Raw genomic sequence first — 144,179 nt, 5'->3', positions numbered from 1 at the left:
AAACACCAGACCTGACAGACCGAGGACTAGACAATAGATTGGCCATTGAATGTTTTAAAAAGGAGATTTTACATGTGAATGGATTATTGATTGGCTGTCCCACAACAAGACCCACCAGCAGGGCATTGGCTGTAAAAAGGGATACTTATGAAAAATGGTCCTAGATAACAAAATTTAGACTCGGTGCCGTTTGGTGACACTAGATTAATTTTTAGCCCTGAACAGATTCATTTCACCAACATGTCAGCTTTTGCACAAAATAATAACATTGAGCAATATACCAAAATACAAATGTAAGAAAATTCTTACATGAATCAAAAATACTGGTTGAGGATTTTGTAGAAGGATACGTAGCCCAGCTCATACGCTTCCAACAATATTTTAAAATGTTGAGCTGTGGTGCTTCATATATACTTTATTGCAGATTCAGGGGAGGACAGGTTCCATCCGAGCCCTCTCACAAAGCATGAGGATGTACAAACCTCTACAAAGATTCTGATCCCCTATGATTTTTTGTTCAGCTCCCTGTAGATTGCATATGTGAGTGCTGACGGAATGGATGCATCTCGTTGGTCTTCTGCTTAAGCTACATACACATGTGGAATTATTGTCACCTGGAATGAGCAGATCATCTAGGGCAGAGTTTCTCTTTTTCATGGGAGAACCATTGAAAAATTCACAGGTCTTCAGGGAATCACTGCTATAATTACTATATTCACTGTTCACAAAGTATTACATCGGTGTTCCATAGGAAGCATCTCATTGCTGGCCATTGGGAAGAATGTCCTCCTTACAGACAGCCAAAAAATCATTGGTGTCAGTTAAACTGTGAAGCAAAAATTGTTCATTGCTCAAGAAACTCCTTGCAACTTCTGGAGGAACCCTGGTTGGGAAACTGTTGTCTAGGGTGAGAATCGTGTGCACAGTGCTCCCCTGACATGGCTCATCAATCTGACCCTTCTGTCCAGGCAGGTAAATGAACGACCAAGCGTGGTTAACCATTGTACTTTCCTAAAGAATTGTTTTCCTGTGCACCAACTGTCATATAAACTGGTCAACTCTTTATTTAATCAGATGAAAACTGACAAGTTTATAGTCAAATTAAATTTAGTTTGAACAACCTGTACACAGGGCACATTTTTTTATTCTCTGACCTTCGGAGGAAAAAGAGATCGGACACTACTTGTTGAGTTGGGTTCCTAAAAACTTGCTTCTAACTATTAACTGAAGGTCATTTTCTCCTAATAAAGCCGTTTGTGTGAAACGTGTAGAGGATCACATCAATTTTTTTCATGATGTACATTTGGTCACTACTGTAGATGTAATTTGTTTATAGTATATTTAATGATTTTGCTTTTTGGTGTTTGATGGATTTATTAACAAACACTGATTATATTGTTTGTAACTGAAAGGTCCCATTAAAGTTTTAAGTGATGGCATAGTTAACGTTAAAAAGTGTAACCTTTGACAGGGTGACAGGGTCTCTTTAACAAAAGTTGTATTTGCCACTAAAGTAAAGGTTTGCTTCATATAGGAGTTTTTTTAATAACAAAAATACAATTTTGTCTACAAGTGATCCTCCAGGGACTGAATTTGAAAAGCCTGGTTCTAAATAAAATCAGTTTGCACTTTTATATGCATTGGTAGTTTCAGAATTCATACACACTGAACAGTTCTATAACAAACACTAGACACTCAGTTGGCATGTAATGCACTATACAAAAGCACATTCTATAACTCAAGGTAAACCATAATTTTCCTTTGACTCTATACCAGCAAATTGCAAGTGATTATTCATCCTAGAAACCAACATAATTAACTGACATGCATGAATTCAGCAGACGTGAAAGAGGCAGAAAATATATTTATTCCCATAAAAGGCCAACAAAGGATAATTGCTTATTTCAACTGATTGGGATCTCTAAAGAAGTCACTTTCACTAGTGTTTGCATACGACTTTTCCATGTTTGTAAAGTGTGATTATGAGTGCATTGATCTCTCCAGCACAGACACAATACATGTGTTTATCTTATTATTGGAATAATTATAGTCTAAGAATAAGAAATTAAAGTCTTTTTAAAATGTCATGTTATTTATGCTTCAGCAGTGAAACAATAAATCAACTGAATTTAAAAAGATGTTTGTGTTTGTGTGTCTGTTCTGGCTATAATATCCCTTCCCTTCTACATCTCAAGTATATATAATGCTCACAAAATCACATATGGCATAAATATATATACATCCCTGTTAGCTACTAAAGAGAACCTGCATTAGTCTTTTCAGAATTAAGTTTAAATCCAGGCACATTTTTTTTTTTTGCAATGCAATCAGTGTACATGCTCGAATCGGACTTGGTATTATCCTCTTCATATCTCTATACAGAGTTTAAAGAAGTTGACGAAGAAGCAGAGCAGAGGCAATAAGTTGTGCTGTTGTGCAGGGAGCAGTAGCCAAAAAAATGACGGTGGGATGAGTTCATTGATCTTCTGCTTCTCCATTCACCTTCCAGTAACAGTCTGGGACAGAAAGTACAAAAGCTTTTTATTGAACTGCATCAAATCTGGTTCCCTCCTCTGATATACAAGACTATTCTAAATTGAAAGACATCTGTAAAAATGCAGACAATACAGGTACCAGAGAGATAGAAAGCGGAAGTTTTATATGAATAAATGTCTGTAGACATCTGATCATTACACCTATAGACCCATTTACATTACACCCAGGATACCCCTTCAACATGTTGACAGCCAGTTTAGATGAATGGTACCTGTAATGGTGCAGAAGATTTCAAATGACCTGCACAGAACCCTAACTTTGACCATGAAAACCCATTTGGGATGAACTTGAACAAATAGTCCTTTGACAGAATTGGAACATATTTCCATAGATATAATGCAAAGCCTTCCTAGAAGACTGAAGGTTAGTATTGGAATTGGATGTCCAACACGTTGTAATGTAGGTGTGGGTTTTAGTGCAGAAGATCTGTAGGACATCCTATCCCTTTACTAGCCTCTACTAATATAGCAAGGCTTTCTTCAAGATCTTCAAGTATGCTTAAGGGAATTTGAGAGCCCTTACCTTGACCCTAGTCAACACTTTTGGGATGAACTGGAACAAAACTTCTTATGGCTGACGTGTACAAAATCCCACAGACCTTCGCCAAAGACTTGTGAAAAATATTTCCAGAGAAGTGAAGGCTGATATATGGATGGGGTACCCAACAAATGTACATAGATGTGATCTTCAGGTGTTTAGAAACCAAGCTAATATTTTATTTTTGGGCTTAAGCTGATCTCTTAGTTCACACACTGGCTTCTTCTTAAGGAGCAAGTACAAGGATCTTCCTACCAAAGTGGATCAATTCTTCTTACATATTCTCTGTAATACACAATCAATATATATTTGGTGAGTCTATCATAAAAATACATTTATTCACAGGGGTTCTAAACTAAATCCTCCTCACTCCATCATTTGCAATCATGTCCAGTGCCTTGGCATCAATATGAATGTTTCCATAAAGCCCCCATCAGATTAGTGGTGATTGGTGGCCACGTAGCCCTATCAAACTGGAAATCTGTGGCAACGCCCTAAGTATGTCAGTAGCCATGGACTACATTTTTGCCCAATTGGCGGCCAAATCTTATCCACCTGGGTTGAGATGTTTTAGTTGAGTTGTCAGGCAGTGACCTGCTGTGCAAGGGTCTACAGGTCAAGACACTTTCTAAGTCAGATTCCTATGTCAGGCTAGAGGGTTAGCCTATAGGAAAGTATTCCACCATGATCAAACCCATACCCGCAGATTATAGAAAGACCACACAGTGGGAAAGAGATAACAAAAATGGCACCTACTACAATAGAGTAGTACACTGCTTCAACCACCTGGTTCAGCCTCTCGGCCCCAATAGCAGCCGCATGGACTTCTACGAAGAAGTGCAGATACCATACTGTTAAAGTCAGTCTAAAAAGCCAATAAAAGAAGTTAGGCCATCCTTTTTGTCTCATATTTTATTTATTACCAGGATCTAGAAGCAGATGGACAGCACAAACAGATGTAAGAAATGCATCACAAAGTTACCAGTTGCACACAATATAAACTGTGTTAGAAGTATGCCATCATTTTATAAATTTACACTCTACAGACACAATAAAACTCAATTCATAAGCTAGGTGTAGCTGTACTCTGATCTCTCGGTGTCCTCGGGCCATTTGGAAGATGAATAACTAGGCTGGTCCACTAAAAGATATCTACGCAGTTACACCCAATAATCTTGTGCTCAACAAAGAAAAACATTGGAATGGTTCCATGGAAAGGTGAAAGATCAGCTAAGGCATAAAGAAAAAGTCCAGTTTTGGTAAAAAATAATGTGACATAATGTAAACTTTGTCAAACAAGCCATTTATTAATATTTACCTTTTCATTTCATTGTTTGTGCAGACTTGTATTGGATATTGGACAGGAAAGTTTAACATTTCTTTTGTGTAATAGATGTGGGGAGTTTGAGGTCAAGATTTCTAAAACTTTTCAAGCCATTTTATTGTAATGGTGTCACAGTAAAGTACGACAACTGAGCTTCCAATCAAATGTGTGGCATTACCCAGTCCTTGGGTTTGCTATACCAGGGGTTCTTCGAGAGCACCATTTCATATTTAGACTGTGATTAGTCTCCTATAAACCACATTTCCAAGGCATAGCTCAGTATATACAAAACAAAAGTATATACAACAGAGAGTAAAGCGCAAAGTGCTAGAACCATACACACTAATAATAAATAATATACAAAAATTTCACAGCGGCTACCTAAGAACCAGTACAAAACTGCAATAGGAGATAGTTATATGCACGTGTATTATATTAGAGCTACAGCTAATCTGATCTATAAATGTCTTTTTTTTTAATTTCTAACATCCTTAGATAATTTTAATGAGTGATTTGTATGATGGTCTCCCCAGTGGTGACACAGACAGCAACTCCACTCTCTATCCAAAAACTGCAAACTGTATAAAAGAAACAGCTTAAAAAATCAAAATACCAATGTAAATTTACAATAAAAATATCTATATATTGACACTTGACACATCAAAGATTTGGATGATTTGGAAGAAATTTCACACCAGATAATTTTGTCATTTGCTTCTTTTCATTCCAGACCCTGAATGATGCCTGAATAAGAATGGTGTTGTCTACTGAAGAACACAAAAAAGTGAAAATAGGTAGCAGGAGGCAGAGGATTTTGGGAGAGGAGTCATGTTAAGTCCAATTTGGCAGAAAGCATTTTCACATAATATAGCTGCCTAAAAACTACAGACCTCCCTAGGTAATGTTCACTTGATGCCAAGCCTTGATGATTTGAAGAACTGAAATTCAATAAATGAAATAGGCAAGCCAGAGACATCCAGGCTGGTTGGGAAGAGATGATCTTAGAAGTCCCCCAGACAAAATGTCCTCTAAATTGCTGCAGCATTTGTTGCACAGTTTGAGACTCCTAAATTAGAAATTTAGAGTCCGAGCCATCCAGGGGTTTCCTGCATCGGGTCCCGCGTCGCCCTGGCATCCATCCCGGAGCGGGCACTCTGGGCGCCACCATCTTTGTCTCTTCCTCCGGGTTCTTCATGCTACGTTACCCGACCCAGGCACAAGATTGGGTGACGTAGGTGGGGAAAAAAAACTGCACATGCCTGGGATGCTCGGGCATACACAGAAGGCACACCCAAGAGTCTCCCGGCATGGGTGACGTAAGTATCCCGAATGGTTTGCTATCTAGAATTAAGGGGGGTGCAGCACCCTTTTTTATAAAAAAAAAGGGTATTGCATTTATAAAAAACAACAACAGAATTTTTACCCTACATAAAAGGGTTGTCTAACCTTTTATGTAAAGTGAAATGTCTGCGTTTAGGTACGCTTTAAGGGAAGGCTGGGGCTCCACTTTAATATGAAAAGCCTATTATATACAAGTTAGGTCCACTTTAATGTTAATAGAAGGGGAGATTAACTAAAACAAAAAAAAAATGACAGGTGCACTTAACCGTGTGGGCCAGCAGTGAAAGGTTGATGTGAAAAGAGACATAAGTGCTTGCCAAATACAGGAATTTGGTTGGCTGCCCACAATAGTAATGGAGCAGGACAGCTGTGAAAAGACAACAGCAAGGTGTGATGGCTGTGAGGCCATGGAACAACACAGCCCAGTGCAGTCCTCCAGTCATCCATTACCAGCGGAGCGCTTCTTCATGTTAACAGAGAAAACAGCACGCACCACTTTCCAGGGTGGCTGGGAAAGGCTGCGAGATGATTAATTAGTTCTTCTCGCAGGAACATTTGCTACATTTGCAAGTTGATTTATCAGAGACCCAGATTGTTTTTTGCTCAACAAGCTCCAGCACATTTCGGCTCTAACACCGATCCAGACATGTCAGTTCTGACTACCTGCTTTCTACAAGTCTCATTTACACATAGAATAAGAGGAAATGGCATTTGATGAAAACACTTAGACAAAAACACCACTTGAAATATTTTTTCTGCAGATTCTAATAACAGAGCTGTGTAGATAGAGAAAGGCAATAATGGGAATCCTTAGAGCTCAAGTTGGGCTTTCAGAGCTCTGATAATTCTTTGTATAACTCTTTAGTTTATTCCTGGTCATATGATGTCACAGGTCCTCTTCTTCTAGTAATATGGGAGATCCTGCTTACTGCATGGAGAGAAGCAAGAAAATGTTTCTGTAGCATTCTCCTGTGTGCCTATGGCACCACAATTGCGTGGCCCTTATAATGACATGACATTGATCTCAGTCCTGTGGGCCCAGTTCAGCATGTTGATGTGCCCCCAGATAATGGCATGGAGATATTCTCTGCAGGATTTTCCTTAGGGCCCACTACAGTATAATAGTATGCCTCCAGATTATGACATGGCATTGTACTTTGCAGCATTATCCTGTGGTACCAATATGGCAGGATGGGTTTCTTACAAATAATGACATTATTCCACTATGGTCCCAGTACAGCATGTTGATGTTCCTCCAGATAATGCAGCATTGTTTATAGTATGATGGTATGCCTCTAGATAATGACATGGCGTTGTACTTTGCAGCATTACCCTGTGGTGCCAATATGGCAGGATGGGGTTCCTATAGCATTCTTCTATGGTCCCAATACAGCATTTGCCCCTAAATAATGACATGGAGCTATTCTCTGCAGCATTTTCCAGCAGGCCCACTACAGTATAATGGTGTGCCTCCAGATAATCACACGGGATTGTTCACTATGGGCCAAGTACATCATAAGAGTCTGACCTCAAATGATGATGTGGAAGCAGGTCCCTGACAGTACATGACCCGAGGAGATTCGGAACTGCTCTGAGCATGGAGTCTACTAAGGGTAGCTCTGAGAGGAAAGAGAGTATTGTAGCAAATACTGCTCTTTTTAACACCTAGCCAAAAAAATTTTTTTCTACCTGTAAGGACGGAGATGGGCTTCAAAGCTAACCTGACACTTTACACAAGCATGTATTTTATTGACTTAAACTGAAAGTTTAACAATGTTTAACCCGTCTGTAGTTTTCCGAGACAACGGCTGTTAGATAAAAAAATAAGGCCTGGCAATTTTTTTACAATATTAGTAACACAATCTCTCTATCCATGGAAGAGTTAAGGGGCTGGCACAGGTGTATAATAGCCTCACTCAGTTTACTTAGCTGTTTGGCACCTTGGCTAATAACTAGATACTGCAAATTTGACAGCACCATAAATCACCTGCATCTAAAATAGAAAGTCTCTCCTAATTACCCACAATACAACCATTCAGAATGCGGTCAATGGCCTGGATGTGGGCACCAGTGAGATAAGTTTGCAGCAGTAATGTAAAGAAGAGGTCACGTGGCTCTCTGTAGGTGAAATCATTCTGGGTTCTCAGTACCCCAGGCACAGATCACAGGGATGGGCAATGTAGAAGTTATTTCAGCATTTAATCCCGCAGTTGATGAAGTCATCAGGTCTCTTTCAGCACAAAACAACCTTACTGTGTTCCTCTCTGGCTCATCAGTTCACTGTTTGATGTATGATGGAAAGGTGAAATCAAATGGAATCGTTCTACCTTCCAATGTCTGTGAAATCCACGGGGAGATGGAGTAGCAAAGAGGTGTCAATTGAGTAGTCAGAGATGGATGAGATCCTGATCAGTAATAGACAACCAGACACAAGTTAAGTGCCTTCCAACATCAACACGGGCCTTATGCACCTTTTATTTCTTTTCACCAATGAATTTAAAAAGAACACTGGACAACTAATACACAATACTATTTAAACATAGTTATATGATTACTGCTAATAGAACCACCTTTATGATTTAGACCCATGAGTACAATGCATTGGTCGAGAAGCAGCATACGAGGAGAAATACAATGCATAATAAAAATAAAAGAAATATGGGTTTGGCCCATGGTTTTGTTGCTGGAAGCTTAGGGATTGCCCTGACATTTAGGACCAAAATCAAAGTTACAATGCCTGGAGCAAGACTATTAGTTCAATCTTCCTGCTGAATTTTTCATATGGCCAAACCAAAATATAGCTTGTTTCCAATCAGTAACTGGACCCAGACATATTGTATCAGTAAATGTTTTTTAACATTAATTTCAAGTGTCTGGGATTTTTTTCCAAATGCTGTAGATACCTAAAGCATATTATCAGAAATAGAAATAAGCAAAACCCAAGACGTGTCAATATTGCCTATGTGTTATAGGATAGATAGATAGATAGATAGATAGATAGATAGATAGATAGGTGAAGGTTCCTGAGAATAAAAAGAATAAGAAGGAAAAATGAAAGAAGAATGGAAGGGAAAAAAGGATTTTCAATTTGGGCCTCAAAAATAATATATTAAAATAATAAGGTAATCACAGGGATTTATGGCATAGTTTAGAAAAGCTGGGGTCTTTCTGAACCATGCTCCTGTGTGATTCCATAAAGCAATAACAAGAAGGAAAGGGAAGACTACATGAAGACACCGGTCTACGGAGAGCATCTTTCTCCCGGATTTCTTAGGCTGTGCTCCAAAGATTTCACCATCTTTTAATTATTTTATCTTTCTTTACTCCGGAATCATTTGATCACATAAATTGCTCCCTGCCCATTCTAAGATGAAAGCCTGAATTTCGTCTGCATTCATCATAGTTTTCATGATAATGAAAACGTTTCCAAAATATAATTAGGCCACAAAATATTTATCAAAGCTAAGGAGCAGGAACACGATTTAAATAACTGGGTATATGTTTGAATTACCTGCATTAGCTCTGGTGATGACTAATTTTATTTAATTTAAAACAGGAATTGTAAAGAGGCAGGAAGAGCCATTATATCGTCTGAAGACGTATAATAGGAGTAACTCGTTACATGCTGGAGTTATTAATTGTACTTTCAACTCCAACATTTGCAGATGTAAGAGAATGAATGTATTATTCATTGATTTTAACTTGGTCAAATGGGTGAATATTTGGGCAAAGCAAAATTTTAAATGAGAAAAAAGATATACCACCCATACATCCGTATGTATTCCAGTCATTTTTATTCTGCTGCCACCCAGGTAATATTCTAGGCATGGAACATGTCTTAAGCCCCCTATCTTAAAAAAATGCATTGCCTTAAAATTGATAGTCAAAATGAACAAAGCCTACTTGATGAACAGTATATACTGCATTAGAATATTGTCAAAATATAATGTAATGGATTGGATTGTTCCATAACTTCATATTATGTCTATATATGCATTGCGTGACGGGCCAAAACTCCATATTTACAAAGACTAAATTCAAGGTAGAGGAATGACATTTGTATCATAACCAAATATAAGTACTGTTAGAATAGCATTATTCATTTGATTGTATTTTTGCCAGTTTATTGCCCCATATAGGTATTATTGCCTGTTTGTTGCCCCCATATAGTCACAATTGCCCATTTGTTTGCCATACAATGTCCTTTTTGTGTACCAGCTTGCTATTGCCATCAATTTCTCCATCAACATGAGTTTAAAGAAAAGGATTACATATGAATCTTCCTTTTTTGTTGGGGTGTAAAATAATAATTCAAGCCAGGTGTCAACTATGATAGGAACACCAATACCAGGTATTCCAATGAAAGCAGCAGATAGAATAATAAAACAAAGAAAATTACTTTTGCGAATACACAAACAGGTTAAAGTTTATATTAAAACTGAATAAAGTGATGCCTTTTAAAATCCACTTTTATAGTGCCAACCCTGTAACCACATATAGTCTGCCTACATACTTTGTACACCTTGTATAATATAATTGATGTACATGTGGTTAAATAATAATTATACTTTTTCTATTTACCCAAGAACAAATGCTTGACAATATTAGGAAGCAGACTTCAGGGTATTTAGAATAGAAATATTTTCTGGCAGAAAATGAGTTTTAATAGCAGTAATTGGTTCTCCAACATAGAATGTTGAGTGTCAAATACCCTGCTTTATAAATAGGCTCTAAAAACCTGATTGGTTTGCCGTAATTTCAAAATTTAGGCTGGCTTTAGGTTTGTTCACACCAAAATTGCTGTGCGCTGTTGGGGCTGTAGGAGTAAAATTTTGTCAACCTGCCTTCTAATATAAACACAAAATAGGTCATCTAAACTGTTAAAAAAGACAAAAACCTCAAATCATTGCTGTTGTGATATTTGAGGACAAATTACTTCACAGTACAGGTAGCTAGAAAGGTAGTAATTAGTTTTCCACCTCTTTTACTGTTTGTTAAGGATATACAATTGTTTAATGTCCAGTAGGGGTGGAAATTAACTTTAAAGTCTTACCCACCTGATGCATTCAAACAATTCACCAGAATCTCCCCAGTGGGGCAACCAATGGCCATCACAACTTGCTAGAGGTTCTGAACTTTCTGCCATTCTGCCAAAAACTTAATGAAATTGTATTGTCTGTATTCCACTTATAACAAATCATCATGAATAGCTAATTCTTGAATGGTCATAGTCTTAATCATATTGGCCAGAGGAGCTTTGTTGTTGGAATATATTTGGTTCATACTGGAAAAAGAAAAAGCTGCAAAAAGAAGCTTGGAGCCAAGGGACAGAAGACCATAGGGGGGAGGCTGACATATCAGAGGGAGCAGGGTGACAAATAAGGGGTTACATTGAAAGGTCAGAGTCAAAAACTGGTCAGTTTGAAGGTTGAGGGGTGGGGGAAGACACAAGAACAGAAGGAAGAGGTGATGTTAGGTGGTTAGTGGAGAAAACATTACTCACCCACCCTGTATAAAGGGGTTGTTGAGGATGCTGAGCTATTACTGTTGAGTTGGGCCATTGGAAAGTCCTTAAGGCTGGTCTAAAAGGTCTTGGGTGACCACCTTGAGGTGTGGGGGCTCCAAAAGGTTTGAAAGAAATGGTGATTTGTAGCCTTTAATTTTAGCAAATGGCTGCTGGTGTTCTGGTATCATTCTCAAGGTGGGTGGTTGTGGCTGGGAACAATTTAAGCAAGCTGGTAGCAGACCTTAGTGGATTAGAAAATGGTTAAGACCTTGGAGGACCTGCAACCTAACTGGTAAAAATTGAGTTTACACCTTTAAGGTTACATTGTCAATATGTTTGGTAATTACTGGGAGGTTGGTTGAGATATTGATGTTATAATTACTTAATTAACAAGTGTTTTGAGAAATAAAAAGCAGCTGCTATGGCTATAAAACTGCAAACTGTGATGTGTTTGTTTTTCTTGGGTGAAGGAAGGTAGGACCAAGGACCTGGGTTGTTGGGTGCTGGATTCCCTAGTTCAAATTCATTTGTTTATTAAATCATCACTGCAACATCAGAAATATATTATTATTCCGTGGGAATGAGCAATGTTAAGCCATGAGCATAGGTGTGGACTGGTGTACTTTGAATAATATTACTCTTTTGTATTCGAGGTCCACCACAGGGACTTGAATGTTTTTGGTCAAACCACAGTTTAACATCAAAGTAACATCTGTTGAAAATTCATGCTTTATATTGGGAATCTAAAGCTTTATTTAGTTGTAACTTCGTTCCAGGAATCCTGCTGAGATAATGATGAACTATAATCTGTTCGGAAAATATTGTTGCAGCAGTTTTTGGTAAAGACCATGCACGCCGCCTTATGTGAACACATACAACCCGGTGCTGAGACGGTCGTCATGACAACGAGAATCACATGATCAACGTTAGATTTAGGAAAAATGAGAGAAAATAGAAACTGGATCCCGAAAGTTCATTTTTTCCTCTTTCACTTTCTTTTTTTTTTTCACTTTTGCTGTCAGACTGAATTCCCAGTTTACATTAAATCTGTGATATTCCTTACGCTCAGCGCTGGAAGTGTGAATTTGACATAGATGGAAACTAAAGTACAATACATTAGATAAAACAAAAAAAATGTTATTTAAAAGCTGGCTATAAATATCAGAGAGGGTTTTTTTCTTTTCTTTTTTTTTTTTTAAACGGTTAAAGCTAAAAACAGCAAAGAAGGCAGATTTTTTATGTACTGCTAACAGAAGTGTTTTTCAGCACATTTGTAGCACATTTATCTCTGAAGTATTTGTCGGCTCAGGAGATCCGAGCAGTGGTAACGATAGTTCTGGCATTCAGACTGTTTTGTATTTCTCAGTGTTATGGATGGCTTGCTAACGCTTGCTTGTCAGAATGAGATTTTGAGGGTAGGTGGGGGGACGAATTCATTCCTTTTAAATTCTGCCCACAGATTTTTAACTGATGCTGAGTCTTCTGTTTTTAATGCACCAAAAACTTATCTGCATCCTAAAAACAGCAACAGGGTTGGTAAATATTTTTACCAAGTGAACCTGTCTTTGGAAGCTAAGTGGTCAAAAACAAGTAGCATATAGAGTTAGTAAATATCACTTTTATTTTTCCCAGGAGGCCTAGGACAGGGGTCAGCAACCTTTACTATCAAAAGAGCCATTTTGCCTCCTCTTCCACTAAAGAAAAATCTAACAAATAAATTTTAGGGGGTGTTAGTCACAGGTGTCCCCCACTTGCACCTACATTTTTGGTTTTGTACATCTTCCCATTCCAGAGGAATTGGGGTTCAAAGGAGGGGGATGTCATTGTACACACCCATTTGTACACGCCCTGTGGTAGATTTATTTCACTGATAGATTTTTTTCATTAGAACGCCGGATAGGGAATCCCCCTCCTCCGCAGTGTCTTGGGAGGAAGGGGATCCCCTATCAGGGATCTCCCCGCGGCAGCCGAAGGGAGCCACAACAAGGAGGCTGAAGAGCCGCATGCGGCTCCGGTGCCGCAGGTTGCAGACCCCTGGCCTAGGACATCCAAAATAACATGCAAGTTTCAATGTTCAGCTCCAGGTTTACAGCCCTGCTTCTGAATTCCCAAGAGCAATGCTTTGCCCAGCCATTCTCAACCACTGTTCCTCCTAAAGATGTTACGGGCCCCTTGACCTCCCATTTGATGGTGTCTACTTAGCTTCTTGGCCAATTTACGCTTGCCATGTATGGAGACTACCAGGGATGGAAACCCTTCCGTTGTCCCATGGTCCAAAGCAGGGGCCTGGAGTTTGACCACTTAGTTACTGCTGTATTGTAGGTAGTACACATCAACCTCCATTCTTTAAATCAACTTTGGCAGCCACATAGAACATTGGAATGTTGGTTCCCAACCATATTGGGTTGTATTTATATCTCCAGTGGGCAGTTTGTTCTACTATTATTCTATTCTAGTGATGCAGCCTCTGTTGGACTTTTCAGTATTTGATATTTTTGGAGCACTTGATGTCTTTTTACCCTGCTGTATGCCATTAACCATACCTTCAGTCCCTATGTCACTGATGTGGTGACTGCAGTGAACTGCAGTGGTGTGAATGTCAGAGAATAGAGCCACAGTGCACAATAGTTGCCTGATCTATTTACTAGCTAGTGCAGAGAACAGGCATTTCATTTTTTCTTGTTTTGGTGAATGAATGGTTGGTGTCCCTGCCTATAAACTGGGCTCCGGCATTGTCACCCTGGCTTCCAATAGAGACCTAAAATGGCCATTTCAATACACATTACACGGGCATAGTCCATTGCTGTGAGATCAATCCTTGGAAGGCTTAGGGGTGTAGTCATAAAAAAAGAAGAGGGGCACGGTATGTGCCCATCCCACTACATCCCTGCCTATGTGTCACTCAAGGGGGAAGAAATTTCCCCAGAGAGTAGTCATGATACCAGAACCCACCCACTCTCCCATTGCATGTCTGAGCCTGCGATGGGAAAGTGAGCGGGTTGTGTTTAGAGAGACAACCCACCCACCGCCCTGAGCCTGCAATTCCATGAGGGAAACATAGTCTGGGGCTCGGGCTCTGCTGGGGAGTAAACAGGCCAGGGCCGCAGACCACCAAAGAATTCTTTGCAAAATAAGAGTGGGCACGCATAGCCATTCCCAAAAAAAGTAAGCGCACGGCATTCCCACCCATGCTCGCCCCACTACACCCCCGGAGGGCACGTAGTCAGAAAAAGGCTACAAAGGTGCTATGTGAGACCAACCGGACCAATATGTAACAAGGAATAAAAAAAGTGAAATCAAGTTGGTATATTTGGTTTGGAATATCAATTCTTCATGATACATAGAGGTCTATTTATAAAGCAGTGCATTTTTCATTCACTGAAACATTCTGTGGTGCAGAATCAATCACTGCCATTAAACAAATGGTTCTAGATTTTCCATCAGGGAATGTGATCTTCTTGTTTTCATATAATAACCAGTAAAAACTGATAAAAGTGATAGGCACCAGGAAGAAACAGGGATATACCGGTGTAAAAAAAAGCAAATATATTTTATCCAAGTACACATATAACATAATAATATAAACCACAAAAAGGAACAACTATAAGTAAAAACTTATGTGGACTTTAATTCCCAATATCAACCACAATGATTGTATTATTTCTCTGACATGAAACATGCTGTTCTCCCTGTATTTACAATTTGCAATTCTATTTCCAATGTAATATAACACATTTTCCTGATCTTTTCCAATGAAGCTGGATCCATCTTCCCCATCTGCTGCTTCAAGCCAAACTATTGTTATAAGCTGTTTATTTTAAGCCAGATATCTTTCTCTTGTCATAATTAAACACTTTTGGCCCTCAGTGGCTTCAGCACACAGTGTTGGAGGGACCTAGAAAAATCTTTGATCGAGCAGGTGAGCGCCCTCCCCAATCGCTATCTTTGCATCGTACGTGCGGGAATTCAAAGAACTTAGGAATGACTTTCAGGCAATTATACAAACGGAATCAAAGCCACCGGAAAGGAGTGTGAGCTAATCCTTCATGATTTAAAGAACTGCCATGGATGTCAGTGTCTCCGAGGGACAATAACGCTGAGTTTCATGTTTTATCTGAGCGGAGATTATTTGCAATATACTGTAATATAACAGAAGGAACTGTAGCCAAGATATTGACAATATAAATCAGAGCATCATGTTGTTCATGGTGGGTCTGACATGTTTAGAATCAGGTAAAAGGTTACTGACTTTCACACAATAGGAAATTGTGACAATCTTTATTTTTTCTTTTGAGATGGAATTTTAGTCTTTTTTTTATTGTTTTATATCGTCTTCAAAGTAGGTGTTAACTTTACCCAAATTACATTTTGTTTGCTAAATCCAGATTGTGTGTATAAAGGTGTTGGATCTTCCAATATTATTATCTGAGGATTGTGAAAAGTCGGGTCATTGTAAAGAGCTCACTAGCTCTGCTGAAGCTATGCCCATAAAAGAAGGTGCCCGATATTGGTCCAAAAGTAAGCGGTATCATAGGACGGCCAAACCAATGATCAGGGGGTGCAGTTAAGCTTTAAAGTTTACCTATACAGAGAGCTTATGTAAGATGCTATTACTGAATTCATTAGGTCAGATTTATTAAAGCTCTCCAAGACTGGAGAAGATAGATCATGGTGAACTTGGGTAATCCAGCAAACCTGGAATGGATTTCATACAATAATTTCCTAATATTTGGCAAATGTTTTCAATCCTTGACCAAATCTATTTGCAAGTTTGCTGCAAATCAGTACATTTGGGGCACCCCTTCTTCCACTGAATTTTGCCTAAATCTAAAACTAGAGGACTCTGTTTAGAAAAAATAATGGAAGAATCAGTCAAGTTTACAGTTTTCAAATTCATTGCTTTGGTAGTTATTCAAGCAACATAGTTATGTGTCTGCCCCAGCATCTAAATGGAAGAGTGATGGTAGTCATACAGAGTCCATCTATTCAGCAAGCCATTGGCAGCAAACATGGAAGATGAGTAGAGAAACAGGTGAAGTTTCAGCTTCGTGGTTCAGGCTTCCCATAAATCCAAAGACAATGAAATCCAACAAAACTCCAAATTACAGTGGAAACCAAGTGCCTTCATGAGGAGGGGCAGAAATCACAGGAAATGGATGGTAAGTAATTGTATATCAGTTTGTTAACAGGAAACTAAAAGTCATGAGATGTCCTGGCACTCTGGATAGGTGCACACCTTCAGCACAGCATAGGTATACAATGAGTTTTTTAACTTATAACAGTACCAAAGGTAATATTTATCATTTACACTAATCAGCACATTTGTTTTTGGAATTCACCCTGCTTGATTTTGAGTATAGTTGGGTTTTAAAGAGAAGGGTGTAGGAGCAATCTCCAGTATCACTGGGCTATTATGCCAATATGGCAACACAAGTTGTTGGGCTTTCCACAATAACCACCCCTTGATATCTGGTAACATGCCCTACCTTGTCCATTTCAAGTGTTTATTCTGCAATTACTAGTAATGTGATACTCCTGATAGTGTGACCCATTAGTTAATCTGATCATGGATGGTGGGGCATGAATAAAGCAATGTATTAATTGATATTTTTATATATTTGCCTAAAGTTCAGTTTTTATTCTTCAGATTATTTCTATTTTACCACCAGCCGTAGTCATTTTTTTCTTTTTCCAATCTTTCTTCACCTGTCAAATAGTAAAGAAAAGAGAGCATTTTTCTTTTCATATCAGTCCAAGTGATCTCTATCCAATATAGTTATTGGGACTTTTAATCTTCTTTTGCTTCTTAGGAAGTTGTAATTTCTTTGAATCTAACAATCAACTGGATAGATGAAGTTCCTGTGCAGAAATGTGATTTCAGGGAAAAAAAGGTATTGATAAAGGAGAAGCCTCTGACCCCAGAGTGACAGGAACATTCCTAGAAAAATTACCAACATCCTGTAAAAATTCTCCAATACTGGTATGTTCATTTAGAAGCAGAGTAAAAGAGGTTATTGAAGCTATTATTGTACATTTTTAAGGACATAGAAAAAAGTACCACCACCTTTTCCCATAAAGCAGACTCTGCTTGAGTGCATTGGAAAATTGAGCCAGTTGTCGGGAACCTTGGTGCCTAATGAATACCCCTGAGACAGCCCATTTGAACCCATAGAATCTGAACCATAGAATCAACTACAATGGTTATTTTTGGTCTGTGATACACCCTATATCTTAGCAACCATATGAGATTTACACAACTGTAGGTAGTTAACTACCAAAAACCAAGAACATGTAAATAATTTGGCCTAAACCCAATGATATCAGTCTACGATATTGACTATACATTCTTTGCGGCAAAGCCAGCACTGCCATGTTATCGGAATAATTATAGAAGTTTTATATTAATTTTGTTACACCTCGTTGCTCTTCAAGAAATGCTTGTGCTGTATTTAGGGTCAGAAATTTGTGCTGAAGCTTTCACGGGACCAGCCAAGCTTCACTGCCCACCTCCTCCCCTAACTTATGTGTTAGTATTTTGGGTGGTTTTACCTCTCATGTCGTTGATTGATTTGGTTTGAATCATACTTTCAGTAGGTTAAAGTTGAAGTCCAATGTCTAATGTCCAATATCTTTTTTTCTTCTTCTTTATGTTTATTTCTCTAACTCTTAATCTGGGAAACCAAAAAAGTGCAGAAGCCATTTCTCCCATATATTTGTATTCTGTGTTTTTATGTAATATTAATTAGATATATTTTGAATAGATGGTTAGATGTGGCCCCCCTGGTGCCGTCTGCTGGCTCATGGGCCAGCTTAGCTTACGCCAACAATTGCTATCCGAGTTTTTCGGTTATTTGCTCAGAGAATAGCTTGCATGTCATGAGCATTACCTGCAGGTGTGGTTCCTAATTGATTAGTTTCACATCCTGTGTTCTCCCCCTAAATATGGTAAAATGTGATGTTGCTTAACTAATGGATGGCAATGTAATGGGTAGCTCATGCCTAGCTGAAATGGAGGAGATAATTAAATCAGGGAATATGGGATATTCTAGAAAAGACATTAGAATAGCTCATAGAAAATTGAACTCTGCCTTGAACCGGAAAGTCTGAGAATTGAATCATGTAAATGCAGCTTTGAAATGAATTTGTTACACTATTTCATCCTTTTCATTTCTTGGGAATTATTGCTGCCTTTGTGAACTGAGGAAATATAATAATTTCGAACATTTGTTTGTGGACAAAGGAAATTGATGGTTTGCTTAAAGCAGTGTTTCTCAACCAGGGTTTGGTGGAACTTAGGGTTCCTGCAGAGTTTGCTAGGGGTTCCTTGATCAATAAGCAATTAACTGATACCAATTAACTTTTTGGTTATCTGTAAGAGGAACAAAATAGCAATCTAAGAAGCATTCTTCCTAATGACCACCATGCTAATGTGAGCTATGTATAAAGTATTTCTAGTAGGGGTTCTCTAAGACTTGAAAATTATTTCAAAAATTCCCCCATGTAAAAAAAAAGTTGGGAAACACTGTCCTAAAGGGAAACTAGTCATTTGTTTTCAGTGATTTCATATATTGAGACATTTAAGTTATTTATATATAGGAGTATATAGAAATATACAAAATTGCAGCCAAACAATTACCATTTTCAGAAGCAGAGATCAACAATGGCAAGGACAAACATAACCAACTGCGTAACAATATACATACCTTTTCATAAATAGTACAATATTGCCCCACAAAATGTTAAACATACAGCCATATACCAATGTTAGCCATGTAACCTAAATAAATCTCTGACTTTGAGCCAATTGCTGTTTGTAACAGTATACCGAAAGCATAAAACATAATACAGTATATTTCAGCCTACCAGTCCTTAGATGTAGCAGGGGCATTCATTTCTTTTTACAGGCTAAGTACATTAACTGCAGAAATCTATCTGGCAAAAATCTAGTATGCTTGTAAAGGTGCGTACACACTTCCAATTTTTATCGTTCCAATCGAACGACGAACGATCGATTGGGCAAAAAATCGTTCGTAAAAAAGTAACCAACGACGCCGACGAACGAGGAAACTCGTTGGAAACGAACGACCGGACCGGCGGATCGGATTGGACGACGATCGTTGAACATCGTTCGTGTGTACGGTCGTTCGTTGATCGTCCATGGTCTGAGCATGCGTAATGAACGAACGTCCGTTCACTTTCCTGTCGTGCACATAGTTCCTCTATCGCTCAAACGATCGTATCTATTGTGTGTACAATATCTACGAACGATCGTGTCGTTATCTCTATGTGCAGGATCGGTGCTATACGATCGTTCGTAGATATCATGCAGGATCGTTCGTCGTTCGTTTTCCAACGATAATAATTGGAAGTGTGTACGTAGCTTTACTTGCCAAAATCTTAAAAATTTTATCAACCTTCCCAATTCACTGATTGATGCTGTTTGGGGCTGTTTTTAAGCTAATACTATAGCATTGCTATGCTATAGCATTTCATTAAACCTATTAGACAAACACAATTAGGAAAAAAAAGGATCAAAATAGTATTAAAAAGCAAAATGCAACCATGATGCTCTCATAAAAATGTCACTTTAGTATTTTCAGTGCAATAAAAAATGTGAAAATCCAATTGGAGTCTGTGGCTTTCTTTTTTGTTTTACAAGTCATATAAAGTTTACATGACCACATGCACTCACTATAATGTGGCTTTTTCCATGCTGTAAATGTTTAATGGGTCCTGTCAGAACTATCTCCACAGATCTGCAATAAGGGTCAGGCTTTGGAAGATTTGGAGAAAGCTAAATTTACAAGAGGAAACTAACTCGGCTTAACTTTTTCCTAAACTTGTTATAATCATATACTATTAATAATTAATATTAAAAAAAATAAAAATATGTACATGGGAAATGCTGTTTTATATTCCTGGGAGATTTATAGTGATATGTGATCTATAGGAAGTAATATTCCAGTAACATACAATAAAATATTTATAAGATGGGTTGTTCAAGGGTCAAATGTAATTTTTGAAATAGAAGCCTTCCTGTTGAGTTCAAATGGATCATCATTATTTGGTCATGGCTAGGAAGGTTGTGCAGGTTTAGAATGAATATAACTTGTCCATAGACATATATTGCTTGGAGAATGAATGGTGGGCAGGATTTTTTCTTAAATATGGTCCAGTACATATGAGCTGATCCACATTCTGCCTTGTTTAAGTGAATGGGAGAGGTTGGCAACCATTTGTTTGCAAGCAGCTCATGGTGTGGATTTGCTATGCTGTGGTTGGTTAAAGATTTGCACCATGGCCGCAGTCGCATGCAAAGGTGGTTTTCTGCAGTGAAAGGGGCCCATTATTCAGTCATTCAGTAGGAAGTCTCAAAATACTGCACACATATGTATAAGATTCTGCCCTTTTTAGTTGATAGGAACTGATCAGAATTCCAGTTGGATGAACTCATGCAGACAATACAAGGTTACACTTTTGCTCTATATCTACCAAATGCCCAATCATTCCACCACAACGCTCTGCACCCAATTGGTCAGTTGCAATCAGTCTGTTGCCCTATGCCTTTCAGATAACCTTTTGATAATTTTAAAGAATCAGGAATCCGGATCTGCCTTTGTGTACTATAGAACTATAGGCACCAGCTCACTGTGAATTCCCACACTTTTGCTTTTTTTTTAAATTAAAGTGAATATTTATTTTGCACATGCTGGGTAAAAGGTTCATTTGGTTACCCCCACCCCAGCAGCCTATAATCACTTGTTTGCATGCACAACATGGATGCACAAAGGTTTACACATTGCAATGGTGGTCTGATTCATCAGCTGCTTTCTGAATTAGGTGTTAATGGGGGATTTTCCCAGTTCAGCCCTCACCCCTGTACACCCCTATGGACTAAAGAAACCCTTACATTTCCACTATAAAACTGTTTATTCTGCAATAATGTTGTCAAGATAACAAAGTCATACATGGGTGTCTATAAAGCAATAAATCTGACATTCCCTGAAACATTCCCAAGTGGAGAATCTTTAATGTGTACATACATAGACCTCTCAGAAATGGACCATTTTGTAAAGAAATTATTTATTTGGTATTATTATGTATGCCAAGCGTATGTATTGGGCCCATGAACTGTGGCAGCCACTGCTAATTTTCCATGCACACCAAGGTCAATTTGGGGAGAGCCAATCAACCTAACTGCATGTTTTTGAGATGTAGGACAACCAAAGGGCCTGGAGAAAACCCACAGGAACACAGGGAGAACATGTAAGGTCCTTACAGATAGTGGCCTGGCTGGTATATGAACCTTGAATATTGTTGGTTTTAGTGGTGTGACATTATCTCTGATCATAGATCATTTGAAGTTTACCCAACATCCTAATATAATTTGTTTTTCAGGATAGATAGGATCGTCGTTGGTGACAAATATTTATTTTAACATATTTTAACACAAAATAGACATAACAAAGTAATATTAAAAAAATGCATCTTGAGAAGCCTGAGAAGCACTTTAAATACTAATATGTATAATATTTTGGGGTAATCTACTCAGAGAGAACACATAATATTGAACTGAAAGGACATCAAAGTCTTCTCCACATGATGAGAAAAGACTAAGCCCGTTTGCAGGGAGAATTTCCATCTTGCCATAAGCATCATTAGAGTCTTGCCATTGCCTTCCAGGAGTTTAGAGATACATCCCAGTGGTCATTGTTTACAGCTATCCTAATGTTTGTGTTTATGGGCATTAGAAACAGAAATCAGTCAGATACAAATGTTTTCAGGTGGTTCTGAGAATGTTCTTCAGTATAATATGACTTGGTATATGCAAGGTGGTTTGCACTGATATTTTTTTGCTCATGGAGTGGTTTCAAGTTTCTTCTGAATTGCATCAAGCTGCTTTAAGTTGTTTTGCAATCACAGTGATATGCTTGCTCCTATTTTCTTTACATTTAAAAGAGCACTCAAAACCCATTTTTTCAAATTTGCCTACCCATCTTCTTCTGTCTTTTGAAACCGTTACTACTTCCTACCACTACATATCTCCCCTCCTATTGTGTGTTACTTCCTTCACCTACTAGATTGTAAGCTCTTCGGGGCAGGGTGCTCTCCTCCTATGTGTCACTGTCTGTATCTGTCTGTCATTTTCAACCCCTATTTAATGTACAGCACTGCATAATATGTTGGCGCTATATAAATCCTGTTTAATAATAAAATGTATAAAGCAGAAATGCTCAGTTATAACAGAAGTTAAGGTGCGTACACACTTCCAATTTTTATCGTTCCAATCGAACGACGAACGATCGATTGGGCAAAAAATCGTTCGTAAAAAAGTAACCAACGACGCCGACGAACGAGGAAAGTCGCTGGAAACGAACGACCGAACCGACGGATCGGATTGGACGACGATCGTTGAACATCGTTCGTGTGTACGGTCGTTCGTTGATCGTCCATGGTCTGAGCATGCGTGATGAACGAACGTCCGTTCACTTTCCTGTCGTGCACATAGTTCCTCTATCGCTCAAACGATCGTATCTATTGTGTGTACAATATCTACGAACGATCGTGTCGTTAACTCTATGTGCAGGATCTGTGCTATACGATCGGTCGTATATATCGTGCAGGAACGTTCGTCGTTCGTTTTCCAACGATAATAATTGGAAGTGTGTATGTAGCTTTATATACAAGAAGTCTTATTACCAACACAATTCCAGAAACGGACAATAATCCTTGTTTAGGAATAATATTAGAGCCAAGCAAATCATTGCATTAGATGGAACTAAACAGGCATGATTTGAAAAGTTGAAGGGAGCAGGTAAATATGCTTTGCCTGTTTCTTTCTGCAATAAACTATGCCTGATAACAAATTAAAATCAGATGCAAACTAAAACCTGTGTGCATGAACCTAAATGTGCTATTTTAAGCAATTCTGTATGTTTATCCATGCTACTGGGTGATAAAGTCCGTGCCGACTATTGGCTTCCAAGTAATCTATCCCTAACAAGGAATAATGTGAGTGTGTGTGTATACACCAGACTATATGGCTAGCATTACATTGTATATCCCATGGATAAAATACAGCAGGATTTTTAGTGCTAGGTCTACTATGAAAATAAACACAAAATGGCCTATTTTGCATAGCAAAAACTAGACGTAGCACTACCCCTTGTATATAAAGTATACCAGCCTTCATCCTCTCTGATTTCAGCAACTTATGTTTGGATCATTGAAGGTATGGAGGTTGTCTCTAGGTGCCCCAGGACTGACCTCGTTATAGGAAACGAGTATTCTGGTTTTAACGCTTTGATATGTGGACATTTGCTATGTGTCACAGCACTGCAGCAGATGACATTTTGTTGTTTGTAGCTGTCTAGTAATGAAGATATCCCAAGCTTTTATCACCATGTTAAACAAATAACAAAAAAAAAAACTTTTGTGGAGGGGTGCATTCCTTTCCACGCACTGGCAGCTGATTAAAAGCTGCTATCACTTTACACTGACTTTCCCAGCTGATATAACATGTTCTTACATGGGATTCATTGTAATGCTTCTATGTCCACTTTGTTTATTTCACCGCCAAGCTACAGGAGGCAAAATCAAGCTGGTAGAGCTAGGGAACAATATTTTTACAATAGACCCTTCATCAAGAAGACTTTAGACAGCAACTCTCTAACAAATTTTATTTCAATGTTGAAAAGGTTATGGATGTGTTAGATTCAATTTAGGATACTTAATTAAATTTTACTTTCTATCCTAGTAACCATATGAAAGTAAATGTAAGCTCCCCTCCCTCCCCATCCTAGCTAGACTAATGTCCTGGGTACAATGGCCATTAGGGCTCAAAGAGAAAATAATCTTTTCAATGGGGGCAGATTCAGCAATTACACTGACGATTAACCTTACCAAAATTTGCAGTCAATTGACCCTTTACCATGCCTCTTCCAGTAGAGACCAGGGGTTTCATGCTGGTCCTAATTGTTCTTCCCTCCGATCTTGCCATCCAGTGATTTGACAATGCTAATCCTTTAGGACTAAAGGGCCCTGTGATGACCCAGCTAATTGAAAAATTCCCAAAAATGTGAAAATCGTATGAAAGATCCTTCCCTAATGAAGAAGAGAACATGAAAGTTGGACAGGGCCTGTCACATGACCACCATTTCAGGTTAGTATTTTGAGCAGCCTTTCTCAAACTATTTACTCTTATTTTTTAGGTCTTGGGAACCCCCCTCTAAAACCAGTTTATAAGGATCAGTAGGAAAATAAAGTCTCCTAGTGAAACGAATGCCCACCTTATTGTGGTGGTTGGAATATCACCCTTTTATACAACTAAAATCATCATTAGATGTTGTAGATTCTACTAGCATTGGCCCCACAACTATGCAGGCATCATCAGTCTGGAGATCAACTGCGGTTCAAGGAACTTCCAGAGGAACCCTGGTTGAGAATAGCTAAATAAGTGTTTAGTTATTTTTTTTAAGAAAACGGTGTGATTAGCTAGGGGTAGGTGGTGTGAGAGCAAAGCAGTCATTTTCTTTGAAATGTCAAAGGATAAGTTAGATAGTCCATTTAATGTTAACCTGTTACAAACCAGCACGATTAAAACATTTACCTGCTGAAAAGGTTTGGGTAGAGAACTTAGAAGACACTTTCCAAAATAGGAAAAGTGGCGGCCCATTTTGTAAGTGCCTGCCAGGTCAACTTGTTTGTTTCCAGCCACCTAGTGCAATATTGCACTAATATTTGATCCGAATATGCTTAGAACAAGTTCGTCATTGGCCTTGCTGCAAAGCAACACGTTTCCTATAATGCTGACCTTCAACAGTCTTGGATCTTGACCTTGGTGAGCTAACGAGAAAAAATATCTGCTAGTTCCAGGTACCATTATTCCCATCTGGCATCACTAATTCCTGGAGATTGGTGCTCAAGGACCTGGTACTGTCTCATGGGTGGTCGGGGAAGTACTTATGCCTGTGTTACCTTTGTAACCTAAATCGAAACTATGTTCTGTGCGTGATGAGCTTCTACCATAATCAGAGAGTATGAATTGCATACTTGCCAATTATGGCACAGATTTACCTGTGTGCATCCACCCTGCAGTAATGATAGTTCCAGAATCCTGGCATCAGGTGCCATCTTTAAACTTTGGACCTCCAAGTGCATGCTGATCCTCTTCCTCTTCAAAGCTGAGCTCTATACTACACAGTGCATGCACCATGCAGGGTAAAGCAAAAACAAAAAACACTTTGTTTTTATAGTTAAGGTCTACTTTAAAGCTAATGCAACACTTCTTCACTTTCTAACAGCAGTGGAAAGGTGGTAGAGGAATCAAAACGAAGATAGGAATGCAGGTGGGCTATGAATTTGAACCTCTTTCTTTACCCTGCATGAGTAAAGTACTTTGAATTTTGATATTTTTCTTACTCTATAAATATATACATTCTCTTTAATGGCAAATGTTTTACATTTTATCTGATCTGTACCTTTAAATTTTGTGTTCGCTTACTTTTGCTTCCAGACCGCAAACCAAATGTAAACGTTCCATGCATCTCAGACATGATAGAGGAATCCACGTTTCTGTTTTGCACACTACATACAAACCATCGATCTGCTCCCGCGGTGTAATAATTTTGTTGCGTATACATTTCAGCTGTACCTACGCATATCTCTATTACTCATATGGTAGTTATTATAAACAGTCCATACTTTTTCTGTGTAAAAACTGGAGAGGTCGGAATCTTAGCTATTAAGATTAACAACATGTTGAGTTCATGAGCTCAGAGACGGCGTTCTGCCTTATTATGAAAAGAGGGTGGCCATGGCTTTCTAGTCACAGAATAATCCAATTTCTTATTTCTATGTGGTTAGTTGCTGGGAAAGGTATATAGGCCTCATAAAATAGCTGCTCAGTGTTCATATAAGGAACAACTAGAATATTCAACTCAAAGCTTTTACTGCAGTCTGTGGCTGATAGATGAGAACTGTGCTAATAAGCTCATTTCTAGTGGGCATTAGCAACCCATTGTGCTTTATAAATGACAGGTAGAAGCTGATGGGATGACATGGACAATGAGAAAAGTTTTATATGTCATGCTGTTTAAACACCAGCCCTGTTAGCATATTTTCTAAAATTGTTTACTCAAATATATTTGAGCCTCACCTTTAATGCAATACTCTATCTTTATACACATTAAGACTCCTATGGGCAGGGGAATGACTGCTTTTCTTAATAAAGCCAAGAGCATTGCTTTGTGCTAATGTGCTCCTCCATTATTCATCACAGGACAAATAAATCAGCTGGCAGCACCCTTATGAGTCAGCCATTCCTGAGGTTAAGGTGCCTAGGAATGTACACAAGTGAATGCTAAACTGAAGGCGATATGGCGTTCTATCACAGATTGGCAAGCACATACTGGAAGGAGAAAGAGATGGAAGTGATAAAGATGGAAGTGCAATAATTTGCACTGAAAAACAGAAGTAGAAACATAGGTCACAACATTGGACTCTGATTCCTTTAGAACCCTACACACTGGAGGTGATTTACTATGTAATTTTACTTTGTTCTTTTGCTCCAGTAAATTTTCACCTTACATTGAGTTAATTCACTTATCCTAATGAATGTGGTGATAGTTGACTTTGCATAGAATACCTAATCACATGCATAAAAATCTAAAAAAACAGGGTAATCCATTTACTAAGCTAATCATATATATCCCTTGCAAGGGGAAATTCGCTTTGCTATGTGGTAAGCCTATATTATTTTAGTATGTTTTACTTAATCAACCCATTTGTTCGTATTCACAGAGTTAAGTGGAAAGGTATCACTGAGTCATATCTTAAAGAGGAAGTTTTTTTGGGTCTACACTGATCATAGTGATATGATACAGAACAATAGGTGAGGTCCACTGTTATCTGATCCATAAGATGTGACTAAAGCTGCGTACACACTTGCAATTTTTGTCGTTGGAAAGGATCTTTCACGATCCTTTCCAACGACAAGGGGCTGCAAGATGCATGAACGATGCTGTACATACAGCACCGTTCATGCTCTATGGAGAGGAGAGGGGGGAGAGCGACGGAGCGGCACCCTGCTGCGCGCTCTCCCCTTCCCTTTCATTACGATCGGCTGTCGTCCATCGTCCGTGGATCCGGCAGGTCGGTCGTCCGGACGATGGACGACACCGACTGTACACACGGAAGATTTTCGCCCGATAATTGTCCGATGCCGATTATCGGGCGATAAAAATCTGCCGTGTGTACGTAGCTTTAAGCTGCATACACACGTGAAATTATTGTCCTTGGAAAGGTTCTTTCATGATCCTTTCCAATGACTAAGCACTGCACGATGCATGAAGGAGTCCTGACTGAGTGGCACCCGGCTGCGCTCCCTTCCCCTTCACTTGAATTAGGATCATTCGTCGTCCATCGACCATGGATCCGCCAGGAGGGACGTTCAGACAATGGACAACGGGCGCTGTACACACACCAGATTCTGGTCTGATATCGGTCCTGAGCCAATTATAGGGCGGGAACCATTGGACGTGTGTACGTAGCTTTACCTGTGCTAGTAATAGTTGCTATTCAGAAGTCAATGGGAAGGTAAGGTAATATATACACTTTAAAAACACTTTACTGTTACCACGTGGTAGCCTACATTACCACCCACTCTACCACCCCCATCATTACTTTCTACAACTAATTTGCCAAAGTAATGATAATTATCTTCAACATAAGAATCAATAAGGGTTTCAACAATCTCATAATTGTGTCACAACCAGTCCATACGCAAAAGAGTATTTGTGAATGACCTCAGGATGGGGAGAGATTGCCAAAGCCCTGTAATACCTATGTGTCTTCCCCAGAAAGTACAGCTGGTTTAAAAGGGACCATCATGCAACTAATAGAAAGTAATAATATAATATATATAAGTAATATATATATATATATATATTCTTTTTCCATGTTAGCCTATATGCTTTGTTAGGTTTCTTATAATTATAATATATAATTCAGGTTTTCTTGCACAAGTGTTCGTGCATGTACAAGTAGAATATGTTATGAGAACTTATTTTTGTTCTTCAGGTTTATGGAAAGTTTTGTTGTTGACATGAGAATAATGTGGTCTTCTTGCTGCTTCTTGATGTTTATCTATCGTAGCTTCTACAATGCACTTGTCCAAAATTTCAGCTTAATAAGTCATCAATGTGTCTATAAAGTTTGATCTATTAATTAATATGATCTAGATCTATCAGCAAAATGTCTATCAAGTTAGATTTATCAATCAATAGGATCTTGGATCTATCATCAATATGTCTACCAAGTTAGATCTATCAATCACTATTAACTAGATCTATCATCAATATGTCTATTAATTTAAACTAAAATACATTAAAATGAGGTCTCTACATGTGTTAATCTTGTGTTTTCTATTCCTATACTTTTACTTTGTAACTTTCCCTTCTAAAAAAAACTTTCACCATGAGTTTTCGTTTTCCTTACCACATCATTTAAGGTCACTAAGTTATCTGATAAGCATCAATTGACAAATATCCACAATATACTGGGGATACCTTGCCAGCCATCTCATCATGGATGTCTGACTGATTCCTGAAACTCAACCTGAATAAAACAAAATTCATCATCATCTCCCCCTTAAATTCCAAATCTCCCCCTGACATATTCCTAACTGTTAACAACACTGTTATTCGGCCCTCCCCTCAGGCACGTTGTCTTGGTGTCACCTTTGACTCAGCCCTCTCATTTACTCCCCATATTCAGAACATTTCCAGGTTCTGTCACTTTCACCTACGTAACATCCCTAAAATCCGCCCCTACCTGTCCCCTGAGACCACTAAACTCCTTGTACATGTTCTCATCACCTCTCACCTGGACTACTGTAACATCCTCCTCTCTGGTATTCCACTAACCCAACTCTCTCCTCTACAATCTATTATGAATGGTGCGGCCAGACTCATCCATTCTTCCCTCCGCTCCTCTTCTGCTGCATCTCTTTGTAGTTCTCTCCATTGGCTTCCATTTCACCTTAGAATCAAATTCAAGCTCCTGTGCTTTGCCTTCAAATCCCTCCACAGTTATTGTCCCACTTACATTTCTGACCTGGTAAAAAAATACTCCCCCTGCCTCTCTCTCCGCCCTCCAATGACCTACTAATGACTTCCTCACTCATAACCTCATCACACGCACGGCTCCAAGACTTTTCTAGAGCTGCCCCGGCTCTCTGGTCTTCCTCATCCTATTTGGCTTGCTCCTACTTTCTGCTCATTTAAAAGAGAACTCAAAACCCATGTTTTCAAACTTGCCTACCCATCTTCTTCTGTCTTCTGAAACCATCACTACTTCCCACCACTGCATATCTCCCATCCTATTGTGTGTGAAATTCCCCCACCTACTAGATTGTAAGCTCTTCGGGGCAGGGTCCTCTCCTCCTATATCACTGTCTGTATTAGTCTGTCATTTGCAATCCCTATTTATTGTACAGCGCTGCATAATATTTTGGGGCTATATAAATCCTGTTTATTAATAATAATAGTAATAATAATAATAATAATAATAATAATACACACTGCAAAGGGAAGCACTGAAGACAGGGGATCTTGGACAACCCCAAGCACAATGAGATTGATCTCAAAAGCCTATGAAAGCTGATTACAGGAGATCCCAACAATCATCAAGCAGACACCGGAGTAAATCCATATGAAGAGACTGCGGAATACATGACACTCATCAGATCATGTCTGCACAGTGTTTGCCTCTGGCTACTGTTGAGTAAGTAGGTTGATTCATATCAACTATATAATGAGGCTGAGATGGCAAATGTTACCCAAGATTCATGTGAAGAGGTAAAGGATGGTATACAATTTTCTGCTGTGGTAACAGTTCATCATAAACAAGTTAGAGCTAAGACTGTATAGCTGGCTCAGCCAAGCTTATCTATCACTAATTGTGTAGTTATAACACCATGGAGAGAATACATAAGAAAAGATTATCTCTAGTGATATTTACAAATATGCCTCATCCCGGAAAACAAATTTGTAAGTTTCTACCAACAACAACGGGACTTTACCGGCACATGTAAAATGAATATTATCACATACATAGCTAAAAGCAATATGAATATCATCCCTTTTTTATGATAAATGATGAAAAAATCCTATAAAAACATTTAAAACACAAAAATAAATATTTAGTGTTATTTCAGTCTTCCCTCTACATGTTCCGTGGATCTAGTCCACTTCTTCAGGAGAAAAATATGAAGATTTCAGGAAATTACACCATGGGTATATGATCCCCTCAACAACAATGGCAATCGAGGTCAAGTAACAGAGGATGGAGGGGCTCCACTCCCAAAAATGGCCAAAAATACAAAATGTCAAATGATTCACCATATGGATGAAGGCTGGACTGAGAGGTGAATTTTATACCATTCACGCTGTTTGTTTGATCTTCCTGGCTATGTTGAAATCTGGTATGTTTGGTCATTTTTGGGAAGACCTGCTCTTATAAACAGAGTTTATAGGAAATTTACAAATTGGTTATAACACCAGTTGTCCCCAAATGTATCTTGATAATCATGGAGAACTCCCCAAGTTCTGTTTGTATCCATGCACACACCAATTATTTTTCTTTAATTAAATTAAACCTGATTTACATTTTGTCTTCCTACTGTCAGTAAAGCAGGTCCTTGTAATATATTGTATTAGTTGCCATGGCATGGGCAATGTAGGCACAGATACATTGGGCCTGATTTATTAAAGCTCTCCAAGACTGAAGATGATAGACTACTATAGGAGGACCTGGGTGATCAAGCAAAGCTGGAATGGACAACCAAAATAATAATTTGGTTGTTTTGGTGAAAGGCAATGTCCTCTGACGATGAAACACATTGGTGCTGCCTTTGTTGGCTTTGACTGAACTCATCTAACAAAGTGAACAACCAGCTGTCTTTGATTTGACACTTTGTTCTCTTTACTCTACAATGGTTACACATTGGATTCTTTTTGACAACAAAATGGGTCATTTTAGTGGATCCCGCGCCAACACACATTCTTTTTAAGAACAAATTTTTCATATGACAAGTTTAGTTGTGCATAAGTTCAATTCTTACATGTACTTTTTGAATTTAAGGCCAATTAACTGGTTTCTTTAACACCACAATCAGTTGCTAAAGACCTGTAAAATAGTTATGGGTTGGCATAAGACTTTCTCTTCTTTCCCTCTTATGAAGTGCTTATTTTCATGCAGCATTATGGTGAGCCCTTCCCTTTATATAAACTGCAGCAGATCTTACACAGGCTTTTTTCTTGGGGCTCCAGCAGGCAACCAGTGGATTGTAGGAAAGATGCAAAAGAAGAACCTTTTTTCCCATTGTCCTAAATAAGCAAAGTACTGGATCCTTTTATAGAGAACCTTACATTATTCTTCTGTACGCTAATTAATTTCTCGTTGAAACTTTCAATAGGAAAGTTGAGTAAGCAAATATCCAAAATTACCCCCAACAACTTGGTCAGTTTAGGCTCTAGCTCTTTCCCATGCATGGAAAATAAAATAACTTTTTTACTTGCAGTTTAAATAAAGCATGAAAAACAAAATGCCTAAAACAATACGTTAAAGCAAAACAAATGATAGTCAGTATCTCTTTGATTGCAACTAAAGCATTGAGCAGAAGAGACTTCAATGTTTTACTATATCAGAATCCCATTGGCTCTTCCTCACAAGCAAAGAACTGATAAGTCCTGTCTGCTCATGATTGACGATCTTTGCTGTGAATGGAAAATTCCAACAGATGGTTTCACAATGACCAAAACCAAAAAACCTTAGGTTTAAGGCTTTAGGAAATAATTTACGAGGTGTCAGTTGTTTTGCAGTGAAAATGATCTTCCCATTTAAAGCATCCTCTTCTCTGTGTATTCATTTAGATGAGTGTTTTCAAAATTGGAGGAAGGAACAAATTGGCATTTAATATTTCTTTTATAAAGCCATTTTATCATTGGGGTTTTATTTTTGTTGTGATTAGGCTTCTGATTTATTGTTTTACTATTAGAGGTGGCTCAAAATCTCTAGGAAGGCAGAGATAGACATAAGCACACCTCCAGTCTATTCTACCCACCCCTATTTAGGTTCTCTGCTTGCAAACTTGCCATACTAGACTGGCAGGGTCCTCTCCTCCTGTTTACTGTCTATATCTGTCTGTCAATTGCATCACTTATTATTATTATTATTATTATTATTATTAATAATAAACAGGATTTATATAGCGCCAACATATTACGCAGCGCTGTACATTAAATAGGGATTGCAAATGACAGACTAATACAGACAGTGATACAGGAGGAGAGGACCCTGCCCCGAAGAGCTTACAATCTAGTAGGTGGGGGAATTTCACACACAAAGGATGTGAGATATGTAGTGTGAGAAGTAGTGATGGTTTCAAATGACAGAAGAAGCCGGGTAGGCAAGTTTGAAAAAATGGGTTTTGAGTGCTCTTTTAGATGAGCAGAAAGTAGGAGCAAGCCGAATAGGACGAGGAAGACCATTCCAGAGAGTTGGAGCAGCTCTAGAAAAGTCTTGTATTCGTGCGTGTGATGAGGTTATTTAATGTATAGCTCTGGGTAATATGTTGGCACTATATAAATCTTGTTTATTTTATATATAATAATAATACTATAGCTGATGCCTCATTCACATTGGGAATTTCTGCCTTAGTGGAAAGAACAATCGTAATGTAATGCATAGATACCAGTCAGATTTCAATTTACTCCAGTCAATTGTACTTTGCCCGAAACTGGGTCATTCAATAAGCTTCACAATTTCTCCAAGACAGTATTGTTGGAGTTTGTTTCTTCCTTATGGACTGACAAGGGAAGGCTCCCCAATATGATGGAAGGGGATCTCCAATATGAAAGAGATCGGAAGCCTTTTTGGAACATGATGTAGAGGTCAGGAAGAACCCTACATCCACTTGTAATGTGACAAACACTGGACGTCAGCTTTGCTTGTAGGGTAGTGGGGATTTGTGTAGTGTAATGCAGTGAACCAAGCAAGCTGCGGGTGACCGCTTTCTTCTTGCTCGTACTACACCTCTTTGACGGATGCTACCACGTAGGCCATCTTACCAGATAAATAACAACAGTATATTGAGCGCACTGCAGAGACAAGTCATTTAGGATTAATGGCAGGGTTGTGCCCCTAAATAGCCCTGCTTAGGCATGAACTGGGTATTCAGCAACAAGGCAATCATAAGTAAAACAAGTGCATTTTCATAAACTGGTGGAAAATTCCAGTACTATGGCTTTACTCCTCCTCTTTATGCCTAATAAATGGTTCTTTATAAAAGGGGACACTGATACCTCCACTAAGTTGACAGGGAGCACAGTTTATGCCAGATCGCCCTTCCTAAATCTGCCATAGTCACAATATACAAAACTCTTCTGCAGAATTTTGCCTATGGCAGGCACCAGATTTTATTGAGGTGTCACGTTTTCATCTCTACATGTTTGCACGTAGTGTTCAGTATGACAATTATCTTTAATATCGTGCATCATTATAATTTATTATACCTGCGAAGAAACTTTTCCAATTTTTTATACAGCGGTGCACTGTTTGTACACGCTCTGCTTTTCAGCTGTGCCATAAATTGTATAGTGGAAATTATTGTATAATTAGTATGCTATGTATGTTACTTTCACCAATGGGTATTCAAGTCAAAGCTTGTTAATCACTTTTATAGTGTCTTGGGATTTTGATTGCTGTGTGTGTCCCAATAGTCTTTCTATTTGTACTGATGATGATTGTCACTGGGGAAAAAAGTGCCCAAAAATACCAACAGAAGTTGAAGGAAATCTTCTATTGGGGACAACCATTCCCCAACCATGGCTAATCATTAACCATTAGTTAACTCTTGTTTAAATGAAATAACATTTGTAAAGAAATGCAACAATGCTCCACTTACAGAAACAATGCATTCCCTATGCTTGGCAGGCCACTATACTGACTACAGATGTGTAATTATGAATTTACTGAAAATGCATTTTATTTTACTTTGGAATTTTTTAAGTGATTATCTAATGATATGTAAGTAATATTCATTTTGAAGAAGAATCATCCAGTGTGTGTATTTTCAGAACAGATTTCCTATTAAGTCTCCATAACAGGTTGTTAAGGGAAATCTCCACAATCGGGTAAAATATACAATAATATAAAATACTCCTCTACTAAATCATACCTCCCATATTTCATACTAAAACAATTGTGTTTATCTATATGTAACTGATAACATTTGAAGTTAATGGGGTTAACATATGCATTTGAATTTAATAGGGTTTTATAACACGGGTTTTCCCCCCGTGTCTGCGTGGGTTTCCTCCGGGTACTCCTCCCACATCCCAAAAACATGCAGTTAGAATAATTGGCTTCCTCCTAAATTGACCTTAGACTACATGAATGACATATGACTATAGTAGGGACATTAGATTGTGAGCTCCTTTGAGGGACAGTTAGTGACAAGACTATGGACTTTGTACAGCGCTGCGTAATTTGATGGCGCTATATAAATACTGTGTAATAGTAATAATAATAACAAAGAGAAGATGCAGATCAAAATGACCTATTCCTGCCCCCACCCCAATCTATGACTTTCATTGTACCATTTCAGTATCTTTGGACAGAAACTCAGATAAAGCTTTGCTGGCAAAAAAAAAAAACTCTAAAGACAGTGTTATTTTTGAAAAAAGATTTTAATGAGGTCTCAATACAGTAGTTCCAGATTTTAAATTGCCGGTTGCCAGCCATTGTTAAGCTACAGCATATCCTTGTTCACATTCTAACAATCATTTTTTTTCTCTTGCCAGCCAAGCGAGGTCAGAGGTGAACATTAAGCACAAATACTCTGATTGATTTAGAGAAGAACAAAAAAAAAACACGAAGGTGAAAAATCATTAATGAGAAGTGATCCTACAAGTTTACACATGGTAATTACTAATGTACCCTGCAGGTCAGCAGAAGGGGCTCACAGACCCCCTGGAGAGTGTAATCGGACACAGTATGAAATATGCAGATGGCCTTTATCTGGCAGTGTAATTACGAAGTCACCCTTGCAAGATGATCAGGCTAAATTTACTCTGGGAAAGAGAAAATGAGCATTATATATGTATATGTCTGACATGCTGCTCGTAGTTCATGTAAACGGGTCATTTGTAGGCATGTAATCTCTTCACTAATGTACATAAATAAGTGCATAGCTATGTAAAATTATTATTTGTAATACCTATTGATTTTTATTAAATTTAGTTGATTTTTTTTTAACATTAAAAGGAGACTGCATTGTCCGTTCAGTGGTAATATATTATGTGATGGTACCATTCAGGTTTTTTTGGAGTATTGTGATGCATGCGCTTTCACATGGAATAGTGCGTAATAACGTAATGGCAATGCACATCACATGTTGGCAAGGTAGTTTTCCATCCATTATAAATTTTACCCAAATGCGCTTTACCAATTCACCATTTTAAACCTACTGCACACTGATTTTAAATGTATGTCATGCACTTCATGTCTGTGGATTGGGCTGCCCATTCAAGGGAACATTCAACTAAATAAATGTGAAATGTTATAGCTCCCGCCACATCTCAAATTCTATTTATGAAAACAAAAACATAAAAAAAACACTCTGCCAACGCATAGTAGGAGCAGCCATTCCATGGACAACAGAGAAGTTTATTTGGAACCTTTAGCATAGCAAGCTGTTTAACAATTGATGGTATTGATAAAATGTTTATACGAGAGTTACTGGTGGATCTTAAGGCCATAGTAACAGTATATATTTGCCATGGGCCTTACGAGGTGACATGGTTTCAGCGGTTGCTTCTATTGCCGTGTACTTATACCTGATTCCTTGACGTTTGAGGGGGCTGGTGATATAAGTTGTAATGCTTGGTTGAAATATATCCCAACTGATTTTCTGAGGAAGCAGATATCATCTGTGAAACGCGTTTAATATGAATTGAGATAACGCAACAATTTGGATCTGGTTTCATGTTTTTATGGTTTTTAGAATTGGTAAAATAAATCTTGCAATTTCTTGCAATTGTTGTAATTATATCTGCCTAAAACGACCTGTTTTGATATGTTTTTGTTTTCATAAACATGGAACTAATTGCAAAGCATGGCATTATGCATAGCAACAGTTGTGCATTTTGGAAAACACATTATACAGCTATGAATAAGCCAAAAATGATGGAGTCTCTAGAGAGCTTACTATGTGACCATCTTATGCTTATTTATTGTGCATCTCCACCACTGTGTTGTTCCATTGGAGCCCTTGTGGAATATCTTATCATTTCAGGCATGAGCATTTAACCTCCTCAGTGAAAGCAGTGTTAGGGACCGACTGGGCAATCAGAAATTCTGAACACCTTTAAAGGCCATTTGTGGGCAAAAATTCAAAATTAATTGGATCTAAGAGGACCCTGCAACTTGACAACCAGTAGGAAGATTTCATGTCCTGAAGGTGATGATTTGGATACCTGAATACCTTCCTGCTCCTTGTCTTTGCAGGTGAAAAGACAATGAGCATATTGTGGTAAACAATTAGTTGGGGTGGAGGTAAAAGGAAGCCTGGTGGTCAGATTCAGAAGAAGTAAGCATCACCAACCTTCTGCAAGCTCTGAAGCCAAAACCTAAAGCTTAGGCTGCATACAAATGTGCAATAATTGTCGCTGGAAAGGATCTTTCATGATCCTTTCTAATGACTAAGGACTGCACGATGCATGATCAAGTGAGGTACATACAGCACCGTTCTGCTCTATGTAGAGGGGAGAGGGAGAGCGACGGAGCAGCACCCTGATGGGCGATCTCCCCCTTCACTTCCATTATGATCGTTCGTCGTCCATCATCTGTGGATCCGCCAGGTTGGCCGTTAGGATGATGGATGACGAGCGCTATACACGCAGAAGATTATCGTCCGATATCGGCCCTGAGCCAATTATCGGACGAGAACTATTGCTAGTCTGTACGTAGCCTTAGAGTTTTGACTTGATCCTGGAAGAGCGGAGGAAGGGCACGAGCTAAGGAAAGGTTAGTATAGGTGGACTAAATATTATTGTAGGTTTCAAAATTTTTAGCTTTTTTTTCTTTTTTGCTGTCTCCCATTATGGCATTAGAGCATTCACTTCTATTAGGCAGTGTTTATAAAGTGTTTCTGTATTAAACATAAATCCAATACATTTTGGAAGTAGAAAAGCTTCCATTTTTTTAAACAAGGATAAATCCCAGCATACGGTGCAGATGGAACCGGTGGGCCTGACAATGTCAACTCACAAATTGAGAAACATCAGATGTTTGTGCCAGGAAGGTTAACAAAAACATGAGGGGAAGTAAATCAATATGGTGCTCAGAGGGAGACTCCGCTGCGACAAGGGTCACGCACAATGTTTTCAGAGAGTCTCCAGCTGAGGAGTGAATCTTGTACCAGATGAGGCTAAGCCGTGGTGTCACAGCGCCAACACCTAGAACAAAAGCCTATTATTATATAAATGTCTGGCCACAAGTATTCCACACACAGACATTTTAAAGATGGTACCCTACATTACAATGCATGGCTTCTGAGCTGAATTAATTTTCACAAATGTGCACACAATAAAGTGCTTTCCCTGATAAATATCCTCTAAATGTCTTGCAGCTTTCAACGGAACCAGTTTCTTATCGTTGTCCTTATATTTTCCTAAAAATGTGCTTGTCCCATTATAGCAATTATTCTGTAAATGTATTTCTTTTATTGACATCTCATGTCACTGTACCTTGTTTTCCATAGCATTTATCTAGTATATACGATGTAAATGAACTGCTTTTATCCTTCGCACACTGGGATTCTTCTCTAAAAGCATGGGAATTAGGAACAGACATACAATTTGTGTTGCTGCACAAAAAGCCCTCTAGATGTTAAAGGTTCATATAGAGTAAATGCAGGTCGGGCTGGGGCTTGGATCTGGGTGGTCAATTGACTCCTTTTTTATATTAGATCAGTGTTTCTCAACCTTATTACCATGAGTAGAACTTTTCTTTAGGAATCCCCTGCTGCCACTACTATATACACAGATACCTGTAGAATAATGTGGTGGTCAGTAGGAATAATACACTGCTGGCCATTGGTAAGGCAGCCACCCTTAAAGATAGCCCAAAAAATATTTGGTATCAGTTAAATTGACCTGAGAGGCCCAAACTGCTCATCGCTCAAGGAACCCGTAGCAACCTCTGAATGAACCCTAGGAGTCCATAGAGCCCTGTTTGATAAACACTGTATAAAACTGGCAGAAGATCGGGTTTAAAAATACTACTGTTTGCTTGCTTGTGTCTATCAGACTACAAAAAATGAAATATTACTTGTACCTGGGCAGTAGTTGAATAGAAGCCCAAAATTCTTGCTGCGCAGAGGCCCTATGATGACTATTGTTGGCCGCTGCTTGGAATGTATGTAATATAATGCTTTCATTTTTCAGATTTCTGAATAACTAAATACCCTCCCAGATCAAACTGCAAGCATACATCATATTATACAACATCTTCAGAAAACAATGCTCAGCCAATAAATGTCCTCAATAAGGCAAACTACCAATCCATACTTGCATATGGTGTATATCCAATATCAAGATAATTTCAATAGAAAACATGTGTTTCTACAATAGCCTATTGTGGTGGGTATCCACTATGTTATCAATTATTGTTAACTGAGCCAACTGTATTCATTACTCACTACATACAGAGCTGACATAATTGTATGAAGATCCATATCCCAGGAAATAGGTGCTTCACTATAGCAGTCCTTGGACAAAGTCAACCTTATGGGGAACATTTGGAATGAAATAAATATAAATTGTCGTATATTAATGTCTTACATTCGTCTTTCTAAGTGGAGCTCTGGTTTCCTTTTTAGGTTTACTTTTGATCTCTGCTAAAAGAATGCTAAATAACAGCAGTGACAACCTCTTCTTATCAGAGGGCTCAGTATGATGATTCCATTAGACTAATGGAGCTGCAAAGCAAGCAGTGTCTGCTTTCTCTTTCACCAACCTAAAATGCCCTGGGGAACATGTAATACATATGTATCTGTATATTAAAGGTTGTACGCGTATAGTTAGTTTAAAAAGTCTAGATACCAAATTCTGGTTTCCACACAAACAAGCCAGACGTGTGAAGTCCAGCCAGGAGGTCAACCATGGCTCCCTGGAGTGATCCAAGCCACACACATACAAGAAGTATGTGTTTGGCAGAATTGCCAAGTTAAAATACATTTAAAAAACCCTAAAAATAAAAAAAAGTGTTAATTGTTAAAAGTGCAAAATATTAGAATTTTTTGGGGGGTTTAGAAAAGCTTTAGGATATGTAGGCTGCTGTCCCACCAATCGCAGACACCTTATGAATATTTGCAAAACCATGCAGGGTTCTAACCCTGAAATCCCCAACACTTCCTCTGGGACCTGCACATTGATAAAGGTAGATGTACACTATCATTAGTGTTTGATAAGGCTTGGGCTAAAGCTACGTACACACTTCCAATTATTATCGTCAGAAAACGAACGACGAACGTTCCTGCACGATATACACGAACGATCGTATAGCACCGATCCTGCACATAGAGGTAACGACACGATCGTTCGTAGATAACGCATGCTCTGAACATGGACGATCAACGAACGACCGTACACACGAACGATGTTCAACGATCGTCGTCCAATCCGATCCGCCGGTCCAGTCGTTTGTTTCCAGCGACTTTCCTCGTTCGTCGGCGTCGTTGGTTACTTTTTTACGAACTATTTTTTGCCCAATCGATCATTCGTCGTTCGATTGGAACGATAAAAATTGGAAGTGTGTACGCACCTTAAGCCTCTTGACTTGTGTGAGGTCCCTGAGTAACATCTGCCTGTTGAAACACATTTAATCATCCAGAATAATGTTTCATCTCATCCAGAACTGCAGAGAGCATCTAAACAGGCTCTCCGCTGCCTAGCTGCTGATTTCTCGGAGAACCGGTTCCTCTGGTGAAAAGTCACTGTATCTGTTTGTTCTGTGAATAAACCTTGAAGGCGAGGCTGGGAATCTATCCTAAATTCTTCATTATCACACAGAAACTGGGAAATGATAAACACAGGTAAATAAATGCAATGCTTTTCACAGCATTTACATATATAGTAAAACTGTTCCCTAGAAGGTGCACTTATCAGCAAGTCTCATTGGCAGGGCTGCCATCAAAAATGTTATATTTCCTGGGCCGACTTCCCAAAGGTATAAAAGTTTTAGCATTGCAATGACCAATTGATCGGAGCCCAGCACAGAAGTCCCCCACTAATGACAGCCCAACACAACAGAAATATCTTCTCTACTCAAAAAACTATCTGTGCCGATGTTGAGATCCCTTACATGAAATCTTTACTATTATACCTATACCCCAAAGCTTGTACAATAAGAGTAATATATGAAGTAACTCTAACAGGGTCATTTATCATGTGGCAGTGTGCTTTCTACACAAATTATATCTTTTTTTCCACCTTAGTAAAGATTGTTAAATTAGGCCTAATTCCCCGTTTTAGTTTAGCTTGCCATATGAACCAAGTGGTGATCAACATAGGTTATTACCACCATATGGCATTCGTCACTTTCAAAGTGGAGAATGCCATGAGGTACAATGGCGGTCAGAGGTGTTTTACCAATCTTGCAGTCTATTACCACCAAATTTTAAGGTGGGTATCTATTGATCAATAGGTGCATGACCATGTAAAGGATCAATATTTCTATGATATCAATTGTTTACCTGGCATACCTATCATACACCCATCCACCAGCTGCGCCCAGTGTCACCCAACCCATGCCCACTCCAACAGGTTCATGTGCACCAGAGGAGAGCATTTCTAACAACCAACATCGAATAGGAACGCTTCCTCCTATTTACTATAACAAAAGGCATTGCAGTGCTGTAATTGTAAAAGATGGGGAGTGCTTTAGTGGTTCCTAGCTGGTTTACATTTTCCTGTTGGAGGTGAACTTAATGGGGCAAAGAATGGGCATTCCTAATCAATGTTCGATCTATTTATAGTGCAACAAACATCGATCAGGAGTTCCCTGCTTTTCAATAGATTTAATTTTAATTGGATGAGTTCTAACATCTAATCTATTAAAAAATATCCAGTGTATGGCGACTAAGTCTTTGCACAGTTGATCAGGATGAAAAAAATACCTAATACAAAAAAAAAGGAGTCTGTTGTTGACAAATTAGGTTAATTTAGTTTCATTGACTGTTAGAAGCCTGTTCACCTGAGAACAAAACCTTTGCCCACTTTAATAAATCCAGTTTAATTAGTTTCTAAAAATGGAGAAGTAAAAATTGGACAGCAAATTCTGTTCTCCACTTTTCAATAAATAGTCAATTGCTGGTTCACAGCTGGTTTGTTGAAGATGCAGTGAGACGAATTGGAGCTGCACTTGATGGGGCAAGGAATAGGCATTCCCAATCATTGACAAAGCACAATGAAGCCGATCAAAACTGGTCATTGGACGGTTTGTAGGCATTGGGAAAAGTGAAAGCACTGAAACTTTGGCTAATCACTTACATTTCGATCATTCGTTGTCCGTGGATCCACCAGGACGGTCATTCGGATGATGAACAATGAGAACTGTACAGACGCAAAAATTCTCATCCGATATCAGCCCAGAGTCCATAATCGGGCATGAACCAATGCACGTGTGTACCTATCCCTTGTGTCCACAAACATATCCTAGCTTACATTTGTCAGATAGAGCCTGCCTCATTTCCTTGCTCATGGGCATCCAGCACATAGACCATGAGAGGTAAAGTGTCCTGAGCCTGCCTCCTTCATTCATTGGATTTCAATTCTTTCAATCATAGAGGCTCAACATTACATGTCAGTATTAGCTTTGTGTTTTTAGGAAGAGATGTACAGCACCGGATCTGCCTGCATTGCAAAGACTTAAGCTACGTACACACGTGCAATCTTTCACGATCCTTTCCAACGACAAAGGACTGCACGATGCATGAACGAGTGTTGTACATACAGCACCATTCTGCTCTATGGAGAGGGGAGGGGGAGAACGACGGAGCAGCACCCTGCTGCGCTTGCATTGGGATCGTTCGTCGTCCATCGTCTGTGGATCCGCCAGGACGGTCGTTCGGACGATGGAGGCCGGGCGCTGTACACACACCAGATTCTCGTCTGATATCGCCCCTGAGCCAATTATCAAGCGAGAACCATTGGACGTGTGTATGTAGCTTTAGTAATGTCACTGGATCTTAAATCGTAATGAAAATGAGAAATTCGTATTTAGTAATTTCATTAGCAACCATGGGTGGAGGGAGAAAGAACCAGGCCTGTATTCTGCAAGCTGCTGATTGCGGTTTTTATTGTGTTCTGTCCAAGTCTCAATAGGCATGGAATCTTTATTTTAATTAGGAGACTCATACATTGAACACACTATGGAAGGACATTTGTGCTCTGGGTATACATTACAGCAAATTTAATATATATTAAAATTGTTTTCACCTTGATCCAAAGCAACTCTGAATCAATGTATCTGATTTTTGTTTGCTCCCATAGAAGAAATTGTAATATCTTTTCAATTATTTTTTAGATGTGTGTAAATAATGATTTATGAATGTCAAGATTTATAAACAATGTATGTACCGTTTGTAATTAGATATGTAAATAGACACAGGGGTATAAGCTCAAGATGTAGCCAGGCTCTGGTTCTCACCTTGCTGCTTTTACTGCTCTTTAATACAAACCAGATAAGATAAGTTTTTATGTCATTTTATAATACAAGACACACTGGACAGATAATAGGTTAGGAATAAACTAGTCCAGATTCCATAAAGTGTATGTTCAGCCCGAAAACTCCTTTTTGTAGGGAAATTGTAACTATTATAATATTTGTTGTACACAGTTTTTCTAATATTTTATATTATTTTTACATGGTCTCCATGCTTTGAAAATGTAAAAAAACCCAGTCTGTGAATGGACAATGAAGGGACAGCGTTACACTCCTGAGATCATCATTCTATTCCTCTACTCATTATTATATAGACATCAATGCAGGTTATATTTTATTTCCCTGCTGTGTTGTCAGTTACAATCAACTGACACAGCATGACATCCATTCTTCCAAAGTCCTCAAAAGAAAGCCAACAGACTCAGCAGAATGTTGATGTATAGGCCATGGAATGTAGGCTCAAAACCTGTCTATAGACATATGCATAATAGGACAACAGGCATTCAAGAGGTAATTATTTACTAAAAGCTGTTATGAAATGTACCAGATCAACAGATCCAGGCCAACAGCTCTGGTTTTAGCCTATGTTCAGGGCTTGGCTGTTTACCTATGAGATCCAGAGGTCAGCCATCTGTGACAGACATCTTGCTGGAGATCCTCTTAGTGACTCTGGAATGTGCACCAAAGACAATGCTTTATTTACTGGTATGTGTTTGGGTAACTCTGCTCTTACAATAGAAATTTATTCTGGGGTTCCACCTTATGATGAATGATGAATATCTCTGAGGGTTTCTGAAGACCAGATGTCCTACACTTTCCACTTTTTGTACAGCAAGTCTTCGTGTTCTGAAACTGCATTGCGTTGCAACATAGTAATTACTGTACAATGTGGTGCTTGTTATGTTGGAGACCCATGAATACAGAGGATGAAGTCACCAGCAAGCCAAAGTAGAGGATTCTTGCTTTATTGTAAAGTAACGGAAGCCTGTGTGACCCCAAAACGTTTCAACATGATGTGACAATAAAGCAAGAATCTTGTTATTTGGATTGCTGATGACTTTGTCTTCTGTTTTCAAAAGGTCTACACGGCACCATCCATGGTTGCCACTTCGAGCTCCAATCCTTCATCACAAAGTCTGTTTGCTGTAAGGAGTGCATTCCTATCAGGGACATTGTTGGTGGCCCATTCATATAGGGAGGCAAAAGGCGGGTTAGCATGCATGCATTATTGAAAACTCACCAGTGTGAGTGAATAAAGCTACGTACACACTTCCAATTATTATCGTTGTTAAACGAACGACGAACGATCCTGCACGATATCTACGAACGATCGTATAGCACCTATCCTGCACATACAGATAACGACACGATCGTTCGTAGATATTGTACACACAATAGATACGATCGTTTGAGCGATAGAGGGAGTGATGTGCACGACAGGAAGTGAACGAACGTTCGTTCGTCACGCATGCTCAGACCATGGACGATCAACGAACGATCGTACACACGAACGATGGTCAACGATCGTCGTCCAATCCGATCCGCCGGTCCGGTCGTTCGTTTCCAACGACTTTCCTCGTTCGTCGGCGTCGTTGGTTACTTTTTTTACGAACGACTTTTGCCCAATCGATCGTTCGTCGTTCATTTTGAACGATAAAAATTGGAAGTGTGTACGCAGCTTAAGTCCCAAAACTATTCCATTGCATAGTTTGCTAAAGAAAAGTAAAGTTTTATGAATAATATGTCACAAAGCCCACAGAAAATCATTATTAGAATGGCTGCTGTCAGGCCCCCATAGCATAGCAGAGCTCCCATTATTGATATAAGATTTTCTACAAACACACCAGAAAAAAATGATAGATCACTTGAAAGTTTTAGAGATTGAAGGAAGAGAAGCGATTGTTGAATCTGTCATGGTGCATCACGGCAATATTTTTGTCTCTGGCAGCGCCGGTTTACTTTGATAGTAGCCAATTCAGTTAGCTCTATTCTTTGTGCTTGTTTAACATTTGGCTGACCCATCCTCTGGATGATGAAGTGAAAGGACTCCTTATGGTGACGTGTATTTGTTTGCATGTTGAACAGGGTGTTCATCTGTTAAGTTAAATAAGGAGAAGGGTGAGAACCAGAAAACCGCTGATGTCTAACAGTGATTTGAGCACAGAAAGTCAACACGTAAAGGGGCTGATGTACTAAAGAGCGTCAGAATTCTTATGGCAGGGACCGCATATTAAAAAAAAAACAAAATTAGATTAACATTACTCCCATTTTAGGCTAGGTACACACGTGCAATAAATATCGTTTGAAAACAAACAATCAAGGATTATTCCCAAATATTTTGAATTATCTTATTGTGCACAATTCTGTACATGCTGTAATGATATGATCATTTAAATATAATCCACCAATAATGTACACACTAGATACGATCGTTTGAACGATGCAGGAAGTGACGTGTACAGGAGAAAACGGATCACAGAACAATCCACGATCACTGAACAACCGTACACACAAAAGATTACAAACGATCACCACCCTATTAGATTCATTGGAATGGTCGTTCGTTTCATCAGCACCATTGACCAGTCTTTGTGCACTTTTTTTGTTAACAATTATCAAACAATCTGTCGTGGATCGTTCGTTTCTAATGAACATTTTTGCATGTGTGTACGCATCCTTAATTTCAGGGAAATAATGTAGAATTTGGCTCCCAGAACACAATATTTAGTTTTGATTGGCTGTAATAAATTTTTATTGTTCAAGGGCTTATTGGAGTCAGTAGAGGGGAAATCTCTACCACCAAAGTTCCAGCTTCACCCGGCATTCCAGCATTACTAGGTCACAAGCAGATTTGCTTTTAAATTTGTGTTAGACCAATCTCTTTCATATTACATTCAGCTGAAAGTCCCAAAACACTGCGCACACATGTACAAGACTTAAGATGATTGGAATTCCAAAGAAATGTCCCTGATAGTTTGTACACGTCACAAATTTCATGCCTCCCCCGAGGAAGAAGTTCACGGGGCGTGAAAAACAGATAACTGCACTGCAATCTCACCACCAGTCTAAACATGAAGCCTCAGCGTTGCAATGAGTCCTATAAAATATTATAAAGATTTATAACAAATGATTCAAAAGGTGAAAATTAAGATAACTCAAAGTACGCTTACTATAAATATTCATCTCATGACATCCTTCCAGCTTCCATTGTCAGATCAGATGTCTATAGTTTATTCACCTTTCTAAAACAAAGAAGCCAATTATTTCAGACATTAAAGATGAAGACGAATTTTGATGACTATATAAATGTATAAAGGCCAAGGATTGTATTTTATATAGGAATAAAGCATCAATGATGCATAAATATTTATTGCATATGTTATACAGGTTCACGTAGATTCTATATCTTTATATTCAGCTTACTATTTTCTTGAAGACCCATAGAAGTACTACTGAACTCCAAATTGTCTATATACACAAATATATGAGAAACATAAGATTATTTAGCTCAAAAAGAATTCCTTTGCCTTAAACTATAAAGGTTTAGGCTCCATTATTTACACATTCCTATTAAGCAATAAATACATCTATAGTTGTATTTTAGAGCACTGGGCTCACAAGAAAAAGAATAAATACCACTGGCTACCATTCAGACCAAAAAAGAAGCAATGTTGAATTGCAGAGATCACAAGAATAAGGGTGAATATTGTAGCACAATCAAACATTCACAGGGCAATAAAACAATATTCTCCAAAATGTCATAGGTAAACTCAAAGCCTACACTCCCTTGCTGGCGGAGACATCTTTGCCTACTTTTTATTAGGTTTGTGATCTTCAGCCACCTGGACTGAACTCCTCCACATATGCATGGGTGCTCATTTGTTCAGGTATGTCAAAAATGTACACTGTTATGCTCATAGAGTTTGCTTTATTGCAGAAGAGCCATACCATGACACCTGCTTGTATTTTATTATTTTCTTAATTAAATTCCACTTTAAATAGACACAGGCAAGGGTGGTGGAAGGGAGGGGGTGCTGGCTTCTCCATAAAGAACATTTTAAAGGATGACCTCCACTGGAAGTATGGATAATGAATTAGGATGAATGACCTGAAGATGAATTCCCTGGAAATTGAGATACCATGCTATCTGCCACTGACCTATTTACTGTAGATATGTGCAAGAATGGAAAAATGCTGAGACCAGCTGCTCTATTTATCAAAGAAGCCACATTTTTTTTTAAAGGTACACTTCATTCAAATAGAAAAATGTAGAAGTGGGCCAAGCTGCCATCACAGCTACAATGATCCCTATGTCATATTATTGCCACCAAGAAACATCATAGACTAACTGACTGCCAAATGTGGAAGTAACATACAAGGTCTATTTATTTCCATGTCTGCTGAATACACTACTTTTTTATAGATTTCATCAGTGGTAATTAAGGTCTGAATATGTTATGGGGATCACAAATGTCTAACTTTATACATGTTCCAGTAATAGCAAAAAGTGCAGATAGCAAAAGATACCAACCAGTGGATGAACACAACTCTGGTCTGGGCTACTCCAAAGAATAGGATATATCATGGGTTAATGGTAAGGCCTCGCTAGCTCTCATTTCAAGAGAATAACTTCCTCTGCAGATCTTCTTCTCTCTGCAGTGTCCAGTACCTTTTCTCCAAATTAATGGAAGATTTCCTTTAATTGCAAAACATGACAGAGAATATCGACCAATGACAAACCATTTTTCATAAAGCAATGTGAACTACAGTATGTCTCTGAACACCTCAGAATTCATTCGGCTGCTTCAGTCCTGTGTCACATCATGGATAAACACTAGTGTCCCAGTGCCACTGACAGCCATGCATGGCCAAGCCATCACACTGCCTCCGCCATGTTTTACAGATGATGTGCTATGCTTTGGATCATGAGCTGTTCCATGCCTTCTCCATACTTTTTCCTTTCTATCATTCTGATAAAGGTTGATCTTGGTTTCATCTGTCCAAAGAATATTTTTCCAGGACTGTTTTGGCTTTTTTAGATATTTTTAAGCAAAGTCCAATCTAACCTTTCTATTATTGAGGCTTATGAGTGGCTTGCACCTTGCAGTGCACCCTCTGTATTTACTTTCATGCAGTCTTCTCTTTATGGTAGACTTGGATATCGATACTCCTACTTCCTGGAGAGTGTTGTTCACTTGGTTGGCTGTTGTGAAGGGGTTTCTCTTCATCATGGAAATGATTCCTCGATCATCCACCACTGTTGTCTTCCGTGGGCGTCCAGGTCTTTTGGCGTTGCTGAGTTCACCAGTGCTTTGTTTGTTTCTCATGATGTACCAAACTTTAGATTTTGCCTCACATAATATTGTAACAATTTCTCAGATTTTTTTTTCTGTTTTTGCAGCTTAAGGATGGGTTGTTTCACCTGCATGGAGAGCTCCTTTGACCGCATGTTGTCTGTTCACAGCAAAATCTTGCACATACATGCACCCCCTCCCCCCCTCAAATCAACTCCAGGCCTTTTATCTTCTTAATTGATAACGAAGGAATAGTCCACACCAGCCCATGAAATAGCCGTTGAGTCAATTGTCTAATTACTTTTGAGCCCCTGAAATGAAGTGATTGTGTTATAAAAGGCTTTAGTTCCTCACACTTTTATGCATAAATTTTTGTTCAACCCACTGAATTAAAGCTGAAAGCCTGCAGTTCAACTGCATCTGAGTTGTTTCATTTAAAATTAATTGTGGTAATGTACAGAACCAAAATTAGAAAAAAATTGTCTCTGTGCAAATATTTATGGATCTAACTGTATGTTAATACAAACACCAAAAAACAAATAAAACTAAAAAAACATAACACAGGTCTAGGTTTTGTGTGGGTGACCGGTGTTCTTCATATCATTAATATTAGTAATATTCTGTACACAGAAGCAGCATGAGATGTCCAATTTAGGATCATCCTAGAGAAACAAAGCCGTCAGTGTTTGGAGACTCGGCTGACATTTAGGTTTTAGGGGAATAATCAGATTACTGTTTGGAAACCGCAGTGTTATTATGTCACTGTATAAACTCTCATTTTCTGTCTGAAGTAGCGCACTTTGCAAACGTTCTCCTTGTCTGCCTTGATTCATTGGCAAACGTGATGAGAAGTCGACAAGCCAACACAAAGCTTTGCAACTTCTCTGTTTATTTTTGCGTACGATCCCTGCGTTATAGCTCTCCACGAGAGATTAACTCCTTTTTATCTGCATTTCTCATCAATGTTTATGAAAGTGACATCAGTCACCTGCCTACCAGCGCTTCGCTGTTTGCTCAGATACACAGACATGGTGCCGCCTGCAACACCGCCAGGCTCATGGTTATATGAACGTATAGCTGGGGTTTTGGAAAAGGTTTAACCCCTATACAAGCTGCAACTGGAGTTTTGTGAGGGGATGCTAAATCTCAACTTTCTCAAGTTTTGTGCACTGGGAAAAAAGAAAGAATATAAAGCTATACGTTAAAGTGTTATAAACCCCAATAACCCCAATGCTATATAAGTACTGTGTAATAATAATAATAATAGGAGAACCCATGTGATCCAGCACATTTGGAATGAATCTAGTCAAGGCTTTAAAACATTTCCCAAATAATAGCAATGATTTTTAAGAAATCGATTCCAGGTTTGTTGGATGATCCAGGTTCTCCCATGATTGTCTATCTTCTCCAGTCTTGGAAAGCATTAACAATCAGGCCCTACACGTGTCCAGTAAAACAAGACGTAAAATACCCTATTAAGTAATGTGTATTTGATCCCTGATTGGGAAAACCTTTAAACACGAGACAGCATAAAGTAATACAGCAAAAGTTCTACCAGTTTTTAATGCATTATGGAAGATTTGTTTTGTAAAAAAGAAAATGTCAAAAAGAATATTTAATGTTTACTTGAGGGTATAATACTACTTTAAAGGATAATTGTCCTTGAAGTGTATTAATTTCTATTAAGGTTATGTTGGAAATGTTTACCAAGCTTTCCAGCTTACCAATTCACCATGCCGCACCCCTGAAACCCCTTTTTAAATAGTGACTTTTTAAATGTTGATATTTGCATTTGGTTACACACACCCCCATGTGTTTCTATGTAAAGGCTGACCTTCTAAAAGTTGCTATTTGCATATGGCTAGGTACACCCCTACCTGTTCCTGTGTATATACTGACCTTCTGAAAGTTGGTATTTGCATAGCTTGGTACATCCCATCAAGTTATAGCAATTACTAATAGCGATAGGTGGTTCAGACTAAAAGCACTGTATATTGGAGTCTGCATACATGAAAGTAGTGGTTTTAAGGCTGCTGGAGATGCAAATCTTTGGAATGATCCTGATCTGACTCCTTAAATGTTAAATCAGAACTAAAGTCATTGTGCTTTCCTTATTTATAGATAAAATACTGTCAACTTATTCAAAATATTCTTTTTTTTCTTTTTGTTTCAGCCTGTAAAAAGCTTTTATTGGCTATAGCAATGTTTGCACATGCATGGGATGAGGAGCAGGTCATCATAGATCTAAGATGGGACAAACATGGTGGCTGCTATTCCCGATGTCCTTCTTAATCAGCAAAATACTTGGCTTTATGCTGATAACACATTTAGCACTTTCTGAATTTAATGATTTTAATGATTATGAGTTTAGTACTTTCTTAGAGCAAGTATGAAGATCAGAAATGCCAGAGAAAAAGTTCTATTCTGTATACTTGTTCGGGTAAGCAATGGCAACCTCAGTATCAAATGCTTTACTTTGATCAATTCTAGTGATAGATGAGTGAACGGAGATGTACACACGGGGCCAATCATTTCTATGGAGAGGGAAATGGGGGAGATGAGCAAGTGGCACCCATAGAAAAAGCACAATGGTTGTTCCCGATCTAAAACTTTTAACAAATAAAACCCAAAGTTGACGTAGACATGTAAATGTTTAATCCGGAACTAAACCCGTTGGTGGATGGTGAGTTTCTGCCATAATCAGCAAGTATTGGGGCATACTTACCTGCATGTACTTGCCTTGCAGTGATGACAGGTCCGGGACGCGTCATCGCTGCATCCTCTGAGAGCACCATCTTCACCACTGGTGGTCTTCTTTGAAGACGGCGATTCTCTTTGGCCAGCGGTCGCCAACTGGTGGTCCACGAGAAAATTGTGTGTGGCGGTGAAAATTGTCCCCTGACATTGTAATAAAAGTATCTCCTACAAATGATACATTTGTATCTGTAACAAAGGTATCATTTGTAAGAGATACTTATATTACAATGTCAGCAGGTTCTCCTTTGCCGAGCATCTTCTCAATGATTGCAGCTATGGCTGCATTCATTGAGAAGAGTGTGCGATCCCCGGGGCACTAGAGGTTAATTATCCTCTAGTACCTGGGGATCACACGAACAGGAGGATTTCCCAGAGCTGAATGCAGCTCTGGGAGTTCTCCTGTTTTAATTGCCTCTTCTGATGGTTTTGCCAAATCGGTTCGCCAAAATTTTGCGGAACCATTGTAAGTAGGAGGAAATTTTTGCGAGAATGCCAGAGCCGTTCTCGCTCATCCCTACCAGTGACTATCATCTGACATGTAGGTAGCCTAAAAGCGCTAGTGATTTAGATTGAAGTCAACTCTTCTAGCACAATTTGCTCCTCTGTATCACTTTTAGCATCCAGTGGTAATTGTTCAATTGCATTATTCTTCTCCTTCTTTTGTGTCCATAAGTTGATGTCTGTCCTTACATGGTAGGAGGCAGTTTGGGGCCCAGACGAGTTTACGTACAGCTTGTCAGCTCTGTTATCAATGCTGTCTGTCCTTGGACAGCCCAGACAGAAATATGTAATTGAGCGCCATAAACCTTGTCTCTCTCTCCCTCTCTATCCTTGGTATTAGCCTGGCTACCCCCTTTAATGTTCTGCCAGCCGGTAACAACGCAAATCTGACAAATAAAATTAAATACCCCCTAAAGAACATCTTGTACCAGGGCTGAAATGTTTCAAAAGAAAACAAAGACTAATTCCAAGGAACTATACTCGAGAGGCAAGTGGAGTTTTCACTCTTAGAGACATCAATTTCACACTTAAAGGGAACTGGAAGGTTTTTTTTGTTATAATAATCCTAACTTTTATTATTATTATTATTATTATTATTATTAATATTAAACAGGATTTAATTAGTGCAAACATTTTATGCAGCGCTGTACATTAAATAGGGGTTGCAAATGACAGATGAATACAGACAGTGACACAGGAGAAGGAGGGGACCCTGCCCGAAGAGCTTACAATCTAGGTGTTCTTAGGATCTATTATATAAAAATAGTGATGTATATATTTATATGTATTACATGGAGGGACATTTCAGACTTGCAGCTGTTTTGCTGCATGTTCAACCATGCTCCCAACTTCATTAAACTGAAAGGGAGGATTTGGGAACTATTATGTCCACACAGTTGCATGCAGCTGTAGCTTATATTGCAGTGAATTGTGGCTTGGTTCCTGAAAGTAGCAAGTCCCTTCTTGCTGCAAGGTTGCTTTTCCTCCTGTGAAAGAAGACTCTACTAAATTGCACTTAAATGCAGAACTAAGCAATTGTCCAATGCTGCAGTTGACATTAAATAACACATAGTAGTTGAACAGTGGTGGTTGGGAGCAGCTAAATGCGGTCTGAAAGTGGTCTTAGTAGACCAAAGCAATAAAACCATTGGTGGATAAAAAGAAATAGACCTGAATACAGTTATGCCTTGTAAGCTGTAGACTGAATTTTAAAATTGCATTAGAGAAGTTTACCATAATTTGCATGCATACAGCTCTACAATTTACAGGGAAACTCTAAGCTGCAAAAGACTCACTATTATTAATATTATTATTATTATTCATAATAATAAACAGGATTTATATAGTGCCAACATATTATGCAGCGCTGCACTTTAAATAGGGGTTGCAAATGACTGACAGATACAGACACAGGAGGAGAAGAGGACCCTGCCCCGAAGAACTTACAATCTAAGAGGCGGGGGAAGTAGCACAAAATAAATTCATATTTCGAACTGTCCTACCCAACAGAGGTTTTGCAACTCAATTCAGCTAACATTGTGTTGCAGGCGCCTCTCTATGCCACAATCTGCCCCATTGTATTTCCGCTGCCCCATGCATGCTGATTGTACAAAAAAAGAGCAGCAGCCCACTGATGGAGTCATCATTATGCTCTGTTGGCATGTCTGCAAGCTCCTAGTACATTGGCCGCAATGTACAATGGAAATAGGTAATGGAAAAAGATAAAAGAGCTTTAAAGAACAAGTTCTTCCTAATTTTTTCTTCTCCCTTACATGTCAGCAAGTGACGTCTGTAGACATCTTTATACATTTTTTTTAGTCTGTCTGATTTTTGTGACCTTATTTGATCTGTGCTCGCACATGTGATCATCCAAAACAGCCTAAATTATCCGTATTCAACAATGCTTACCTAAATGAGATCAGCTCTCCTCTGTGCTGTGCAGTAGATAAAGCGTACAGGTTACTACAGGGCATTGCTCTTTCACTGACTACAAAAACGGATTGATATAAAAAAAGGTAAAAAGGCGATTATAACTAGAAGAATTATGTACGGTCTTGTATGCAGGTTTTAGTAATGGTCCTAGAAGCGAGCCATTCTTCATCCAGCCCTGGCTCTCTGTATTACTGCTACATTTTCTAGTGAAAAGTTTAAACACAGAAAACACAAAGCAGGTATGTTTTGACAGTTGCTAAAATGAATACTTTGTAAAGTCTTGCGCCTGGACGGAGAACTGGAGAGCATAAATAAGGGCTGTTAAGAAGACTTCTCAGAAAACAATGACTCATGAAATTACCTCTAGATACCACGGCTTTATCTATTTATTTTGCATGGCTATAGCTTTGTTGACCTTTCAGTGATCATGCTTGCAGAGATTTAAATTCTGGCCACAGCATGCAAAGGCCTAATGTTGTTCCTTATAAGGGAATTGATCCCAAAAGATTGATATTGGTAAAGCAAACCTGACATTACCCAGTAACTGTTTAGCATATTAGCTCCCCACCAGCAGCAGAATGACCACAACCATTGCCTTCTCTACTTTTCTATATGCTTACCATTTGAGCCTTAAGTATATTTGAGTATTGGTTTGGGTCAGAGGTTACCTAGGCCTAAGGCTGCGTACACTCGTGCAATAATTGTCATTAGAAAACGAACGACAGATTATTCACGATTATTTTGAGCGATAGTATAGTGCACAATTCTGTACATGCTGTAACGATACAATCGTTCAAATATAATCCACCAATAGTGTACACACACTACATACAATCGTTTGAATGATGCAGGAAGTGACATGGAAAGGAGAAAGTGTATCACAGAACAATCCACAATCACTGAACGACCGTACACACAATAGATTACGAACGATTGTCGCCCAAATGGATCCGCCAAGACGGTCTTTCATTTCCAGCGACACTCCTCATTCATGGGCGTTGTTGGCCAGTCATTGTGAACTTTTTTTGGTAATGATTATCGACGACAGGTTTTCAACAACAATTGCGCGTATGTACGTAGCCTAAGAGTCCTCACCCCAACCCCAAGTGGCTCTACGTAGAAGAAATGGGCAAGAGCCACATTCTTCACTGTACCCGATTTTCACAAAGCCCATTCAGGCAAATGTGTGAGAAGAATTAATGCACAATACATGCATTGGTGCAATAAATGAGATAGTAGCATCAACACCCTTTACCAACAGACATCGGTTGCAAAGCCATAAGCTGCCTGGAAGGGGGACATACATTTCGGTGCATTAGTCAGCCTGTTAAAAAGAATAAAATGCGTTTAAGTAGAACTAAACTTAATAATTTAAAAAGGTCCTTAATTGCAGAAGAGACAAATGATGTCCATTCTGCCATCAAATCAACTTAATTGTCTTATTGTATTTTTTTAATCACATACAATCACTTTGCGTCATTGTGGGAGCTGCCATCTTTATCTGGTCCTCTTCTGGGTTCTGGAGAAATTTTTTCTCATATAAGTATAGATCTGTTTTACCCTATTTAATGTACAGCGCTGCGTAATATGTTGGCGCTATATAAATCCTGTTTATTAATAATAATAATAATAATAATATTGCAGGGTATATTGTGCATTAATGAGCATTAATCAGTGCACTTCAGCAGCATAAAAGGGACACTATTAAAGGGAGTGTACATGGTTTTATATACAGTGTTCCTATTATAAGCAGAACAAAAAAGTTTACTTTTGTCAGCTAACTATAAAATATTTTGAATAAATGTTTTTATATGCAGCCAGACAATATTGAACTTGGCTTCATTTCATTTTCCTTTGCTTTACCATTCCTGCTGTGGACTTTTCTACATTCATAATAATTATTAAATCAATTCATTTAAAATAAATGACTCTCTTCTCCTGTATAGTTCTGTCTTCAATCACAAAATGAGCAACAGTCTGAAAGTAAACAGTTTCTGCTATGTTTTTCTCTTTTGCAAACTTAGGGAGCTCTGAGGATTCTGTGTGTGTGGGTCTTCTTATATTTTAAAACCAATACTAATATATAGGAAAAAAATAAAAATGTTAATTTAAGTACTCATTTCAGTACACATTCTCCTATGTAGTGTCTTCTATTTTTGCCACATAATGTTGGTGGTGTGCAGTCCTTAACATTACACAAAGCAGAAATTAGTGTTTTTCTGTGCAATGGTACTGTAGGTCCATGCCAACCTGTTGACACACATACAGGGGGTCTGTAACAGCTTGGGCTCACAGGAAGTGGGTTGAATGACAATGGGCTCCATTCAGTGTAAGAAAGAAGGTAACTATTGCAGCTGTTTTATTATTATTTTATATGTCAATTAAACTCAGCTGAGCCCTATTTATACACTATTACTGGACTTTAGTTCACACATTGTAATAGAGTTTTGTTTAAAACATTGCAGTCGTTTATTGAATGGGTTTGAATTTCATGCAGCTAGTAACTCAATGCTACTATTACACAGATCTTAAGTGTCTCCATTGTCGGAGGTTGTGTTGTAGCTGACAGACATTTCCCATTCTTCTGTTCTATGTTTTACACACTGCTGAGTGGCATCTCCTCTTACAGACATGGATATAAGCTGCACAGCTCTCTGACAGCCTTTGAAAAATATCTCTCCAGCATCAGCTAGCGGTAACCTCTTATTAATTCCTTTAATTTGCACGGATGAGTGAGGAAAAATATTAAAGACAACAACCTCTCATTAAATGAAAATGACCTTGCTCTGAAGATCCACACATGTTACCAGCATGACAAACGCACCAAAAGGATAAATTCCCATGTTTGATTTTGAACATTTTAAAGAGAAGATCTGGAAAACAAGTAAAACTGATCCATAAACTGCTAACATCATGGAGCCCTGGTGCCCAACCTGTGGCCCTTTGGTATTTGCAGTATAGGCCTTGGGGCCCCTGCAGAAAACATTTTGGTTTTTGCTTTATTAAGTGAGTGGAGGCAAACTATTTTGTTTTTTAGAAGTTTATTGGTTCGGTTTATTTCTCCCGCTATCCTATTTTTGTGCAGTCTATACCTTTTTTCTATTTTTTTGTTTTTACTCTGCTTTACTCTGGTTTGTAATTAATCGAGTTATACCAAATGTGACACAAGTTATTTGTTGAGAGGCTGTAGAGGGCCCAAATGTGGAGGCATTAATGGCTGTTATCTCTAGCAGTCTCATGTGACAAATCCCTAGTCTCTGACAGTCTACTGAAGCACATACCCAGACTCTAAAGCAACGTGCACACGTCCAACGGTTCTGGCATGTGTACAGTGCCCGTCTTCCATCGCCCGAAGGACCGTCCTGGCGGATCCACGGACGATGAACGATCCTAGTGCAAGGGAAGGGGGAAAGTGCGCAGCGGGGTGCTGCTCTGTTGTTCTTCACCTACACTCTTCAAAGAGCAGAATGGTGCTGTATGTACAACACTCGTTCATGCATCGTGCAATAATAGTCGTTGGAGAGGATCGTGAAAGATACTCTGTTGCATGTCTTCAGCATCTGACCATCACCTTTAGCATGCCTGCAGTCTCTAATTATACTCTGTTGCATTTCTGCAATCTCTGACCATCACCTATAGCTTGCTGTCAGTCTTTGATTATCGCTTATTGCATGTCTAGAGCAGCTGTCCATCTCCTATAGCTTGTCTGAACTCTCTGATTATCCTTTGTTCCATGTCTGTAGTCCCTGACTCTCCTATGTTGCATGTCTGCAACCTCTGATGGCTTCCTGTAGTATTACATTTACTGAGTATTATGTGTGGCCCCTTGATAGCAGGAGCCCTCTGCCTGTTCTATCTAGTAGGTTGGTCCACATATAGAAGAAGATTTATAATGACTGTTGGCTTTGGCCACAAAGGTCAGCATACCTCTACCACTTATATATAAACATGCATGGACAACCCCATGACCAGTTTTCGTTGGTCACATTCAGCAGGAATCATCAGAAATCAGCAGTTTAGCAAAAATGACAGGTTCTCCATCCAGTTATAATACAAAATGTTACACTTCTCTAGGATGTTCTTTTAAACTACACTTTTAAAAAAATTGCATGTAAGGTATATTATTACCTGGTATGCTGTAATTTACTCTTATCAGATTTCTGTTTCAGTCTGCAGAACCTTATGATTTTCTGTAACTGTCAAATTAGATTCCAATTCCACTTCTCTACAATGCAATTTAATACAGATTGTAGGTTGGATGATCCCAGAACCCTTTCTCCTATAACTGGTTTATATCTATTGTCACAGAGCAGGAGGTTAAATGGCATTCAATTTTTTAAAATAAACTGTTTTACCTGCTGTGCAAACAGGATATATTAATGTCCACTTGATGCATGAAGCCTATTGATTAGATAAAGTGAACAGCAGACTTATACAATCATCTCTGTGCTCTAACCTCCAGCAAGTAAGTATATAGAGTTAGACTGACAGCACTGTGTAATGCAATAGACCCAAATCTGTGCTGACCCTCCTTTTTCCTAGTGCTGCTATTATATTATTAATAAACAGGGTTTATATAGCGCCAACATATTACGCAGTTCTGTACCATAAATAGGAGTTGCTAATGACTGCTGTATGATTGCTTACCAGAGTCAACTTTTCCTTACTGCAACCATTGTCTGCCCAAAGCTGAAAACTTTGGAGCTCATTTATTAAAGCTCTCCAAGCCTGTGAGCTGATATTGTTGTTACTGACAGGGTTTTCCTAATACCTAAAAATTATATAAGGACTCCTGCATATTACAAAGGTTGAGAAAGGCTGCATTAGAAGAATGAATTCACTAGAATTAAATTGTATGTGTAACAAATTGTTACATATACATCGCATTAATAATGTGATGTATATTCATTAATTTTGACCCAATTGAATAATTTAGGTCCTGCAACTGTTATATATTCATGTACAAACTTTTCAGCATTCATATGAGTAATTGAGGTTCCTTTCCCCTGTGAATGGCTGCTCCCAGGTACATAGCAAACTGTTGCTGTGCTTCCAGGGGTGGTAAACTGCATTGCAGGTAAATGAGTGGTTGCTCCAAAGGAGGTAAAGCAAACATGCAGCCAAAAACTACTTGTCGCCTTCTAAATAATCATATCGCAACCCACTGCAGATACGTGCAGACTTTAGCACAAAAAAGTTTCCAACCAATTTCATTAACTTGAACAGCAGAGGTTGGGAATGTGTTTGAGCCCGCAGCAAAACGCTAAAGTCCACAACAGGTCTAAAATGGTCCTTACATTGCAGAACTGCCAGCAAGCAATATATACAGAATAAAATACCAGGCAACGGGTTTTCCAAAATCCTAGAAGTGCATTGTGTTGGCTTGGCTTGGTTTTCACATTACAGTCTCTGGCTTATACTGGACTACTAAAAAGCAATTAGGAGTTAGGGTCCGCCAGTGCCTGCGGTGATCCAGCTATTAGTGGACTGAATAATGCTTGCTAAATATATGAACTGCCAATTACAGATGACCCAAAAACACAGATATGTTAAACATAGGCTGGATAAATAATAGTGTTCATAAAATAAAAAGGGATTGTCTGATATTGGAAACTGTGATTTTCAAGGAACTGCAACGTCTGGATTCATATTAAGCAGATATTTCAATATTTTGTGCAGAGTAACAAGAGGAAATAAGAGGTTTAAAGCCCAAAACACACTATCTAAAAATAGGAATCTCAAGAAATCTGTAATTATAAACACAAAGAGAAAAAAAGATTTAAATGATTTATATAAAGGAACAAAAAGTTGGAGTTGGACCCATTAAGCCAATACACTGCCAGCATTTATATTCAAAGCTACACTAAAAGAATGACAGGTGGAATATCATTGCATTAAGCAACAATAATGCTCACTGTATATATTAACGGTTTGATTTATGAAAGCGCTCCAAGACTGGAAAAGATAGATTATCATAGGAGAACCTGGGTGATCCAGCAAATCTGGATAGATTTCATCAATCCCATTTGTTAGTAATTGTTTTCAATTCTGGTTTTGTTTTTCAATTCTGCACAACCCAAGTTCTTCCGTTATTAATATTATTATTTATTATTATTATTATTATTATTATTAAACAAGATTTCTATAGCGCCAACATATTATGCAGCGCTGTACAATAAATATGATAGTATGTTCTCTCTGGTCTTGGAGAGCTTAAATCAAATTAATATTAAATCAGGTCCTAAAACTGCAGATTACTGCATGTAAATATGATTCTTAATTGCTGAATCTTTATGACATCTCTTGTCTTCAACATGAAATCAATATTTTCACAGAACTTAATGACTTATATATGTACTATAGCACACAGTTTGAAAACAATTATTTGATCATATCATACATGTTACATATACCCACAGCAGATTAATTCCTCTATACTGATACACTGGTCTAAATGAGCAAATTTCTTCTTCCAGTGGCCTCATTTGATCCTCGCAACTGACTACAAGTACAATTGACTACAATGTATTCAATGTACCATCCATTCACAAAATAATGAGAATTATGATTGATTTTATCATTATGTCTAATCAAGTTATTGATTGTAACACAACAAGTGGTTTTGATGTGATAAATATGATGGGATAATTGTAATGTTTAACCTGTCGACAAAAAAGTGCCTTGTTTGATCAATGTTCAATTGACATTAAGCCCAAATATCGATTGAAAGGACAACGGGATATAGAATTGGTTTCAAATGTGCAACCAATGGCCTCATTACTTTCAGAGTCGCTGACATGGAACCAGCACGTTCATATTGGGTGTAAGTACTCTTCATTGAGGAATTGCGGCTCATTGAGTAGTAAAGAATAGATAATGATGGCATCCCTAGAGTACGCTCCTTTAAAACTAGGTGAGCTTTGGAAATGAAAACTCAGAATCCTTGGTGGGTAATATCATTTTTAGAAGAAGACTATTCAGTAAAAACAAAATCTTATGCAAGACTTACCTTCTACACTGCTCAACCCACATTCACTTTTTGCACCAAAATGGATGGTGGCTCAGGGGTTAGCACTCCGGCCTTTGCAGTGCTAGGTCCCAGGTTCGATGCCCAGCTAGGATACTATCTGCATGGAGTTTGCAGGTTCTCCCTGTGTCTGCGTGGGTTTCCTCTGGTACTCCGGTTTCCTCCCAAAAACATGCAGTTAGGTTCATTGGCTTCTCCCTAACAATTGACCTTAGACTACATTAATCACATATGACTATGGTAGGGACATTAGATTGTGAGCTCCTTTGAGGGACAGTTAGTGACATGACTATGGACTTTGTACAGCGCTGCGTAATATGATGGTGCTATATAAATACTGTGTAATAATAATAATGGTAAGTATACCGGATGCCCATGGGAGATGTCATATGAATTATGTAGACGTGGGATGGGTACAGATAATTTACCAGAGGGTTAAGCCGCATACACACGTGCAATATTATTTGTTGGGTGGAATCTTTCACGATCCTTTCCAACGACTATTATTGCACGATGCATGAACGAGTGCTGTACATACAGTACTGTTCTGCTCTATGGAGAGGGGAGGGGGAGAACGATGGAGAAGCACCCTCCTGTGTGCTCTCTCCCTTCCCTTGCATTAGGATCCTTAGTCGTCCATGGATCCGCCAGGACGGTCTTTTGGAGAATGGATGACTGGCGCTGTACACATGCCAGATTCTCGCCCGATATTGGCCCTGAGCCGTTCATCGGGTGAGAACCCTTGGACGTGTGTACGTAGTTTTACATCCTAGATTATACCATTGGGTCCATTGTATCTAATGGATCACAACAGGCAATGTAGGCAAGCTCGTATATGGCTTTCTGTACAGGAGGACAACATTGGCTATTGTGGCTCTTCAAAGTGTACCTCAAGGTAAAATGTTTGTTTTTGGATGGTGTGGAGAAGGGTCAGGCCCCCTATGAAGATTTATTGCTTTTTCTGCCTACATTGGGGATTGAATTGGCAGAATGTTGTACACATGTGTGCAGTGTTTTGCAACTTCCGATCAATTGCTCAGAATGTCAGTTGGATGTTTTTATTAGAAGGATTTATTAGATTTATAATTAGAAGGAGTAAATAAAAATGTACCCACCTATAGCCAAAAAAAACTTCTCTACTCTACCCAAAACCACAAACAATGTGTTGGCCATGTTTGAATTTCAATGTAAAGACATGAGTATCTACGAGGGATTCTATTCAATTTCTTGACCTTTCCTTTCTGCAGAACACAGACAGACAGCCTAAACATTTCTTTTTCATTTAGGAAAGTTTTCTTTTTTCCAAACAGACAAGAATTACCATTAAACAAAAACATTCTAAGTTTTTTTTTCCTTGGGTTAGGTTCACAGGTAAAAAGTAAATTTTCTTCAAAGGCAATAAAGCCTTATTGACACCTGTTGTGTATTGTGTACATGTGTTATGTAACTCATTAACATGCATTGCATTAAAATAGACAAAACATACATGTAAACAATTATCTGGACACACAATACACTAGGGGCTCTCTTTTTAAAACAGGGAATCTGACATTCCCTCAATAAATGACAATGTTTCAATGGCAGTAATTGATTTCCTAGAGGGAATGTTGGTGGAGATGTCTGATTGTGATCAATATTTACCTATATACCCAAATAACTGCTTCATAACAGATCAAAGAGAGAAAAAGTGATTATAACTGGACAGGAGTAGACTGGATCCAATAAAAAAGTTTATTGTTAGGGCTTCAATATACATTAGATGAATGTGTGATCCAGCATATTAACTGATATTTCCCTGATTGAAAATTGATCAAGGAATAACATTTATTTTTGATTTTAGCAGAAATCCAAAGCCAGTTGCAACATCGCCTCTACTAGCTTTATGAGGTACAAGGTCATATGCAGTGTTTCTCCAACTTTTTATTATGAGGGAACCCATTGAAATAACTTTCAGGTCTTCGGGGAACCCCTTTTATATATTATATCCACAGTTCACAGTACATTAGTGTGGTGATTAGTGTGAAGAATGCCTCTTACTTTGCTGGTCATTGGGAAGAATGTCACCCTTACAGATAGCCAAAAAAGTCATTGGTGTCACTTAAACTGACCTAAGGGGCACAAACTGCTCATTGCTCAAGGAAACACTAACAACCTCCGGAGGAACCTTAAGGTTCCATGCAGCCCTGGTTGAGAAACACTGATATAAGGCCATCATTTGCTCCCAATCGTGCTCCATGGTCTTTTCTGATTAATGCTTGATAAATATTTTATATATAATATAATATTTTATATATAATATTTTTGGATATACAAATAAAGGCACTAAAAAAAAATCTTTTTGCAGTGCTGGGTCCTAGGTTCCAGTCTCAGCCATGGCACTATCTGCATGGAGTTTGCAGGTTCTCTCCGTGTCTGCGTGGGTTTCTTCCTCATTCCAAAAACATGCAGTTAGGTTATTTGGCTTTCCCCTAAATTTCACCTTAAACTGTATTAATGACATATGACTATTGTAGGGACATTAGATTGTGAGCTCTTTTGAGGAACAGTTTGTGACATGACTATGGACTTTGTACAGCGCTGCGTAATATGTTGGTGCTATAAAAATACTGTATAATAATAAAATTGAATATATTAAAAATAATACATAGTATATGCCTAGATTTAGAATGGATCCTCGTTAAAAATCCCCTCGTTAAGTATCCTGATAGAACATTAAAGAAGACATTAGGCAGTAAGTCCTGCACTCCTCCATGCCTGAGCCATTGTTTGGATGTTTCAATATATTTTTACAGCTTTGGACATTTCCTAATCCTTAGTAGTCAGCAGGCGCTTCCATTAACTATGTATGTCTGGGGGTTATAGACACGGCTCTGGAAAGCTTCTCCCACCATTTTACATAATGCATTGCGGTGACAAGATCATTCCTCATGTGTGAACTGTCACTCTGTTCTTTGTAACAATATTATGAGGTCACCATTAGCATATCACAGTTATTGTTGTATCAGGATCACTTACAAGGGAGTAGATGATTCATAGAAATGTAATAGATATAAATATTGGGTTTTTAGGAGGGTTCTATTTGTCCATGTTCAGGTATGACTGGTATTGGCAGCTGGCCCCTGTGTGTGAATATTTTTAGGGCCAAATGAAAAATGACTTTAACTTTGCTAAAGTTTGTCCCATGCCCTAGCTCACCTGGCAGAAGTGGGTATAGCACAAAATGAGAATTCTATCTCTTCCTTCCTCTACTGAAAGAAACTCCATGGTACTCTGGGAATCATATGCCATGTTTTTGTTTATAATAAATAAGAGAATAGGCAAATATATATATTACAATTATGTATTCCCCCAAACCATCACACCATTTTGTGTCTTGTTAGGATGCATTGAAAAGATGAATTAAAGAGCAGATTTGCCTTCTTGCAAATAAATACTAGCCCATGCCTACTTTTATGCCAACCCTGATACCAGACACCAAGGTGACTTGTCACATGATCTTTATTAAAAATAAAGATCTGCCCTTTATATTTAGGCATGTGCCATTGCTACATCTTGTACATAGCATTACATTGCATATGGCTCCATGTGGCCAAGCAAGAATTCTGCACACCGGCCGCTTACCTGACTCCTACAAAGCCGGTTGTCCAATGTAGGCTCATACCAACCGCTGTGGTCCTGTCTACTCCAGATGTTTGCTTCAGATTTACAAGGTGACCACAAAACCTGCTAATTATATGCTATGGAAACTATTCTGCAGTATTTAACTTCATTCTACGCTGGAGAGCTCAATACGTCTGTTTAACCCCCCACCCACTTTAATTTTTTTCCCCTAGACTGGTACGGTTAGGTATAAATGACCCTTTATTTGGAGGTAATAGCTGTGCCCTGGAACCGTGACATGCATGTTTGTAAAATGATCAGCCCATTGACAACCAAAACACTTACAATTACTAGTGAGTGACGGGGGAATTTCCAAATGTCAACCGCTGTCACCAAATGTGCTGAGAAAATATGTGCGATTTTACTAAATGATTTCGTAAATTGCAGGTTATCTCGCCCGGTGTCATTCTAGAGGGGTATCATGGTGCACATTACATAGTACACAGCTTCATGCATCATTAGTGAGACCAAGAGGTGATTCCTAATCCAGGGGGGTAGAAAGACAATCCAGAGAGGCATGACACACACATATATAGATATATATTACAGGAAATTTAAAATTTTGATTTATTGTTTGTCTGCCCAAGGCTGTGAAAACTGCCCCCCCAGGCAGATATAAAAGACACAATATTATTGCATCTCTATATTCATCATATACATGTACACATGTATACATATACACAGGCTTTGGAACCACAAGCAGAGTTGTGTACATCTGGAAACTGTATGGATTGAAAAACAATATACGTATGTGGCACCCCCCTCCACTTAATAAGAATGAGCAAATATAAAGTGGGGGTTCTACATGCACAGCACTCCAACTACCTGAAGCCACCTGCCAGCTCTCATTTGGGGATGTAGAGAAGATAGGGGCCCTGGATATTTAATAAGAACTCCATTGGTTTCAGAAGAGAAGTATTAGTGCTATCAGGCCAGATAAAGTTTTTTTAAAAGCACAAAAAATGAATTTATTAACTAAACACTAAATAAGGTTTGTCCTGTGTTAGGGAAAAGGGATCACCAGACAAAAGGGGAATGGGGTGGACTGATACTACACAGCAATAAATAAAAAATGGAAACCTGGAACAGGTTAGCTGTGATCTCTTTATGTGGTCTTTGTGTATTTAAGTGTATTTCCCAATATAGGAAATATATTGTATTCTGATAATTCTTTACGGTAAATTCATTTATTAATTGTATTACCTTTCTATGTGACACGATTTCATCTATGTTGTTACAAAGAGACCAAACTGTTGCAATAAGACTTAATACTATTAGCTGAAGTTAGGCTTTCACTTGTTTGTTGTTTAATTAAAGTCAATTTACAACCAAATGTTTATTTAAAACTAATTTGTCCAAAGGGTGACAACCCCGCAGAATGAACCACATGGTTCCGCAAGGTTACAAGAGGAAAATCAACTGGCAGAATAAACAGGTGAATGAGATGTTTTAAGGAGTGATTTGGAAAGATACATATGTATGGGATGCGTTATAAATGTGTTTGTTGCCTCATCCAGACGCAGGCATTCATCATGCGGTGAGCACGGTTTAAGAAACATTTCTTACACTGATGGGCAGGGGGACTTGGGCTATGTACACATGTGCAATGGGTCTCGTCTGATAATCGGCTCATGGCCAATATCGGATAAGAATCTTGCATGTGTGCAGTGCTGGTCGTACATCGTCAAAAAGACCGTCCTGGTGGATCCACAGACGATGGACGAGGAACAATCGTAATGTAAGTGAAGGGGGAGAGAGCACAGGGGGGGGTGTCACTCCATCATTCTTCACCCTTCCCTATCCATAGAGCAGAGTGCCGCCGTATGTACAGTCCTCGTTCATGCATCGTGCAGTTGTTTGTCGTTGGAAAGGATCGTGAAAGATCCTTTCCAGCGACAATTATTGCACGTGTGTACTTAGCCTAAATAGGGACATTGAGGATTTTCGAGGATTGCCCCTACATTGGTGCCCCTTATATCACAGCACCCCAAACATTTATTGATGGTGCTCCATGTATGCACCAAGGTCTCCTCAATTCTGTCCCAGAGTACAGCTACATACCCCAATCTTATCATTATCATTCACTAAGGTAAAAAATTAAATTATTATAGAAAAAAAATTCAAAGCAAAATAATGTCTTTGGATAAAGAGAATTGAATGTCACATTCTAGATCATCATGAGCCAGTACTCCCTCATCTTTTTAACATTGGAAACCCCTGGAAATAACTTTTGGAACTTCGGGGAACTCATGCTATAGTTATTATATCCACAGCTAACAGTATAATAATGTGATGATCAGAATGCCTCTTATATTGCTGGCCAATGGGAAGAATGTCATCCTTACAGATAGCAGAAAAGATCATTGGTGTCACTTAAACTGACCCAGAAGGCACAAACTGTTCATTGCTCATGGAAGCCCCAACAATCTCTGGAGGAACCCTGGTTGATAAAACACTGTAATTGACATATAAATAATATATGATATAGAAATAAATAAATAAATAAATAATAAAATAAATACATAAATAAATATAAATAAAATATAAATAAATAAATAAAATATAAATAAATAAATAAAATAAATATAAATAATATATGATAAATATGAGCTGGGCATTGTACATTCCTGATAGCTGCACTGAGCTGTTCACCAACCAAAATAAGTGATGCAAACTCTGCCCCCCTGTGTTCCTCAGAATGGGAGCGCTCCCCTCTGCTTACTATACTAACAGGCAGGGCTGTGATGTTAAAGCATATATAACAGTAGGGAGCGCTCCCTTTGGTTGCTGGTTGTTAGGGAATGCTTTCTGCTGATTTACATTAACCTGTTGGAATGGACAGCTCAGGGTGTGCAATACTGGATCAAGCAAAGTATGGGCATTCCAAATCAATATTCAATCAATATACCATTGATCATGATTGGCTTTGTTTTTAAAATATTTTGCTACATTTGATGTTTTATTTAAATGTAATATTTAATCAATTGAAACTATTATATTGAGCCTGGTTTATCAAAGCCCTCTAAGACTGGAGAAGATCGTGGGAGAACCTGGGTGATCCAGCATAGTTTATGGCCACTTCTGGAATCCAATCTTGGGGTAATTTCATGCTTGTGGTGAACTGCGACTCCACCATGGTCTCAGCCTCCCATATTCAAGTGAATGGGAGAGGTCGGGAAACAGGTTTTGCACCAAAAGAGACAAGTCAGCTTAGACTGCGGTTGATTCCGTGCCGTGCGCTGTTCCAGGTGCATCCAGGGGCTTCCAACAATGAGATTTCACATTACAGGTGACAGGTACCTTACTCTTTGAAGCCAGGAGACCAATTTATTTGTAATACAGCGCTGTACATTATTATTAATATTATACAGGATTTTTAAAGCGCCAACATATTACACAGCGCTGTACATTATTATTAATATTATACAGGATTTATATAGCGCCAACATATTACACAGCGCTGTACATGAAATGGGGGTTGCAAATGACAGACAGATCCAGACAGTGACACAGGAGGAGGAGAGGACCCTGCCCCGAAGAGCTATAAATCTAGGAAGTGGGGGGAATAGGGTTTGCACATGATAATGACACAGGAGAGGACCTTGCCCCAAGGAGCTTACAATCTAAGTCACATGACTGTGTGGAGGGACATGGTCTATGTTACATGCACATCATTCTATCCAGCAATGAAAGGGTTCCCCTCTCTGACTCCCTTAGGAGCAGGCACACGTTCAGCTGGATGCAGGAGGTCAGTGACGTCACAGTGAAGGGGCGCGGCTTGCCCGGGAGAGGGCGTGTTATAGTATCTGAGCCCCGCCCTCCCATGCTGGAGATGCTGTCAGGAGGTGGAGTTGCTCAGTCGCCGGCTCTCTGCTTGGGTTAGCGCTGCGGATCGCTCGGAGCTCCGCATTGATCGGGGGATCTAGTAACGCATTAGCAGCAGGTAGGTGTGCTGGATTACTCTGCTACCATGCCATGGACTGCACCCATCCCTGGACTGGGGGTGACACTTACACCAACTCTGCTATGGGCTGCTGAGTCTGATATCGGACTGTAGGGATCGGACGCTGGCTCTGGGGATTTTGGGATGTGCGATCCCCTATTCACATCAACTTCTGGAATTGGGACCTGATCAGAAGACTCTGCAATCCTTCCATGTTTGATCCATTGGATTATAAAATAATTCCTATTAATTCTAAACTGCAGGGTTAGGAGAACTTCTGTGTACATCGGAGCTGTCTCTGCTTCTGGATCAACAAAATCAGATTTGGGATTAGGATAGAGAAAAAATGTTCAGCCACCTTTAGTATATTGCATGCAGGTTTCCACCTTCCTATGTTGCCAGTGATCATCAAATTCCAGGGACAGATCTAGAAATCCTCAGGCTGTCATTGGGAATTGTAGGGATTAGTATTAAACATTATGAACTACTTTTCCCTTTTTTAATATCATTGTGCCTGCTGCTTTTCTTATTCCTATGATGCTTTGGTTTCTATACTGCATGCAACTTTTCCTTTTTTTATGATCAGATTCCAGGGACTGAATATGTCCTTGTAAATTGTAGGGATTGTTGTCACTGCTACTTCTGGATCCCAATTATTGCAATTATTTATTTTAGTCTAATATTGCATGCAGATTTCCCTCCAATGGTTCTAGTGATCATCAATTCCAGGGACAGACCAAAAAAAAAATTTCACTCAGTCCTGTGAAATGCATGCAACTTTTTTAATTCTTGTGATCAACAGATTCCAAATATAGGGATTGTTGTCACTGCTTCTTCTGGATCACCTGTATTGGAATCAGAATAGATTAAACCCAATCAACTATTTTTTTTTATCTTGCATGCAGCTTTCTTTATTCCAATGGTGCTCATCAGATTCCAGGGACAGACCTGCAAATACTCAAGCTGTCCTTGGAAATTGTAGGGAGTGTTGTCACTTCTTCTGAATCCCCTTTATTAGAATTGGATTATGCGTAATATGTTGGCGCTATATAAATCCTGTTTAATATTATTATTAATAATAATAATTTTTCCCCTAGCCTTAGTCTAATATTCCATGCATTTCCTTTCTTATGGTGCCAGTGATCAACAATTCCAGGGACAGATCTAGAAATCCTCAGGCTATCTTTGGAGATTGTAGGGATTGTTGTCCCTGCTTCTTCTGAATCCTCATTATTGGAATTAAAATAAATATTTATCTTTCCCTTATTATACTGCATGTAGCTTTTCACCTTCCTATGACCATCAGATTTCAGGGACAGACCTGTAAAAGCTAAAGCTGTCCTTGGACATTGTTGGAATTGTCACCCGTACTGTAATCCCAATAGATCCGACCTGATCATTCATTTTCCCCATCTGCTGTATATAACTCCATGCAGCTTGCCCCTACTTTATTGGACTCCAGGGACCCCCTTCTAAATCCTGAGTCTGATTTTGCAGCTTCTTCTGGATTAATAGTAGTTTGGAGTAGATTAAACTCAATTTACTATTTTAGAATTCCAGATTTAGTGTTTGAATACAGAGGTGCAGCTTTGCACACCAAGAGGTGAAAGTGATCCACCTCCTCCTCCAGGCAGATCTATATAACCTGGGGCCACCAATGGAAGTAATATGGTCACATCTATGCATGAGCCCCCTCCTTGCACCCTAGGGGCCCCTATGTGATCTCAGAGAACCCAATCTTATCCATGATCCCTAGGCATTAGTAATGGATTTTCCAAGATTACCCCCCTCCACCTCTCCCCATTGCTATCTGTATAGCAGAGGCTTGAAATGCATTCACTGGAGCCAAACACTGATCTGTCCAGCTGAGCTTTGTAAATAAAATCTCAGAGTGGCAACAACATTTCACATATTGTATGTTTCATCCAGGGTCTATTGAATGACCAGATTCCAGTGATTGGCTGGGTATTTCTTAATAACAGCCAATCAAAAATCAATACTTTTGTGGAATAGATTCTTTTTTTAGTGATGTCATACCTACATGTGACTGCATTGGGAATAGAATTTAGAATTCAGAATTTAGATGAGAATTGAGGTCGGTCCTGGTCAGTGCTGATGTATAAGTGGCCCCTCTCCCTGCGGATTGTACCCTGCTGGGGTCCATTAATGGTCAACCTAATGGGCCGTTTAAAGGATAACCAGCCAGCTTATTGATCCTGATCCCTGGTTTTGCATCACAGTTCAGGATTTTACTAACAATCTAAGTTGATGATCACTCAATGTTAGTTTAAATTAATCACCAGCTCTTAAATGTGGGCCAACAAATATATAAAATTATTTTTAAGATCCAATGACTAGTTAGCACAGCCAATGAGTATGTTTTAAGAAAATATTTTGTAGAAGATCAAAGCAATGTAACAAAGATACTTAGAAATCATTTTTGTTTTTGTAGGGATGTTTAAAAAATAAATGGTTGCATGGCTTTTATGCTCTTGAGTTCAGACTCAATTGCATGGACCAAAGCAGGAAACCATATCCGAGGTGCTTAATAAAAAATGACAATCGGTCCCTAAGCTTTTCAGTTCTCCTTAAATCTGACCTTGCAAGGATTGCTGAATTGATTGGGTGACCTCATATGATCAACATTGGGTTATCTCCCTAGTATTTGCTGGTATAAATGACAAAAATGTATTTTTTTTAGTTTTTGAATTAATATAGAATGAGCGACCAATCAGAAGTCAACTAGAGTACAGATACAACTTTACAGGTCTTTTATTTTAACTGAACTTTTTATTTCTTGCAGGTTCCCGCAAGGATTACATTGCTTGTACCGGCCACAACAAAGTATGCAACCAGAGGATGTCTAAGGCTGGAGGGGGCTGGAGGTTATCCCTTTGCCAAGGGGTCCCAGTGGGAATGATCGCCGTGTGGTGCACGCTTTGCTTGTTCCTGGTGACGGTGAGCGGAGTGCCAGCAGCCAGGCTTCCGATCGCAGAGCCAGAAGAGGAGAGAGCGGAGAAAAAATCAGCAGGTAAGGACGCGGATCCACCCTCTGTCCGTTTGCCCATGGTTTCGCAAACATGCACATGTTTGCTTGCCTAGGAACGAAAAAAACGTCTCTTTACTTTTAACTTTGAACGGGGAGGGAATAGAGAGTTTCTCATGCAGCCTGCCTGTGGATTAAACCTTGAGCTCTTCATGAGAAATGCAAATTTCCATGTTGTCCCTGGCTTGCACTAGGAGGGCAGCAGGGGGGTCATTGTTTGAGGAAAGCTAATTAATCATTGGGCTGGTTGACTTGCAGATTAACTCCTTTGGTGCTACACAGGGAGATCTGAATGACATTGGGGCTTGTTTATTTGTTGATTTGTGCTTAATGTGTGTACAGTACGGTACAATGCCATGCAATAGAGAAACCCAAAGGAAACAATGACACCCGTCTGATAATGATGCAGCTCCCCATTGTTACTCACTACTAATCTCTGTGTGTAATTTACACTTTAAATTACCTTTAGTTTAATTAGCCAAATCAGTGTTTATGGCATTGCCCATAATGTCTCCATTACACCACCATAACCATCCCTTGCACCATACACATACAAGTCATCAATTTCTTTTATCTGACCCAATCGCACATGCTTAGTGTGTTACAGTCCCAATGTTGCCTTACATCACTCAATCTAATGATAATCTAGGAATGTGTGTGGTCAACTCTAATTATTTTATATTGCAAATATATAAAAACTATTACAAATATCTGGCATTGCATTGGTTGGCATAACCATGTCAAATGTGAAATTTTTAGTTGTTTCCTGACTGCAACCTGCACAGGAATATTAGTTTGCTATAATAAATTCACTATGGATTTTGAGAATGGTTGGTTTGTAAAAAGCATGAGCATTGGAAATGTACAGGTAGATGTGAACTGTGTTGTTATGAATAAGCACACTTTCTTATTTTGTATTTTCCCTGTTCTTTGTTTATAGTTTACTTATATGAACTTCAATCTTTTCTTTTCAACATGAATATCTATGCAACATCTGTTCTGGCACATGCTTTGCATATTGAAGTGTTATGAATGCCCATGTGTAGTATACTTTATATTGTAATGATAACCATCTCCTGTTTAGGTTGCCAGTGTTTTATGGCTGTGATTGTATTCCTCTGCATGCTGTATACATTGCTGAGCAAACTGCGTAGCATTGCCTTGAGGACTTGTATAGGAATTGCAGATAGATGACAGCTGTGATGAGTTTTTATTAGTTGGTAGAAATTCAGTAAAGCAAGAAGAAGTATCTATAGCTTCAGATTGCTAGGACAAGAGATGCTGGGACTTGTGGTGAACATGGCGTAGTAACCTGCAGCGACCGCCTTTTATTGTGGCGTCTACCATAATGATTGCTATTGCTTTGTGACGAACCTAGTAATACACCTGACCTGTAATGAACTGAATCCCTTCTATTTTCACGCATTGTGATAAGAATGACAGGCAGCTTTTTTCTGAAAATCATTTTTCTTCTGTCTGCTACAATCAAGGTGAAACAAGTGCAATTACTGTCATGGAAGATGTATGTGAAAGCACTTAACACATAATGGTCCACCCTCTCCCCTTCATTACTTATTATGAGATTAGTACTTTCATTGTAATATAATTTCATGCACACTATAGGAACTGATTTGAGTTTTCTGAGAGCAGAGTGTGAGAGCTGCTGGAGCACTACAAGTTCCAGCACAGCGGTAATTGTCATTTAGGAAAAGTGAGCTTAACGTGGTGCTTGTTATATATCCTCACAATCCAATATTTGTTAATTATGATACTTTTAATGAAGTCTTGCTGAACACAGCAATCACAAAACAGAATATTATTATTATTATTGAACAGGATTTATATAGCGCCAACATATTACGGGGCGTTGTACATTAAGTAGGGGTTGCAAAAGACAGACGAATACAGACACAGGAGGAGAATAGGATGATTGGATCTCCTCTTTTTTTTAGAACATTTACCATTTGGATCAAGCTGTGCATGGTTCAACGTAAAAGTAAATCATAAAGTAATCATTGCAAATAGTACAATCATCTTATAATGCATGGCAAGCTTGTGTGCTAATAAAAGAACTGTGTAAAGTGTGACCTATTCTTGCACCCCATATAATGCCCATGTTGCCTTGGCATAGCCCTCGGCATCCCCACATTTGTCATCAATAGCAATGGGCACAGTGATGTCCACCAAGGTCATGTTGGGTCACTTGTGCACATTCTCTAGATTGGAATAACCAGGACCTCCAATGATAAGTGACCATTACCCCTTAATGTCACATGATCCTAAATCGTATTGCACACCCCTGGTCTAAATAAGTGTCCCAGGGAATGATTGCAGGTCTGTAGGTAGTAGTTCTTAAACTATATGCCCTATAATTTAAAGAGACCAATGTACTGCCAATGGTGTGTATTCCCTCCATAAAGTTTGTTGCTGATGCCCACAATCTCATGGTGTAAACCCCATGCTTGGAGTTGTAGTCCTACAGATTGCCCTCATTACATCCCCAGCCTCCCCTCCCTCGGTGTATTCATTGCTCGCTCCTTGAATCCCGTTCTGTTTGCTCAGGTGAGAAGTAGAACGGCAGCTTGTGTAAATGGTAACCCAGAGAGAGCGTACACTCCACTGAGCCTGGAACGTTCCATAGCCACAAGACGGCCGCAGGGTTTACGCAACGCTGAGTGCTAAGTGACTGAGTCTCCTCCATCAGAGTCTTTAGTTCTTACAAAGTGTAAATCAATGAACGTCTCCTATGTACTCCATTCCTATGTGTGGGGGAAGATGTGCTTATTGTAGTTCTGCAGACACAATCTGGCTTTTCCATAATACAGGGAATGAACGTTGTCACCCTAGAAAGGAAGGAGGTGAGTTACTGGCAGGATTGCCAGGTAATAAAAGGAAGAAATCTAATAAGCAGATTATAGATTGTGATATCATGCTATGAGTGGGAATGTTTTGTTTTTTATCTTCTCTCCATAGATCTGTGTGACAACTACTCCTATTCTCCCCCAGCCCTCCTTATCCAGATATAGGAAGCTGCACATTGTTCCCATCATACACACCGCTTTCTGCATCGCTCCGTGTAATCTGTGCTGTCAGTCTGCACATGCAATTTATTTTTACATTTAACTCAATAATGAATTGAATGACCGAGTGGAAGGATTTATGTTCTGAATTTTGCATTTGTATCAATTTGTATTATCTGACCTCCAAACCATGAAAATAAAATGCATGCAAGGGTTTGCTTTACCCGGCTAAGGATTTGTATTGTAGTACAGCTCACAGATGACACCAGTGGTAATTAATGAATGCAGTGGTGTCTTCTCTGCCCCTATTCCGCTGAATGGACAGCAAAGGAGCAGAAGTTGACTCCAGTGGTTTTTTCTTCTGTCCTTTGTACAACATTTGCATGCAGCACACCTGATTGGCTCCTAGGATTTCCTTATGCAGAATGAGTTTTACTGCAGGAGAATGTAAGGGGCTAATATCAAGTCGTGTTGCCCTTGATTTATTAAATATAAGGATTTATAATTATTTATTAATGAATACAATGTCGAATTGACTTGTTATGAACGTTAAAAAGCTCCCTATAGACATCAGAAGATTGTCAATGGAAATGATCTTTCCGTATTGTTTCCAGTGAATGAACGAGTTCTGTACACACAGCACCATTCTGTTCTATGGGGAGCGGGCAGCACCCCGCTGTGCTCTCCTCTAAGGTTTGATGTTACAAATTAATAGGAAAGTCTCCCTGAAGCTGATCAATAAATCTGATTGATCTCAGAATCATCAGAACCATAAGCAGTCCTTGAGCACTGGTCATGTGCCTGGTTATTTCATCACTGCTGCAGGCAGCAGAAACCACATCCTCAGTCTCCTAATGGTCAGCCTGCAGCATTGTCATTTTATAGCAAATCACAAGGTAAAAGCTGCAGCAGGGGCTGATCTGTGTCCGTCAGATGGGGTTTACATAATGAACCAGGAGGAAGATTGTGACCCTGGATGATGGCTCCATCCTGCAAGAAAGAAAAGCAGATGGAGATAGACAATCATAGGCAAACCTAGAATGGATTGTCAACTAAAAGCAAGTGATTTTTAAGAAATCCACTCCAGGTTTGCTGGATCTCTCCGGTTCCCCATGATCTTCTCCAGTCTTGAAAAGCTTAGTCTCCAATCTTTATTCCCTGGTATGACAGTAGGTGTATATAAAAGCAGTATTAGGTATTTATTCTAGCTGCATTCATTTTTAGCGATTACAGTGCAGCCTTAATGATCTCTATGTCACGTTGCACTGTTATTAACCCTGTAGGGCCCTCCTAATCCCGGCTCCAGGGACCCATCATGCAGACCCCCCATGTAGCCAGTAACACAGAGGTGCACTGTGCCTGGTCTGTGTATAGGTGAACGGGAATCCTTCACAAGGGGCTTTTTCTTCACAAGGGAATCTCTTTTATCCGAATGTTCCGGCGTTATTAGATTATTGCTAAATTTTGCGTTTGGTTTTCCATATAAAGCTTAGACCCCCCCCCTCAGTGATCTAATTCTTCAGGGACCCGGTAACAGCCATTGCTTTGTGCCAGCGGCGGCTTCCATAAAACACATTGAGAGGCGGCATTCTGTGCGCCTGTTTGCTAATATGAATGACGCCCATTAGGCGATAGAGAAGCGCCGTCCGTTTTCATGTCCCCGCAGGGAAGGGGTCCGACTCCTGGTAAGAAAGAGGCAGATGGTGGTTCTGCTTGTTGAATAGAATGAAAACACTGGGGCCCTCATCTGGGCTTTTTTTACCCCCTTTATTTTTTTGTTTTTTACTTTCCTTTTTTTTCCCCTGAACAATGTTCATTTTTTTCCTTTCCCTCTTCACTGTTTTTATGAATGAAATTGGAGAGGCGGGGGGAGAAGTGAATGTGCGTGCCGTTCATTGGCTGTGTCAGGAACGATTAGCGAGGTCAGCAAACTCTTTTTGGAGCTGCCGGTCAGTCTATTCAGAGGAGGCAGAATGGAAATCTGAGGCTATAGAAAAGGAGAAAGTGTTCAGCACCCCCCCCCCCCTCCTACAACACCCTGACCCCCCAGTCACCAACGCCACCCCTCTCTTCTGCATTGGTATTCAGATACATTTATTAATAATGGCAATTTGTGAATGGCAGCTGACGCCACTTCGTTATTCCTGCACGGATCGCATTCAGTGCTGCACAGGGGAGGGTGGCCGCATAATTCAATCGCCATTTTGTTCTGCAGGTACCATATTGGTTTTGTGCCAAGTGGATGACACCCTGATGTGATCAGACGGCAAATAGGAAATGCACTTTATTTCTTTTTTTCTATGTTGCATCTTTGCTATTCTGCATGCTGACTTTTTTTTGTGCATACCAGGCTTAAATCTAAAACTAAACTCCAGATGCAAAAAATTACATTTAACTATATCCATCAATAGCTAAAAAAAATATAAAATCATTTTGTGTGTACCATTGCCTTTGTGAGCTCGGATATCACAGAATGTTTGGAGATGAATCATGTAGGTGGGACTTATTAGGCTCCACCCACTGCATGCTGCCTGCAGAAAACCACAGAGGGGGCGGAGACGAGACCAATCACCCTGCACAAGGAAAGAGAGCAGCAGTGACCGGTCTTTATTACAGGAAGTTCAGGAAGGCAAAGGGTCGTACAGGGTTACTGCACAGATCTATAAGGAGAACACAAAGTACACAAATATTTTTAAAAAATATGTAAAAATACACATACTTGGATTTTAATAATATTTGATTTCTACTTTAATGAGCCAATTGTGGTGTCTACTCTAGACCACATGCTTGGAGCAAATATGTTTGCTATGTTGACCGAATTATCATGACTCATTTGCAGGCAATTGGGGGGAGGTATTCTTCATAAAACAGATTTTGCATTGTATGCAATACAAAGTTTTATTTTGTCCTTGGAATTAGGGAATTCTGAACTGGCAATGATCCTGCCATAAAGGGCATTAATCAGGTACTTCCTTTTATAGGTCAACAACTTTTTATCATTGTTTTTCTTTTTCTCTCGAGCGTGTCACCCTATTGTATGCACTTGCAGCATTGCTGATACTCAATTTACAGCTGGGGTCACCAGAAAACCCAAACTGAGAAGCCAACACTGGAGAGGACAGGAAGTAGCTAACAATAGAATGCAAGAGATCAACAGAGAAAGTTGCAAACTCTTTGAAAACTATTTTATCAAATTAGAAAAAAATGCTTTAGCAAACAAAATGCCTCCCAGTTTAATCTAATAAATCCCTCAGCCCTAAAACCTCAAATTCTCAGAATCACAATTTTCCATGCTGGGACTTATAGTTCCTCCCTGGCTTGGACTTCTTTTTCTTTAATGCATTTGTTTTGTATTTTGGTGTTTTTATTAGTTTTTAATGATTGGAATATTTTGGCTCCGTCACTGGAATAAAAAGTGGAATCAATGGGAACATATACATAATATTATAGTCATTATAGTCCAAATTTTGGGTTGTCACCAGAGGAGAAACTTTCATTTAGAGATTTCCCTCACTTCCTGTTGCATCTTCATGAGAATAAGTAAAAGGAAATCTCCCCAATGGTTGGCCGATGGTAGGACCCGGCTGGTATTTTAACCCTTCGCCACGATTGATAAAAACAAGTTTGGGCGTTGGATATCCAATAATTTATGTTGGGAGGGCAGAAGTGAGATATTTCCCCCCCGGGGTGAGTAAACGTCAGGATGGGTCTTGTGAAATACCGCACTAAACTTTCCCACAGGCGAGCCGAGCACTTTCCCTTTCTGCGTATTGTTGCGATATGTCCTGGGGCGTTATCAGTGTCTGGGGCAGTAATTGCTTCTGAGAAGATAATTGTCTTTCTTCTGCTGAAGCCAAATGCATGGAAAGTGTTGTGAGTTTTATCCGTGACCCCGGCAATCTGTGGGATTTGGTGATATAGTGGCCCCCCATGCTCCGTGTCCCCCCCAGAGACGCCTCTGTAATGGACGGGCAAGCTGCATTTTATTATCGCAACGCTTTAGGTGTCATCGTTTGTTCATGTTAAAAATGCAGCGGCTTGTTTTATGAATGGCCCGGAGCAGAAAAGGGATTTCATTTTTTTAATGCTTGTTGAGAATTCTGGAAATTGGCGATGAGCAAGTCGTCGTTTCATGGCCGCGATTTGGAGTTGCATCTGTTCCTTTAATATTGTGACGCATTGTCCTAAATGGCAAATGGACAAAATATATTTGATGATGATTTCCTCACATTCAGAGATGAAGCCGGGGTGATGGTCACCCAGAATGGGGAAGGAAACATTATTTAGGATTATGGGAGCCATCTTTCCATTTACTTGTGTTCTCAATTTAGGCACAAAGCTAAACTCGAGAAGAAATACCATGTGTGCCCCTTCTGATTGCTGATTGGATAGCCAAAGAGAAGCAGTAGACTAATCAGGTTATCTTTCTACATTTCCTCCAAATAGCATGTAACCCATCTGATTGGCTTCTAGTCCTGCCTCCATCTTGTATGATGGAATAAAAGGCTGATATCAAGTCCAGTTTAGGTACAGGCCAGATTCCATATTAAAATTTGTTTTTTAGGCATGGCATCCATCTGATTATACAATACAATGAGGACCTTGATTGGGCATGTTGGTAAATAACCATTGGCCAAACCCAAGTAGGGGCCCCCAAAGTTTTGTAGTTTACCCCATAACCTATACCTGTATATGCTGTGTTCAGTAACTGATAACCAAGTGATTACCAAACTCGCCGATTGGTCAAGTGTGATATTGCACCAGTCTTAAGCTGCGTACACACTTCCAATTTTTATCGTTGGAAATGAACGACGAACGATCGATTGGTCAAAAATCGTTCGTAAAAAAAGTAACCAACGACGCCGACGAACGAGAATAGTCGCTGGAAATGAACGACCGGACCGGCGGATCGTATTGGACGATGATCGTTTACTATCTATCGTGTGTACGGTCGTTCATTGATCGTCCATGGTCTATGGTCTGAGCATGCGTGATGAACGAACGTTCGTTCACTTCCTGTCGTGCACATCACTTCCTGTATCGCTCAAACGATCGCATCTATTGTGTGTACAATATCTACGAACGATCGTGTCGTTATCTGCATGTACAGGATCGGTGCTATACGATCGTTCGCCGATATCGTGCAGGATCGTTCGTCGTTTGTTTACCAACGATAATTATTGGAAGTGTGTACGTAGCTTTATACCTGTGTCACCCCACCGGTGTGTGTAATGAGCCAGGCTTATCTAGATGATTAATTGGCTTTCCATTATCTCTGGAGAAGTAAAATGCAGCAGCCACAGGTCAGGGGAGACGGCTGTACTTCATATTTTATCATTATTTCAAGTGTCTGCTGCTGGTGAGATAGTCCTAGGAGAAGCTGGAAGCTCTTAGCAGTATCTTCTACCAGATAAGAGCCATTTCTGGATGGAGCCATGAGCATGGGGAAGTGTGTTCACTTCAGTGATATGAGGATGTAAAATATTCACAAAATGTGAATCGGTCAACTATGGAGAGTTTGTGGTCAACCCTTCCGGAGGACCATGGGTCAATGATGGTCATGGACTGACCTTATATACATATAATGAGTGCAAGAAATACATGTCCGCCTATCCTACAATACACAGGCATGGTAACTCAATTTATTTATTATACTATTATGCTGTGCTAACATTTATTGTTTGTAGTATAGTACAGTATTATTATTTGATATTTGATCCACTGCTGGTGGTTTGGTTTATAAGAGTGGAATATGATATAGAAGTATCTACCCACAATAGATTTTAATTAGCACATTATTAGAAGAGTCCTCTATTGACTCCTAGGGCCATTTGTATGCTTGTTGATGGTTATGTTGGCCCCATACAGGATCATTTTTTGGGGAAAAAAATGTTTATAAGTTAACAAAACATAGCAACTTGTGTGAGCCTATCCTACAATATACAAACTATGTTACCTCTGAGTTTGCTTATTATTCTAATATGCTATGCTAACATTTTTACTCTTTGTAGTATATTATTATATAATAATAAAATTATTATTGTATTAGATTTGTTGGGGGTTTGATTTCTAGGAGTGTAACATGATACAGAGACATGTACCTTCAACGGGTTTTAATTAGAAAACGATTGGATATGATAAATCCTTTTTACTGACCATCTGAGCAATGAATTCTTTTCTTTCTTTTTGACCTTTATTTGCATTTTTAGTGTTTTTATTATTTGTATGTTTGTAATTCATTTTGCAGTTAGTACTGATCAGTGGACACAAAACTTTTTATCTCAGTGTTTTATTTCATCAGTGGTTACCCATGGACCAGATGGGTGAATATTCTGTACATAAGGTTCCGCTTAATGCAAGTGTAACAACTTAATTGATCTGTCACCTCTTGTACCAGGCTTGGATAATTAGAATGCAATTGACTTTTGGGAATATTCACTTGACGTTCCTTGCTAAATATAAAACTTTTGTGAAAGTAGAAAAATGTGTTACAACTTGATGGTGCTGTCAAAACAGAATTTACTCTGCTGTAGTAGTAAATCACACTGAAACTTTTTTTTTTTTTTTTGCATTTCTTTATATTCTGTGTGTTTGCATTTGTGCTGTAGGAACCTATTTAGGATTGAATAAGTGACAGGGGGCTAGGAGGATATAGCAAAGTTAGGATTCATTTAAACCAGAGTTAAACCTTGTTTGTTTGGAGAAACTTTGGCCTTACGTTATGGGGTTTTTTTGCCTTCCTCTGGATCAACTGCACGTATACCATATGGGTTTACACACAGATGTTAAGAATCCTCTTTCTAGCATTTATATAAAGTGTGTGTGTGTGTTTTTTTTTTTTTTTGGGTAAAAGCACGTGGCTGGCTTTCATTTCAGTCTCCCCGACTATACTGGTGGGGAAACGCAAGTGTGATCCAATAGGCTTTGCTTGGCGGGATGGCCTGCTAAGTAAATTAATTTTCATTTAATTAAATGGTTCAGCTGGTCATGCATGATTACCTTTCATTTGAGAATGTTTGTTAGGAATTATGGGTCTGGGTTTCATCCTGCAGATGCCTCCAGTATTGATGTGTCTGTAAACAGAGAAACACATCTACCACCTGTACAAGAAGCTGGATATTCTCTGCCTAGTGAGTCTGGACCTCTAAAAATATATGAATGAATATATATATATATATATATAATATATATATATATATATATATATAAATATTTATCATCTATATATCTAGATTTCACATACAATTATTTAGATGTTTTAAGTACCTAATTTAAATGTGAATGTAGTTTAAAGTAACTCCCCCTGACAATGCCTTCTATAATTGGTCTTTATAATGGTCAGAATGCTGGCTCAGGATTAAAAAAAAGTTGTGTACTTGGGCAAGTTTTAGCAGTGACTGTATGGCATAGATCAGCCCCTGGGCTTTATGACTTAATACAATGTTGCAATTTCATTGCTGCTTTGTTATTGGATAATGTTACATTGAAAAAACTCTTATTCAGTGGTTAGATAATGCATTTATGCTTACATGAATTAAAAAAAGTCTATGGCAACTTTTTGAAACTTTAACTCATCTTTATGAAAGAACTTTGAAAATCCATCTTTCCCACATGACATCAGGTCTGTGGCCCCTGAGCCACTTGTGGGCTCACATGTAGGGTGCTACCAGTTTTCTCCTCCTTCTATTCATATTCAAACCCAGAGGCATTCGGTGATCAGATCTTGTCCGCACGTGTCACTTCCAGCTTTAAGTTGATCCTGATAGCCAAAGACTTCAGTTCTTTGCATTATGATTTTTCTTTTTCTTTTTTTTTGGAAAGTGAAGAAATCTTACTTTTTTTTTTGGAAAGTGTAGATAGCAAAACAAGTGAACAATCTGATGTATATTAGCAGTAAGTCTCTCTTTCGCCTCTAATCCTTTGAAATACAGCCTTTTAGATGTGAAATGTGCTCTGCACAAAATCCCATTTATGCTGAAGCTCCTTACATCAGAGGAAATATTGGATGTCTCTGCATTCGCTGGCCTTTAATCTTGGGATTACCCAAAGCTCTCATAGACCCGTCCCATACCGGTGATGGCACCACTACAGATGCTGCCTTGTATCTGCTCCATTCAGTATTGATTAACTCTTCCCCGCTTCCCAGGAGGTGATGGCACGACTGAGAATGTGGACGCAATCTGTGTGCAGCCCACCATATTTGCAACAGATCTGTGAAAACATTTGGCATGCAGCTGGAATGTGTTAGACTTTTTTTTCAAGGGCTCGTGTTCACAAACTTGGATATTTATTATTAGTGATGCAGCATTGCCATCTTTCTGTGCAAGTGCACCCCTTGCATGGCCATGCCCAACAAAAATCCATGTTCAGCCTTCATCATACTCATCTATTTATCTTCATCTTGGTAATATTTAATATCCTTCTCTTTTTGAGCTATTTGTATTCATTTAGACTTGACAATAAGCAAAAAACTTTTCTCACCCAAAGAATAATAAACTGTCAAAGAGTTAAATGCTTTTAATCGAATCTTGTTTGACCATAATTCACCCTAATTAAGACAAATTGCAACCACAATCTGTGAAAAATGTTGAATTTGACCCATGTGGTGTCCTATTTCTCACTGATCTTTAAATATTTGTGGAATCCCCCCTAGGAAATTCACCTAGCTCCTTCTGTCACTTTCATCCAAAGTTTTTATTATCTGCACAGCTGTCACTTTCTTTACCTTCAATCTGATTTCAGTCATATTTACACCTTTTACATCTGTAGGGGAATCGTGATCAAAACATGTATAAAGTGGAAATTGTGTCTAGATGTGAGATAATTGGGATTGTATCTGCCCTGCAAAGCTTGAACATTTCCTAATAGTAAGACCATCTAAGTGAGGCTTGAAATATTTTTTTCTGTGGATTAAACCCAGCTTAACCTTCCCTCCATTAGATGCATGTAAAAGGCAGAACTTTGGAAAAAAAAGCAAAGGGTAAAAATAAAATCAACGAATGAGATGTTGACTAAGCATTCCCTTGTCATTTACAGCACACAATAATTTAATCCTATGCACATCAACATGCAAGACTCGTGGGGTGAATCAAACACCAGAAGAAATAATGCTCCATGTAGTTTTGGGACTACAGCAAAAGTCTACCAGTAATACCACTGAGGTTAAAGGTGTCTTGGAACCATTATAGTAAGGGTCCTCCACTCCAACACCTAAGACTTAACAGGTCAACCCATCAACTAGCATTTCCAGAAGAAGTGTTCACAATGGAAGCAACCATGTTACTTCTATGACTGGCTACCTTTGAGGGGCAGATGTTTGTATAAATGAGAGGTATTCATTTATTTCATTGATGCCAATTATTAGGGAAAGTTTAAAATGTGTGAGCTATCCTATTCTATAAACTAACAATCATTCACCCACAAACATTCTAGGGCTTCCTTATAGAATGTTTGTGGGTGAATAATTGTTAAATTAGTTTATAGAATAGGATAAATCACACATTTTAAAATCATGGAAGCAACATATGGTGCCATTGTGGACATTTCTGGATTTGCTAGTTGCTGGGTTGCCCTGTTGAGTTTCTAAAATCTGTTACAGACTAGAAAAATGTGTGCAGATAAGGGCATCTGATTTTTTGGGTTTTCTTATTTGTTCAAGGCCAGTCCTAAATAGAACAAAAAGAAGTACCAGGAAGGCTGATAGATACAATACATTGAAATATTGCTGCAATTGATAGCTGGTGAATTTCTAGTGTAGTATAAATTTACTTAGAAATGTCACTAGCTACCCCAAATATAGTATAGTTTTGATAATCTCTTACAGTATTGATCTAAGCCTTGCCTAACCCAAGCCCCCACTGTATAGATGTTTCTTGCTTCTGCAATTTTTTAGTTGGAAACTGGGACAGGAGGTAGTTGGAATGACAATTAATTCTCCCTGAATATGAACTCAGTTGGGGGCCATCTTTTGAATAGGCTCAAAACTCCTTCCACAACATTAATCGTGAAGAGCCTGCACTTCCGCTTTTAATTAGCTGTCCGGCAACGTTTAGCTCATTGTATGATGCGCGTAGCTTTGTCCTGGCCCATAGCGGAGATTTCCCCATTGCTGTCGGTGACAGAACTGTTCTTTTTATTTCTTCTTTATTTAGATGTCCAGGCTTTTCCAGGATACGTAGGATTAGGTCCATTGTCTGGGGGTATTTGCAGCCAGCTGCCTGCATCCAGTACAGATTAGTTAGTGTGTATTAGAAGAGGTGGAATTCAGATGAGGTTCATACAGAACTGCAAATGAAGTGATGGGCTGGGAAATACGAGGCTGTTTGCTGCTTTTGGAACAGTAATAAAGTTGGTGAAAGCAGAAATTTGGTTGTTATGTTACTGCAAATAACAAGGTTCATGATGGCCATAGTCGACCATTGGTCCTGTACAAGAATTGTTGGGGCTCCATTCAAATGGTATCAAGTACAAAATTTAATTTAATGTGAATAGGCGTGAAAGAAAGTGAGATGTGGGTAGAGCGGTGTCTCTCATCCAGAGTTTCTTTAGGGTTCCTCCAGAGGTTGCTGATGGTTTCTTGAGCAATTTGGACCTCTCGTGTCAGTTACCACTGATCTGTATAATGACATCTTCACATTGACTGCCAAGGTAATGTACTGTGAGCTATGGATATAGTAATTAAAGAAGGGGTTCCCTGAAGACCTGAAACTTATTTCAAGCTTTACCCCATCTTAAGAAAAGGCTGGAGTAGAGTATAAAAGGAAGAGTGAGAAGATGGTAGAGCAAGCAAGAGAAAGGGAGACATGTGAAAGTGAAAGACAGAAAGAGATATATAAGTAGAGAAAGCGAGAGAAGACAGAAAGAGATATAAGTAGAGAAAGCGAGAGAACATACAAAATGGGGAAAGACCCATAGGGAGTGAATATGAGAGTATCCTGCATATCTGGGCGCTGCACAAACAAAAAGTAGTGATCTTTGCTAACATAAAAAATGATGTTGTACCCCCTCTGTACTCTACCACCATTGGGGTTGGCTGTTTTTTTTGGGAAAAAGTACTGCTTGCATGATCTCTGACCCAATTAAAACATCAACAAGACCCCTTATTTCCTTCCAGCTACTAACCCTTGTCCTCTTGTCCCATATAAAGTGAAGGAAAATGGAGCCCGCATCCTTTAACGCTGTATCCAAAACTAATAAAAAAGGGCTAGAGTTTCACTTTAGTAAAGGATAATTGCTTTTTTTGCTGGATTTATTGAGATTTATTAGTGTAACAGAAAACTAATTGACAGTAGTAAATCTCTTGAATGGACAGCATGAGGGAGTGTTAGTATGGTTGTGTGATCAGCATGTAATCTCTGGAAACTCTCACAGAGATACAAATCAGGATAGGGTTTTCATGTTGTCTGCTGAGGGCCTGTGACTGGAGACAGATTTACTGATCTTTTCATAGTAACATCTGGTTTTTTATCTACTTCTCCGCTGCCCAGTCATTGCCAGCATATATCAGTGAAATAAAACCACTCAGGCATACATGACATTCACGCTCCCGCTTTAGCAGCTGGATAACTCGCTTTTTGTATGTCTTGTACAGTGGATCTTTAGCATACGGATCAGGGGTTCATTATAGGGTATATGGGAACCAAATAATGGGGTTACATGACTGCACCTTTTTTATTTTCTTTTTAAACTTGAAATCTTCAATAACAAACTTTGAAATCAAATGGACCTAAAAACAAAATGATCAGCAATTTTACCCCAATGCTTCCATTTGCACAGTAACATACTCACTAATTGTAGCTAGCCTGTATATTTGTAATCTGACATATATTCCATTTAATTCCGGCCTTCTGAAAATGCACCTATGTTTCCAGTAGTGTTAGTAAAGGAGAACTGTAATTACTCTGCTCCACTTGAAAAAAGGGTCTTTCAGCAAAAAAACTAAAGAGAAGAATAAATCCGAATCTAAATGTATTTTTCTTCCTGTCTGGGTCTGTCAGGGGTTTAAAGAGCTCCTTTTTATTGCTTCCAACGTGAGGATGTTCTGTTGTTTTGTCCGGTCCCCGTTCTTTGAAGGAAGACATGTACATTTATCTTCATTTCCTCTCCTGTCCCCTAAAAGAAGCCATGTTTATTTGAAGAACACATTTGAGCTAATGTGCATAACACAGAATAGAACTGGTAGCTCTGATATTCTATATGTCTTGTAAATATATTAACCCGAGGCTTTGAGACTTCACTGCTGAAAGTCTTTTACTTCTTTTATTTCTCTTCTGTGATAAGAGATTTCCGGACAGTTTTCTTATAGGATCAAATGTGCGCAGCTTCCTATATTTCAGAACTAAATCGACTTACTTGCCATCATAATAAAAATAAAAAAAATATATGGAGAGCAACTGTGATATATTAAAAGCAGGATATTGTTTGGTATAAAAAGAGAGAAGCTGTTGAAACCATTAAACACAAGCAAATAAAAATTTCTCTATCCGTAGTATAAAATCTGACACTCCAAAATGTGTGCCATCTTCAATAATGATTGCAAAAATTACCTATTGGAAGTAAAACTGGGTGCTGTTGTATTAAAATGTAGAGAAATTGTTCTAGTATGTTGTTTTAATTCCTCAGGGAAGTATAAGGATCAGATAAACTTGGACAAAGGCCAAATTGTAATTGCTAGAATCACAACATGTCCAAAATGGCAGGTTCTATGGGGTGTTCTCAGTATTCAGTGGTTAGAACCTTACAAAATAAAGGTCCAAAGAAAGAAAACCAACAACAGGGTGATGGGCACCTAAACTCAAACGTTACTTAAGCATATGGTAGATGGGTGAGACTTGGTAAAGCTTCTGTAGAGCAAATCACTATATGAGGGTTGCGTAGTTGTCCCATCTGCCATAAACCACCCCTATCCACCACCTAACAAACTTCAGAACAGAACAATGGGCCATTAGAAGCTGGTCTGGTCTGATTGTTTTCTTGATCATCTGGATGGCCAGGTCTGCGTGTTACCTGGGAAAGAAATGGCAGCAGGATGCATTATAAGAAAAGGACAAGCTGGTGGAATTGACACCATCAGAGGTGTTAAGAACACCATGGGTTGATAGGGCAGAGCTGTATTTGTGGCACAAGGGGTAGCCACACTATACAGTGCTAAACCCATAAATTTTTTTAAGCACGGTGGGAGAAAATTGTAGGCGGGTGGTAGCCCCTGTATTGTTACCAAACTCTTTAGTAACCACCCAAAAACAGCCGGGTGGGTGCTGAAACATGCCGAGTGGTGCACCCAGCTAAAAGGGCCTGGGGAGAACCCTGCTATATTAGATATTGAAGTTTTGGTAGATCAGCATGCATATAATCGGTGTCAGTGTTAATTTTCTTCTATGGCCCTGAGTTGGAACCTCGGTAGGGAAAATAATATTTGTTGCACATCAAGTGTCAATGGGCTGCATATTTAGCATTAGTACTGTCCTGTAATGTTCCTGATTATGTATGTAAAGCATAATCCTACAACTATGTCACATCAACAATTAAACCTGTAAAAGTTAGAATAAGTTGTAACTTTGAATATGTAATGCGTTCCCTCTTATTGTGTTACAGCTTGGTCCGTTGTCAAGCTGTCATTAGTAAACATTGCTTTCGTTTGCTGTAGGTTAGGCAGTTTGACAGTATAAGCCTCTGTTCCATGGACTTCCAGGAGCATGCGTTTATGAATTGGTGCCCTTGTATACAGCTGTCTATTTGTGCAGCCCTTGCTAAGCGTCCTTTGTATGCCGGGCCAATCTTGCTGTCACGCCTCCCTTGTGCAGACCGTGCCACAAGTGCTCCTTATCTTCTTGCTTTAAGGAAAGAAGAAAAAAAAAGGCCTTGCTCACCAAGCCATGTCTTGTTTTATCAACAAACCACTTGAGCCTCTTCCCGCCTTCACGCATGCTGAGTTTGGCTCTATCCCAGGATGCTGATGACCCAGGGAAGACCCATGTGCTAATTGGCAAGAGCAAGCATTGGGGGTCAGCCATGTAGAACCCATTAAAACCTTTGCTAACGCAAGTATTGCATACATAGAACGTTATAGCTGAGTTTTTCCAGACGCTTCAGATAACAGCATGTTTTTAGTAATATTACGAATAATAATCATTTATTACATGCTAATATCTAGAGCTTTTTTTTTCTTAGCTTTTAATACAAAATATGTGTAAATCCCTTCTCCCTCACTGGAGGTTCTTTCAATCATTATGATAATTTGCATTAAAACTAATTAACATAACGTTTTGCTTTACAAACAGACCAGAAAAGATTAACACAATCACAAGAAGGGTATACAAAACTGAATGCAATGGTGTCCCTGCTGTTAATAGAACCTAGGACTCCGAAACAACAAAACACAAGTGTTAAATCATGTAAGTTATAGTTAGTGATAGGTGGTAGAGCTAAAATTGTAGGGCCAAGCAGGGCCCTTTAAAGTTTTACTTTGATAAAAGAGGGTGCTGTGTGGTCCTAAATATTTCCATACGCAACGTTGATGGGTTCACCATAAATATAAGGGGAATATGTATACTATTGTGTCGCATTAAGTTAATTTCCTTCACGTCTTTCTCCAGCACAGGAGGGAGCTTTTAGGATCAAAGTCTTTAATTTTTCCCCATCCTACCCAGAAATTGGCTGGAGGTTCACTTTTAAAATAGCATTCATAACCCAAACTGTACAAATTAGGAGTCAGGCACTTTTTGAAGACAAGTGTTTGCTTCCAAGAATGAAGACCCCAAAGTATTTACTACCTACTGGGCATTAATGTATGTGCAATACAGTGTACGGCTGTATATGATCTGTTAATAATAATTGCTTCTAATCTAATGTAGTCCTTGTTCATTTTTTAGCAGTAAAGGCGTGCTGTCCCCCATATTTTACTCACAATGCCTGCACATGGCCCTTCTTAATCTTTTGGTAATGAAGCCGTCTTTGATGCTGGAGGCAGATTTCCCTCCCTCCTCGCTTCTCTGCTGGGCTGTAGCTGGTGGGGTCCAGTTCGATTTGAACAAAGTTGTCACAACATGACTGATCTACTGCCCAAGGCCTGCTGCTTAGCCCAGCTGTTCTTCCACCTGCCAGTATTTGACCCTCTCCGTACCCCGAGGGGATAGAAAGTCAGCAGGGGCCATTAACTAAATACACGTAATTACTTATGAATATATCTGACTACCTACCCAAGTGGCTTACAATAAGTAACGTACCTATATGATCACTGAGAAGATCATTTATCAAACTTTTCAATATCCTAAATCATTACAGAGCACCAGTGCTTGGTGGTCAGTGGAAATGGGTCTTTTTGTTTGCTTTGTGGTCTTTATAGCAGGTGTATTGATGTCACATTAGCAGAATCTTGTCAATTTTTCCAGTGGATATTAGGATCACATTGCAAATTCCACAGACAACCGGCATGGTCGATAATTGATCGGCCGATCTTTTTTACCATTGTGTCCTGGTTAGAAAATCAATTCCTGATCAACATTCTGCCCAAATATCGACATAGTAAATATAACTTAAAATGGAATCGTTATTGATAGATTTTTTTCCTTCTTCACTTCCAAATTATTGCATAGTATATTTCTGGCTTTAGTCTTAGACGACTTTTATGATTCTATGGTTTGCATGGGATTTTTAGTCATTTTGTTCACGCTGACCCTTTGCTGCGTTAGTTTTGTGAACTTTTACTGGGAGCACTGGATGCACCCCCCTTGCTATTAAAATAATTTAATCACTGGTTAGATAAGAGAAAGAGGTGAGGGAAATCCTGCAATAGGGCACCTGTTCTGATGACTGAAGTCTAACATGGGCACCATATATTTTCCATTTCTGGGATAAGAAGTGATGGGAAGTTTCCTTATGGAGACCCAGACAGTAAAACATGATCCGATAGAAGCTTTAACCCTTGTCTTCTCGATATAAAATAAAATTGCACGTCACTGGGTCTAAAAAAAGGTTTGGAATAAAAAGTGGAAAGGGTATATATATATAAAAAAAAAAAAAAAGGAGAACCAGGGAAGGCAAAGTACCGGCAGATTAAATTTTAGCTTTACATTTCATTTTTTCTTCCACTAATCCTTCTGCATTTCTAAGGCTGCTCTTCCAATTATAACATCATGCCAGATCTGTGGAATAATTGCAGCAAAGTATGACACAATGCTCGTCATTAAGTTACTCATACTTGTACCTGTACATGCGGGCCGCAGGCTTAGGACTAGGTGTAGAATTCTTTCTAGATATGTGGAGTAGTCTTGGCTCTTTCTCTTCATTTTTTGCCTGTCAGGATGAAAAGAAAATTGGGCATTTAGCAGTGAAAAACTGTTTATCACCCGTATAATTATCCTGACAAGGCTGATCCTAAGGGGTGTTATGCTGACAAGGCCTTCTGGGCAGGTTTGCAGCGCTGAAATTGTCTAAATATCGTGTCCTGACAGAAGCCTTTGACAGGAAGCAGAAGCCGAACTATAAATCTTGCTTGCATTTTGCAGCTTGCTGTTTATTTTGAGTCTTCAAATTGCTTCAGTGTTCATTTTAATGGCAAGGTCAGAAATTCTGCTAAACTAACCAGCCGGGGCCTTGTGTAAATAGCCTAAAAATTGGTTCAACATTTCCTCGGTTTTTCAGTATTCTTTCTCGATTTCGTTTGGGTAGTGACGTCATGGTTTTATCTTCTTTACGCATGCAAAAAATTGTTTTAATTACATTAAAAAATTGAAGTGCTTAGTAGTTTGCATGAACAATGAACTTGAAAAGGACCCCCCTTCCTCATTTCAAACCAAGAAACTTAATTAAACTGAAGCATGTGTTTTGACTGAGGCTTTGAAGCAGTTTAAGCTGACAGGCATGTGGTGTTGCGCCTGTAGGCCTTTCCAAGTCCCAGCATCATGCTACGAGACCTGCTCTGGAATTTTCTGCGTGTAATTCTTTCATAGTGGAGATGTGGCAGGGATGGGAGTTGAAGATCTTATAATGGTTTTTGAAGAACAAGTTTCTGTTTTTTATTAATATCCTGGTAAACCAATAAAGCAAATGTAACCTCTTGGAGAAGTAAAGCTCCCAATTGATAGCCTTTTACGAAGCTTTCTACATATGGTCTTCCATGGGATCATTTGAGGTTACAATGCAAGGTTTGGAGTACTTAAGGTCCTTCTAGTTCACATTTTATGGCATTGGGTTTTTTGTAAGTAGAAATAACCCACAAAGCCATCCCCAGCATAAATGTTAGGCCAACACGCCATTGATAGTCAACAAGAAATGTATACCATGATCTTTTCTACCAATATGGACACTACTCCATGACTGTTGGCTTTGTTCCTATCTCCTTCTTCTGCTCTGGTCAAGTAGATATATGTGCTTGCTTGCAAACCCTGTAAATCTGATTGTCTATATATTCTTATCCATGTTTATTGTTCTTGCAGATTACCTCACAGGAGAGCAGAATCCTCTTGATGAGCTCATGTATGGAGTAGGAGAAACCATCGAGCTGTCATGTAGTGTGGAGATCCCCCCTATGCCTATTTTATGGTTGAAAAATGGAATCACGGTGAAGTCTAGCAACCAGACCCACACAAGACAGAACCTGCTGAAGATCACCAACGTTTCCTATGATGACTCTGGGATTTATAGCTGCGTATTGCTGCGTTCTGGAGAGATTCTACGGAACTTTACTATCAGAGTAGCTGGTAAGCCCTTTATTTTGTAGATTAATTATAACATTCTTGGAAGATTGGTATTTTACCGAGTAGTGTTCTTAAAATTAGTAGGTCTTGTCTGTTACACATTAATGATGGAATGGGTGGAAAATGACTCCACAGTTATACACTTTATGTTCTTGTGTAACACTGTGGCTAGCCAATAATATTAATAGGAATGGGGTGTTGCATGATGGTTCTGATCACCCATATTGGTGGTGTAATTGACCCTTCAAGTAACTGTTTGTGGGGTTTTACAGTACCAAGCCAAGAATTTTCTATCCCCAATTTTACAACACATCAATGTTGTGTTGACTTTGCCAGTTGTGTTATGCATGGCACTGCCAGTATAATGATGCTTCTGTTTCCTTTTGAAGCATTTGTGCCACCAACCTTCTCATTGGACAATAGACGCATTTCCTCCCTGGTAAATTGCCTAAATATCTTCCTCTCCAATTCCCAGTTCCTTAAAGCATTCTAGATTCAGACCACTGATCAGTCCAGTAGAGTGATAGCAGAGCCTATTCCAAAAAACAACAGAACTTGGTATAAAAGATAATGAAGTATACAAGCATATTTTTATTTTAAACAAAATGTGCATTTTATTGCACACATAATGACTTTTTAATATGCATTTGGTCGAAATTGATTGGCTGCTTTTGATTTCTGCAGATAAATTACGACATGTAAATATATCGGCCTCCACAATTTTTTATCTACCTTCTAATGCTCAATTCCTGAGTGATTTGACCTGTTAAGTGCTGAAACATAAATTTAAGTTGTTCACTGCATTCCTAATCCTTAACGCTGTGTGGACACCAGGATACCATGAGGAGTTAATTATCGTCACATAATTAGATAGCAATTAGCAGAGCGTGCAATTAATTATTAAATCCAGCTGGGTTAACTGGGGAATCGACCCAATCTTTGTTATGTGCGCAGCCAATGCTTACAAACTCCTCACCAGCTGAACGCCTTTCCCTTGCACAAGTCACATGGAAACCCGGTGAGATGTAAGCCTGACCACACTGCGAGTCTGTCTGTAGCCCAAATTAAAGGAAGCTGAAACAAAGGTCCCCCCCTTCCCACCTTCTTATACATCTGATCTTAATCACAACTTATTTGAAATTCCAGGTGACATAGGGAGGTCACATCAATTAAATAGTCAGAGAGGCATTTGGACTTTGAGTGGTTACCCCCCCTTCCTTCTTCGCCAAGTCCACCACCTACTTTACTCTAGTAAAATGGTAATAGGAGAAGGGTAGAGAGAACTTCTTCTGAGCTCCTAAAATGTGTTTGTGTCTATAAAATTGCATTAAAATGCTTTAAAGATCAAGGGGGCAAGTTGGGGAGCTCAAATTGGGCAGCTGGTAGTCCTCGGAATAGAAAACAGCTGTGGATTCGGAGAGGTGGTAAAGTGATAAAATGTTTTGATAGTGGGAAGAGTAATAATCTAGACGTTTTTAAAGGATCAAATCTCCAATTCTCTGCCCTTTACCCTGATACCCCAGTGAAGCACAAAGGCTTGGCCCGAGTGTCTGTTGACCCTGCTCCTGGTCACTTTTTTTATTTTATTGTATTTTCTTTTAATTTTGAGAATTTTTTGCCAGGAATTTTCTTTAAAACCCTAAATCAACTCTTAAAAAGGTATTTATTTATTTAGTTTAGCTTAAGAAGTCTTGGATCATTTCTTCTCCATGTCTAGGCTGCTGTGTCTCACTCACCAGATTTTGCGATGTGTGTTTTTTTAAAATGTAAAATATTCATGTAGAACAGTGATGATTTATTGCTCAGTGCTTTATGGACTACATAAAACTGTTCATACCATGTAGAGCCTACAGCAATGATGAGTTTGAGAAAAATGTGGAGGATCCCATTTCTGAACTTCATAGTTGTCCGCTTGTATGGTGGTCCGGTCACTCCAATACTGATTTTAACATTGGACTTCAATTAAAGAAGTGAAGATTTGCGGTCTTACAGGGAACGTAAAAGTCGGTTATGTCTAAGCACTACCCTAAAAGAAAACATTTGCCTTGATGTCCTCTTGAACAATACTAGTAAACTACTTACTGATGTAAATTTGCATAACACCAATGTGAAATTAAATTGGGTGAAGTCATTATTGTGCTGCTTATTGGAGAGAAAGCTGTACCTGAAAGCCTGTAGTGCAAAAAATCCAACCCATTGTGCAACTTTTTAAATATTCTTTCACCTGGTATGATCATTAGTTATTATAAGTTTGATTCATTAAAAGTGGGTTGTCCCGTAGGTCCAGTATCCATACACATTGTAAGAAATTTTTATAATAGACTGTGTTTAATATAGTAAGGTATGGTCCGAAAATGCCTCTGTGTATATAAAAAACCTATCCTGTATGTGGCCCTTGATGATTGGATCTGGACTGCCCTGCTGTCCCCCAAAAAAGCCAGCCAGTTAGCTGTCAACTGACATATGAGTTTTCTAACCTTTCCTTGACTTATTGCACACTGCAAGACCTCCTTTTCCAGTTCCTAAATGAATAATTTGTGATTAATGGTTTTGCTACAAATATGCAATTGCTGCTGGGATAAATGACATGTATTCATGGAGAATAGAACTTTTACCCATATTTCTTCCTACCTATAATACATTTTCTTATTTCCAAGCAAGCTGTGTTTTCCCCACGTTGATGTTCACCCCCTCTAGAGCTCTGTAGTGCAGACATACATTATGAATAGGGATAAAAGTGTTTCCAAGTGTTTCCTTCACATCTCCTGCAGCAGGAAGCTGGCTGAAATTACTAAGAGGCGTTGGAGATGATTTTGCACAATTTCTTTTATAAAGATATCAGAATATTTTAAAGTTGGTTATATTGTGTCAGCTAAGAGCCCTCTGCATTCCTCTCTTTCAGCGTGGCTCTGTTCTTCTCGGTCTTTTGATATGTTAAATACCCTGCTTGCTGGCTGATTTTTTTTTCTCTTTTTCTTTTTTTTTTCCTGATGATTCACAAAAGATGTCTAAATGATGTCTTCCTCCAGGTACCACTGAACGCCAGATGATTGCCCTCTTTGATTATGATAAGACTGGTAATATTTTAGGCAGAAAGTAAAATCGCTGAATGATTTGCTAATTCTGTACTTAAATATTGCCAATGTAAGGCGCTCTACACACAGGCATGGATTTATTTAAGCTAGTCTGGAAAAATGCAATGCAACCTTTACAAACTGGACTCCAATTTGGTTTGGAAAAATATATAAATCAGGGTTTATAGTAATAGAAAAAATGAATCTCAACACATTATTACATCTCTGCATTCATTAATAAATCACTAAGGGCTCTATTTATAAAACCGGTAATCAAACATTCCTTCGTGGGAATATACTGGGTCTATGTATTTCAATGGCAGTAATTGATTATCATCAGGGAATGTCACATTCACTGTTTAAGAGCTTTAAGTGTATTTTTATTTTATATACAAGTCGACAAAATACCCGACTCTGACCTGGAATTAACCTCTAACAGGGCTGGAGTTAGAGAAAAAATAAATAGCATTGTTAGTGTGCTAACCAGAAGAATGATGATAGGAGGAGAAAGTGGCAGAGAGATAACCCTATTATTGAGCTTCTTCTTCTCCAACACTGTCCAATCATAAGCTGGGTGCGGGTCTATGACAGCTCTGGTTTAACGGAAGTAAGTTAAATAATTATTATTATTACACAGTATTTATATAGCGCCATCATATTACACAGCGCTGTACAAAGTCCATAGTTGTGACACTAACTGTCCCTCAAACGGGCTCACAATCTAATGTGCCTACCTGTCATTACCATGGACATTAATATAGTCCAAGGTCAATTTTTTGGGGGGAAGCCAATTAACCTAATTGCATGTTTTTAGAAAGTGGGAGGAAACCCATCCAGACACAGGGGGAACCTGCAAACTCCATGCAGATAGTGCCCTGGCTGGGATTCGCACCTGGGATCTAGCGCTGCAAAGGCCACCGTGCTGCCCCAATTGACAATGCTTTCATTATCAATGTCATTCACCCCGGAGGACCAACGACATTCAATAAAAAACAAAAAATCTGGAGAATTTTTAAATTCTTTCACAATTATATATTGTTTGATTTGAGTATTACTTTGTATACAACTGCAATGATTTGTGGCAGGCATGAGAATATTTTTTTAACTCTAATAGATGCAATTTAGCTGTAACATGCTAAGATATAGAAAGAAAGATCATTTCTTTTCTTAAAGCCTCAGTATGATAATGGCTGGCTGTTTGTAAAGGATTGTTTCCTTTTTTCTTTTGCAGACATGCCTTCTTCTGGTGATGATGAGGATGATGATGAAGAAGTGGAGGAAAGGGGTACGTGTTTTTTTTTATATCTTTTATCATTTAAGATAATGTTGTTTTTTTCATTCATTCAAGAACCTTTCCCAACTGCTATGGTTGTACTTACAATAATATAGTAGATATTTGTTGGTGATCTATTTTTGGGTGCAGAAGATTGGCAGCCATGGCCATGTAGGCACTGGAAATGGCTCAGGATATGGTGAGATGGTCAGGGTTTTTTTGTTTTTTCTTTTGTTCCTGGTAACAGATTTTTATTTTCTGCATACTGTAGCAAAGTGGTGTAAAAATGCTGCAAAAGCTTCTCTTAAATAGGTACAAGAAAAAAAATGCCTATGCTTGCAGTTCTCATGAGAATATTTTTCATACAATGTTTCATTTGCGCGTGCAGCGGTATTCTCACGGAAGCTGTTTGTTTGTTTTTTGGGATTACGGTTATTGGCCATAATGTTTTTCAGCCGCCAGTATTCCTGCCATGGAATCGGCATAGTGGAAGGTATTTTTCTTTGGTCTACATGTATTATTGTACTCTGCTTTTCCACAGACGCAAGGTTCAATAAAATGCTGACTTGTGTGTGAACTAATAAATGGCATTGATTGTAGTTTCTTTTGTCGAGAAACTGGTCCTCCTGCTGTACATGAAAAAGAATTTGTGTTTAAAATGTATCTTTGCCCATAATTCTTTTTGTTCCTGGCATTGCTAATAATAGCCCTTTATCCTAATTTCTGCCAATATTTTTATTTTCTGATTAACCCTGGTGTTTTCCAACATCTGTCATTTCTGACTTCACGCATATTAGAGAGGTACAGAATCGTGACACGGGAAGCTTCAGTCCTGCCTAGGTGTCTGCAATCAAGTTTAAACTTTAATTTACATATATTTTTCAATAATGCAAAATATATAAATGCACTTCTGTGCATCAAATTCCAGTTTAAGCTCAGCTATTACTTTTGTTAAAGTAGCAGGGATCTCATCATTGTGCTGCGTATAGCCTGTGCAGAGAGTGGAAGGGACCCAGCCGGCCCACCCACTATAGGTTGCCTACAGGGGGGCGGCTACAAGACCAATCACAAGGCGAAAGAATCCGTGACCAGTCTTTATTATAGGAAGTTCCTGTACAGAGCTGTAATAAGATTACTCTACTGAACTGGAAGAAATACCCCAATTGTACAACGATTCATATAAAAATAGGCCTGTTGTATTTAGACCATAATATACTGGAGTTTAGCTTTAAGTTTTCCTAGGTATAACAGTCAGCTTCCACTCCTACATAACTTTCCTTAGAAAACAGAGTGAGACACGTATCTCTTTCGTAGTAACCTTTATTCCATCACGTCTCTTTACGGGGCGAGTCGGCCAGCCTTTGTGGCTTGGATGGTGCCAGCTCTTGCCATCAGTGATGGCTTGTGGTTTTTGAAGAACCTGTCATTTGCGCTGATCCCCCTTGGTCTGACACAATGGAACAGTTTCTCCAGCACTAACCAGAGGAATTCCGTGGGCTGCCGCTTACACTGCTTTCCCTTGTCTTGCTGGGATCGCTTTCTGACCAAATTCTACCTGTAATATAAAACAGGCCCTCGCAGGAAGGTGGAATATTGTCATGGATCAGCATTTTTGGTCATCGCTAGTGTTTTTTTTCAGCTCTGAAAGTATGTTAAATAATGGTATTTTTGGAACGTTTTTTAAAATTGGCAGCAGGAACTCATGGCACATGCGGAAAGGCGTTAGGGTACTTTGACTGTTCTGAATTGGCAAAATACATGGTCAGCACATATCATCTGTGTCTGTAATTGTACCTGCTCTATATGTGTCTGTGCACATTGCCAAAAATCATGGCAGGAGAGGGAATAAAGCTTAAGGTATTTCTGGATACTGGAGAGGTAAAATGTATTTTACAACCTAAATCTTTTCATTTAGTTAGTATTGGATAGTAGGATAGTGTGTTAAAAACAGCGGGACTGCTCCCCGGAAATCGGTCAGTAGGTAGCTTGCCTAAAATACCTATAAATAAAAAATGCTCTTGGCCTGTTATGCCGAACCCAAACTTTTCTGACCATTTTCATGAAGACAAGTCAACGTGTTTCCTTTAATATATACATTATTCATTTAGTCATTTTCAGTCTGTTTTTTTATTATTTCAGTATATAGATTTTTTTCTTGAACCTGACTTTCTATTTAACTGGCCCTTCCATACTCTATCCAGAATGTTAAAAAAAAATTCTTGGATTTTGATTAGTGTTATAAAATACGGGGAGGGGGTGTTGTTAAACCAAAGTTTAGCTGTACCTATACAGAAACCTTATAGGATTTTTTGGTCCCCTAGACTGTAGACTGACCCAATGGGGTGCTGGAAGCGCACCATCACGGAGAAGAAGTCTCTTTGGTGCAGCCAGTGTTAGAAGAACATCAGTATATGAAAAGCTGTCAGTTCTTGAAGCTAAGTTTGTTATTTGTGACGGGAAAGGGACTGTCTGCTTGTACAGTCAAAACCTCGGCCAAGTTTAACTTCGGCCAAATGCGCTGAACATTCTGTTAAGGAGCAGTCAAACCCTGCCGTTCTGGCAGCGACCAAGCTTGTCTGGCAGCTCGAGATTGTGCGAGAAACTTTTCTAAATGCCCTGTTATTGCCACAGAGACTGCTTTTTTTATGCTGTGTGGCCTTTCTTGCTGCCTTGCATTCAATCATGGGAGGTTTTCAGAAAACTGATATATGGTTAACTTGAAAAAAATGCTCCAAATTGCAAAAGCCACTAAGATATCTAGCCTAACCCCCAAAGCTCACAGCTCGCAATACATGTGTGGTGGTCAACTCTTACATTGCTGGCCAGTGAGAAGAATATCACCATTATAAACAGCCAATAAGTTCATTGGTATATGACCTGAGGGGCACAAACTTCTCATTGCTCAAGGAACTCCCAGCAATCTCTAGAGGAACCCTGGTTGAGAAACACTGCCCTAGACAGTGACTGAAGCTTTGTTGGCATACACGCTTTCATGTGCACAATTTTTTAAAAGGGCTCCCTAATGCACCAAGAAAGGTGCAAAATGTGCAGCAATGATACTTTGTCAAAGACTTGTGTTGTGCTGCATTGTAGTGCACTGACATTGTTCTCCCCAGCATCTTTTAGCAGGGCGCGCCACCCAGCACTTTTCAGTAACTACCCAGCTGTTATTGGGGGGTTACCAAAGAGTTGGGTCACAATACAGGGGCTGCCACCCACCTACAATTTCTTCCTACCTGGCTTAAAAAAATTTCTGGGTTCAACACTGAAGGGGTTTAGAAAGTGTATTGGGGTACCATTCAGAATGAGAGATTGCGGTACAGCTCAGTGCTTTGAATGTAAATCTGCTCCACTCATTACATTTTAATTAGAACTGAACTGTTTCGGTCTTTGTACTACATGGTTTTGGTAACTAGGCCCATCTGTCAGTCCTTGTCTTTTGGTCCATTTCCATTAGACCATACAGTCAAAGACGTACTGTTTTGTTTCGATTGTGGTCTTCCACCTTTCATTTCTTATGTGTAGCACTAGATAACCTAATCTAAATACTTAAATTTGCTATGGAGGAATATTACTTTTTTTTTTCATATTCCTTCGATGGGAGAAACCAAAATATGCATTTTTTTGTGGTAAGCCTGTGCTGTTGTCCAAGAAAGAAAAATGATTCCAAAGCTGAATTATTAAAGTAATTTTCCATTACCAAGGCCTGTAGGTCAGTAATTCCATTGATTGATAACGTGTATTTAGTGTCACAGACTGAACAGATCTCTTCCAGCAAAGTGTGAATAATATGGTTTCCTTTAGTCAGATTGTATCCTTCCTTAAAGGTATACTTTTCATCACTTACACCAAAAATCCATGTATTGGAAAAGCGTGCCGTGATTTAAGGCTTGCCTAACACTGACTTCCAGCCTAGAATACTCATCACGGTTATGATTCTGCCCTGACATAGACTTAAGTTTGTTTCATATTTCAGGTTAGAATTTATATCCATTTGTTTTCCAAGTCTGTAAATCTTATTTCCAGAAAGGGTGAAAAAGAAAAAAACTGGTTCTGGGATTGCTAGAAAGCAGCTAGACCGCTGCAAAGGTATAAAAGACGGGAGGGTAAAAAAGCGCTTATGTATAGCAAGAAATCAAATGGCCGCTTGTATTTTAAAAGCAGGCAAAATGTAAATGTTACAGTGACATTTTTATACTTGGCAATTGTCTATGGCATAATAAATCTAGGCAAGTATTAATAATGGAAATTTAAAGCAGCTCATTATTCTGCATTTTTATTATAGTTAGGGTAATTGCCTGAATTTTACTTGGAGTTACCTTTATGGAGTCTCTACCACTTTGGGAAAAGAAAATGTGCTTACAGGAGCAGTGATTAGAGAAATGATCACATCAGTCTTTTCTGCCTAAACCAGCCATTCTCACCAAGGTTCGTGTAACCCTAGGGTTCCTCCAGAGGTTGCCACAGGTTCCTTGAGCTGTGTCCCCTAATATGATGGTGCAGGCACAATTCTAGGCCTGATTCTACAAGCATGATCCCAATGATCTGTCTATAAGGATTAAATTAGGACCACCCAAGTTTGAGGGGCATTCTGTACACCGACCATCAAAGTGTGGGACTTTTTTCCAATCTGTTTGTTTTAGCAAAGGTTCCCTGAGATTGAAACATTATTTTAAGGGGTTCCTCAGGGGTAAAAATATTTGGAAAGGCTGGTCTAGAAGGTTGGCTGGGGATGGAGAGAAAACGCCATTGTGGGATCATCCACCTTCCTGTACTGTGTGATGGGTCTGTTTAAATCCCAGGACAGCAATACAAACCTTTGGCAGGTAAAACAGTAATAAATCCTCTTTTGTGTGACCCAACAGTAATTTATATAATTACACTGCCTAATAGTCTGTTCATTTTTCTAATTTGGCTTATTTGGCCATGAAAATACAAAAACTGCTGATTGTCCTTTAGTCTTGAATAGGACAATGTAGGCAGCTGTACATTCTGAAATGACGGGGGCTTTTGGCGGGGCACAAAATGATCAGGAATACCAATGTGTCAGTCATGTTGGGGTAACTTTAGGTTGTACACACAGACTCGGAGATCTAACTTGCACCTGAATGTAATTTTCATCAGCATGTGGGGAAATTAGCAGATTTTAGTCAACCAAAACAGAGAAGCTTTAATGGATTCTTATCAGGAGTTGGCATCCCATCTGTACACAGAAACACGTGTTCATGGCAGGGATTCCAGGTTTTTTCTTTTTTTTATTATATTTTATGCTGTTCACTGCTTGCAGACAGTTCTCTCCGTTGCTTAGCTGCCATTGCAGCCTATGAAGCAACACATTTTCAGTCTCTATAGATCTAATTGCCTACATGGCGATGCATTGAGGTTTATTGGATGGCAGAAAAAAATCAAGTCATAGCCACTAGACATGAGTCTTATCTAAACCCTGAGCAGCTGGGAAACCAATTGTTTGTCCACAGTATATCCATATTAAAACCTTTCAAATGTCTGTTCTTGAATAGCATTTTCAGGAAACCTACTATCTATTCAAGTGTTTCCCACCAGGGTTCCTGCAGAGGTTGCTAGAGGTTCCATGAGCTGTTTGTACATCTAAGGTCCATTATACTGATACCAATGATCATTTTGGCTAGCTGTAAGAGTGACATTCTTCCCACTGTCCAGCAATGTAAGAGACATTCCTCCCGCTGACCACCAGCGGTGGGTATAGCAATTATAGTAGGGGTTCCCTGAAGACATAAAAGTTGTTCCCCCATGCTTAAAAGGTCAAGAAAGTTTATTCTATGCACATATATACAGAAAGGACATATAAATGTATTTTATCTTGTGTTAAACCTGGCATTTTTATCCAAGAAACATATTCTGTGTATATGAACAGCAGTCTCTGCATCCAGTATCAGAGTATGATTCAAAAAAAAAAAAAATCTTTGATTATATGGATCCTATTTATATTGGTATTGTTTAGTAATGGCTATGGAAAAATAAGTCAAGTTTGGAGCTCATTGTTTGTGCTGCAAGTACAAAGAAAACCATTACTGTCATTGTGCAGAGCCATGTTTGTTTCACGTGGATGGAGTTGGCAGCACTTCTTGGCGTTGACAGACAATTACTTTCTAAATGTAGCAGTCAAATTGTAAAAGTTAGCAATGGTTCAGCGGGGACCCAATTCTGGCCTGTCGCTGCTTGTCTGGATCGCTGGGGGGAAAAAGAAACCATTCTGCCAAAGCATCTGCTTATTACCATTGGCATTATTAGAGCTTTTTATCAGACACCAAGTCTAAGGTGACTCAGAAACTTGTCAGTCCGGCTGTTAGATGGAAGATTGCTACTTGAGCCCATATAGTCTAAGCTGTGTTATTTCTTTTCATTCCACACTAAAACTTAACTACTGTTTTATAGAAAATGTATTATAGAAATGCAAGGACTGCCACTGCCATCCTTTTTCTAATGATGCTAAATACTTAGCTACTTCTATTCAAGTGTGATAAGTCAGAATGGATCATCTACATTCTTGTTTCAGGTGATAGTAATATGTATGTCAGGCAATTGTCATATTTTTTTTTAGAAGGATCGGTAGTATGTTTTTAGGCTAGTAGACAACTTTTAGGAGAATCTGACACTTAGCCCTAAAGTTTTTCTTTAGTGTATATTGATATGAAGGAGCATAACTCCTTCCAGGATTCTATAGAAATGAACACTATGTGTATTAAAAAAAAAAGGATATTAGGTTGGGCTTCAAATGTACGGCATTCCCAGCTCCCTGCACCCCAACCCTTCGTCAATTGGGGCTCTGAGAAGATGGGGACCACAGTTTGCCTTTAAAAGATTGCTATGTGCCAAAACTGCTTCAAAACTACTTTAAAGACTTAAATATCTGATCCACAAATCGAACTATAACATGAAGAATAAGCATGTTTTGGATGGGGCCATCATTGCATTATGGGCTTGATGCAGCGTGAAGTCCATTTTTTGCATGCCGAAATCGAGGATCACTTTGTACCTCTAATGAGGTTATGGTACCTAGAGTTGTGTGATTTTAGCAGTTATACCCTAAGGAGCAGCCCAATGTAAAAATCAATTGTAAAATGTTTTGATAGGAAATGGTAGATCACTTCATTTTCATCCAATTGGATAATCTCCCTTAGATCCACTGGAAAAGTCGCATGGATTGTTTATGCTAATATATATATATATATATATATATATATATGTGTGTGTGTGTGTGTGTGTGTGTATATATATATATATCAGCATAAACAATACATGTAACTTTCTGTTTCTGGTAGATCTAAGGGAGATTATCCAACTGGATGAAAATGAAGTGATCTACCATTTCCTATCAAAACATTTTACAATTGATTTTTACAATCACAAAACTCTAGGTACTATACTATTCATTTGAATCCAGGTACTCATCATGCCATTGTATTTATTGTATTAGTGTTCAGAATGCTAAAAGTTTTTTATGAGTAATATGAGAGGGTTATCTGGATAACCTAAATACTTGTTTACTTTTATATTTGACATCTTCGTCACCCAGCTTAATTGTACAGGACAGAAACTGTAAAAGAAAAAGTTGTACTAAAGACATACCCTAAATTTCATTTCCTTGTTTATTCTGCTGGTTAGATGGCTGTTGCCTTTACCGCTATCAGATGTGATCGGATAAATTACAGTTCTTTGTTGGTGTTGACAGCATTTTCAAAGACTGGAAAAGACGCCTAGAATTCAGTTTGGTAAAGCTACACTTCGGAGAGTGTTTTGTCAGTTCTCAGGCTTACTAGTTTTCTTGGTAGAGGCAATGCTGTAGAACGCCTTTTCACACTCTAAAAAAATGTTTTTGTTCCGACACGCCACATGGAACAGAAATGTCATATTTCTAACAACAGTGCCACCCAGTGATCAGGAGTGTATGGAAGTATGCTCGCTCTGTAAAGCTGTGGATTTTGTTTCTTGTGATACATAAATATTATTAGATTTTTTATTAGATTTGCGTTGTATCATCCTTGGAAACAATATTATACATGTGTGTAAAATTTTATATATCAATCACACTAGAGGATAGTGGACCTCAAAAAACTTCCATGTTGGGAATTGAACCTAAAACCCTAGAACTGCAAGGTGAACCTTTGATAGCCAATTAAATATCACCTCTCTCTAGGCTGCATGATGATCAAAGCTTGCATATGATTGGTTATTGTGGACAGCACTATCCCTGTCCTCTTTTGAAGGTTGGAATCTGTCTCCTTTCTGCTTGTATGCTTGGATGTACATGGGTGACGGTGCCTTGGGTTTAAGTCAATAGTACACATTGTTCTTGTGAAACTCCAATATTTATCATCTTGTGCGTTATCGATCTGAAAATTGAGCTGCCTTATGCCAATATTGTCCTTAGGCGTTGACTTTGTCAGTGCAGCCCTGTAAATAAAAACGAATGATAAGCCCAACGGGCAGTGTTATTTGTGTGCTGCAATCTGAGTATGGACATACCGTAGGCGAGATTACGCTGAAAAGTAAATATTTCTACTATTTGCATGAAGCCGGCTGCTTTCCACCAATCTGGCATTTGCATATGTTTGTTTTGAGTTAAAGGTACTTTACTATGATGTGTATTGTGCGATAGTCCCAGACAATCAGAATATATCCCTTATAAAGCAAGTTTAGATTTAGAGTTGTAGGTGGCACAGCAACCAATTACAGTATCATAACTATGTGATATGTGTCATGTATGTAACGTGGCTTTGTGTTCACTCTTCGGACAGCTGTGTGATAGCTGATGGATCTCCTGTGTGGGATCACTGAAAACAAAGGCAGTTTATGTGCTGGGAAAAAGTTGTATCCTGCTATCCGGTCATTATTTGATATATACATGAATGCTAGTGAATGTTGTTTTGTGTGCAGCAAGCTTTAACTTTCATGGTTGGCTTTTCATTTTGGCATTGATTTGGGGGGCTATGAGTTATGTTCCTTTTACTTGTTCGGGACAGTGAAGGAGCCCACACCAAGATCTACCCTGCTCCATGACAAACGGACTTTACTTTTTGGTTATGAGGAAACATGACCTCCACCCAGGTCTGAAATGGTCTTCATGACCAACTACCTGACCCAACAACTGATATGGAGGACAACATCATCCCCATGTATGTTCTGCATAGATTAGTTGTAGACCGTTTGAACAATTCAGATGGCTAATTGTGTATGCATGTGCAAAGCCCATATCTGTGGAGACCAACAGTGAATGAATATGAGATATTTGGGCTAGGTGGACTTTGTGCACAGTTTACGCAGGTGATTACTGGCAATGTCCATATGTTGAAACAAAACATGAGACATGCTTACTGCTTTATTAAAAAAAGCTTTTGTGATATCAATTTTCTAATTTCCTATTCCAGAACCACCATACTGGACACAGCCGGAAAAATTGGAGAAGAAGCTTTATGCCCAACCAGCCGCCAGTACGGCCAGGTTCCGCTGCCCCGCTGCTGGCAAGCCTCTACCCAGCATTTACTGGTTGAAAAATGGGAAAGAATTCAGAGGGGAGCATCGCATTGGTGGAATCAAGGTATTTATTTCCAACCACTTTTTTTGCCTTATTGAAACCAATAATGAGTGTCTTTGCTATGGTGAAGAAATGTAGAAGCAACTTGAAATTACACAAAATATATTATGCACAGCTTTGCCCATGATCATCTGCAATTTTTATTTTTCCATCAGACATTTTTATTTGCCATTTACTGTATTACTTAGTCTTAATGATACAGTTCTAAACTCCAAAGCGAAGATCTTCTGTTAGAGTTCCCAGCTTTGCCTTCCATTGCTATGGTGCTTGCTGCTTTCTCCTTATAGCTAAATGGTGCTTTGATTTTATATGGCAAAACAACTTTTTTGATTTTTACCCCCCTGCCCATCCTCTCTTCCCCAGCACATACTTTCCGTTGCTCCCCTGCTACATGTGATATGAGATACATGTGATATGTCCGATGTACTGGGTCAGTTGTCTCTGTCCTATTTGGGTATCTATGGCCCTGTGATAGTTTTGACTTCACCAAAGACTTTCCTTTGCTCTTTTGCTAAGTAAAGGACCATGTAATTTTTGCCATTCATGGATGAAATGAAGGTTTCTTTTGAAAGGGTTTTCTGGTTCCATGTAGATATATCCCTACTAGATGACAAAACGACACAAGTGGACGATTGGAAGACTACTACCAGTACATATGTATTCCTTGAGTCAGTCATTTTATATTCCCAATTGGTTTGCTTGAAAACATAGAGATTCTCTTTGAAGATAACTATTAAAAAAAACCCTCTTAGAGTCCCCCTCACGGTGGCAAAGGTCGCTGGGTGGATATGGGAATCCAGATGTAAATTTCTCACCTCCTTATTTGCCTAAAGATTCCAAATTAAAAATAAACTCTAGTCAAATCAGTTTGGCTTGCTCTTTGCTTCTTGATTTCCTTTGTTTCCTATTCTTCACATACTTTTGGTCCCATCTACTGCAGGTTTTCTTAATCTTTAATCACTAACATTGTTCTGAAAACCCTTTTCACATGCTCGCTGTAGCTGACTGTGGATGGGAAAGTTGGCTACTTTGGAATGTTCAGGTCAGGGTCTGGTCACATGACACACGTGATAGCAAAAGAAGTACCATTGTGTCTGGTGCCAACAGACGGCACATAATCCCTTGTGCACACACTTGTCAAAGCTCACAGTTACATTGTTTGAGAGAATAAAGAAACAAAATATATTTGTCTGCTACAAAGATGGTAGAAGCTTTTAAAGTTATAGGATTATTTTAATGTTTCATCTTCTATATGAATAAAAGCATCAGTATGATCTAAGCTGTCCATGCAAGGGGACCTCATATGTACCCAAACTGCTCATTCTACATGTCCACCCACTGCTCAAGATGGTCATCTAAAATTGATGACTATGCATTGCTGCCTAATGCTGCCTTAACTCTAGTTTATCTGTATCAGTGGAAAAACTGCATTAAGCACCTATATCCTAGAAAACCCCAATAACCTATTCTGTTCAGTAGAGAACAATGTCTCAGTCTATGTCCCGTTTTAGTGGAGAAGTCCCCTAAAACCTAATTCCTCCAACCTACAATCCACACCTCCCCATGGACAAATAAATGTGCTGAAAGAGTTCGTACTGGATGCATATACCAGGACCCTAAAGTCCTGAAAACAGGGTGCTTAAATATGCAAATTTCAAAAGCTACCTGAAGACAATGTCATAGGCCACCCAACTTTTCTATATAGGTAGGTCCAATAAAAAGGCACTGGGGACTGGATTACGCTTGTCCGCCATTATGATACTACAAGGAGGTTTTTGCTTCTACGTTTTGGTTCCTTAACTGGTTTAGGAAATTAGTGGGCTGCCCCTTTCTCACCCAATCTCAAACTTAACACCTTTAACATCTAATTTACCTTTATGTATACAGAAATAAGCAATGTGTTAACTTTTTTGCATCTTCCTATGGTATTACACTTTTTTGATGCAGGCTTTTATTTCTGCACCGTTCTTACATGGTCACATCCAATTTGCCCAAATCATTTTGTGTTAAAGGGTTGTCCCTCTGGCCCAGTGCAGGTATTTATTTCAGAGCTGGTTTATTCTTCGTTGAAATATCTGAAGGAAAACATGCCAAAACTGCCAAATCCATGTTCAGCTGGGTAAAACAGCACTCTTGTGCAGGAGCCCTAATTCCCGGCCTTGCTTGTTAATTGCAGATTTGTGCTTTGTCAAACTTGTGTTTGGTTGTCACTGTAGCCACAGAGGACCTGACCTTCAGCATGTGACCTGCGCCCTGACCGCCAGACTGAGTGACAGGACTTGTAGAAATATTTTCGGTCTTTCTCACTTGAGGGCATGAAAGCTCTAAGCCTTAGGAATGTCTAAACAAAGGGCCTTCTGACAAAGCATATCGGCCAGGGAAAGTGAAGGGCAGCGGAGGATAAACAGTTTAGTCTTGCCTATCTCTTATCTGTTGGTCCTGTTGTCTTCTCATCACATTGCACATTAACACCGGCTAATTGATTTACCTCCAGAAAGAAAATGGTTTTACAGTTTGTTTCTAACTTTCCTGCAGACAAGCCATTTAAACAAAGAGGAACATGTCTATTGGAACATAGTGGAGATTTAAGGCTTTGAGTTGGGTATAGGCTCATTTGTAGTCTGTATTGCATCTCAGGAGATGTAGTTTAAAATAAAACTTTGATACCCACCACCATTGTCCTCCTTATCAATGTGAAGGACTTCCTCCAGACTGGTTAGTTATTTTGTGGCCTAAAATCAAGGCAGTTCCATGGATGTGATCTTGTGATACCAGTGATGTGCTTTTTTATCTTTTACTAATACACTGTATTGCAAAGTTTACATTCTAGGTATTGTCCCCACCCGAGGTGACCATTAGTCTACCGTGTGTACAGTGGCCCCCTGATATCAATTAGAAATCCACCAAGGGGTGACAACCGTTGTCCTTTCCTAAGGAGACAGACACAGCGGGGTGCCTCCTGCTTATTCTCCTCCTCTCGCTATAGAACTGAACAATGCTGTGTGTACAGTTCTCGTCCATTCTATTGTCCCTGGAAATGATCAGGAAGACCAGAAATTGAATGCCATAGCCTAAAGCTGCATACACACCTGCAATTTTTCTCGTTGGAAAGGATCGTTAAAGATCCTTTCCAACGAGAAAAGACTGCACGATGCATGAACGATGCTGTACATACAGCACCGTTCATGCTCTATGGAGAGGGGAGGGGGAGAGCGACGGAGCGGCACCCTGCTGCGCGCTCTCCCCTTCCCTTTCATTAGGATCGGTCGTCGTCCATCGTCCATGGATCCGCCAGGACGGTCGTCGGACGATGGACGACGACCGACTGTACACACGGCAGATTTTCGCCCGATAATTGGCCGATACCGATTATCGGGCGAGAAAAATTTGCTGTGTGTACGCAGCTTAAGATCTTAGTGAACCTATGGTCTGTGGATAAAAGCAGTGATATCTCTGCAAAGATTTAGCATAACACAGACCCATAGCTCTGAAATTACCAAAACTTTGCTGCTTGGAGCGCTCCATTTTATTTTGTATATCGGACCACATCAGCAAGACCACTGCTTCCATATAGAGCAAAGTCTTTCTCTATAGGTTTCTGACTGGGGACTGGTTTTCTTCCACAGGATGCAGATATTTTCTAAAAAGCATTCAATGTAAGTCATTTAAGTTGAAAGTTTCATTAAGCTTTCACACAGTGATTGTTAAAAATGCGAGCCTACAATCTGGCTTGTGCTTTCATTTTTTTCATGTTTTCATAGTAAGACTAAAACAGTTTTACCCAGTTTATTTGGCAATAGTGTCTGGCAAGGTATTTATTTTCTAATCATTCAAGATGCATGTATTTTCTGTTCCATAGAGAACTGTGCTTCCTCTTCGGTATATAGTTTGCTTTGTTCTGCTCCTGCAGTGTGTTAGACACTGTCCATTGCCTCACTTATATATAACAGATTCCTAACAAGCCTTCGTTTATTAGAGGAGGTCCCGCTGACCTCCTGTCACAGTATCTGGGACGCCAGTCAAGCTGTCTCAGAAACACAGTGGTGACAGGCTCCAGATACCAGTTTTCCGTCTGATAAAATCTTATTTTAGGGCAAAATGTGTGAAATCCGAGCATTGGAGCCTGTCCTCCTACATAAAAACACTTTGTTCCCAACAATCTCTGTATATAAAGATAAAGGATTGAGGGCATTCTTATAATTCTGCCTAGTGCAGGGGAATTTACACAGTGTATAGATTTTTTTTATTATTCTTCTTTATACATTATAGTTCTTCTTTATTCTTTATTTTGACCTCCCAGTACTACATGGTCAAAATGCTGAGCATTGGTGCCTTATAATATCCCAAAACCTTTCCTCCCTGATCTATAAATTGATCACTGTGCCTGTGAAATATGAGATGGATTAGTATATATTCCTAATTAATATAAAGTTCCTATGTGTTTCTATGGCAGCTGCTTGTAAAAGCTATAATGCAGGTATAATTTCTTCCCCCAACGATCTTGCCCCCATCTGAGTCATCCCTTTTTCCTCCATGCAGCATTTTGTATGAATTCCCCTTAGAGATTTCACAGACTTAATATTTAAATCCTCCCAAGAATCTGTTATCGTAAGTCTGCGGACACTAAATGACCCAGAAAGATCTTTGGATTATTCCGTCCCAGACTCCTGTGCGGTCACACCGTGCCTGGGATCCTGATCGTGCCAGCCGGGGTTTGTCTCCGAGGAGAGACTGGCTGCAACAAAAAACAGAGCATGGAAAGTTTTCTAAAGGACCGTAGTCTTCCTTTGTCAAAGAGACTTTATTAAAATCAGTATAGAGAAGTAAAGTAAAAGTAAAGTAAAATCAGTATAGAGAGGTAAAGTAAAAGTTGAGAGAATCTCCCATAAAAGCCCTGACTGGGCCATTGGCCATACCCTACCCTGTGCAGAACTACATAATAAAGAATTAGATTTAGATGTTGGGTCACAAAGGCAGGTAAAGGGATAGATATTTCCAACTTAGAATTCTAGAGTCAAACTATTTCCCACTATATCCAAAACTTGGAAAAGTTAAAACTGATGTTACAGTTTTCTTGGGCCTGACTTATTAAAGCTTTCCAAGGCCGGAGAAGATACTTTTATCAGTAAACCAGGTAAATCCAGCAAATCCAAACAATATTGGCAGATCTATATTTTAAAGCTTCCAAAGTTAGAGCCTTGTTTTGTTTTACAAGATCCACCCTTGGTTTGTGTCATCAAACTAGTGGCTGCTCTTCAAATATTTTGCACATACCTGGGGCTTAATGCCGACCTCAGTTTGAGGCTTTCTAGCTTTTTCAAATGAGATCATCATGGAAATTGTGTATAAATGCCTTATATTCCTCAGACATATGAACAGGGAGGACTTGAATGTTATGAGATAGATGGCCCAGTAAACAGAACTATTTAGAATAAAGATGAGAGAGAAGAGATAACATAACTAATCTCTGTGATCATACGCATACGTTTATAAAGATATAAAGCAGAACTTCCCAAAACAAGTTACTTCGCCCGCCCTCCTAAGAAATACTGCTGTGCTTAAGGTAGATACTCCCACCTTCTAAGAGTATGCATATGGAAAAGCTTCCATCAGATGAGACTCTCACACTTTTATATTGTAGTTTTTGAAATTGATTGAACACATGCCTACTGGTTACCTTGTGAACTCTGTGATTGTGGCACGTAACTTTCCAGAGATAAGAGGCTTTCAGAAAGTTGGTGCATATTGGCTTAAGCATTGAAGCCATTGGAAGGGTTGGACCCTCTTTCATATGTGTTGCCCCTGTTGGAAAGATTTACCTTCACTACTGTTATCTGAACACCTTGTGCTACGCTGAGGCTCTGTTCATGCTGGAAGCTCTGGAAATAGGCAGTTACTGGCATTTTGTACAAAGGGTCACTGGTGAGGTCACTGGTGCTTTTATAGAGTATGATTAGTGACTTTACGAAACGCCAATGAATGGTTTTGAGCATGTGAAGTAGGACTTTTTTTGACATCAACATGTACACGTTCATTTCTTCTGCTCCTCTTCATCTGCCACCATGTCCCGCTGTATTGCTTCTGAATCTCCATCTATGCCCGATGCTCTTACTTTGCTGCTAATCTCTTGGCCTTTTTCCTATTTTCCAACTTGCACCAGTCATCATCCCTTCCCTTTGCTTGTTTACCCAGCGATTGATCGGCAATAGGTAACTTTTACAGGATTTTTGCAAGCAATTCTGTGCTAGAAAATGCATTCTTTAGCAATAAATATATTCAAAATACTACAACAATATCATGATACCTTAAGGGGACAAAGGCAACACTTCACTATTTTTATTTCTTTATTCCTTACAGTTGAGGCACCAACAGTGGAGCGTGGTTATGGAGAGCGTGGTTCCATCTGATAAAGGCAACTATACCTGTGTGGTGGACAACAAATATGGAACTATTCGTCACACTTATCAACTAGATGTCCTAGGTGAGTCTTTCTTCTGCTTATACATACCCATAATTATGCAAAAATCCATGATTTGCACCCCTTCTCCACATATAAGAAATATCACAAGCAGAAAATGTGTATCTTAATGTGTAAATTTATATTTGTATACAAAATCTCTTCAAATTAGGCAGTGACGGTATTTGCTTCCTGCATGAAATTGTCTTTAAAAGCTTAACTTCAAGCAAGAGGCTAAATACTTGGTTTTAATTTACATGCCAGACTATTTGTAAGTGTGTGAAGCTTCTGCTATGGTCCAGGCAGGAAAGGCAGTAAATCCACTGCAGAAATAGCCCAGCCTAATCAAGAATAAACCAGCCAAGATGGCGGAGTGGTCAGTAAAGGAGTCTCATCATATGGACATGGTCGTCTTTCTACTCTCTCTGCTTCCTCTTCCTCCCAGCATTTACTTTTTCTCTCCATGTTACAGAAACCACGGTTTAAAGTTTGCCTCTATCTTTCTATAATAATGAGATTTATTTCATGTGAATATTTATTTTCATGAGCTATTATGAAAGCTGTCCTTGTTTAAGACCTATTAAAGAGATCCTGTATATATATCTCGAACATACAATCGCTAGCTTGTTTGTTGTGCTGTTTGTGACCTTTCTGTAAGAGTTGTACAAGGAAATTGCTTTCCTGGCATAGTTGAATTAGATATCCAATAGCTACCCCAATGTAGGACATAGCAAAGTCATTGGCAGCATTCTCTGCCTTCTGTTGGACCAGTGCACCAGTTCTGCAGAGATGTTTGTGAGCGAGTTTTAAAAGCCACAAAGTCTCCTGTGAAGAGTTGGTTTCAGGGGCCTCCAAATCTCACGTAGAACAACACTGACAAGAAACTTTCATGTGGGTCCAATGAAAGGTGAGCAGACCTGCCAAATGACTTGGCAAAAGCTACCTTTTTAAATTGCTTATTTTTAAAGCAGGTACAGAGGCGTTTTGATGTATGTACAAGAAAAAAATATTGTGGTGATGCATTTTTCATGAGCTTGGAATTATTTCTTGCTTTATGTTCCATCATATTGAAGATTACTACAATGATACCCTCAACTGTATTAATTACTACTAATAGTATCATAAAGGAAATAATACAAATAAAAACAAACTTTCACTAAATAAAGGTTTAGACTGAATCATTTTATGGCCATTCAAGCCAATGCTGGCACCACGTTTCAGTATATTTGGGTTTTCAGTAACAAAGGCAATCTAGCAGATCCATTACAACCTATTCCCAACACCTTTCCATTATTTCATGTTGTTCACAATCCGCTATTTCCATGCTGCAGCTCCAGGAATAATTGGTTTCCTTATTTCTTAGCCCATGGCAAACTTGCCTATATTGGGCTTGTTGACCTTCCTTGAGTTTAGACATGCAGCCATAGATTTCTACTTTATAAAATACAATTTTCTTTCTTTGGAGCCTTAGTGTATGGACATTTCACTAAACAGAAGGAATAAACTACACAAGTCCAGCATATAGAGAATGGAGGACAATTTATTGAAAATGCCTACAGTTTTTAGGAATTGGCTTCATTCATGATATTCAGGAAAAAGAAAAAGGACACACAAAAGGTTCACTTTGAAAATCAATAACTTTTGTTTTTTCTCCAGAGCGTTCTTCCCATCGGCCCATTCTCCAGGCAGGCTTACCGGCCAATAAGACGGTGATAGTAGGCAGTGATGTGGAGTTTCATTGCAAGGTTTACAGTGATGCTCAACCTCATATTCAATGGCTGAAACATGTGGAGATCAATGGCAGCAAATTTGGCCAAGATGGAGATCCTTATGTCTCCATCCTGAAGGTAAAGTCCGTTTTATGTCCTTCATGTTTTATACATTCTTTTATTCCAGAGTCAATACGCCACAAGAACAAACGGTGAAGGGATTTTGTAAAGAGTTCTTCTAACCCCTGTTACATCTGTATGGCAGAGCATAAAGGAAAATCTGCCCATTGTGGCAAAGACAAAAAATGGCTAGCTTTCTCTATCCTAACCATTATCAAAAAAAAAAAACAAATTGACTTCATTAAATTGGTAACTTCTCCTCATTGCTGAATTACAGAATGAGAACACTGGTTAGGTTTGGTCATCTACTATCCTATACATTGCATTTAAAATATTGAAATATGCTTTAGATTGGTCCAGTCTTTAGACAAGAAAATTGTTGAAACATTCACAAGGGTAATGGACCTGTGCCAATCTGGGCATTAGGATGTTTGCATTACACCACTGGGATCACTGCAGATCCTTCAAATAATAAGGTAATATCAGTATGGCATCAGATAGAACATAAAATGATGACTTTTTGGTCATTTATCCTTCACTGTGTAGAAGGTAACAGATACACCTTTACAAATTCTATCAAAAGATCTTGCAGTAACAGCTTCTCATATTCTGTGAGGGTACTACTTGAAATATAACAATCCTAAATGATAAAATAGCTCCTACATTGGAAAATCTTACTGAGAAATTTATGAGCGGCTATGTCAGCAGTGAGCTCAGACTGGCCGCTTAATATTTTGTCTCCGAATCCTATTTTTGAGTCCTGATAATTGAAACAGCATTTGTTAACTGCAATCCTCACTAAACCTTTCTTCCTGATGAACTGCCTACAGAATGTGTTTGACACAAAATAGCATTTTTTCTTCCTTAGATCATGACAGTTGTAGACACAAAAAAAGAAGGCACTGAATGTGATGTTTATATGAGACACATTAAGATGAAGACAAATTCAAATTACTAATTAATGGAGTTTCAGTAATAGCCACCAGGTTCCAAAACAAATATTTCTTTAATGCTATGTTGGGCAGAATGATGCATGTAAAATCCCTTGTCTTTTACACATTAGATTTTGGATCTGTTTGAATAGTGTTTGTTATATTGAAGTTCTACAAATTGATGGTAACTTTGGTAATGCTTCATTTTATTATGAGTTCATGCAATGTCTGTTATGCTAAATATGTTTTGTGGATGTACTTGTTTCTTTTGCCCTAGCCTACAATAATAAATTGCTTCCTGGATACAATAGGAATTTATATAGAAGTCTCACAGGGATATTTAGAATATTGTCTATGATCAGCTAAAAACAAACTGGAAGAACATTCTAATTCTTATTTTTTTTTTACAATGCAAGGTGCAAGCATTGCAAAAGCAAAGTGCAACATAACTACCAATTGGAATGAATTTCTTAAGTGATCTTATTAGAGAAAACTGGAAATTGAGTTAGTTCTGTTTGCACTCGAATATAACAACCCAACAGCTAAATACAGAAATAATAGTATAACTGCTCATATATTGTATCTGTAATCTGCTTTTTATCCAGAAACCCCTTTCAAGGTGCTTAGCCAATTTGATAAAACCACATATCTTACTCAACTTAACATCAACGAGGGTCATCAATGTTGAGGCCCAAGCTATGCATTGGAAAATCCTTATGGGATCTTCCAGGTTAAGCAGTTACAAATGTTTTCAGTGGCATCTATCGATACTCCTGGATTTTTTCTTTTGTTTGTTCTTGGCTCAAGCCTCGTAAAACCGTTTGTTCTCAACCCATTCCTGAGTATTGATAGCACCATTCACTAGATGAACAGGTCAAGACTTCAACTTCCTATATGATAATTATAATAATTTGTGGAACAATATTCTGAAGTCTCAGTGTTTTGTCTATTCCTTCAGTCATGGATAAGCAATAAGACCGAAACTGATGCTAGCCAAATTCTATACAATGTGACACCAAGCGATGAAGGAGAATATATTTGTAGAGCCAACAATTTCATAGGCATAGCCGAAGCATCTTTTTGGCTCAGCGTTTATGAACCAACAGCAGGTAAACCATTGACTCTAAACAAGGCCCACCAGCTGAACACTGATGTCCTGCAAAATTCTTGGGGTCTTTGGTATCTGTTGCTGGATGATTTGATATGTCTGGTGCCGTTGGTGTTTCTGACTCTTCAAAAGGAAAAGGCTATTGAAGAGGATTCAATGAAAAAAAAATACCCACAACAAGCTGACTCTTAGCCGGTAGGGATATTAGACTTCAAGGAAGAAAATGTGTGACCAGGTCATTTAAAGTGCACTAGACAACATGGTCAAACTCTGGTGTCTATAGGACTACCTGGTCGTATTTGGACATACAGAGTGACCATAAAGATGGGAGGTTGTTGGTGCAATGACTAAATATCCCTCTCCATAACTTCAATTGGGCCTGGACAAAATTTAGCATGGAAAGTTGAGTATATGAGTTCATTGTGTTCTTTTAGTACCTCTTGGTATACAAGATCGATTATCTCAAGTTTGCCCCCTACAACTTGTAAAAATGTTCTGGTTCAGCCTTGCTAGCTATTGTGTTTGCTATGTTGTGGGTCCCGTTTTTTTCAGACATTGTTCGCTTGCATGCCGCATTAGGTGGAACTGAGCTTAGACAGCCTGGTGAAGGGTTCTGGCATCTTTTTTTTTTTTACTTGCAGGTGATAAACTTATTCTGCTTGGTGTCCAATTTTTTTTTTCTTTAAATAATATAGCTCTTCTATTTATTTTTCTTTTGTTTTTACCACCTTCACTTCTGTTTCTTCTTCTCAATGTTATAGTTTCTTCTCTTTCATTCTTTTTTTAGCCTACGGGCACATATTCTTCGGATAAGGATTTAGAGGTTCTGGTTTTACGCAATGTGTCTTTTGAGGACGCTGGGGAGTATACCTGTCTGGCTGGGAATTCTATTGGCTATTCACATCACACTGCTTGGCTGACCGTTCTACCAGGTATTCCTTCTCGCTTCTTTATGGTGATGCTTTCCATGTACCTAAGAAATGCCAAACAAAAGCCTCAACCTATTTATAAAGTTAGACGCCATACACACCACCTGCTAAATGAGACCTATAAATGTACAATTGGAACAACTTAATCTCCCTGCTGTCTGAGAGCCATGACTCTGGTTTAGCATGGGTCATGTCAGTTTTGAGAGAATACTACTTCCACAAAAGATGGCAATGGTACTTTTGCGTAGCTTGTTGACGTTAAAGTCTAGGCCTGCTACCTAAAAGGCTTGCACACCCTAGACCGTATTTATCCAATTTAATCTGCAAGTTCAGATGGGCTTTAACTGCATGGCCCTAGCTTCAATGCTCTAGATTTTGGATACCATGTTCTAATTTTAAATAACAGTGTCCCTAATGGGTAAATTTTTCTCCCAGCAAAGGGCCCAATGTAAATATATTTGCTATATTTTTATACATAGCCTTTATTTGCTATCACACTTGGTGGCTGTGTACAGTATTGAGCTGTTCTTTTTTTACGCCCTTCAAACCTTGCTGGTGAAAAAAAATACTTTGGCATTTCTGTACATATGTTCTCTTTAATCAAATTATAAGTCATGTAAGTATTTAATGAATGATTATGGTGGTGGTCATGTTTACTTTCTGAATCTAGGTGTTGCTTCTGTGCTTTACTTTGCTTTCGTTTCCTTTTTTTATGTGCATTTATTTTCATATGTTATAGAGCATTTATATACAATGAATGTTATGTATGTACATTTCATTTACATATATATAAAATGTAATATATATAAAATATATATATAAAATATATAAAAGTAAAATGTGTAGTAATAAAAGGCATACATTGGTCGCAGTGGAATAGTGTTATTTCCCACGTACAGGAGCCGGCCTTACAATAATTCTTTTATCCCTTTTTAATTATCTGTGCACTTAACCTCATCATCGTTAGTTATTCTTGTATTATAGTTTATTAAAGCCCAGACATGGAAAGCAATTTAGTTTCTCAGTGTAATTACATACTTAAATTTATGAATTAAAATCACTTTATCTGATTTTCTGATTTTAGGATACATTTCCCATAAAGGCCAGCTCCTCTGTAGTTGTGGAGGATTTAAAATCTTTTGTTTAATTTGGACAATCCCTTTAAGGGGCAGAACAGCTCCATCTCCTGGCAAATATAATATATATAATTGCCATATAATTGAAACATGATGTGCTTTCATACTGAATCAAGGCTTGGTAGCCAATGCTACTGGCATAGCAGAAGGATCTGTTTTTAGTATTTGGTTAGGTGAACAGTCATGGTAGATGTTTTATTGTCAGAGAATCAGTGCAGTCTAAACAATTGAGAGATAATTCTGCTAATTATAAGCCTATTAGATCCTAAATGAGCTCCTTTCCTATAGTCTTTTATCTATTTTTTCTTTTACCCCCCCAAAAAAAAAAACCTTTACGTTAATCTGTGGCCAAGCTATGGAGCTCTAAGTATTGCATTTTTCATCTAAACTACCTAATGGGCTTTAAACAAGCACTTACTGGCGTGCAGGTATAAAGAAGCAGGTCTTAACATTCACAGCAGATGCGCTCAATGTATACTCTCAGCAGCTCAGCTCCCCCTGCTTTCATCTTCTAGCAGTATCTCAGCAGCTCTTCTTGCAGCACTTTTTTTAGCTTATTCAGCCACTCTGGGTTTTTTAGACTTCTAAAGTCTAATTTTCAAACTTCTAATGTTTACTGTAAACACAGAGCGAAGTTCTTGGAGGGGCAGCAGGATGTGCTGATCTTCTGAGATAACCATCTAGAGCAGGGGTGTCAAACTCAAATACACAGTGGGACAAAGTGAAACATTTGTACAAGGTCGCGGGCCAACCTTGATATTTATTTTAAAAATGTCTATAGTAGAGGAAGGTGGCTAATGGAAGCTCACCAGAGGAGGGGGCACTTGTGGGTCTAGACTGACACACCAGCAGAGCGTTCTGGGGTTTGAAGTATTAGTGGAGCATGCACTGTCTACGGGCAGGCCAGTTCTAGTAGACATTTGGTATTTTCCCGTGGGCCAAATATCATTACAGTGCGGGCCAGATTTGGCCCCCGGGCCTTAGTTTGACACCCTCGACCTAGAGGTTATTAGTTCTTTCTCTGTGAATTATAAACAAAAATTGTTCCACATTACCTTGAGCAAAAAGGCCAATAAAGGTTTTTTGGGGGCTGGTTTACTTGTTAAGAATATGTAGATACTCAATAGTCTATAGTCTACAGATTAGAATTTTTTTTTATCTTTTTCACTACCATTAGTGGACAAATACTATGTTGTATCAATTTCAAGATCACTGTTGCTTTTCTGAGTTCTATAATTTTTTATTCTGCCCAACAGAACCAATTGTGAAAGTAGAGGCCACAACCTCCAACTCAGCCAGTGTACTGATCATGGTGACTGTAGCTATTGTCTTTTTCTTACTGATCATCATCATTATTACCTACCGAATTAAAATCCCATCCAAGAAGGCCATGAACACTCCAACTGTGCAAAAAGTCTCCAAGTTTCCTCTGAAGCGACAGGTAACAGAAAGTAGATACAAGATTTCTATCACTTTTCCTACTTTCCTTCCTTCCTCCTGCTTGTTCTGTGGAAATACTTTACTGTTATAGGAACAGCTTGACAACAAATAGTTTTAAAAACGATGTACAGAGAGTTCTGTGACTGAAATATTGAATACGTTTCGAAATCCTGGTCTTCAGAAATTGCAAAGTTTTCTTTTTTTTCTCTTTGTACTATTGAGACGACTTCACTCATCTTTCCTAAAAACTGCATGACTGTTTCTTTGTTTACAGTACTTTGGATTTTTCCTTTTCAAAGTACATGCTTGTGGTATTTCTAATTTAATGTGTCTTCATTTTCTGTCTTCTCTCTTAAAGATGCATGACGTGGCCCTCTGAACCTAATGTGTGTCTAACTCAATCAGGTTTTCTTTACCACACAATGAGATGATAGAGCAGTGTAATGTTTCATAAACTCAGATGCCATTATGGGACAGAATAGGGGAACATATGTTGTAACGTGTTTGTTGTCTTCCCGGTAACCTTGGAGGTGCACAAATCCCCAAACATGCTGCGGTGTTCATTAGAATGATAGTAATGACATTTAAATGTATTCCCAGCCAAGGAAGAAATGCTAATGAGTTTATGTAATTTGCATTTAGATGGCAGTGAGATGCTTGGAAAGTACAGGAACCTTAAACCCCTTCCTGCCTAGTCAAGACTTTCACAAACTCTCTTCCATTTTTCTTTTCACTTTTCATAGATATATTCTCATTAACACAGCAGGTGGCAATAATACACTTTTATTTGCTTTATTTAAGCAGGTGTCTCTGGAGTCCAACTCTTCAATGAATTCCAACACCTCACTGGTTAGAATAACTAATCTTTCCTCCACTGATGGCACCATGTTGGCCAATGTTTCCGAGCTTGGGCTTCCCACTGATCCCAAGTGGGAGTTGCCGAGGAGTCGGTGAGTATATCTGTTTGGCATTATATAATAAAATATCAAAACAAATGGAATTTTAGGAAAAATTACCCGAAGTTGAGGTTCTCAGGAAATTAGGTCAGGTAATTTACAAAACAACAACCCAGATACATTCGGTTCTAAAAACGGTTCTGGGGGAAATAACTACATTAGTTTGTGTAGAAAATAAAATTGTTTTCTGTTGATGAACTGAATAATGTTTAAACTTGTGCTTTAATGGTACCATCAGATAGATTCAAGAAAGTAGTTACCAACAAGACAAAGGTTTAAGGCCTAGATCTTGTACTGTCCAGGCATAAAACAAAAAGTAAAACTTGTTTAAATTAAAGTTGACCCTAAGGTTAAACAAATATTGACTAGAAACCTGAGACTAGAGGCATATGTGGCCTGATTTATTAAAGGGTCCCTCAGACTGGGGAAGATAGACTATCATAGGAGAACCTGGTTGATCTAGCAAATCCATATTGGAAAATATATTGAAGATTTGCAATTCATTTGCACATCTCTACACTTGACCTTCTTGTTAGGGTGGAAGGAATTTTGTGGTCCAACTGCTCAAGGAATTGTATGAAAGCAAGGCAATAAAATCCAGCAATGGTTTCACACAGTCGAGGCAGGACACGTTGAATAAGATGCATGCATTGTTAAATTGTGTTATCTGATTGTTTTTATTCTTCTTGTAGGTTGACATTGGGAAAACCATTGGGTGAAGGATGCTTTGGCCAAGTAGTGATGGCAGAAGCTATTGGTATTGATAAGGATAAGCCAAATAAAGCCTCTACTGTAGCAGTAAAGATGTTAAAAGGTAAATCCAATGGAGCCTCCTTAAATTTAAAGTTAACTGAGCTTACATTATATAAAAGAAATTGGGAAAGATTAAAGATGAAAGATTATTTACCTTTACCATTAATACCCCTTTCTCGTAACCATTTTATAGATGATGCCACCGATAAAGACCTCTCAGACCTGGTGTCTGAAATGGAAATGATGAAGATGATTGGGAAGCATAAAAATATAATAAACCTGCTGGGAGCGTGTACTCAAGATGGTACGTATGTATTAAAAGGAGAATGTGATGATATATATCAAGTTGAATTGATGAATTTGAAACGTGGAAAAAAAAAAACACCAGTCAGGTCTAAAATTTGCCTAAAAGTAATGCCAACTTTTTTGAATTTTTCCTGTTTATTGAAGCAGATGTTTCCTTCTAAATATTGCAAGCTGGCTTGTAGGTATTTTGGCTTGACCCTGAATTGTACATTTGTCTACACCTGCTTTGCAGAATTATGCTAAATGGCATATTTTGTTCCATGAGACATTTTCATTTGTAATTCTAATACAGAGAGGGAAGTAAATAGGAAGCTCTAACAGGTTCACCAAAGGCCGCCAGGTTCGGACCTATCCATACATTTATAAGTTTGAAAGCCACCTTAGATTGCCTCTCATCACTTTCCATTTGCTAACAAATCAAGGTTGAGTTATAGCAACCTAATGACAGTGGTTTTAAAAAAAAAAAAAAGGAAAACTGTTGGCTGCATGTGCACTTCTTCTATCTGTTTACACAATTCGGTAGGTATGTTTGCTGTAAAAATAGAAGGTTTTGTTGTCTGAAAAAGTAGTTTAGTAAATATCCCCTTTCCTTTACTCGGGCCTCTTCCTGCACTCATTAGAGGCACTCTGCATTTTCAATAAATGATGTGTAATAAAGAACATCCTGGGTTTTAAAAATAACGCGGGTAATAAATTACCTTGTCTGAGGAGCAGCTGCTTCACAATGAGGCGCAGACTACAGGAAAGATATAGCAGAACGAGGTGTTTGCCTACCAGGGTGCAAGTGATGTTTAGGCTAGAGGAGGATAGTCTTGTATAGAGAACATAGCTGCACTCTTCCCAGCCATACAAATATTTAGGCCAATTCATAAATAAGGTCCTGACTGATTAGGTAGGAAGTTAAACACAGCTGAAATATTCTGCATAAAATGGAAAGATTGGGGACAAAACTTAAAGAATTACTGATGTAAAATTCTACCCATCACAGCACATCAATTAAATTTGAAAGTCTTCCTAACTCCAACGTGCTTGGTCTGCATGAGATTTGCCATTCATAGTAATGGCATGGCAGATTAGACTGATAAGTCAATGCAGGCTCTCATTACCACATTTTCCTCCTTGGTTAGTATCTCTGCATATATGGCCAGCTTTAAAAATAAAGTGGTGTGCACATAGGACCTAACCAAATTCCTTGCCAATCAAAATCTTGCGTTTGAGTACCAATAACACCAGCTTGGCATTCTTCAGTTAAATAATATGTAAACATTTTAACATTATGATGTGTTCCTATTTTGTTGGGTGGAATATTTGTCATCACCAATGTGTAACCCATTATCCTTTGTTTTATCCACTTTGTGTAGGTCCTCTCTATGTCTTGGTGGAATATGCATCTAAGGGGAACCTCAGGGAATACTTAAGGGCTCGACGTCCCCCTGGGATGGACTATTCTTTTGACACATGTAAAATCCCCACCGAACAGCTGACGTTCAAAGATTTGGTGTCTTGTGCATACCAAGTTGCCCGTGGGATGGAATATCTGGCATCTCAAAAGGTAGGTTCCTTGTTTTAAGTTGACATCAGCTTTTGATTAAACCAATCATTGAGTTCCTGTAGTTGTTTGACTATTTTTAATAACTTCTAAGCATCTTATTAACCTGTTCAACTCAAACTAAGCATATCATATAAAATTATAAACTGGTTATAAACCATCAGTTAATATGAATAGACTGCTTATGTCAAGCTTGAGCCCTCATTCTATTACCATACAAGCACAGTGACGTGCCATAGAAACGAACATTGTCTGCAGAAGTCTATGGAATAATAAATATTGACCTGTTGACAAATAAGATATTTTATTGTATTCTGTTATTTATATATGGAATTCTACTTTTTGTATTGTGTTTGTATTTTTTTATATGTAAGTCTGGCAGGTCTTGTGAAGGGTTCTTAGCTTGGGGCTGCAGAAAGTTTGGAGTATCTAACTAGCTGAAAGACAAGTAACCATAATTCCCCAGCCTGACTTTTAAGCAGAGTTGGAAATGCACGGAGGTTTTCCAGTGTAATAAAGAAATAGACAGCAGAGTGGGATGCCAGCACTTCATCCTTCTTAAAAAAGCTCCCCCGATGAGCCCGTGATAAACAGGCCACCACAATAGTTATATATTGCTAACACGGCAGCCCTCTACAGGAATGATCACTGCAGAAGATGTTTTAATGGGGGTGGGGGGTGGTAATGGAGTGAAGCTTGAGCTGTTATCCCATTGTCCTCATTCTGTGTACACAGCAGGGAGAGAATGAAAGGCACAAGCATTCTTTTAGCTGGCGCGCAGTCGGTGTATGTGAGAACTCTGCCGAGGCAGCAGATGCTGTAGGCAATTGTTCGAGTTGCCAAAGTGGATTTTTTTTCTTGATACAATATCAAGTTTGCTGCTTGAAAGATTACAAACATCATTTTCATGCTGTCTGCATTTTTGTTGTCGGTAGTGTAGTACCTTAAAGTGAACCAAATCTGGCCTTAATGTTTCTGAGATAAATGTGCAAAAGTGTAGGCACCATGTGGAGCCTGGAAGTGCCAGAGGTAGCCGTCTGATTGATCCCTGTGGCCCTGAATTTTAACACTCTACACTCTACGGCTCTACTTAGGGGCCAAGGTTGCTGATCAAGATGAGATTGGGATCTTCTGTTGTTCATTGCTTGATCCACTCTTTCTACTTTTATATGAAAATATACATTGGATGCTGGAACCAAGCAATACAAAGTGCAGAGCTTAGGCGAAGTACACACGTGCAATAGTTCTCATCCGATAATCGTCTCAGGGCCGACATCGGACGAGAATCTTGCGTGTGTGCAGTGCTGGTCGTCCACCATCAGAACGACCATCCTGGTAGGTCCTCGGACGATGGACGACGAACGATCATAATGGAGGTGATGGGGAGAGCGCACAGAGGGGTGCTGCTCCATCTTTTTTCCTCTTCCCCTGTCCATAGAACAGAATGGTGCTGTATGTACTTCTGTATGTGTTCATGTATCGTGCAGTCAATAGTCATTAGAAAGGATCGTGAAAGATCCTTTCAAACGACAATGATTGCACGTGCGTACATAGCCTTAGAATATTGTGACATGGGTCTTTACCTTCATCTTACCTCCCGTTTATAAAAACTATTTACTGGTGATTTTTTTAAGCTTCTTGCAGTTATTTTGGTTTTTAATGTTTGCACAAAATGTAAAATTCTGGGCTTATTTTTGGAATTAAAATGTTATCACTTAGCACTAAATCCAACAATTTTGTTCAGATTACCAATCTCAGAGAACCAATGACATCAGGGAAATAGAAGCAACTTGCAGAACTTGTTAAAAGACTTTGCTGTAGAATTTTTTCAGAGGAAGGTTATTTTATATATTTCATTTATAACTTGTTTTGTTTTCTCTTGCAGTGTATTCACAGAGACCTGGCAGCCAGAAATGTACTTGTTACTGAAGACAGTGTGATGAAAATCGCTGATTTTGGGCTGGCTAGGGACATTCACAACATAGACTACTATAAGAAGACCACGAATGTAAGTGGACATTAAAATGAGTGGGCAAACATGATTTGTATGACTTGCAGAGATTATGGATCATTTAATTGCTAAAATCATTGTACACCAAAGTCACTATTTTTCTAAAAAGTATCACATTAGTTTTCATGTATTACATATCAATGTAGCTGCTGTTCTGCACATGATCTGTATAATACATATATCATAATTCCATGACTGCCTTTGGTGCATCATACCATGTCAGGCACCCTGCTGTATTATGCAACTAGGGCATGATATGACCAGAAATCTGTAAAATATGAATTATTCTTTATAGCATGTATGTGTATATGTAATTTTCACCATGCATTCTTTGCAGTGCATTTGTACTGAATCAGTCCCAAAGTATCCCAGCAGAACCAGTTAACTGAAGTTAGAATGCACCTGCCTTTGAACTCCTAATGCATCAAAAATCTCAAATAGGAGCCAATCAACACAAACCCAACACACTCAACACGGGCCCCCTATTCCGCAAGACTGCTTTCACTATAAAAGCTGGCCAGACATCATCCGAGCTTCCGTTATGCACTGAAATATGTTAACACGCGTGAGTGATCCGGAAGGATTCACTATCCAAGCTAGGGTGATCACAGAGATTAGCGTTGTACATGGTAGTCCTTCCTTTTATAATGTGTTTATCCACAACCATTCTCCTTGTCCACGATGCAGCAAAAGTCCACTGGACAACAGAGAAAGATTTAGCTGAGGGATTATAGGAGAAGGTGGGTTGGTGCCACTTTGGCTGTACAAATTGTGCTGACAATTCTCTCTTTTTTGTCTTTTGAATTACAGGGTCGGCTGCCTGTGAAATGGATGGCTCCGGAAGCATTGTTTGACCGTGTCTACACTCACCAGAGCGATGTGTAAGCATTGGCTTAGTATTTCATAAACACGAATGTACCAGTCTAGTCCTGGGCATATTGCAGACAGTACAAGGTCGTTGTTACAGGACAGACCTGCATCAAAAACAGGATGGGATAAAAACACATCAGCAAGTTCAATTTGCCTTTGGTGCAGAAAACCTTTTCAGTATTTGTTCTTGAATGTTTCTGAATGCATAGACACTGCACAGTCAGTTCTTCATATCTAAATTGAATACCATATTTTCGTGCTACAAAGAATAGGCTGGTAATTCTTTTAAAATCCTGGTTTACATTGATCACTTTTTGTCCGGGGGGAGATCTATCCAAAAAGCAATGAATTAGTTGATGACTACTTTGAGGTTGGTATTATGAGTTGGGTCATGGACAAAGCCAATGCAATATGATTGCATTTATTGGAACTAAAATTTGCTTTCCTTAATGGTTTGCTTGCTTGATTGTTTGGAAAGAAGACTTGTGTACCTTTATTTGATATATAGTAACATGTCTGATGTGTCCATATCCAATTGAAAATCAAATTATTTGTTGCTCACAATGGGCTTGTAAATTCACTTTAGATCAAGTCAATATATTGGAACAGAACTCCTCCCATGTAATACTGGGCCTTAGTGGGATAAATTGCTAGGGTATCACCACCTTTCCTAAAGGTATAGCTCTGAACTTGTGGATGGAATTCATGCTGGAAAACTATAGCAGTAGTAGGGAAGATCTAACTAAGCTCGAGTTTGCAAAAGCGTAGTGGCATTTAGTTAACATAAAGTAGCAGCATACATCAGTATATGAACAGGCAGTGTCTGAGAAACTGAATACAAAGTTAGTATACAGCTTACCACCATCATGGTCATACAGAGATCATGTTTTTGCATCTGAGCGAGAACAAATATAGTAGTTTTGCCCTCAGCAACCCCATTTTCATACCAGTCATGGCAACAGCTGACATCTAAATGCTGATTCTGGACAAACACATTTCTCCTTCCCCTGCACAGTTTCCTATCATTATTATGATTTTTTTAATATATTTTCATATATGTCTGCATTGCCGTTGTTGTAAGCAGCCCGGTCAGCATAAAACCGTTATTGTGGTGTTCTCGCCACTCTATCCTCTGCAGAATGAAATATTCAGGAGCCGTCTAATCTCTAATTATTTTTCATTGACTCGCCTTTCGTGGTTGTAAGCGAAAGGTCGGTATCACTTTGCTCCATTCATGCCCCGAGGTGCTGTATTGCAGTACACCAGTTTGTGCATGAATAATTTGATTTGTTCCATTCAGAACACTGTGGCAGTTCCAACAAAGAGGGACTGGAGGTAATGGATGAGCCCTCACTTGTTTGAGTAAATGCTCATTTCAGTGTTAGACACAGGTCCAGCCATATTTTTTCCTTCAGTGGACATCTTTGAGTAACTAGTAAAATAGCCTAGGGAATTACTTCTACCGGTGATAGATATGCATGCATATAATATGTTCAACCTTCCTTTGCCACAAGGGGAGGAAATGGCCATTATCAATATTTAAGTATCTAAATCTTTTTTTTCTTTCTTCCAGATGGTCATTTGGAGTGCTTCTTTGGGAGATCTTTACTTTAGGTGGCTCTCCATACCCTGGGATCCCAGTAGAAGAGCTATTTAAGCTTTTGAAAGAGGGTCATCGGATGGACAAGCCAGCCAATTGCACACATGAGCTGTGAGTTTACCAAACTTTGATGAGTTCATTAAAGCCAGGTTGTTTTTGCATTGTGTTGCTTTGGTAATGTGGCAGTTGCAGTTGGAGAACTCTTCTGTTATCTTTATTAGGAACAAAGGTGTTAGGCTATGTACACATGTGCAATGGTTCACGTCCAATAATCGGCTGAGGGCTGAAATCACTGATATTGGACGAGAATCTGATATCACTGATATTGGACGAGAATCTGATATCACTGATATTGGACGAGAATCTGGAGTATGAACAGTGCTTGTTGTCCGATTGACCATCCTAGCGGATCCATGGATTAGGAATGATGGTAGTGAAGAGGAGTGTCGTTCTCTCCCCCCTCCATACAGCAGAACAGAGCTGTATGTACAACACTTGTTCATGCATTGTGGAGTCGTTTGTCGTTGGAAAGGATCATAAAAGATCCTTTCCAACGACAATTATTGCACGTGTGTACTCCGCCTTAATCTGGTCATCAAACGGATGATGCCAAAGTAAAAGCTAGATTCTTCAAATTCCCTGTTCTTCACTCCTCTTCAAAGGGTAACTCCAATTTTCTGAAAAAACATAGCATATACTGTTACTACTGCTACACAGGGGATATTTACATTCTGATAATATAAAAATATAATTATATTTATTATTATATAAATGTAATATATAACGTATATGAATACATTGTATTATATAATGTAATAAAAATGTCAGGTATACATTTTGCCATTGTCACTGTTGCTTTGTCACTGAAAGTCTTTTTTTTTGGTTAGGTATATGATCATGAGGGAGTGCTGGCACGCGGTACCATCACAAAGACCCACCTTCAAGCAGCTTGTTGAAGACCTCGACCGCACCCTTACTGTAACTTCTACTGATGTAAGTAATGATCGCTGAATTCAAAATTCCTTTTTTGTAGAGTTCTTCTAGTTGAACAAGCTTTATGTAAAAGAATCTAGGCCAAATGAAATGCCTGACAATTATGGCGGCAACGTCCAGCTGGCACAATACACATTCTCCATGAACGTCATGTCCAAGATATAGTTCTAAATTAAAGCTTCAGTGCACTTGACTGGACTCCATCTACACGGAGATACATCCTTTTATCCACTGAAGTGTGATATCTCTGATCAGCATTGTGTTTGTGACAACCATTGTTCACCACTAAAGTGAATAAGGCTTCCTTCACACCTTAGTGTAGGTCAGCCTTTTTCAGAAGTTTTTAGCTTTTGCATCAAATGAATGTGGATATGTTTTAAATGTTCTCTATATGGCAATATCCCGTTAAAAGATGTGTAGATTATGATGAAATCTGTGTATATACCAAGCCATCCTCTTATATACCCAACAATCACCTATGTGATCAGAAAGTATGATGCCCATGTAGTCATCCCTGAATAATGCTGAAAGTGTAGGGTAAATGCTTAATACTGAAAATGTCATTACATGTCATACAGCCAAAATTCTGTTTGAGATAAACGGTGCAAATCAACAGTCCTATAGGCTTCAGAAAAAGAGGCAGCTTTTCCTATTTTGTCACCCAATGTTTCAGAATTATCAGTAGTAATCGCAATATCATATAAGATTACATATTAGAACATTATTCTGTATCCTGTTAGGTCCAAAAAGACATTTCCCTGACCTACAGAGATGATCCATATAAAAGGGGTGCAATTTTTGCCAATATCTTCTCCAGTCCATCACCCATTCTGGGTGACTTTTATACTACTCTAGTGTTATTTTAGAGGAAACCAGTACTGAGAAAATATGGAGGCTGCCAGTGCTGACCTTTACTTTTTGGTGATCCAATGATTTCGGTATTTTAAGACTCCATCCTGGACTAAATATGCAAATCAGAAATTCTGACTCTCTGATCTGCTTGTTTGTTTGTTGGTCACTGAACATATTGAGAGCCAGGCAACTAGTATTCTTAGGGCTTTAACAATGGGAGCCATTGTATTTCTCAGTCATTACAGCTTGTATAGTGAAAATATAAGGTTGCTGTAAATGTTTTGCATTTATATTTGCAGAAAGAGGCAGTGACAATGAGCACTCTTTGCTGCCTATGACAACAATAGTGTCAGTGTGCGTGCCTGACGCCCTTACCTACAGTCATATAACAACGTAGTACTGTACAGTCTGTATACAGACATCTCCGTCAATTAGCCTTGCTCCGTTTCCACAGCATTACTCCCCTACAAGCCCCATTTGTCTGGTGGCGTGCTGCAGGACTCGGTGCTCAGATTCCCCAGACTCGGCTACACAAAGGCTCTCTGTGTTAGTGGCAGGGACACCTTGTTTTCTTACCCTTAATTGGAGCAATTTGTGTGAAACGAATGACGTGACTCTGAAATGTGCAATCTCCATTACTGCTTCTGACTGATTAGTTCCTATTGATCCGAGCTCTCTCTAGTGAAATCACAGTAAATTCCTTATTCTATTAAATAAAGTTACAATTTCATCACATATGGCATTCAAGAGGTCGAACATTTTATTTTTTTGGATACATACATTTTTTTAGGCACCCTTAACATATAGTGAAATCAAGCTGGGTGTAAGAGGCGCCATTCAATGCCGTTCTTATTTGTGTTTTGCAGGTAAACAAAAACTATTAATATTTTTATTAGCATTTTGTATTGACTTGTCATTTCTTCTTTTTTGTATACTCAGGAGTACCTTGACCTTTCTGTTCCATTTGAACAGTATTCACCAGTGTGCCAGGACAGTCACAGCACTTGTTCATCAGGGGACGATTCAGTCTTTGCACATGACATTCTTCCCGATGAGCCCTGTCTTCCCAAGCACCAGCAATATAATTGCATCATCAGAACATGACTTTCACCTGGACCGACACACAGGAAAGAAGGAATGTAGTCACTTGAGGCATGCGGACAGGCCCGCCCAGTTACGAGACGAAGATTGTCCTATTGGTTTTTTTTATGAGCCGTAGAAAATTACTTGCTGTACTCTTAAGTCAAGAAGCACTGTTTGGCCTGAAGGAACTGCCATGATACAGAGAAAGAATATATAAAATATATATATAAATATATAACTGAGAAGGAGAATGTTAACATTAGGGCGCCCAAGGACGGGACCTCTAATGACCTGCCGATGAGCAAACCAATCTGTGCCTGCAATATTAGAAGAAAATCGAATGTGTACAAACACACCATGTTGTAAAGATTGTAAACTTTTTATGCAGTTGAACTTTTTTTTTAAAGTAGATATGAAATGCAGCTCTGCTTTCAGGAAAGCTTGTTCTATATAGAAATATATTCTACATAGAAAATTGCAATATATCAGCTCATGAATCGTTACATTGCTGATTTGAAATCTTAACCTAACATTGTGCTAACATATTAGAATAATATCATTAGAATACAAGTGGAAATAATATAGCGCCAATGTCGTGCAACAACCTAAACCTACCAATCAATAACCGGCTTTCATTTATAAGGTTTACCTACATTTTTTTTTTACTTAAAACATTGTAGGTAAACCTTAAGAAACACAGAACTTTGCAAACATTAGGCAAACCAATTTTCCTAATGTATTTCCACAAATACATTTAGAGAATTGAAGAAAACAATGTTTAGGACAGCAATTTCAGTGGTTAACAGCACATTTGTGCTACCGGTTATTTATTATTAAATTTCCCATTTCTTTTTCTAATGGAAATAAAAATGGATCATTCAGTGCTCCGAATATTTCCTAATTTTTTTCATGTTACGTTTTCTCTTATTTTTATTTAAATTATTATTTAATAATTATTCCGATTAAAACCTTTTTTTCAGATTTATATATTTGCTTCTTTTTATTCAATACCTGAAAGCAGAGACTTGCAATCTACTTCAAAACTATTTTGTAATGCAAAATACTTTGTAAATAGGCATAAGTACATAATGTATATAAAATAAAATATTCTATAAATAAATATATATAAATATATAAATATAAAAAAGCAAACTACTAATATACTCACAGACATCTATTCAAAGAAAGATCTCACAGTTAAACACATTGCAGTCTAGGATAACACTGATCTGGTCATATATGAATTTATTTTCACGGTTTTATTTTTAAAAAATAATTGTTTACTTTGTATATTTGTAAAGTTATTTATAGACTTTATTAACATGTATGTTTTTTTTTTTCTTACATAGTTATAGTTTTACTATAAACACTTTACACTCACAGATTATATGTTTTAACTTATTAACAGTCCATAAGATTTATTCATTTTTTTTCTTTCTTTGTAATGTTTACTCAAAAAGTCCTGAATATGTACAAATGTATAGTCCTCCAATTAGTTGCATTGAATGGTTGTATGTATATGTATATATTTGCTGTCTGGCAGAAGAACACAGCACAAACTTGCAAGAAAATTATTTACAAGCTTTTCCGAAAGTACTCTAATTTATATTTATCATATTTCTACCTTCATTTATCATGAAAAAAACATGGCTACATCTTTTATTGTCAAAGGAGGAAAGCTTGCAGGCCCTGGGAAAGTGACCAGGCGAAGACTTTAACATAAGACCATTACGGAATATTTTGTATCTCCAGTGAACTACCATTTGAGGCAAAGTTCATATCTTTCATGGAGAAGGTCATGAAGAATATCCTCTGGCATCAACCTATTGACAGTATTTATTTTGTTTATCCTGGACTGCATTGAGAAAACAGATTTTTACTATATTGCAATAAACAAAATTCTCTAAATTAAGTATTAAAAGTATTTGTTTAAAATATATTTTTTTCTCACCTCTACCCACCTCTAATGTGAAGATTTTCATCTTTTTTTTGTTTTATAAATAGCCAACACACACTTGATTTTTTGCCCCTTTTTTATGACATGAATAAATGAAATATATTTCCAAAGCAGTTTTCTTTTTTTTTTTTTCTAAAATAATTATGTTCACACTTTTGGCAGACTTGGCTACTTATATCACAACTGACTTTTTTTTTTTTAATATTAATTTATTATTGTTATTTTTGCTGCTCATGGAAAAAAAGTGTAGCAGGCACCATGGTTTGCCATCGTTCTTATTTTCTTTAAGTAAATACTGAGCACTCGCGCACTGTGGAAGATTTGAAAACTCTTAAAATGTGTGAGTTTTCTGCCATACATATGGAAAATATTGTACATTTTTTTATTTTAAAGTAAATTAAAAAGAAATGGTATTTTCTTACAAATGTCTGCTAATCATGTACATTCCAGTGCTTAACACTTCCTTTTTTTTCCCCAGTAAGGTACAACATTTGTGCATGGGTTGAAATCTTACTAAAAGTTATATATATATTATATATATAATTTATTAGGTTTTTACAGGATGTATCTGTTGTAGACATCGAATAACATTTTTCTTATTGAACGCTTATATAGTTTTATAGCAAGAATGATCTTTAAGAGCTAAACTGAAGCTGACTTTTTCTTACATTTTGTACTGCTGAATTTGCATTCCACAGGTTTTCATGTGGTAGTTGGGTTTTGTTAGGGAATGGTTTGGTTTGATTTCTTGACAATGATACCTGAAATGTGCTGCTGTGAGGAGGTGTAAGATGGACATCAGAATAACTACCCTTCTGCTCTTTTGTTAATTTTGCAAACATTACTTTTACCAAAACAATAAAGATAAAAATTACTTGTTATTGTGTTGGTATTATTATCCTAAGGTTTTTTTTTTTTGCACCGTGAAAAAAATGTATGCAAATGTTTGACCATAATACATGTTTTGTTGATTTTCTAGAGGTGGTAACTTTATCTCTAGGCACCAAAATGTTGTGTATTTTGGCACATTTATTATAATTATCTACTGAAAAATGTCAAATGTGCAGTGCATGCATGGTGGACATAACTATTTCAAGATGGATGGAGCAGGAAGGAGTAAAGAAAATACCTGGTAACATTTAGTGAGGTTTTTATTGCTACCTCTGTAGCTGATTTTCACTCCTTCATGGTTTTAACAAACAATTTGGTGAATAAAAGCAGTGCCAGGACCAAGCCCACCACCCAAGGCAGAGATGCTGATGTGCACCCCACTAAGTTTCTAAATTCGGACTATAAACACAGATTTACAAACTAAAAAAAAATAATGTGAATGAGTCATTGAAGTAAGTAATTTAACTACAAAATTTACAGTTTTATAATGCATTTTGTTCACAATAAAAATGCCATATATTTCTTGCTCAAAGTGTTTTAATTTGGTCCTACAACCACAAGTGGATGCAAATGTAAACATAATTTACATACAAACATCTACAAAACAAAGGGGAGTTGTTAGGGTACGAAAGGAATGTTTGACCATCAGAACTTGCGCTCTATTTTATCATACACAGGAAGAGCTGGAATCGGTTGGACAGTTCAGTCCTGGACAGTGCAGGATTTGGCTTGGCAATGGCAGAGGCAAGAGAAGGACTTGCAGGCTGCCCCCTTCCTTCCATAGCATGCCACCCAAAGTAAGTGCCTCCTCTGCCTTGTCATGGCCCTGAAAAGAAAATGGCAATAAATGCACAGTTTTAGTAGCAAGGGTAAAACATGAACAGCAATGAAAATCCAACTGCAGGGTTGTGGTGGCTGACAGGTCTCTGTTACTATCTCTGCCTATATTGGAAACACAGAAAAATCTTTAGAAAATCTTTTAGAAAATAGGCACACATACAGAAACCATTGGTGAGAATTTTTCCAGTGGTGTCAAACGGAAAAGGAACTCCTATCTATTTAATCCAAAACCACAAGATTTTTGGATGCTGTTAGGCCATAATAGGAGAAAGCCCAATCTCCCAAATTGGGCTTCCAAATTATTCCAAGGGTTCCTAATGTGACTGTTTTGTGCATGCCCATTGAGTTTCTCTATGCCAAACCATGTTTTTATAGACAATAGAACAAAACTGGCTGCTCACAGACTGTTCTTTATGGAGCACAAACTGTTCCAAGTAGATAAAGAAATGTCCTGGGCAAAATATAACCGAGATCCCCACTTTTTCCCATCCCTACTCCTTGAAGAAGGTCCCCTTTTAATGGAGTAGTTTCTTTATGGAGCAAGTTTTACGCATATGATAGGTAGGTGGTACACGGTTATCCAATGTCTTTGCATGTTGTTACCATAACAGTACCTTTTACTGGATATGAATGCAATCTTTTGGAGTGATGTCTAATTTCTGACCACAGAGGTAGACATGATGTTCAAGTGTCCACAAACTTTTTGGCCAAATTTCTTCTTATCCTTTAAAAAATATTCAAATATGTGTTAAGAACTCTCTGAGAGAATACCTCCAGTGGTTTTGTTAGATTCAAAATCCAGGAAAATACTGAATATTTGTTAAACATTTATTGCACATGTGCTGTATCCAAACGCATAAAAATTAAAACAGAATTTGTTATGACTTCCAAAGGTGTTGAGATTCTGCCTAGAAAGTTGTTCTAAAAATAAAATCCATCAGGTTCAAGAAGCAATGTACAGAAGCCAAAAACCACTGTTTACTTAAGCTTTAAACCTCTTTTCATGGGCCAAATAAAAAAGTGTATGGAAAACACAGAAAAGAATACATAGCATGTCTGTTTTAATTCATAGAAAAAGTTTTAAGGCAGCAATAACTGATTTTAGTAAAATAAATGAAGTTTAAAAAAAAAAAAAATGTTCTAGCCAAAAACAAAACTTTCATTTTTTTAAAGCAACACCAATTAGTTAAAATCCAATATATTCCAGAAATAGACATGTACAAGTGTGTCTTTATTATTATATCATGTGATCATGATGATCCAGTAGTGCTCTGTAGACTTTCCGGTGTGACCTGCCTACTGGACATGGTCATGACATGACATGATCCCATGAAACTCCAAAGACTTCCCAATGTGACCTTCCTACTGGACATGGTCATGAAATGATTTCCTGAAACACCATATACTTTCCAGTGATACCTGCCCACTAGAAAAGATCATAAAATGAGGCCATCAAACTCCATAAACTTGCCTGTCTGATCAGCACACTGCTTATGATCATAACATGGTCCCATGAAACTCCATAGACTTTCAAGTGTGACCCACACACTGAATGGGATCATAATCATAATCCCATACAAATCTGTACACTTTCCAGTGTTACCTGCCCACTGGACGTGGCATAAATAAACATTCATGTTTCGGTGTAAAACATTTTGTAAATTGTTTCCTGCACTTTACAGTTTTCTTTTCATATTTTTTTTTAACTTTTAGTTTTTTTTCTTACTGAAAAAAAACATCAAATGCGCCAAATAAAAAGCCATTTTTAAATTCCTGTATCTTTAAGGCTTACAAATCCTATTATTGGCATCCTATCATGGGAAGATCAAGGTATAAAGGTCCATTAGAGCTGTCCGGCTGGGAGGTCCCCCATTAGGAGCTAAGGGGAACACAAGCCATTCCATCTTTAACAAAGTGGTGATACCAGCAGAAATGGTAATATATGATACATGCTTGAAGGCTGTGCTAACTGCACCCAAATGTACAGTATATTCAAGCATGACTGTAGGATTTGGTTCCAGGTTTGGTGCTTGACCTGGCCCTGCTCTCTTAATAAATTAAGCGTAAAAGAATCAAAAAATATTTAAAAAATGTATTTGGTACCAAGTGTGTTTCATTTTTTCATTGAACACTGCAAACCTAAAAATGCTACAGAGGATTAAAAAAGAAATACCCCATAGTAATGTAAAAGTCACCAGGAGGAATTGTTGAATGCAACACATCATATAGTATCCTGTACACCCGAAAGTTTAACTATTGTTGGGTAGGTCAGGGGTCCCCAACCCCTGGACAGGTGGGCCCCGAGAGCATAGAGACCAGAAGAAGGACCCTGCTTCGGGGGCGCACCGGCCAAAGCCACGGACCATGTCTCCCGTACGCATCGCATGCTCAGGGCGGTGGGCAGGTTGTGTCTCTGGAGTGGGCGGGATCTGCCATTATGACATCACTCATACTCAGTTTCTTTCCCTTTGAGTGACACAGTCCATAGATTCAGTAGTCCGCAAGCTCCAAAAGGTTGGGGACCACTGGGGTAGGTGACATAATTGACTACTGGGACATTACTAGTCCCACTCATCTCCTGCCCCTTAAAAAGTCTTATCTGTATATTGTTCTAAATTCTTTGAGGCAACCAAACTTTAGTTTCTGCTTGCAATTTGCAGTGAAATCAGAATAACCAATTTCAGTGCAGGGGAGTAGCCTGTACGACTATGCAATACTGAAAGTAGGGCTGGAATTCAGCCTTAAAACAACATTTTTTGACGGGAGACAGTATGGTCTTACTAATAATATACTGCTTGCTGTCCTACCTACCAAGTTCAATCAAAGCATTAGAAACTACTGTCAACTCTGGGTCTACCTACTTTAAGGGCAAGTAAGTGTGATCTATTCTCAGGACTAAGGCGTTTCATGGGACAGTCCCTCTTGTATCCTTAAAACCTCTACTGGTAGGTAAAAACTAAAGTTAGGAATATCAGACCAGTTTCTGTTAAATTCTTATGTAGCAGAAGATGAATATCCCGTTACCCAGGTTCTGCTACAGTAAGGATTGTAATAGCACCAAGGTAGGGAGTCATCTCAAATGACTTCCATCGAATATCTGTTACAGAGAAGAAGCATACATTTATTTCTTCGTTTCACTCATTTCTTTTCTTTTTTAAAGCTTTGGATAAATAAAGAAGTAATCGGTCCAAAAGAAGTTGAAAACATACATGAAATCTCTAAGGCTATCTGGCACTAATAGTCCGGAGCTTCTCCTTATGCCAAATATTGGCCACCGAATATAGCAAATCTTGAAAAGGAGATACTGAACATGTGGGCATTTAAAAATTTAAGAGATGATTGTAATGGGACTGGCATAGCTTATGCAACGCACTCATATAGTGTATAAGAAGTTGTCTAAGTTGAAGCTGGCAATAAGACAGACAGTGCCGTCATCCATAAACTTCAAATATATCCAACAGCACTCCATAGTCATTCAAATGGGAAACATTTATTCTTGTCACACAGACTCAGGTTAGTTGTGTGTGTGAAAGTCCAAAGCTTAAACATTCACAGGTATGAGTAGGACCACATCTTGCGTGTGACTTTTATGTGTAATTACAACAAAGGAGCTGACAGTCAAAGAAGCGGATTATACTGTTGATGTTAGAAACTTTTGTGCATTAACTTACTATTGAAACTTTATACTTTTGTATATTGGTAAAGTTGTATTTATTGCACAATGTGGTGACATTTATTGTTGAAGGGTAATACATTGTTGACTGTCTGGCTATTTGTTGTAACTATGGAGATACACTAATATCATGAAAATTGGGACAACTCACTATGCCTTATATTGGTGAATGGAACTGAACATTATGACTTTTTGGTAAATATCGAAGATGTCAGATTATGCATGTATGGAAGTTGATCCTTCTAAAGAAGCCAAAAAGTGAAACGCATAAAGGTTTCAAACTTTTTGTACTTTAAATTTAGAAGCATAAATATACAGGTTGACATTCAAAAATCCGGCCATCAATTATCCGCATCCTTCAGTTTTCTGGCATGGATTTTCAAATTTACACTGTTTTCTGGAGGCGCCGTTTATGTTTTGATGGTGCTGTACTCCAGAATCGGCTGTTGGGTCTTGCTTTTCCTGCACAAATTGAAGCTGTTCCTGTTGCTGAGGATGCTGTTACTGTCAGTCATGAAGATGATCATTCTGACAGCCTATCTGCTATTTAGCTTCTTTTCGAGGGTACAGTAATAATTAAAATTCTGAGGCACTAACGAAAATTCTGCAAAACTATTTTATTTAGTTGGTGAGCATTAAAATTTCATTTGTTTTTCATTTAGTGTAATTTCATTATATAATAATAATAATATTATATACAGCATATATAATCCGTCTCTCCTCAGGTCTGGAGGTTGCCGGAATTTTGAATGTCAACCTGTATTATAGAAAAAACATTTTTTTTTTAAATATCTTGATGTACCACAATGTTTTATATACTTTGTAAAAAAATAAATTACATGATTTTTAGCTGTATAGAGTAAATTTATTTATGATACCTAAAAAATCCAAAATTGCTAAATGCTGTAATAAGGAGAATAGCAAAATTGAACCAGTATTTTAATATTTTAAGAAAAAGTAAGAGGTTGTTGACTAACCAACATGGTAGAGAGCCGTTACATAGCCATCAACTCCTCCACAGTTTGTGGACAAAAACCTAACACATCCAGGTATAAGAAAACAGAAAAAAGAGTACCTCCACCAACATTGGGCTTACCACCAAAGTGGTCAACTGTGCAAGCCTAATTATTGTCAGCGGGTGAAACCCTAAAGCTCCGTAAGCTCCAATTCATGGTGAAAGTTCTGCAGAGAGTTTAAGGAGTAAGAAATGGATCCTTACCATCCCATGCATCTAATTTCTCATGGGCAGACTACAGGTTAAGACTAAAAGAAGTGTTTTTTATCACCTGGTAGGAAGGAATGTTGGGGAATCTGTTGCTTCTACTACATCAGTAAAATGAAGTCCAAATCACATCCTTTTTATGGGAATTACAGCAAACCAAAACTTTGTTTTGTGCATAAAGTATAAAGCTGAAAGTATGTTGAAGGAGAACACCGATTATGTTGTGTAGTCATACTAAAGCATGGGTTGAGAGATGTTTGCAGGGTAGGCGGGATAATGATCTGATTATTGGCTAACACCCCCCAGGTCAGGTAAATCTGGCTCAGCTCTTTTACCACTAACAATATTGACTATGGGCTTAGTGTTCTAGTATGCGGCTTATTAACTGGAAATGCTGCAGACAAGTGTGTTTTTCTTGTTCTATAGAAGCAGCCGTTATCATCCTGTACATCTATAGGAAAAGACCAATTTATTTGTGTTTTCCTACCAAGGAAGTAAATGCACCAAAGCAAATAATTCTATTTGGAAATGCAATCCTGGGGCCAAATTTGTGCAGCCGTAAAAAACTAATTACTAAGGTTCTAAGCTCTGAAGAAGTATTGACATTCACTTCTGAGAGACCAAGTGTTTTGTGTTGCTCTGGTCAAGTGATGGTTAATCATACACTGAGAAGCAGTTGTTGGTTTAATTCCTTAATTCCAGAAAGTGCAGATTTTGTTTGGCCCAGTGAAGGTAAACATACAAAAGAAACTCTCCAGTGGAAGCTAATTCAGTGTAGACAACGTTCCAAAAAGTGAAAACTTCTTGATCCTAGCATTTGTCCAGACAAAACAAACACAGCAAATATATTTTACAGAGACCTCTGTAGGTTTTATATTGTTTCTTTGTGTAAAAAGAAATGGTTTATTTTACAGCAAAACTGTCTCCATTTTTACTCATGTTGGGCTTTGGCAATGAATATTAAAGGCCCCTCTAACCCCTAACCCAAAATTTCTTTACCACAACATAGGGATTTGTTTAATCATGTTTTCAACCACAATTTTTAAAACTATCAGCCAAGATCCGATATTTTTTCCAACTTCTTATGTCAATATGATTACAAGTTGGGTGAAACTTGTGAAGACGGTTTAATGTCCCATGTCCCTTTACCTAACATGAATAAATAAAGGGACCAGACCTTCATTCTTAAATGAGAACTTTGCAGCAATTAAGGGTAAAAAGCACTTCTATGTTTACCTAAAAATCTATTTTTTTATTGTTACCCCTGTAACTAGTGTGCATTAGGAATTGTTAGAAATTGTGGGAATTCGTGAGTAGTTTTCCCTTTTTTCTATATTAGATAGGCAGTAGGAGCCTTCACAGTTTATGACAATTATAAAACTTACTGCACTTATAAGCAAATGTTAGGATCTCTGCATACATGATATTTAACAGAGGTGATGAAGAGTCCAAAAAGGTAAGCAAGAGCTAAAAGTAACATGTGTAGAACAGAGATAGTGTCACTGCCGGCATTGTTCAGTACTCTGCTGTGTGCAAGCTTCTACTATCAGGATCTTTGATTCCCTCTCTAAATAATAAGGGGGTGCTGAACTGAGCAAGAATACAGGACACAATGGGCCTAATTTATTAAAGCTCTCCAAGGCTGGAGAGAATTCACTTTCACCAGTGAAGCTGGGTGATCCAGCAAACCTGCAATGGATTTCTTCAAAATCGTTTGCTATTTGCTAACAAATGTTTTGAAATTTAGACCAGATCGATTGCAGGTTTGCTGGATCACCCAGCTTCACTGATAAAAGTGTATCATCTCCAGCATTGGAGAGCTTTATTAAATCAGGCTCAATGTGAACATGGAGTAGTAAATAAATCAGTTCCCAGTAGAGCTAGTGGTACTCACACAGGGACTATGTTACCCAATCCTTTAAAAAAGGGAATTTAATGTAAAGTAGTTGCACAATGGTAAATCTTAACCCAAACATGTTTCTTTGCACAATCTGGTAGGTAGAGAGTGATAAACCAAAAGGAGGAACTTATTTCATCTGATTACAGAGCAGCTGCCTAGCCTAAAATAGGCTAAAAATCTTTACACAATTTATTGTAGATCTGGAATGGCAAGGGCTCTCCACCAAGACTAAATTGTAATGGGAACGTCTACCAGTGCCATGGGCTTCAGTTTCACTCTGTATTTCACCTAGGACAGAGCATTTCCCGCACTCACTCATTAAAAAAAAACTAACCGTGTTAACCTCCACCTGTACCATCTTAACATAATTGCAAGCACTTTTGTTTTACCAGACTTCAGGGGGGTGCCTGGCAGCTCAGGAATTGTGTAGGGTACCACACCCCACTCATTTTGAGCTCAGCCTACTGATCCCCTCGACATTCTGATTGGTAATTGATTGATTAGGAATCCCAAAACACTGCAAACATGTTATTGTTTTAGTTTTTAGTTTTATTAAAATTACCAACGCATCAAATATATATACAACTGAACCAGACCCAAGATTTAATTTGCAACTCAGATCCGTTTCTAATTCACCTGTAACATAACAGTGTTCACTTATTCTCCTGCATGGTATTAGAGGTCTTTCAATTTCTGGTATCGTATTGGTGGTTGCTCATTTTTCTGTAAAATAGCAGTGCTTACTTATTCTCTTGTCATGTAGCACAGTGGTCGCCAACCTTTTCGCACCTATGGACCACTAAACCTACGGGCTCCAGATTGCACATGCACGGGGAGCCGTGAATAAACTTCCCCCAGAGTGATGTCATGATGCCACCCCCTCTCCCATCGCTGGTCTGAGCCTATGATGGGACAGTGGGTTGTGTCCAGAGACACAACCTGCCCACCACCCTGAGCCTGCTATCCATACGGGGGACCTGGTCCGCTGCTCTGACCGGTGCGCCCCCCTCAAGTGAGGTCTTTCTCCTGACCCCGCTGGGGGTGCACCGGCCAGAGCCGCAGACCACCAAAATTTTCTCACGGAGTGGACCATCGGTTGGCGACTGCTGATGTAGCAGTCATCTCTCGTTCTTCAATACTGAGCAGTGGTTACTCAGTCCCCTGTAATATAGACATGGTCACCTATTCTTTTGCACTGTAGCAGTGGTAAATCATTGTCCTGTTGTCAAGCAATTGTCAAAGGGCCTCCTGTTATAAAGCAGTGGTCACTTATTGTCCTGTAAATGCGGAGGTTAAAGTTTTAGTTTGTTGCTGGTGCCTGACCTTCTCTGACTTTACAACTATATATCTGTCCAATCAGATAACCTAGGCTCCCAATAATAGCGCTCCCATTGATCACATTTTTTAGCTATCAGAGCTTGAGAAATGACATTAGCAATGTGAAACAGAAGAGGTTTTTATTATAATTAAAGATTATTTCCCTTTAGTCTGCTCTCACAAAGTTCGAAAATGAGCACAGATTTACTTTTAATGAAGTTACATTTACGTTTCATTGAAAAGCGTATATCTTAATAGGCCCTTCAGAAGTGAATTCCTGGTGTGACGTAAATGACCATAAGGCTGGCTTTTTTTTTCATTTCGGATGAAAGACACTCTATTGAGCCTGACAAGCAATGGCTTCTCTTCACCTCACCTTCCAGTGAATGCAGGAGCCAGTATAATTTCCTCGAGCTGAGAGTGACTTGGCGGGACCCAGGCAGCTCCAGCATCACAGACTGGGGCCATTGTGCTACTGTCACCTCTGTGACAAATGAGCCATGTTCCCTCTTACCAGTCCTGTCTTCAAGGCTCTGACCTGCCAGCCAAACTCCAGCACATTGTACACACACCTACATTGGGGACTGAGCTGCCTCTTCATGAGGCTCTCATCGATCCCACACTAAAACCCACACGCACATAAGGCATAAAATCACTGTTTATACCACAAAATGAAATAGGCCTTTCTTGGTTTTAATAAATGAACTGGAATCGCTCTGGATTAACAAACTTATTTAAAATGTTCTTCAGTGAAAGAGCTTACACAGTGATGGAAAAATTGGATAAATGTGGATTAATGTCTTACTGTTTTCTGAGGTTTGGTAAATAGAGATAAATAAACATTATTATGACATATTAGGCATGAAGAAGAACAATAGATCTCACTCACATCAGTCAGCTCTGCATCAGGCTTTAAAATTAGAAATAATTTGAGTTCATTCTACAGGTATGCATGTGAGTGAGATAATTTTAAAGCCTAACTGAAGCCACTTTATTTTTGTTTTTGGATAAAGTGTGTAAGTTTGTAACTTTTTGCCTATGACCCAGTTTGCAGATTTTGCATTTATTTCTTGTCTCTTTGACACCCATACAAAAAATGAGATGCACTGTGAAGTTAGGGGATCAGCAACCACTGCCAAGCTATGCAAGATACTGTAGAAATTCCAATTATAGTCCATTAAATGGTCTCAAATAGAAAAAAAACAAAAAGAAAACAATAATTGCTTATTTCAGCTTTTAGTCCCATTGGCAGGAGATTAACAACAGTCTAACCATCTGAGTAGGGAAGGGATCCTCATTCTCATAAGTAGTAGGTACATGGTTGAACAGGTATTTCCTCTAGACAATCTGGAACTGTCCAGTATTGCTGCCTACAACTTAGCCCCCCGTTCCAAAAACTGGGGTACACTTTGCTCCATTCTGCTCCACACATACCTGTCTTACCTGACTTTTTAAAAGGACCACAACATACAGCAGAGAGGAATATGTCTACCATCCAGGACCCAACCTTGGAGTCTTGTACAGCACATGGCATATGAACATACTACCAGTTTAGTAGCGCTCTACAATGATTGGGTCTGGTTCCTTTCATAGCCACTGCAATAACTTTTTAAGCAGAAACAGTACCAAATATATACAAACTGCACACAGTCAAAGCTTTAACTGGCCAAAAGTACAGATGATGCCATCATGCACAGCAATAGTACGTCACCCGTATGCATCGCAG

General features: G+C 38.7%; 1 protein-coding gene across 4 annotated transcripts; it reads left to right on the top strand.

Annotated features, from left to right (window-relative positions):
• The first annotated feature begins 68,333 nt into the window (after nt 1–68,333).
• Nucleotides 68,334–133,491, top strand: FGFR3 (fibroblast growth factor receptor 3). Of its 4 annotated transcripts, none has more exons than XM_072406570.1 (18): nt 68,334–68,430; nt 70,970–71,197; nt 91,668–91,931; nt 96,234–96,287; nt 105,683–105,852; nt 112,207–112,330; nt 113,963–114,153; nt 116,026–116,176; nt 119,497–119,681; nt 120,482–120,630; nt 121,329–121,450; nt 121,583–121,693; nt 123,057–123,247; nt 125,130–125,252; nt 126,066–126,136; nt 127,699–127,836; nt 128,613–128,718; nt 130,510–133,491. In XM_072406570.1, the coding sequence occupies exons 1-18, from the start codon at nt 68,379–68,381 to the stop codon at nt 130,672–130,674; spliced, it is 2,595 nt and encodes an 864-aa protein (XP_072262671.1). In that variant the 5' UTR covers nt 68,334–68,378; the 3' UTR covers nt 130,675–133,491. The 4 variants fall into 4 exon arrangements, with proteins under 4 accessions (XP_072262671.1, XP_072262672.1, XP_072262674.1 ...); XM_072406571.1 differs by having other exon boundaries at nt 68,335–68,430; nt 120,485–120,630; XM_072406573.1 differs by lacking the exon at nt 116,026–116,176 and adding an exon at nt 116,963–117,107 and having other exon boundaries at nt 68,343–68,430.
• Nucleotides 133,492–144,179: the final 10,688 nt, after the last annotated feature.

This window comes from Pyxicephalus adspersus, chromosome 3 (assembly GCF_032062135.1).
Source record: "Pyxicephalus adspersus chromosome 3, UCB_Pads_2.0, whole genome shotgun sequence".
NCBI lineage: Eukaryota > Metazoa > Chordata > Amphibia > Anura > Pyxicephalidae > Pyxicephalus > Pyxicephalus adspersus.
This window is presented reverse-complemented; position numbering and strand designations above follow the sequence as displayed.

Coding starts and splice junctions, on each gene's coding strand:
- FGFR3 (XM_072406570.1), top strand. CDS start 68,379: ATGTTTGATCCATTGGATTATAAAATAATTCCTATTAATTCTAAACTG. Junction 71,198..91,667: donor AGCGGAGAAAAAATCAGCAG/GTAAGGACGCGG, acceptor TTGTTCTTGCAG/ATTACCTCACAGGAGAGCAG. Junction 121,451..121,582: donor AGCAGTAAAGATGTTAAAAG/GTAAATCCAATG, acceptor ACCATTTTATAG/ATGATGCCACCGATAAAGAC.